This window comes from Rhamphochromis longiceps, linkage group LG3 (genome assembly GCF_057381845.1).
Source record: "Rhamphochromis longiceps isolate RC_006_pf linkage group LG3, R_longiceps_female_GT1.1, whole genome shotgun sequence".
Lineage (NCBI taxonomy): Eukaryota > Metazoa > Chordata > Actinopteri > Cichliformes > Cichlidae > Rhamphochromis > Rhamphochromis longiceps.
Window position 1 is genome coordinate 5,415,509 of NC_140559.1, and position 144,179 is coordinate 5,559,687.

At 43.2% G+C, this 144,179-nt stretch overlaps 5 protein-coding genes, 3 long non-coding RNA genes and 1 pseudogene across 14 annotated transcripts in view; 6 read left to right on the forward strand and 3 right to left on the reverse strand.

The window, feature by feature from the left end:
- The window catches only part of LOC146672630 (uncharacterized), a 14,864-nt gene extending 13,198 nt beyond the window's left edge, over nucleotides 1–1,666 (forward strand). Inside the window, exon 5 of the long non-coding RNA XR_014910586.1 lies at nucleotides 89–1,666. This is a non-coding gene — a long non-coding RNA (uncharacterized LOC146672630). The remainder of the gene's footprint in view (nucleotides 1–88) is intronic.
- A 9,275-nt stretch (nucleotides 1,667–10,941) lies between these two features.
- LOC146672632 (uncharacterized) lies at nucleotides 10,942–13,876 on the forward strand. Its single transcript, XM_085400894.1, has 2 exons — nucleotides 10,942–11,969; nucleotides 13,336–13,876. The coding sequence occupies exons 1-2, from the start codon at nucleotides 11,155–11,157 to the stop codon at nucleotides 13,874–13,876; spliced, it is 1,356 nt and encodes a 451-aa protein (XP_085257020.1). The 5' UTR covers nucleotides 10,942–11,154.
- Nucleotides 13,877–20,819: 6,943 nt separating this feature from the next.
- Nucleotides 20,820–80,167, reverse strand: LOC146672633 (uncharacterized). Of its 6 annotated transcripts, XR_014908382.1 has the most exons (7): nucleotides 58,234–58,285; nucleotides 57,465–57,537; nucleotides 43,413–43,518; nucleotides 26,026–27,378; nucleotides 25,430–25,700; nucleotides 23,984–24,134; nucleotides 20,820–23,862 (listed from the first exon to the last, which is right to left on the reverse strand). XR_014908382.1 is itself a non-coding variant. In XM_085388003.1 (6 exons), exons 3-6 carry the CDS (start codon nucleotides 43,428–43,430, stop codon nucleotides 24,079–24,081), a joined length of 1,698 nt encoding a protein of 565 aa, XP_085244129.1. In that variant the 5' UTR covers nucleotides 43,431–43,518; nucleotides 57,465–57,537; nucleotides 58,234–58,285; the 3' UTR covers nucleotides 20,820–24,078. The 6 variants fall into 6 exon arrangements, 5 of the variants coding, with proteins under 5 accessions (XP_085244129.1, XP_085244097.1, XP_085244123.1 ...); XM_085388003.1 differs by having other exon boundaries at nucleotides 20,820–24,134; XM_085387971.1 differs by lacking the exons at nucleotides 20,820–23,862; nucleotides 23,984–24,134 and having other exon boundaries at nucleotides 24,447–25,700; nucleotides 58,234–58,282.
- On the forward strand, nucleotides 70,230–96,210 carry LOC146672634 (uncharacterized). Of its 2 annotated transcripts, XM_085388288.1 has the most exons (5): nucleotides 70,230–70,854; nucleotides 84,424–84,561; nucleotides 90,412–90,517; nucleotides 94,154–94,750; nucleotides 95,076–96,210. In XM_085388288.1, the coding sequence occupies exons 3-5, from the start codon at nucleotides 90,500–90,502 to the stop codon at nucleotides 95,766–95,768; spliced, it is 1,308 nt and encodes a 435-aa protein (XP_085244414.1). In that variant the 5' UTR covers nucleotides 70,230–70,854; nucleotides 84,424–84,561; nucleotides 90,412–90,499; the 3' UTR covers nucleotides 95,769–96,210. The 2 variants fall into 2 exon arrangements, with proteins under 2 accessions (XP_085244414.1, XP_085244404.1); XM_085388278.1 differs by lacking the exons at nucleotides 70,230–70,854; nucleotides 84,424–84,561 and adding an exon at nucleotides 89,520–90,130.
- LOC146672635 (uncharacterized) lies at nucleotides 73,462–74,445 on the reverse strand. Its single transcript, XR_014908330.1, has 3 exons — nucleotides 74,088–74,445; nucleotides 73,731–73,793; nucleotides 73,462–73,600 (listed from the first exon to the last, which is right to left on the reverse strand). It is a non-coding gene; the product is annotated as an uncharacterized LOC146672635 (long non-coding RNA).
- On the reverse strand, nucleotides 87,518–88,644 carry LOC146672636 (uncharacterized; annotated as a pseudogene).
- A 10,123-nt stretch (nucleotides 96,211–106,333) lies between the features above and the next one.
- Nucleotides 106,334–108,723, forward strand: LOC146672637 (uncharacterized). The gene is made up of 3 exons (XR_014910587.1): nucleotides 106,334–107,084; nucleotides 108,030–108,159; nucleotides 108,251–108,723. It is a non-coding gene; the product is annotated as an uncharacterized LOC146672637 (long non-coding RNA).
- A 4,804-nt stretch (nucleotides 108,724–113,527) lies between these two features.
- The window catches only part of LOC146672638 (protein NLRC3-like), a 183,158-nt gene continuing 152,506 nt past the window's right edge, over nucleotides 113,528–144,179 (forward strand). The window contains exon 1 of the mRNA XM_085388553.1: nucleotides 113,528–114,039. The gene's annotated coding sequence lies outside the window, so the exon portion shown is untranslated. The remainder of the gene's footprint in view (nucleotides 114,040–144,179) is intronic.
- LOC146672639 (uncharacterized) lies at nucleotides 118,772–134,721 on the forward strand. The gene is made up of 7 exons (XM_085388019.1): nucleotides 118,772–119,549; nucleotides 120,966–121,139; nucleotides 121,351–121,524; nucleotides 121,701–121,874; nucleotides 124,064–124,237; nucleotides 133,922–133,968; nucleotides 134,117–134,721. Exons 1-7 carry the CDS (start codon nucleotides 118,783–118,785, stop codon nucleotides 134,638–134,640), a joined length of 2,034 nt encoding a protein of 677 aa, XP_085244145.1. The 5' UTR covers nucleotides 118,772–118,782; the 3' UTR covers nucleotides 134,641–134,721.

The following is a 144,179-nucleotide window of genomic DNA, read 5'->3' on the forward strand; positions in this document are numbered from 1 at the left end:
CATGTCAGGAGTCATCATCAAAGTGTCAATCAATGAACAGATGATGGATCAATAACTGCAGCTGGATTGTGTTTGTTCTCTCCATCAGATTCCTGTCAACTCACAATCGACACAAACACAGTGAACACAAAGCTCCAACTGTCTGACAACAACAGGAAGGTGACACGTGTGGAGGAGGTTCAGTCATATCCTGATCATCCAGACAGATTTGATGTTTATGAACAGCTGCTGTGTAGAAATGGTCTGACTGGTCGCTGTTACTGGGAGGTCGAGTGGAGAGGAGACGTTTATATATCAGTGAGTTACAGAAGCATCAGAAGGAAAGGAGGCAGTGATGACTGTGTGTTTGGAGGAAATGATCAGTCCTGGAGTCTGATCTGCTCTGATGATGGTCCTTGTTCTGTCTGGCACAATAAGATACTAACACCCACCTCCTCCTCCTCCTCCTCCTCCTCCTCCTCCTCTGTCTCTAACAGAGCAGCAGTGTATGTGGACTGTCCTGCTGGCACTCTACAGAGTCTCCTCTGACACTCTGATCCACCTCCACACCTTCAACACCACATTCACTCAAACTCTTTATCCTGGGTTTAGGTTCTGGTCTCCTGGTGCCTCAGTGTCCCTGTGCTGAGTGGAGTGTAAAGAGTGTCTCCTGTTACAGAAACACTCTGACTGTTGAACAGATAGTTCAGTCTGTACATGTCTGTCTCGTTCACTCACAAACACGTTTTCAGATTCATGGATTCAATCAGTTGATGTTTGAAACTCTTCTAAATGATTCCTTGTAAACTTCTTCAGTCACAAACAAACAGGAAGTGATGTCACATGTGTTCCTGTCCACACAGCAGAATGAGTCTATTGCTGACAGTGATGTACAAACAGAGTGAGCATTTCTGAGGCCCAAAATAAACTGAGTAGTTCACTGAATGAACAATGGACTGTGAGCTCAGTTCCTTCATCATTAGTATGGATTATATATGTATATGTATTATATTAGTATCATATATATCAGGTGCTGCTGCTTTCAGTCATTGTGCAAATGTGCTGTTTGTAAGCTTGTAAAGCTGCAGTCAGCTGAGACTGAAGAAGTCACCTGATCAGTGAGCAAACGTTTCTGAAAACGTCCAGATGAACAGAATCAACCTTTTGGGATCAGCCAGCAATGCAGCATCATTGTTGTTCAGCTTCAGAGGTTTGCAGGAATGAACTGATGACCAGAAACAGCTGCAAAGTCCAAGAAAATACCAGCTGGAGTTCAGCTGCATTTGAAGAAGTCAAAGAAAAGTAAGGATGGCAAAGGGCGACGTTTTCTTCCAAAGAGCTGCAAACATGGTCGACGCCTCATTAGAAGAATCATCTGGACATTTGTGAGGAACTCTAACCAAGAAAGCAACGTCACACAGATCCAACAGACAGTTTCCATGACTGCAAGTGTTGAGTGGAAAAATGCTACATTGCATTATTGCATCCTCTCACCACAGGAGGCGCTGTTGGCACCACTGATTGCTGATCAGCTGTTCTCTGATGATCTGATTGATACTGTGAATAACGGGACTCACTGAACTCTGTGACACAGTGAAGATTACAGAGTTTAACTTCACCCTTTAAGACTGACCACAGAACCAAGTCCGCCAGAGCTTTTGTTATATTTTTACATGCTGTGGAGCCATTTGTGGGAGCATTTTAAGTTGCTATACATCAATACAACTGTTATAGCCCTAATTTTAATAATATGTATGCATTAAGTCCATAGTAACTACATAAACTGCAAAAAAAACCTCTGCTCATCCATCTCTGTGTGTATCAGGATACATTTGGTTCATAATACACAGAAAAATCAGAGTTATTACCTGTAATAAATGTGAAAGATTCCTGCAGTGATAACCAGGCAGGACTGAAACACATCCAAGCTGTCACCACGGTAACAGCAGCGTCCATCCACAGGTGAGGGGAGGAGCAAAAAGAGGGACTTTGACCATTTTATACTAAAAACACTCAACTAATGTTTCTAATATGAAACAAATAAGCCCACATTAATGTGAGCGTTTATTAAATAATAATAATGATGATTTCCTCCTGATCTCATTTCCACAGCAGAGAAAACTGTGGTGTATATTGAGGTGGAGGGTGTGGTCTGTGGCTCAGGTGTAGAGTGAGGGTGGGGTGCACCACAGCAGCATGCTGGGACTGCTGAGGGTGGAGGAGGGAGTGATGATGACATCAGAGCTGCAGCACAGAGACCAGTGAACACACAGTCTGTTCATCTTTGCATAGATACAATATACAGCACAATATTGAATGACAGACACGCTGTGGGAGCTTCCACAGATACACTGACGTCAGCATCCAGAGTCCTCCTGCTGCTCCCCCCTCAGAGCCCCGTGATCAGCACCAACACATTCAGTTAGATGACAGAGTCCAGCTGCAGCTAGAATCAGCTCCCCTCTGTGAACAACAGCACAGCGTCAGTGTTTCACACTCAGTGAAAGGAGGAAACAGCAGAAGAACACCATGTGTGCTACGTTTCCCAGGACACACTACAAACTGCACAAATACAGAGCAGCACGTGGAAGGACCTGGAGCTGCATTTACAGAGCTGCAGACAGCGTGATGTCCTGTATGGACAGGTGGAAGGAACCAAGTCCTCAGCTGGAACACTCGTGTTTGTCCACAGACAGGAAACACAGCAGGAAACTTCCTCACAGAAGTGCAGCTCATGGATAACACACTTCCTGTCAGTCAGAATGAGGCTGCAGCCAAACACAGAAAGGTGTTTTTGTCCAGATGAGCCCAGAGAAGAAACACGAGTGTTCACAGACATCAGAAGCTCAGAGAGGTGAAACATGAGGTTGGAGTCCTCGTCAGCATCCAGAAGAGCTGCTGTGAAACCCTGAGTACTCATGACAGACTCTGATGGCACAAACACATCATGATTCAAACAGAAAGACAAACATGGAGCTTGTGGACAAAAGATATTTTGTTTTGTATGCTTAGGGTGACAGTTTATAATCAGAACTAGTATTGATCAATCATTCAGCATTGTCGAATCTGTTGACAGAATAACCTTTTAATTAGATCTATGTTAATCTGAGTAAAATATTAATGTACACATACTCTCATCACTTTAATCAGTCTCTGTATCATTCTTTTTATCTGCTTAAGCTGTTGCACTACATCAGTGTGTTCACTCCACTCGATTAGGTGGGTCCTGTTGGACCTTGGCCTTCTACATTCAGTTTTGCACGTAGTTAGGCCTACACCAACATGCACGGAGAGTCATGTAACACACGCACGTTCACAAACACACTTATTAACACAGGGAGGTCGTCTTAGGACATCCTCTCTATAAGGACACACAATCTCACAAAATGCACATCATATCACACACTTGTTTTTCTCTAAAATATCATCTGATGTCTATATAAGGGGAACTTTTGGAATTGTGGGGAACTTGTTATCATTTTCAGTAAAGTCTAACTGTGTGACGTCATCATGGTAATATAATAGGATGAAGAGCCTCCGCCCGGCGGAGATTGTTGTTGCAAGTTGTCTTCCCACACTTCTGCGCAAAGTGTGTAATAAAGATCACTATTTTTGACACCATACCTGGACTCAGCCTTGCTTTTCTTCTCTTACCCAAATCGAACGAACCTTAACAATTTTTGGTGCCGAAAACGCAGTTGGGGAGGAGAGGAGCTTGCGGCTGCTTCTTGGAGGTGACAAAGCGACGAAGGCCAGCAGCTTATCTGAGTGACGCCAGGCGAAGTAAAAAGGTGAGTAGTGCCACCTGTTTATCCAAAGGCGCTAAAATTGGAAGTAAAGCTAAAAATAATATTCACTCAGTATGGGCTTCTGGTGTTTGTCCATAGTGATTTTTTGGGATAATTAGTGTTAAAACTTTGGGGAATATTGGACTGAGTAAATGTATTGGTGTTTATTTTGGGAGTGAACTTTTGAGTTAAGAGGTTATGTGTTTAAGTCAATACGGTTTAAAGGGTTTAAAGTAATGTTGAGTTGATTGGGTGCCAGCCAATCAACCGGTAGTGTAGGGTATTTGGTTTTATTGATCAGCAGAAACGCGGTTTCGGGCGTCAGGTAATTAATAGTTGAGGGTGGAGGCCTCACTTTGATGCTTATAATACCTTGAGTAAACTTTCTTAGGATGGGGGCGTGGCCCCTAAGGGCGCAGTTTCTCAGCACGTGGCGGTGACTCCTGATTGTGGACGCATAATCAGGCTTAAAGCCAGGGTGGTCCCCTGGGGATTTCGGGCACCCCTTAACCCTTTACAGCCGATCGGAGCGGGCACGCTCTGTTTTGCGTAACTATTTTTAAATCCCGGTAGCTCTGCAACCACGTGAGCTAGCGCAATAATTTTTTTTGCATATGAAACCGGAGGAGTTGTACTTACATCTGATGCCATCAGCTTGTCCTAGGTCACGGTTTCCTTCCACATAAAGCTTTGCAAAAACTGCATAAAAAGCGCTTGCAGGAACAAAAACATAATATTCCAGAAACACGCTGTGCCGATCCAATCAGCTGTTCATAACACTTCCTATGTTGGAATAGACGTCAGCGCGAACTTTTGCATTTCCGCCATTACCTGCCCGAAACCGGAAGTGACGTCATTTTCGCGGAAATGTAGTCTTTTTTATGATCAGGGCCTCAGTGCATATACTGGTCTTTTTAAAAGTTATCTTTGACTTTAGGACTTTCTGTGTCGTTTCTGGGATGCTTAGGACTCATATTGCACTGCTGGAAATAGTTTATTTTGATGCATATGCTGCTTTTTTGCAAATTTGCAGTATAATATTTATTTTCGTTTTTCCTGCAGTGTATAAAAATTGGTGTATTTCAAAAATAAAACTATGAAGACACTCAAAATAAATTTCCTGTGGTGGGAAACTATTTTGTGCAACTTTTTTGTATTTACAGTTTTGAGGGATAAGCCTCTTAAATTTCTCTAACTACAAATATATGTTAAAAAAGCAAAAACGATTTTCAATTTTTTTGTAGTTTATTGACCGTTTTTGCAATTTATGTAATTACTATGCACTTAATGAATACATATTATTAAAATCTGGGCTATAATGGTTGTATTGATGTATAGCAACTTGAAATGCTCCCAAAAATGGCTCCACAGCAGGTAAAAATATAATATAAGCTCTGGCGGACTTGGTTCTATGGTAGGTCTTAAAGGGTTAAAAACCAAAGTGAACAAGGGGTTCACTTTCCTTACTGCGCTATTTTGATTGACAGGGTCAGGGACCCGGCTGTAACCTTAACGTTGGGGACTTGTGAACTTTAAGTAAAGCCAAAAGTGTGACCTGGGATAGTTCACACGGCTGGTGGAGATCCTTGTTTTTGCCTGACGGGAAGCAGTTTTAAATTAATTAGGACTTAGGAATCTGACCGTTTTCAAGGCGGCGTCCTTGAAACGTTAATTGATCAGCAAGGGCGCGGCTCTGGGCTGAAAGATGCTTTTAAATCAGTCTAAAGTTTAGGAACACCAGCAGAGAAATAGAGAAGATAAGTTGTTCTGGCATATGGTGTTTTTCTTATGTCTATACGGGCCCGTGTGTAAATAGAATATAAATTACCTGTGCGTGTGAATATAAGTGTAATTACTTATATAGACTGCATTAACTGTCTGTGTGCTTCCAGAGTGAGAACAGGAAAAACTCCTTTCTTTTCTCTCTAGCAGAGGAGCAGTGTGGTTATATTTTTAAAAAAAAGAGAAGTCGCGGGCACGCGCTCCTCTGTGGAGAGAAAAAAAGGTGGGGGCCGAGCCGAGCGCTCAGGCTGTGTGTGTGTGTATTTCTTCTTAGGAGAAGGAGGGGCGGTGTGTGTGTGGCAGCTGGCTGTGTTTCGTCTCCCTATTTCTCCATTTCTATGTTTCTTAGTTTGGTTTGGGTTAGGTGAAGGTGTGTTTCAGAAGTGTGGTTAAAAGATTTTAGTATCTTAAAGAAATTAAACCTTGTAATCTTGTGAGTGTGTGTTCCCTAAAGTGAGTATGATTGGATAGGATTTAATGTGTAATGATCTCTCGTGAAAAACTCCTGTAAAATAGGAGGATAGCTAAGGATATTGACGAAAATTGAGTATTTTGTGTGATTGCTGGGAGATTTTCTGGTTGGGTTATATTTCCTCCTCGGCCTGGAACCCAGAGATCTGTGCTTTATTTTGATGTTGCCTATATAAAGTCCTATAAAGAGCGGTTGATTCTCTCTCTATAAGGAGAGAAACGGCGTGCATGGTAGATTGAGTGGATTAGTTTTGTGTGTAAAAACTTTGTAGTGGTTAAGGAGTGAATGTGAGATTGAATTTTCGCTGGCTTTGCGTGCTTAAAACTGTTGCAGTAGAGGTTTGTGAAGTTTCTCTTGTAAAGGAGGATTAGAGTGTGTGTGTGTGTTTGTGGGCGGTTTCTTTCTCTCTCTCTCTCTCTCAGGCTGGAGCCTAGCGGAAGTTAGGTTTGACCAGCTTGTGGGATTCTGACTGCTGAAAGGGGAAGTACAGTGAGGCAACCCCAAAAGGAGGAGCCTAGGAGCGGCCATTTTGGTAAGGTAAGTGAGGTCGAAAAGCAAAATGGCTGAAGAGGAAAAGGCGACCCCTGGTGGGGGAAAGAGATACAAGCCACTGAAGGAGCAAATACAGCAATTGAAGAAACCAATTAAAATTACTGCTGAAGGAACTTCAAAGGAGATTGCCCGCCAGTGTCAAGATCTGGAAAAAGAAGTAAAAGAATTATGTGAAAATCAACAGAAGACGTTGGAGGACAGAACTCCTCTTCATTCTATCTTCCAAGTTGAAGGTGAGAACTGTGAGAAGAGGATTAAAGAGCTTGAAGAGGAACATGTGGGACGTTTGCAGGGGAGAAAATTAAAGGCTGAAAAGAAGCTCATGATTGAAAAACAAAGTAAGTATTGCAAGCTTATGATTGGGGGGGACTGTGGAGAAGGCAAACGAACTCAACAACTTCTTCAACAGGTTTGACCAGCCCACAACCCCCCCACCCTCACCCTCACCTTCACTACAGAGTCCTCTCCCCACTCTCCTGCCTCCCTCGCTTCCCCCCCTTCCTGACACCATGACACCCCCCTCCTCCAATCCCTCTCTCAGCAGCAAGACATCTCCCCCCCTCCCCTCCTCCCAAACATCTCCCAGTGTCACAGTGGATCAGGTCAGGAGGCAACTGAGGAAGCTTCGCCCCAGAAAGGCAGCAGGCCCAGACAAGGTGTGTCCTAGGATGCTAAAGGCGTGTGCTGCTGAACTTGGGGAGCCGCTACAACGAGTCTTCAACCTCAGTCTGCGACTGGGGAGAGTGCCCGCCCTATGGAAGACATCCTGCATCGTCCCGGTCCCCAAAAAGAACCGGCCCAATGAGCTGAATGACTTCCGACCGGTGGCACTGACGTCACATCTTATGAAGACTCTAGAGCGGCTCTTCCTCAACCTCCTCCGACCACAGGTACAACATGCCCAGGACCCACTACAGTTTGCATACAAGGCGGGTGTCGGAGTGGAGGATGCCATCCTGTACCTCCTACACAGAGCCCACTCACACCTGGATGGGGGAAAAGGCACGGTCAGGATCCTGTTTCTTGACTTTTCCAGTGCCTTTAATACCATCCGGCCCTGTATGCTTCAGGAAAAACTGAACAGGATGGAGGTGGACCCCTGCCTGGTGGCTTGGATCTCCGACTACCTCACCGACAGACCACAGTACGTCAGGCTGAAGGACATCACGTCTGACACTGTGGTCAGCAGCACAGGAGCACCACAGGGAACTGTGCTGTCCCCTCTTCTCTTCACCCTGTACACCTCTGACTTCTGCTACAACTCTGAATTATGCCATATTCAGAAGTTTGCAGATGACACAGCCATCATGGGGTGTATCTGGGATGATCAGGAAGAGGAGTACAGAAGTCTGGTGAGGAACTTTGTCGCATGGAGTCACACAAACCACCTGCAACTCAACACCTCAAAGACTAAGGAACTGGTTGTGGACTTCGGGAGGTTCAGATAGAGGGGGAGGAGGTGGAGGTGGTCAACAAGTACAAGTACCTCGGGCTGTGGGTGGACAATAAACTGGACTGGTCATGCAACACAGAGCACCTGTATAAAAAAGCCCAAAGCCGACTGTACTTCCTCAGGAGGCTGAGGTCTTTTAACATCTGCAGGAAGCTCCTGAGGATGTTTTACCAGTCGGTGGTTGCTGGAGTACTTTTCTATGCTGTGGTGTGCTGGGGGAGCAGCACAGCAAAGAGGGACTCATGCAGGCTGGAGAAACTGATCAGGAAGGCTAGCTCTGTGGTCGGCATGAAGCTGGACACTCTGGTGACAGTGGCAGAGAAAAGGACATTAAAGAAACTGATGGACATTATGAACAATGCTGGGCATCCTCTGCACACGGCCATAAACAATCAGAAGAGTCTGTTCAGTGACAGGTTGCTTCTCCCCAAGACAAGAACTAACAGACTTAAAAACTCCTTTGTCCCACACGCCATCAAACTGTTTAACTCCTCTCTGGAGGGGAGAGGGAGGGGAAACAGGAGGACAAAGGAGGGGGGAACAACTAAGCTGTAGTGCCTCTTCACCTCACTGTACAATACCTTGTGCAATACTTTTTGTAAATAGTCAACAGTGCAATAGACTCAATACTTGAAATGTGCAATTCACTTGTATTTTTATTTTTTATTCCTATTTATTCTATTTATCCCCTTTGTATATTTTATTTATATTTGTCTCTGTATTTATATATGTGTGTGTGTGTGTGTGTGTGTGTGTGTGTGTGTGTGTGTGTGTGTGTGTGTGTGTGTGTGTGCGTGTGTGTGTGTGTGTGTGTGTGTATATATATATATATATATATATATATATATAACAATTCTGTAACTGTAACTTCGGTCGTTGCTGTGCTTTTTGGAAGTCGAATTTCCCAGAGGAACCCACCTGAGGGATTAATAAAGTTCTATCTTATCTTATCTTATCTTATCTTATCTTATCTTATCTTATCTTATCTGTCTCCCAAGGCGTTTCTCACTGGATGCAAGAGGAAGTGAAGGACATTAAACCAGTCTTAACAAAGGAAGCCGAGGCTAAGGCAACATTATATCCCAGCCTGAAGGAATTCCTGAGTGCCCCACCCCCTCCTTATATCTGTCCAGTGGTGACTTTGGAGGGTGGCACTCTCTGGGGGCCGGGAGGAAAAACAGGAACTGTTAAAGGAGGACTTCTGGACGTACAGGAGAATCCTGTACCATCGACGTCTGCTCGGAGTACAGAGGGGGCAGACACAAGAGTGGGGCAGCCTCAATCAGCGGCAGCTGGATCACAGGTAAGTCAGCCCCACCCAGCTGCTGGGACATCACAAGGAAGCACTACACGGGGGGTGATCTTGATCCCTCCCTCTATTTTCAGCCCAGATGGAGCTACAGAAGAAGCTCAACCGGTGGCTTCCACGAGTACAGGTCAGGTGACACCACAACAGCTCACCCAGGGAAATCCATCCCAGGAGGTCTGGACCTCAGAGGAAGATTCACCTTCACTGCAGTATCAGAAGGCGCCATTAAAGGCGAGCTAAAAAACCAGTCAGAGGTCGACGGTTGACAACCTTGAGAAAGAACAGTGGCAAGGCCATGTTGTTGGGAGAGTATCTGACAACCGAGACGCTGTGATAAAGTTGGAACAGATGTTGAAAAGACTGGAGGAAGAAGGCGTAGCCTCACCACAAAGCGTAGTACAAACGCTTGAGGCATTGGAAAAGGACTTGGCGGCTTCAGTAAATAAATCACGAAAATCTAGAGAAGTGTCGAACCTGGAAAGGGGAGGACTCGCCCCAAACTTTCAGGGTCCCCCAGGAATGACAAAGCTTCGTTCTGGGAGGGTTCTGGATGAAGTAAGAGATAAAAGACCGTCGATCTTTGGAAAGAATCGGAGGCAGAATGTTGCATTGCAAACTGGAGAAGGGCAGTGTGACACAGAGGAGGAATTGGCTCCCAATGTGTCACTCACAATGCCTTTATTGACGGGTTCACAGGGCGAACCAGTCTACCACCCCTATAATATCAGAGATCTTGAGGCTCTGGTGAAGCAGCTGCCCCCGATCACAGAGGGAGGAGCGGCTTGGTTGAGAAGACTAGGCAGTCTTACAGAAGGAGAGGAACTTGCCCTGGGGGATTTTAGGGCTATCGGTGGGAGGACCTTCCGAGGTGGAGGCCTCGCAGATGTGGAAGAGATAGCAAGAACTGCATGCCAACCAAACGATGTCCCCTATGCAAGGGTGCGAAATGCTCTCTCTGATGCAGTGCGTGAGAAGTATCCGACCCATAATATTGGCACTACCCCTAGGATTGTTTGGAGCCCAGAACATTCCCCTAGAGAGTTTATAGAGCACGCAAAAGAACAGTGGATTCTCCAAACTGGAGAACATCCTGGGCAGGATGGGGAACCGCGGGCGTGGTTCCGATGCGCTGTTTTAGCAGGTCTGCCAGAACGAGTGAGAGCAGATCTACAGAAGAACCCAGACTTTGCGGTGGCGAATTCAGCAAAATGGGAGAGGCATATCATACATCGACTTGAGCTGGAAAGAGACGAGGCGAACAAGAAAAAACAGGAGCTGGAGCTGGAGGAGGCGCAAGGGCAGAAATTGGCCGAGGCGAGAGAAAAACTAAACGAAAAGAAAAAGGAAAACAAAGATGGAGCTAAGAAGATGCTGGTGGCCCAGCCACAGGGCGATCCGGGGCCTGCTTGGCCAGATTTGGATCCGGTTCTGTACCCTGATGACCGATGGCCCGCCAATGGAGCAAGGCAAGGAAGACTCGCAGGGAATTGGGGGGCTACTAGGTGGTTGAGGGGGCGTGGTGGATCTCAAAGGGGAGGCGGACCAAGGGGCCGTGGTCTGGGGGTACCTATGCTGGACTTTGATCTGTGTAGAAGGTGTGGAGGACGAGGACATTGGGCTCGTAACTGTCCTACGCCATGGCTACCAGAAACAAGTTATCAACCACCACCCCAGGCACAAAGAGCGCCGCGAGGCAGGACATTCCAGACAAGGGGGCATCAAGCTCCAAACCCAGGCATGGCGCCAGTATCCCCTGGCCTACTGGGGCGGAGAGGAGGAGCTGTACTGACGGGACCCGCAGAGATCCGGCGGCAGGGGAATGGCGGACCCTCTGTTGCCGATGACCGTGGAAGGAACTGAAATGACCTTCCTCGTGGACACTGGAGCGACTTACTCAACACTGAGACAAAAACCAAGCAGTGCCACGCTTTCCAATCACGTGGTCAGTGTTGTGGGGTTTTCTGGGGTACCGGTGACTCTCCCAACAACTAATCCAGCCCTGACGGTGCTGGGAAAACAGACATTGAAGCACAGCTATGTGGTATCTCCCCATGTGCCTGTGAACTTGATGGGCAGGGATCTGCTCGTTAAACTGGGGGCCACCATCATGTGTTCAGCTGATGGACTAACAGTGACACTTCCAGGAGGAAAAGAATTTCTGTGCCTGGGGACGTCTTCAAAGAACCAGTATTTGCTGCAAGACTGTGAACAATCTACAGCGGATATTTACTGGGGTCGGTTGGTGGAAGAAGGCATTCTGAGACAGTATCAGTTGTGGAAACCTTGGATTATGGCCTTGGCGGTCTATTCTCCCCCCCAAGATCCATTCCATGTGACCCTCTTCTATGATAGGAACGATGATGAAATTTATAGGGACCTGTTCCAGTCTGACCTCGAAGGTCAGACCTGGAATGTGTGTTCTCAGAATATCTATGTCGGTCCTGAAGGCGTCGCTGCAGCAGTAAATTTAACCGAAGAACAACGGCCTTGGTTCAGGTCCAAAATGGGACCTGACTCAGTGCCCCACATTACATTGGCGGTCCATGAGGGTCATCAGGCGAAGGAGCTGGGAACAATGGTCAAGAGAGCCCTCGAGGTACCTGACTGGCAAGCTACTCAGATTCCAGACGTTTGGTACTCGAAAAAATGCAAAATTTACCGTATCACTTGTCTATCAGAGGACACAGTGATATTGGAGCATGAACAAATCTCAAGAATCCATGGGAGAGAAAGAATAGACCATGCGGATGCAGTTGCCGCACTTGCGACTCTTCCTGACACCTTATGGTCATCAGGGTCTACGGATGTGGGCCAGGCAACTTGCTCGCCTGTTTGGTTCCAGCTGAAGTCGCATACGCCAATTTGGAAACCACCGTATAGGCAAAAGAGAGAAGCTGAGGAGGCAATTGCAGAAACCATTGAAGGGCTATTGAAAGTAGGGGTGCTTGAGCCCTCTCAATCCTACTGGAACACTCCTATTTTGCCAGTAGAGAAGCACGGGACAGGAAAGTACAGAATGGCACATGACTTAAGAGCCATTAATGCCATTTTACGTACTGACACGATACCTGTCCCAAATCCATACACAGCATTGACGGCATTAACACCAGAACAGAAGTGGTTTACATGTATTGATCTGGCGAATGCATTTTTCTGTCTCCCGTTACATGAGTCTCTGAGGGGACATTTTTTCATTCACATATAGGGGGCAACAGTACAGATACACACGGTTGCCACAAGGGTTTGCACTCTCCCCTGGCATTTTCAACCAGGTGCTTAAAGAAGCTCTATCGCCATGCCACCTACCAGATGGGTGTTCATTGGTGCAATATGTTGATGATTTGCTCATTGCGGCTCCGTCTGCTTCGGCATGTACGGCAGCCTCACTCACCATACTGAAGAGACTCGCGGAGTGCGGGTTTAAAGTCAGTAAAGAAAAGTTGCAGCTGGTCCAACCAGAGGTAACATTTCTGGGCCGAGTCATTGCTCACAAATCAGTGGGTTTGCTAAACACCCATCGCGATCAGATTTTGACACATCCAAAACCGTGTACGGTTAAGGAGTTGCTCTCATTCTTAGGGTTAACAGGATACAGCCGTCACTTTATTCCAAATTATGCAGGAAAAACAGCCCTTTTGAGGGATTTGGTAAAAACGGTGGGTGTCCGAAACTTGAAGGCTGAGCTGCCATGGACATCGGCCACTGAGTCGGCGTTTATCGCATTGAAACAGGACTTGTCAAGATCGGCTGATCTTGCTATCCCTAATTATGAACAACCCTTCTATCTTGATGTTTCAGAAACACACGGGATAGTTAATGGGGTGTTGTTTCAGAAAAAAGGAGGAGGGAGAGATGTACTTATGTACGTCAGCGTCAGATTGAATCCATTAGAGACAAGGCACCCGGGATGCACACAGCATGCCATTGGGGTGTCAAAGATTATACAAAAGACAGCACATGTAGTGAGGGACCATCCGTTGAAGGTGCTGACCACCCACAGTGTGGTGGCATATGTTAACTCACAAGCCTTCACCATGACACCACTCACACAACAGAGAGTGAGTAAAGTTTTAGACGCTCCCAACTTGACCTTCACACATGAAGGAATTAACATGGCAGATTTAATGGGAGCAGGAGAACCCCACGATTGCACAAAGAGAGCTGAAGTTGATGAGAAGATAAGAGAAGACTTGAAAGCAGAACCTCTGACAGGAGCTGAAGATTGGTTCACGGATGGATGCTGCTACAGAGATGAGGAAGGATTGAAAGCAGGCTACGCGGTAGTTTGCAGAAAAGGGGCTGAATTTGAAGTCAAGGAGGCTGGAAGACTTGAAGGACAGCAGTCAGCCCAAAGAGCAGAAGTAATTGCTCTAAGTCGAGCCCTAAGACTTGCAAAAGGAAAAAGAGTTAACATTTACACGGACTCAGCTTATGCCTTTGGAGCAGCTCACGTGGAGCTGGCCCAATGGAGAAGAGCAGGATTCAGGACAGCTGAGAATGCACCAATCTACCACAAAAAGGAAATGGAGGAACTTGAGTAGGCCCTGGGAGATCCAGAGGAGGTGAGTATCATAAAGTGTAAAGGTCACTCCTCGGGGACTGGCATGGTGGCCAGAGGAAATCAGGAAGCCGATCGAGCTGCGAAAGAGGCAGCAGGCTATAAAGCATCACGGCAAATGGTGCAAATAGCTGTGGAGGAAGAACAAGGAGTCAACATGCTAGAGGAGGCCAGGAAAGCCCAAGAGGCGGCGGCCCCGGAAGAAAAGGGGGTCTGGAAGAGTCGAGGAGCCTGGGAAGAAGGAGGTCTCTGGCGAGGACCTGACGGACGACCAGTGTTGACCGCCAACCTGGCAAAACAGAAGATTGCCGAAGCGCATGGGCTTGGTCCTGTAGGTGTGGCCCACATGGGGAGACATCTGTGCCATTGGTGGCATCCCTTTTTGAAGGATATGATTAAGGAAAAAGCCAGGACGTGTCTGATCTGTGGGAGACACAATCCAAAGCCAGTGATTAAACCGGAGGCAGGTAAGTTTCCCATCCCAGAGAGACCAGGTGAAGAGATTGTGATTGACTTCACTGACATGATTGATTCAGGGCCAGGAGGAGTTCGATATCTACTGGTAAGTGTAGATGCTCTGACGGGATGGCCCGAAGCGTGGCCAACAAAAAGGGAGGATGCAAAAAGTGTGATTAAGTGTTTAATCAATCATTACATCCCCCGGCATGGTTTTCCTAAGAGAATTAGGTCAGACAATGGGACTCATTTCAAAAACAAAGATTTGGCAGAGGTAGAACAGAAGCTGGGGTTGCAACATAGATTTGGCACTGTATATCACCCCCAGTCGCAGGGGAAGGTAGAAAGAATGAATCTAAACTTGAAGGATAAAATCGCTAAAATTTCTGCTCAGACGGGGCTAAATTGGGTGGCAGCCCTGCCCATTGCATTAATGATAATAAGATGTTGTGTTAATCAATCCACAGGGTTCACACCATATGAGCTGTTGACAGGACGACAGTTTCCAGGTCCCTGGACAACAGTCCCGGTGGAAGAAAGTATAAAGAGTAACAGAAAACATATTGAATGTTGGAAAGAATTAAAAGCTCTTGTGTCTAGTTTCACACAACAGGTTGGAGAGGGGGTGAAAGCGGAGGACAGGTCCGTCCCCGATGCCAAGGCGGTGTGGTTGAAGGTCATCAAGCGAAAGTGGAGAGATCCAAGGTGGACCGGACCATTCGAAGTAACTGCCCGAACCACCAGTGCGGTCCGTCTGAAGGGGAAAGGGGAGACCTGGTATCATTGGTCTCAGTGTGCAGTCGCGGACGAGAGCTTGCTGGAGCTAAGCTCCACCTCAACCAACACAGGGGGGAACATAGAGGCAGAATAATCCTCTCCCCCTGTGCACCGGGCCTCCCCAGTAGTCCACCTGGTGGAGGCGAAGAAAGAAGAGGAGCGTCACACGCCAAGAGTTAATTCATTCCGGGTTTTTAATAGGCTAGGGCTCTAATCTAAAAGTATTTGATAGTTTAAAGGAATCGTAATAGTTTGTATGTTAATCGCATATTTTTATACTCATCATCTTATATTCTTATCACAAAGGTTAAAGGAAAAGTAAAAGAGCCCGGGTACTGTGGGAAAATTGGAAACTAACGGGGATATTGGGGTTGATAAGTGTTATAATATGTTTGTTTGTTTTTTGGCAGACAGGTGAATTGCCCAGACGCAGAGGTCTATCCATGCGATTTAAGCGGGAGGTTGGCTCAGGTGGGAACGATGCGTGTCTCAAAGCCAGTGGCGGTGTCGAATTTGGGTATGTTAACGGGTCCGCGACAGCGTTCACATTTGATGTGTGTGAGGTAATTGGATGCCCAGGAGACAGTAGCAGCTGGAGAACCTATGATGTGTGGGTTTGTTATCATCCGATGATATGCTACCCTCAGTCAGTGTGGGGCCCGTCAACCGAGGGAGACGTTTTCACTTATATAACAGATCAGTGGTGTTCTTGGCAGGATGTGGTTGCTTGGACAGGATTAGGATGGCAGCCAACGGTGCCAGAGGCCCTTGAAGGGATAGCCATTCAAAGAGATTTTTCTGTTACCAATAACCCTGTCACTCTTTCCCTAGGACCATGGAGCGAACTCCCTGAACCAGGGTATGAGGGAGGTGCGTTTTATCTAGTCATAGGGATAGACAAAGCAGGGACAGATCCATTTGGGGTAATTCGGGTGAATTTATTCAATCCGGGAGCTAAACTAATAGTAAACGACCCTGCAATGAATCTCACGGAACCAATGGATCCCTTAGAGACAGTTACTTACAAGGACTCGGAGGAGAAATGGTTTGTTGCCACTGACTATACCAGATTAAAACCTCAGGAGTTAATAGAGCGGGCCACAGGTTTTGGTGATAGGAATCTTTGGTTAGATTGGGTGGCTCAAAATGCTAAAGAGCAGGAAGTGGTTGATTGTGTTGCTTGTGCTACAGCTAGACCTCGTTTGTTTACTGAACCCGCTCCTCTGTATCCAGAGGATAAGTGGGGTTATGATTGTATGCTGAGGTTAACTAGAGAGGCGGCGAACACAGGTAACTGCATTACTTTGTCAGGTTTATATCCGCCAATTGATAAACGTACACAACCAGGTTCATTCACACCTAAACGAAATAATTATACCTGTTTTGAGTTCTCTACAGACAGAGTGAGATATACGGTAGGAAGGATTGATCCAAGCTGGTGTCAGAGGACGATTCCAGGCAGGACTACCAATAATGTAAGTGACCCAAACACAATTATAGGCACCTGGGCCAGGGGTGGGCTATATTATTATTGTGGGCATTACACCCTTTTGGCGCAGGTTCCCCTGGGGAGTGTGGGGACCTGTGCTTTGGTGCGCTTAGGTGCACCGTTGATGCTTATGGGGAGTAGACTAGGAACACTTCCACAGCAGGGTACGAATGCGTCGACAGCCAGACGAAGGAGAAGCACAAGGGGTATGCACAGGTATGATCCAAGATGGGACTCGCCTACCTGGATTGACTCAATAGGAGTTCCCAGGGGAGTTCCAGATGAGTATAAGTTAGTTAATCAGATAGCGGCTGGCTTTGAAAGTGTGTTTTTATGGATAACTCCAAATAAAAATGTTGATCGCATTAACTATGTCCATTATAATGTGCTAAGGCTCTCTAATCTCACTAGGGACGCAGTGGAAGGCCTTGCGGAACAATTAGGTCCGACATCGCTAATGGGAGTTCAAAATCGAATGGCGCTGGACATGTTGTTGGCTGAGAAAGGTGGGGTATGCGCAATGTTTGGAGACATGTGTTGCACCTTTATTCCCAACAATACTGCTCCGGACGGAACGGTCACTAGGGCGCTTGAAAGTCTGAAAATGTTATCTAAAACCATGCATGAGCAATCAGGCGTGAACACGGGGCTGGGAGACTGGATCACGTCTGTCTTTGGGCAATGGAAGGGTGTGTTTATGTCTGCCATGTTTTCTCTTATAGTTTTTCTAGGTATATTGATGAGCGGATGTTGTCTCATTCCTTTGGTAAGGCGGATTTTGGTAAAACTGGTAAGCAGGGCACTAGACTCTGGTTCAGCTGGTTCAGCTGGTCCAGGGCATATGATGCCATTGCGAGAGGCCGCCTGGACGGAGGAGTGAAACAAAATTTGGGTAAAAGTTGGCCGATGGCCAAAGAGGAGGAGTGTGGACAAAAGATATTTTGTTTTGTATGCTTAGGGTGACAGTTTATAATCAGAACTAGTATTGATCAATCATTCAGCATTGTCGAATCTGTTGACAGAATAACCTTTTAATTAGATCTATGTTAATCTGAGTAAAATATTAATGTACACATACTCTCATCACTTTAATCAGTCTCTGTATTATTCTTTTTATCTGCTTAAGCTGTTGCACTACATCAGTGTGTTCACTCCACTCGATTAGGTGGGTCCTGTTGGACCTTGGCCTTCTACATTCAGTTTTGCACGTAGTTAGGCCTACACCAACATGCACGGAGAGTCATGTAACACACGCACGTTCACAAACACACTTATTAACACAGGGAGGTCGTCTTAGGACATCCTCTCTATAAGGACACACAATCTCACAAAATGCACATCATATCACACACTTGTTTTTCTCTAAAATATCATCTGATGTCTATATAAGGGGAACTTTTGGAATTGTGGGGAACTTGTTATCATTTCCAGTAAAGTCTAACTGTGTGACGTCATCATGGTAACATAATAGGATGAAGAGCCTCCGCCCGGCGGAGATTGTTGTTGCAAGTTGTCTTCCCACACTTCTGCGCAAAGTGTGTAATAAAGATCACTATTTTTGACACCATACCTGGACTCAGCCTTGCTTTTCTTCTCTTACCCAAATCGAACGAACCTTAACAAGCTCCTCATCCTCCTGCATGAGAACAAGCTGACATGAGAGCTGTGTCTGAGAGTGTCTCCCTGTCACAGTGACAATAACACAGCTGCTGCTCACAGTCATTAAACTGACCTGAGGTCAGCTGTGCTCCTTACATATGAACCATGTGACCTCACATCAGTGCTGTGGATGACTGTAGTCATAGAAGAGTAGAGCTGTAGCAGGTGGTGTGAGGAGGAGGAGGTGTATTCTAGTTAACGCAGTACTGAAACACTCCAGCAGAGGGCGCTGTTAAGTCCTTATTGTAACACAGTTACTGTGTGCAGTTAGACTTCATACATAATCTGCACTTATTTCCATCAGACATGCTGTCAGTAAATGATTGGTTTCTATACATTTCTAAACACAAAACCTCTTCACACTTCTAACATGCACATTCACACAACTAAATGGCAGTATTAATGAAAAGAAACACATTCAACAAATCCATTTAAACCTTAAAACAAACAAAAGGAAGCATCTCTATGGACAAACAAACCCCTCCACTTGGTTTGACCTGCTGATGTCATGTTTGACATCAGCAGGACTTTAAAATGAGGAAATGCCGGGCGGGCGTTTCCCCACACCTGACCCTCATGAAGACTGAAAAGACAAACAAAGTAAGAACAAATGACTTAATCTGTAACATAATAAAATGTAAAGAAACATGTAACTGAGTATTCAGCTTCATTTGCAGAATGTTTGATTTGCCAGCAACTGAATGCTTCCACACATAAACTCGGCATAGTGAGTGAAGCAATGTTACTTAACAAATAGCAAATCATAGCAAATACATAGAAACCGAATAATGTGTTTAATATGCAAAAGAAGAAGAAGAAGTAAACACATATGGGACAAATGGAGACCATTGCAGCTCATCCACCAGTGGGGTAAAAAGAGCAACCAAGAAAGTGGCAGCCTGCACGGCCACAGATGTGCTGGAGGAGCTAGAAGCTCTACCCATGGAGAAACTCCTGGAGAACCTTGCTAAGCCTAACAGGGGACAGGTACTTCTGCCCAACCTGGCAGCCACAAAGTGAACTCATTTAGGTAAAGATAACCACATGCACCTAACCAGCCTGCACCAGCCTGACATTTCTTCCTCCTAAGTAAAAACCAATGGATGGATTGAACTTAGAGTCTCAGCTCAGTTTTCTATTTTGACCACCTACACCCCAAGATACTCTTTTAAAAAGTGTTGTTTTCAGATCCCTTTGAAGTTCATAAAGGGCCTGTTCATTTTCATTCAAATGTTTTATTACATAAATGTTACTGTTTTCTTTTGATTTATGCTCCCACTACACTGCACCTCTACAAACAACAATGCCACGGACTGTCAGCTGCTTTTACATGCTGTGAACATGAGTAGTATTCTGGCTCCTTAAGAGTCACCGCTCACGTTATGTAGTGTTATACAAGTTCATGCAATCTTTATTCGTTTCTGGCACACTGTTCATTTTATTTTGACATTCTACCGGAAGTGCTACTTATCATTACTTCCTGTCTAACGGGAGAAGGACAGTTTGCTACTCCTGTACCTGCCTATACTGCCTCTTAAGCCAGCACAGTCTGTAAGTTGGCAGTAATGTTGTGTTTTACCGGTGAATGTTTAGCACTAACTGCCGTGTGTTGTTTGTGATATTTTGAGACAGTAAATTGACTCAATGATGTGCTTTATTAGTCATTATTAGTCAAAGTAGTGATGGCCAAATGAAGCTTTCCGAAGCACTGAAGCTTGTATTGAAAAACGGTTCATTACTCGGAGCTTTTCAACACAGTCCTCTCCGGTGACATCTGGTGGCGAATATTTTGAAGAGCAGCTTGAATCTGCAAAATAAAACGGACTGCTCAATTATCACTGCTCACTCAAGAGTGGAGTTCTCTCCGATATTGGGCCACCGTTCCGTTGCTTTGAACATGTAATTGGTTTTGTTTCACGATTGGGGGGCTGAAAAAAATGTAATGCGTATTTGCGTAATACATTTTGATCAATAAACTTTCCCTATTTATACATGCACTATGGTGTGGCCTTTCTTTGCTCATAACTCCTTGATGTTGGTAAATACAATAAGTGAGCAATATATATAATATACATATGATAACGCACAGCACATTATGGAGTATGCCCCTGCTGTGGAGTCCTGCCTCCATCTACTTGTCGTTTAATCACAGCTGGACAGGTTCATACAAAATATTAGATGAGGCCAATTGTCCTATACATATTTTTGACCTAGGGGTGGGATTGATTGTGAACTGGAAAGGGAAAATGCTTAAGGGGCTGAGTACGGCTGCATCGTTACTGATTTGTAGAATCATTTTGATTCGATACAGGATCCGATTCAATTTGATTGGAATCTGGAAAGTTTTGCCTCAGTCAGAAATATTACAATTCTGGTCATGTATCGGTATATATCCATAATTTCGTATCTAAGAAAGCTGACACATGTGAGACTTAATTAGAGATGTAAACAGAGAGTTATGAAACCTGCAGCTGCAGAAGCCAGCGAAGAAAAAAGAGGCAAACACAGCGCGGACCCGACGACACACCAAAATCTGATTCTGACGCGTCGGGTCCGCGCTCTGTGTTCACGTTTGTATGCAGAATCCGTAAACCTGCTCCCAGTTACTGTTTTAGCTGCATGGTGTTTGACGACATGTTGTGAGGTTTAACCTGAGATGCTGGCGTTTCAGGCATAATAACGTTAATTTACAAATCGACACGGGATTGTAATGAATCAATATCACTTTATTCAATTTAGTATGGATTGTAATCAGAAAGGCGATAATCAAAACCCACTCCTAATCAAGAACTTGCAAAGTAAAAACATGATCTATGTCAGGTAGCCCTTTTGTTATTTACATTTAAAAAGAGGATTAGTGTTACTGTGCGCTGGCTGAGTCTGTTTCTTTTCTTAGAAATAGTTTCTCCTGCCCTGAAGAAAATCCACTTGCATGGAACAGAAGAGGCTGTGGAGTGCAGGAACCACACTGCAAGTTGGTAGATAAGCAGGTATTCCTGGGTCCGGCAGACTATCACCTAACAACAATAAACAAAATGATTTTCTAAACTGTGTAGCAATGTAATGTACGTATAATGTCAAATACATTTTTGTAGTCTTCATCAGCTTTAATTCACATGGAAGTGTTCCTGAAGTCATATGCTGTAATGATATTTACATTATGAAAACATGATTTTGGACATTTCAGGTTTTTCACTTCGGCAGATAAAATGAATTGAGCAAAATCAACTCAAAATATTCCCACACGCCAGAACGTCCTCTCTTCCTCGCTGGCTCCATATCTGTCAGTGGAATGATCACCTCGTCGCTCTCTGTCACCATCAACACACTCCACGAATCCCGTGGATGATTCACTTCCTTATATCCGTTTGAATCAGGTACCGAAGCAGTTACGTGCGTAATGAAGCTTCGGACGTCACTGGTCACGTGACTTTTGCCAAACGAAGCAAGCCTCGACACAGTGCTTCTGAACCAGTGTGTTGTTTTTTTCGACACACGCTCCGGAGCGTCAGCTTCAAGCGGGCCATCACTAGTCATTAGCCTAAACGCTAATTAGCGCTAGCTAACCGCTAACGTTAGCTTGTTAGCTTGTTTCGTTCTGCTTTGCTTTGCATAGTAACAGGTCATAGCATCTTCTAATTGTAAGAATGTTTGCTTATATTAGCTCACATGGGATATTTTGTGTTTGTTTACAGTTTTACCATTCATCCATTCATGTATTTCTACAAAGCCATGCTATGCATCCAATCAAATAAATCCACCAGAAAGGAACAACGGTGTGGTTTTTCTACATGGGATGATGGTTGTCTGTCAAGTGCGAGGGCAGAACAAGTAGGTTTGATCAGTTTCAATTATCAAAGAAAAGACAAACTGAGCAAAAAGAAGGAAAAAAAGACCAACTTCTTCCCAACTGACAAGAAAAATACTCGTCATGTTTTCATAATAAAGGATCAGGCTCCCCATTTATGACATCTTGGACCAATAATGTATGTTACACTGATGCTACTGTAGAGACAGGGTCAACATCTCTATTTAAATATAATTAATATACAAAACACAATAAAAGTTATACATGAATTATTCATTATTTTTACTATTGATAAAATTCATGTATACTAATCAAAGTTATACATCAAATCAAATCACTTTTATTGTCACATCACATGGGCAGGCACACTGGCACAGCACATGCGAGTGAAATTCTTGTGTGCGAGCCCCACAAGCAACAGAGATGTGCAAACACAACAACACAAACGAGCAAAATACAAGAATGGCTAATCTGAAACTAATAAATATATGTACAATATATAATAGTGTATGCATTTCTGGATGTGTATACTAAATATTTTCCTACGTGTGTGTGTGTGTGTATACACATTTTTACAAATTAAATAGTAAAAAAAAATAATAAAATATATAAAATATACAGAGTTGAATATGTGCAAAACAAGTGGCATTTATATACAGTGTGTAGTGCATAATGTTGAAGTTCCAGTAGTGAAGCTGAGGTGTCTATGAAATGTTCAGCAGTCTGATGGCCTGATGGAAGAAGCTGTCTCTCAGTCTGCTGGTACGGGACCGGATGCTGCAGAACCTCCTTCCTGATGGAAGCAGTCTGAACAGTTTATGGCTGGGGTGACTGGAGTCCTTGATGATCCTCCCCGCTTTCCTCAGGCAGCGCTTCCTGTAGATGTCTTGGAGGGAGGGAAGCTCACCTCCAATTATCCGTTCAGAGCACCGCACTACTCGCTGGAGAGCTTTGCAGTTGTAGGCGGTGCTGTTTTGTTTATGTGTACTGACCACGTAAGATCCTCAGCCAGATGTACTCCAAGGAACCGGAAGCTGCTCACTCTCTCCACAGCAGCGCCGTTGATGGTGATGGGGGTGTGTACTTCTCTGCACCTCCGGAAGTCCACTATCAACTCCTTTGTCTTTGCGACGTTGAGGGTGAGATGGTTGTCTTGACACCAGTGGGTCAGGGCGCTGACCTCCTCCCTGTAAGCCGTCTCATCACCGTTGGTGATAAGACCCACCACTGTAGTGTCATCCGCAAACTTCACAATGATGTTGGAGTTGTTAGTGGCTGTGCAGTCGTAGGTGTAGAGTGAGTACAGGAGAGGGGCTCAGTACACACCCCTGTGGAGCACCAGTGTTCAGTGTGATGGGGGATGAGGTGATGCTGCCCAGTCTGACCACCTGGCGTCTGTCAGACAGGAAGCTAAGGATCCAGCTGCAGAGGGAGCTGCTCAGTCCTAGATCCTGCAGTTTCCTGTCCAGCTTCGAGGGAACGATGGTATTGAATGCTGAGCTGTAATCTACAAACAGCATTCTCACATACGTGTCTCTCTTCTCCAGGTGTGACAGGGCAGTATGTAGTGTCAGGGCTATGGCATCATCAGTGGACCTGTTGTGGCGGTATGCGAACTGTAGAGAGTCTGGTAGTGCAGAGCAGATGAAGTCCCTGGCCAGCTTCTCGAAGCATTTGCTCACGATGGGGGTCAGGGCTACAGGTCGCCAGTCGTTCAATGAGGAGATGGTGGAGGATTTGGGTACAGGGACGATGGTGGCCATTTTGAAGCAGGCTGGGACTACAGACAGAGAGAGGGAAAGGTTGAAGATGTGTGTGAACACTCCAGCCAGCTGAGCCGCGCATGACTTGAGGACGCGGCCGGGAATCCCGTCCGGACCAGTAGCTTTGCGCGCGTTCACCTTCCTGAAGCACTTCCGCACATCCTCCTCAGACACAGTGCGCACACTGTCCGGTCTCATGGTGTTCGCTGTGTCGAATCTAGCGTAGAATACGTTTAGATCCTCACACAGAGAGGCCGTGGTCTGCGGTGTGCTGGTTTTCCCTCTATATCTACACGAGTAACGACATTATTAATAATGATTAATAATAATAATTCTAATGCCAACATGATGACTGTTCATAGCTCCTGCTTTGAAATACTGAACTTAAACATTGACCTGATGAAAGATCACAATTCACAGTGGCCCACTGTCAGAATCATTCTGAATATAAACTCATCGAGTTAATCTGAACCTTTCTCAAATGTGCTGTGAATAAATGCTGCTGCAAGCCACTGTGGGAAAGCTGTGTTATTATCATGGAAACATCTGTGACACATTCACAGAGGACGAGGACACAAAGGGACGACACGCAGAGGCTGTGTTAAAGTCAAAAATCCAAATCTTTAGTCCTAAACAGGCAGTGGTTACAAACAGGAAGACGAGCAGTCCATTAAACAGTCTACAGGGTCAAACATACAGAGAATTCAAACAGCTATTAAAAACAAATAACTGGACACTGAAAAACTTCAGTGATGTGTGAGGCACCAAAGGGAAGCAGCTGAGTATATTCAATGAATTCTCTTCAAATACAAAGACAGAAACTCCTACAGGCAGCATGCAAACTGAGCAGGATACACAAAGATCAGAGATTACAAAATAAATCAGAAAAGGATTTCAAACTTACTGAGAGCAAGGCCTCTGTTACAAATCTGTCTAATAGAAAAACATGCTGTACAGATACAATACGCTCAGTGTTCATGGTCATTTAAAAACTGGTCAAACTGATCAAAACTGATCAAAATACATTAAAACAAGAACTTTATAATAGGAAACAGTTTTCAACCAACTGATGAAAAGAAAGCTAACCACTTGACATGAACACTACAGTAGGACAGTTTTGAAAGCTTAAAATGGAACTAGGGGAAGAGTTTGATTCACAGCTGCCTCATCAGATTTTTACAGGAGATTCTATCTGAACTCTGTGGAGCCTGATCTCAAGCTTTTTGAGTCTGACACAGAAACCAGAGGATCTTTCTGTGTCTTCAGATTCACTGTGATCCAGTGATGGGAGTGATTTCAGCCCTGAGTGATCGCGCTGATGTTTGCACAGAGCAGACAATGAGGTGAATGTTTGGGCACATTGGTAACAGTGAAACAGTTTATTAGTAACGTGGGATCGTTTGTGTGCAGAGTATGAACTGAGATTCCTGAAGCTCTTGTCACACTGGTCACAGCTGTAGTTTCCTTCCATGTGTGCACGTTCATGAAGGTTACGATTACCTGACCGTGAGAAGCTTCTCTCACAGTGTCTGCACTTGTGTGGTTTCTCTCCTGTGTGGACTTGTTTGTGTGATTTAAGCTGACCTGCAGTGGTGAAGGATGACCCACACTGATCACAGAGGTGCTTTTTAACCCCACTGTGAATCAGTTCATGTTGTTTTAAGTGATGTGATGTGGTGAAGCTTCTCCCACATTCTTTGCAGTATTTCAGTTTGTCTCCAGTGTGTCTACGTTGATGTATTTTTAGGGTCTTTTGCCGACTGAAAGTTTTTCCACAGAGGTCACAAAGAAAGTCTTTCCCACCACCACAGTGATGACAGGGTTGAGAACTGGATCCATCTGTGTCGCTCTGCTTCTAAACAAAGACACAAAGACAGTGTAAGTCAGTCCTTCAACATTTGTATCCTGAACGTCGCCTGAAATAAAGAGCATCTCTGCAGACGTCCAACTACATTTGACTGTTTCAGTTAACACACTCAGTTTACTGGGCTGCAATAACTACAATACTACCACCATAATACTACAGTAATACTAAAATCATAACTGAAAGGAAAATCTGAATAATCACTCAGAGCCGCTTTTCCATGCAGTAGAATTGCTAACATGCTAACACAGTTTAATGAGCAGAGTTGTTCCAAACAGTCAGGCTAAAATGACAAGATAACAATATAAATACATACCTCACAGTAGCTGCACTTGTAGAGTCTCTTTCTGGTGTGGATCTGTTGGTGTTCTCTCAGGTGCTGTGGAGTTTTAAAAGTCTTCTCACACAGGTCACATTGATAAGGTCTCTCCTCAGTGTGGGTAAACATGTGTTGTTGTAAGTGTGCGTCTGTTGTAAACTCTTTGCCACACTGTTCACAGCAGTACACATCATGTCTGGTGTGAATGCGTAGGTGTGTATTTCGGTTCCCTCTCTGGCTGAAAGTTTTTCCACAGATGTCACAGCTGTATGCCTTAATTCCAGAGTGGGTAACTAGATGCCTCTGTAAGCTGCTACTGCGAGTAAAAGCTCTGCCACACTGATCACAGCTGTACGCTTTAACTCCACTGTGGATGAGTTGGTGTTTTTTTAGGTAATTCTTCAAGGAAAAAGACTTTCCACACAAGTCACAGCTGAACGGTCTCTCTCCAGTGTGGATGACCTGATGCTGTTTTAGTGATGCCTTCAGAGTAAACTCCATCCCACACTCGTCACAGCTGTATGCCTTAATTCCAGAGTGGGTAACTAGATGACTCTGTAAGCTGCTACTGCGAGTAAAAGCTCTGCCACACTGATCACAGCTGTACGCTTTAACTCCACTGTGGATGAGTTGGTGTTGTTTTAGGTAATCCTTCAAGGAAAAAGACTTTCCACACAAGTCACAGCTGAACGGTCTCTCTCCAGTGTGGATGACCTGATGCTGTTTTAGTGATGCCTTCAGAGTAAACTCCATCCCACACTCGTCACAGCTGTATGCCTTAATTCCAGAGTGGGTAACTAGATGACTCTGTAAGTGGCTACTGTGAGTAAAAGCTCTGCCACACTGATCACAGCTGTACGCTTTAACTCCACTGTGGATGAGTTGGTGTTTTTTTAGGGAACGCTTCCTGGAAAAAGACTTTCCACACAAGTCACAGCTGAACGGTCTCTCTCCAGTGTGGATGACCTGATGCTGTTTTAGTGAAGCCCTCACAGTAAAACCCTTCCCACACTCATCACAGCTGTATGCCTTAATTCCAGAGTGGGTAACTAGATGCCTCTGTAAGTGGCTACTGCGAGTAAAAGCTCTGCCACACTGATCACAGCTGTACGCTTTAACTCCACTGTGGATGAGCTGGTGTTGTTTTAGGGAACCCTTCCTGGAAAAAGACTTTCCACACTCGTCACAGCTGAACGGTCTCTCTCCAGTGTGGATGACCTGATGCTGTTTTAGTTTAGCCCTCACAGTAAAACCCTTCCCACACTCGTCACAGTTGTGTTTTTTCTCTCCCTTTCTTCTGTGAGGTTTGTCGGCCTCCTGAGAGCGCTGACTTCTGGCTCCATGTTGGTCCTGCAGTGACAGAGATACAAACAGAGGCAGTGAGTGAAATGCAGTCGTGGAACAAACTCAACCTTCAAACTCCATTAACACTAGTTTTAAACCTGAAGGTGGAGCGTGGCACCAAACACCTTAAAGGTCTCTTATCCCCACCTGCTGGTAGTTCTAACACATTACATCCAACCTGCTGTTAAAGATAATTCATGACTGTTCAAACACTAAAATCATGCACACACACACACACACACACATTATTTTATAATTTAGATTATTTTGTTGTTTCCTATTACATATTTCTATAATTTGTATAGATTTATACAGAATTATTCAGTGATAATAAATCCTATGTTTGTTTATTCTAAAGGAACCCCGTTAGCTTCCACAACAGATGTTGCTCGTCTTCCGTCAAATACTCACATAAAATATTACACAATAAAGTGGATTCAAGATATTGTTAGATTATAATATTATTTTATGCCATGCTATACCCCTAATTAAAGATGGTGAATTATTATGTAGTTTTAGTTTGCATTATTCTCCTGAATTAGAAGAAGTTGATAACTATTGCATTAGTTAAACTGATGTGCATTATATTAAACTGTTGATTGATTGTGAATGAATGATATTGTTTTATGATGTATTATACTGCTGAGTTATAAGAAATACTGTTTGCAGAAAGTCATCGCCTTATTTGTCTGATTAGAAGAGAACAGAACATACTGGAGTTTTCTGCCCCATCTCAGCAGGAGCAGATAAACAGGGAACCAAGGTCGTAGCTCAGGCGCTGTGTGAGAGAGAGCATGTGAATGTTTAGGCTTTGTATGATAACCAGGGGCTATAAGAGTTTGAGCAATGCTCCACCATTTTGAGATTTTGAGGCTGTCTGCATCAGTGTCCATCTCCCATGCGTGTGTTCATTAAATCATTGTTTGACTCAACCCGACCGGACCAGTGTTGTTATTGTGGTTTTTCTCTTGTCTCCATCCCCGATATTTTTGAACCTTAACATTTTGGGGGCTCGTCCTGTGGTATTGGGGTGGAATTTAAAAGTTTGGACGGTCCGAGGTTGTCGAACGGACAGGCACGAGCCAGTGGTCTGATGTGAGTGGTCATAAGCCGGCTTATCTAAAGGTAAGGCACTACCTGTTGAATTATTTCCAAAGTGTGCCAAATTGGATATGACTAAATTAAAGTCTACTCACTGAAATTACTGGTAGAGTGTCTGTTTTGATTTTGATGAGGATCCGCGTGTGTTATGCAGTTAAAGTCGGCTAAGAGTTTTAAATGAAGTGAAAAAGCATGAAAGAAATGCTGGGTTCGAGTCCCAAGCAATTGTGATAAAGGCTCAAGTTTGGTAGGGAAATTAGGACAGAAACTGTTCTGGAGGAAACAGAGACTGGTTAATTGGTCGTAAAAAAGTTATCTTTCTTCGGTGAGACCCGTTATGGTAAAATTTCTCAAAATTGGTTAGGTGAAAATTGTTATAGGACGGCACTGGAAGATGCTAAGAAGCACATAGCCCGGGGGTTACGCCCCCTCCTGGTCGTGGACGCGCGGCTTTGACCTGTCGGCGAACAGGGATAGTTCAGTTTGGCTTAGCTGTGGGGTACAGGGCATCTCGAGAATAAGCTAGGAGTTACCGAGTCTCCTCATCGTTTAAAACGGTGTCATGTGCTTTTTTGGATACTGTTAAATTGAGTTAGGGAATTTAGAAATCAGGCCATAGGCTGTTCTGGAGGAAACAGATACTGGTTAATTGATTACAAAAAAGTGAGACTTTCTTCGGTAAGACCCGTTATTATAAATTTGTCGAAATTGTTTAGGTTCTTTAGAAATCAGGCCATAGGCTGTTCTGGAGGAAACAGATACTGGTTAATTGATTACAAAAAAGTGAGACTTTCTTCGGTGAGACCCGTTATTTTAAATTTGTCGAAATTTGTTAGGCGCTGAACCTGTCAGGCCTGTCAGTGATTGTAAATATAAGACGTCTTTGTAATATAAAATAAAAGAGTTTTGTCTGAGCTTTGTGTGACCCTGTGTGTGACGTGCAGCTGCAGTGCTGCAAGCTATTTTTAGACGGTGTGTGAACATGCAAATGAGCGGTGACGCGCACAGAGGACTTTTGTTGCTGTTTAGCGTGTTTTTGAGCTTTATAATTATGAGTTGCAAACAATGATACATGCCTGTAATTAAAACGCTGATTTTGCTGATTATAATATTACAAATAAGGTTTTGAATGACTACGGTGAATGTTTGATGTTTGGCTGGGTTTTGATTTAGAAAAGTTCCAACGTATACAACGAATTTTCTTGAAGTTGTGTGTTTGTAGGGATAAATATTACTGGTTTTATACATTCATTATTAATGGTGGATTGTGGCGGAGAGTGTGGAGAGAGGACGTGAAGACGGCTTTGCAGCTGCTGGAGTGAGTAGCTGTGTGTGTGACAGGAACTCGGCATGCCCATAGAAGGCAACTGCCTGACTGTGTGAAGTATGCACCGAGAGAAAGAGAGTAAAATCTAGGCAGATGAAGTGAATGGATGTTTTCAGAAAAGAAATAGTAAGTGAATGTCTTAGTGTGTTGTTACAGGTGGCTACGGGCCTGGACCAACTGCCCCCACAAGCACAGCGGCCGAAGCAAAATTATAGTAATGGAAACCAAACTCAGCAAGAATCAGCAGCTGTGAAAAAGACAGCAGCTAGCAGAGAATTAAAGGAGAAATTAAGAGAAGTTTTAACACATAAAATTGGGGCCAACAGACTTGTGCAGGTTGGGAAGGCGTCCGGAGCATCACAACAAAAAGGTGAAACAAAAACACACACAAGCAGAGAAATAAGAGAGAGAGGCACGTGCTAGAGAAATGCCTCGTTTGAGAAAAAAAAAAAACAACGTTAAATTAGCCCATCTATAAATGCACATACACGCAATGAAGAAACAGCTTACACCCATGAACACGTGAAGATTTTCAAGCAAGTAAAGCAGTGAAACTTAACATATACCCGCCGTTAAATAATAAAGTTTATCCACTACTAACAAATAAACTCCTTGGGTTGCAGGACAACAACTTGATTTCAAAAACAAAAAAAAAAGACACGACAAATTTAGTGGTTAATAAAAGTCAAATTGTGACATGTTTTCTGCTGATTGATTAATACAAGTGATTACTAAATGAAAGAAAATTCCAATTTTTGTGCTTTTAAACATGATCTTAAGAATTTTAACATGTACTTGTGTTGTCCTGTCAGCTTGGCGGGTCATGAGTGGATTATATGGAGAGAAAAAACAAAAAAAGGGGGAGAGAAGGCTGACACAGGGCCTGGTCCCGTTGTTTCTCCCCTCTCTGAATAATGCAGCCAAAATAACATCATTTTCCTGTTCGTTTGTTTTTGTTTTGTGTTTGTTTTGTTTTTTCTCTTTATGCTTGATTACAGGCTGCTTTGTCGGCCCGGGAAGCCGAGGCGGACCCTGGACTCCTGCTCTCCCCCCCCTACCATCTTTGCTCTCTCCTTTACCATCTTTGATGTGACCCTGACCAAATGCTACAGCAGCTGGACCCACAACAACAACTTGAAAATGTCAACAGTGCTGCAGGAAAACGATCTCATGCAGCAGAGACGGAGAGTGTTTAATCCAAGGCCCGTTTCACTACACGGGGAGATTTCCGTCAGCGTCTTTTCTTTCTGAGAAGACTGAGAAAGGCCCGGCTTCCACCACCGATTCTGACCACCTTCTATAGAGGAACTATCGAGAGCATACTGAGCAGCTGTATCACTGTCTGGTTCGGGAACAGCACCATGCCGGACAGACAAGCTCTACAGAGGGTTGTGAAATCAGCTGAGCGCACCATCCGCTCCAAGCGCACCATCCGCTCCGAGCACCCTGACCTGCATTCAATCTACAGCAGGCGGTGCTGGACCAAGACCAGGAAGATCGTGAAGGCCTCAGCCATCCCAAACACAGACTGTTCTCTCTGTTGCTGTGTACGTGACAAATAAACATCTAGATTTGGAAAACGAGGCACTCGCAAAGCCACCAGCGTTGTGCCTGATCGGACACACCCCTCTCACACACTCTTTACATTCTTGCCATATGGAAAAAGACAGCTTCAGCTGACAGAGCTGTGACGAGACGCCCATTAAGCCAAGATGAAAAGTGAGGCCGAGCAAAACCATGCTGACCTTAACCACTCTGCATTAAAACTGAGCAGGACAGTGACAGACCAACAATGACCATCGGACAGCAAAAAGGGCGTGCCAGAAACAGGAGGAGTAACTGAGGTCAGGAGGCACCTCAGAATGGACAAAACACCAGGAGAAAATAAGCTGAAGGCACAGGTGTCGGGGCTCGGCCAGGAGCTGACCTCTGAGAAGAGCCGAACAGCAAAGCCGCAAAAGGCCGTGGAGCAAAGCAAGGAAAACATCGATGGACTTCAATCTGAAGTGGACGGAAAAGATTGTGAGGTTTCTGCCCTCAGTAAGAGCTCAAGGCATCAGAGCAGATAACTGAGCGTGGCTCAGGAGGAGCTGGCTGATTGTCGAACCCATCAGACTTGGAGTCCCAGACACACGACTTGAAATCAGGCTCAGGACCTCAGCAAGGAGATGAGAACAAAGCAGAACGAGCAGCAGTGACAGCAGCTGAACTTTGACCTGAACAAAATCTTGAATTGGCTGGGAGAAACAGAGGAAGAGCTGGAGCAGCAGCGCAGACTGGAGCTTGACACTGACATCCAGATGATTGAGCTGCGTATCAAAACCCTGAAGGACCTACAGAAGCAAAAGGGTCAAGCTAAGGAGGAGTGGAATAAGGAGAAGATGCAGGATACTGGAGAAAAGAACTGCCTCAATTGGGGCCAGAACCAGTATGGACAGAACTTTGAGCAGCAGCACCAACGGATGCAAACGGACTGAAAAGGAGGAGGGCAGGACCCCAGGGCATGCTTCAGGCCGTGGTTTACCCAGAACACCAGAACAGGAAAGTGATGAACACAAACACCCACACAAACACACACATCTACATGCATTGACTCAGAATGAAGAGAAACACACATATGCACATATACACTCGTTGATTGAGTGAGAAATGACACACACACGTGCAAAAGAAAAAAAATAAAAATAAAAATAAAAAATCGAAATGCTGATTCAATTCACTGAAGAGTGATACACACACACACACACGCTGATGCAATGAAGAATGCTTTACTAACAAATGCTGCACACGAACATCCAAATATGGAGTCGGTTACAACTATAAGAACTCATTGATTGTTTATTGGTTAAATGCATTTCATGCCACACAGAGGGCATCTGTGTAGATTTAGGGGACAAGGTTTAAAGTAGTTTGGTTGTGAAAACAATGTCTGTGCGTGATGTCTGTTTATGGCTTAAGGCCTCCACTGAATTGTGTACTGTGCTTCACACAGCCTGATAAGGAGCAGTGGTACAGAGTGAAAATCATGAGTGAATGGTGAGTTTTATTTCGGAGAGAGTATGAAAAGGTTGTGTTGATTTGATTCAGTTGTTTAAGTTTCTGCCAAAGCAAAACATTTGTGTGTAACCAGTGTCCACTATTGAATCAAGTTAATCCAACATGTTTTTGTCAGTGAAAAAAAAAAAAAAGGAGTTACGGTGCCTGTATGCCTACACAATATAGTGTGTGAAGTCTTGGTTGATATTTGGGTTTTGTTTGACACTAGGTTGATTCTATCAGTGAGGTTTGGATTGTTCTCTTTCTCTAAGAGAGAGAAAGATGGTTTGAACTTTGGACATGTTTCCAATGGGCCCCAGTATCTGTTATTATATGAGTGTTTTATTGTTTACGTTTGTTTTTTCTTTTGTTACAGTGCACTGAGATAAGAACATCAGAGGTATGATCCACCGGTGGTGATATTTTGGTATTTTGTGAGTTCCTGATTTAACAAATCAGCTCTTTAATCCAGGCCTAAGAGATTGAACTTTAAAGCGCTATAAAATATTCTTATTGAAAACAGTCGCAAAGTATTTTTTCTCCATGATTATAATGAGCTTGGGAGAAAATTCACTTATATGGGACACTGATCCTGAAGCCTAAAAGGATTGCAGCGAGTCAATCCAGTCCAAAGAAGGGAAAACAAACAAGGAACTGTTTCCTTTAAAATGATGACGTCATCTTGCTGGTGATGGAGCCTCGAATAGGTTGCGCGTGAGACTCTATTATCAGCAATATCTGGTATGAATGTGTGTGGAGGTATGCATGACTGGACTGTGATGGACTGACGACTAAAAGTTTAACTGACTTGATACTGAGACAAAAACGGTGCCGACTTTAGGATTATTGAACGTCCACAGACAATTCACCCAGCCTGTAGAAGAAGGGTGGATGTTTTGTCTTGCTTTGTTTTGTTTTTGCAAGAACAGAAGGAGGTCAGAGATTAAAGAGCTGTAGCTTCACAGCAGTGTGAAATGAAGACTTAACCCTTTAGTTGCTAATTTTGAGTTACTGATGTTTGCATTAAGAAAATTGTGTTTTAGTAGCTGTGTTTTAATTAATGTATCATATTATATGGTTGGGAATGTTAAATGCTAAAGTGAAAAAAAGGTTTTGATTCCACTCATGACTGAACATGTTATTATTAACCATAGTGGGTCACTGTAAAAGTCAATTAATTTTTTAGAGGTAAAAAACAAACAAAAAAACAAACAAACAAAGAAACAAAAAACCCTCCACCGAGGTCTATGAATAACAGGGGAATGATAGACAGCCACACTCAAAATGGAGATATGTAATGATAAACACTGGTCCCCGTCTTTTGGGCGCTTTCTTGAAGTAGTCAACAATTTAAAAGTAAGATAAAATAACAGGGGCATGTGCTGAGGGGTGGTGCTGCACAAGAACAAGAGTAAAATAAAGAAAATATTGTTTTTAGTTTTGAGAAGTGCAAATTAAAATGTACCATTACACTCAGAGGATCAATATGAAGTTTAATATATGTTAATTTTGAATGAAGTACATGACTGGTGACTGTTCTGTCCTGAGCTTTTGTTTTTACAGCACCCGCTTGATCACACCAACAGTTTCTTGACACCGAAGAGGGGTACTTGCAAAGAATAAAGAATGAGGAGGAATATCATCAAAACTGGAAAAAGGTAATCCCCAAAGGGGGTGATAACGCCATAACTTTCACTTATGGTCAAATTCTCAAAATTTGACCCTGAACTTAAAAATTCTTCAAACATTTAGAGACAGAGTGGAGATTTAGATCAATACATGTCACAAACCACATAAGGCTGGAGCATTTGAATTAAAAAAAAGTGAATTGATACACAGCAAAATGTTGATCATGTTGATTATGTTTATTCAAGGGTGTAGAGAAGATTATTATTATTATTAAAAGATAACAAATGAAATAACGAAAACTAGAAGTGGAAAAAATTTTGCATTAACGGTAATAAAATCAAAACAAAAAGGAAAACTAACTAATACTGTAATGAATGTTCACAAAATTAACTAAAATTAACTGGATTTATAGCAAAATCTGTTTAGTTGCATTGATAAGTATTCTCATTTTTTCTTTTTCTTTTTTCTTTTTTCTTTTTCAGATAAATCAAGTGTTGGGACGGTAAAATAAACACATTACAAAAACAAAATTGTTTTTAACTAATTTTATTTAAATTTTATAACATGTGCACTACAGTGCACAAGGGGAGTTCATTGATCACGAATGTGAAACTAACAACAGTCAAGAGCTATTTAAGAAGATTACATGTTCCATTGAAATTTTTGTAAGCAGGATATTAAAACTGATTTATATAACAATATCATAAAACTGTAGATCAGGGATCAAATTAGAAGTCACTGACACTTCACTAGCTGTAAGCCACTGGTTCAGGAACAAGTGATTGCACTGGGCTTTCTATTTCACAAAAGTCAATTTATTTATGATATCTGAGGAAGTACTGTGATTTTTATTTTTATTTGGAGATACAAAGGAACATTTGGCACTTCCCACATCTCACATATGTTTTACTGTTGCAACCATTCTACAACTGAAATGCCTTGGACTGTTAACCATTTCAGCCAAGAGGAGCCTGAACTCCAGATACTGTGAGTTCTTTTCGCACATTGAGATCACTGATAATTTTTAGCAACGACGTGATCTTGTAGAAACAATTAGGGGTTATGGATTCAGTTATAATTGCGACTCTTATTTTTTACTTTACTGGAAAAGATTTCTGCATTTTACCCATATTTTCTTTTTAACTCAAAATCAAAAAATTCCAGATTCTCCTACATGTTGGTTTTGCACCACATAGGATGACAGATTTTAGGTGGCCCTGTGTTTTTCTCTATTACATTTGCCACTGCATCTCGATAATCTTTGTGTGGCTCTTAGTGGGTTCGCACCCTCTCATATCTGGCTCTCATGACTCTTATCTTTTGAAAAATCTAGGTTTGAATCTCCCTCAATAATTCTGTTAAGAATTCTCTCCGCCTTTGTCAAAAGTTGTCTAGTAGGAAAAAGTGAATTAAAAAATATAAGTACAAAGTCCCAATGTGTAGAGCACACATTAATAAATTAGTCATGTTCTCTGTGAAACTAAATAAGCCTAATTCTTAAAGACCCCTCAAATTATTTACTAGATGTTTATGTTTTGAATAAAATAAAAATCTGAGTTTAACAAAACATCTTAAATGTAAATATCAAGCTTACCTTTCCTTCTTCCATAAAATGTGCTGGTGGGCACGCCAGCCATTTTGAAAAGGTGGGAAAAACAATTGGCAAGGCCACACCCCCACACATGTGATATAATTTTAAAGGTACTGTTGTCCTCTCTAAGAAACATCAGGACTTAGAGGAGTGGCAAGTAGAGTATGAGAGCTACAAGCAAAAACTAAATGTGTACTACAGTGTGCAAAATTGAAATACTGGGCCATCAGGGGGTTATGAGGGACATTTATGACACGAGAAATCCCACAAACCTTAAAGTGCACTTGAAAAGCTCACACAAGAAGGTTAACCTAGCTTACCTAGAAGACCTCATCAGGGGGAGCACACTCCCCCTCTTTGAAGAGCTCACCCACTTAACTCGCATCCCAAGAAAACAGCTAACCCCAGATGAGGCAGCGTGATGCATCCCGAGATAACAGGACTGGGACATCTAAATAAAGGTGTGAAACAATCGCCTTCAAAAGGTTATCAATTCACTTCAACCAAAATTAGGAACACTCGGTGCGGCAAGTTAATAGTGATTAGTCTCAACACCCAAGGATAACCGGAGGAGCATGATTGATAAGATGGAAATGAGATTTTGTTACACTTAATTTTTGCAAAACACAACTAAAACTGAACTGAAACTAAGGATTTTCAGAAAATAAAAACTAGACTAAACTAGCAAAGAATTGGTAAAAACTAATTACAACTGGAAAAATTGAAAATCTGGAGTCGAAACTAAATAAAAAAGATAACAACTAATGAAAATGGCGGAATGTTTAAAACCCTGGTGCAGAGATTGGCAAATCTGACCAGGAAACGTTATAAGATGGATTGTCAGGACAGTCAGCGTAAAGCCACTTTTGACAGTCCATACTAGGATGGCATTGGACATCTTCGGGGCGGGAGAGGGTTGGTGTGACCGAGGTGTGGCTTGGCTTGTTGCGTGTACATTTTGAGATCATGTGGCTCTGGATGGACCAGTTACCAGGGCATGGAAGGAGGACAGACTCATTAAAGGAGGAGAAGGAATTTCCTGGGATTGGAGATCCTCTGGGTGAGTGGTTGATTAAAAGCATGCATAAAATAGAAGTTATTTGTTGTTATTGATTGGTAATAGATTGATAATTGGCCACATTTACAGCTGTATTGACTTGTTGTGGACGTAGTCGACTTCAGGTTTAAACACTCTAATTAACCGGTTGAAAAATAGTGACATTAAAGGAAGAGTATGCAGCGCCACCCTGTCAGACGCCAGTGATGGTGGAGCTCACTGATGAATCAGGTGAGCTGAATTCATGGCTGATTCAAAACTAAGATCCCCCTGCTGTGGTTAGTAAGGGGAGAGCAGGGGGAAATAAAATTAAGAGTAAAAGAGGCATTTATAAACGTTTATGGGTCAAGTGAAACGGAAAAAGAAAAAAGGTGTTTTACTGTTATTTTAATATCAGCATTATTATTGTATGAGAATCATGCAACAAACATTGCATAGATTGATGATTTATTGAAGCTTTTGAACTTATACTAACATCTGTGTTCCTGTGATTGTTATAACTTCTGATGAATCTTCTATTTACAGGTGTTAGGATAATGATGTAATTTTTCATTGCAGGTGTAACCATGATCATTTTTATACATATTGCAACTTGTTGCTCATTGTAGAGTTGTGCTCAAGTTAATAAGGGTTAAAAGCTACAGCCAGCGCGATGTCTGACTGATCTATTGAGGGAAAAGGCTTCGAGCATAGAAGGCCGCACGCGCTTACAAAACACTGATATCATGTTATTCTTTGTGATCTTTTCTTCAATTAGGTCTTTAAGTTTAGTTTAAGTAGTGGCAGTTAATTAAACGACATTTATTAAAATATTAAATACCTGAGTCAGAACATTACACGCAAGATCACCTTAAGAGTCTGGGAAACTTTGTAGCTGCCTAACTTTTTTTTTCGAATGTTCTAGCTCTGTTGATTTGACACATTGGAATGTGTCAAAAAAGGGGGAGAGGGGAAGTTGAGCTTTAACATCAAACAAGGATTATTTGAACATTTTATAACTTCATTTGTGTTTTTAATACCTTAGGTATGCTAAAGCTTAAGCTAATAGCGGTCTGAGAAGTTTCTGGACCTTTTAGAGAATCAGTGAAAAAGCATAAACCATCACTTTCATGTTTAATCATTAATCATTGAAATGAACTGAATAGCGTTTAGAAGATTTGTTAATTTCTTTGTCTTTGTTAAAAAGAGAGGGTTTCAATAATTTTCAGACACACTTTGCAAATGTGCTTATAACGAGTTGGCACTCGGTCTTTTGAAGGTCAGAAGACCAATTCTGAATCACTAGAAGGTCAATAGATAACAACATTAGATTATTAGGGTTAGGAAGAGAGGTGTTTTGGTTTTCTGTCTCTTACAGAGAAAGGAACAGACACCAGACGAGGTCACAGATATGCGAGGATCCTCCGCAGCAGAGACAGACACGGTGACTGCCGAGACATCAACTGGGTCCAAGGGTCATGGCGTTTGGGCTCCAGCTAGTCACCATAAAAGGATGGATCCCATAAACACAGCAATAACCATGAAGGGTTTGGCAGAAATCCGGGAACACCAGACCAACGAAGTTCGAGAGGCTTTTGGGCAAAAAGGGGAACACCTTCCTGTTCCTTTTTCTGGAGGATACACAGATCGTTGTTTGAAATCGGGGCAGAATAATCCCCTGATCTGTGCCACGACTGAAGGGTTGTCTAACCCCTAAGGTTGAAGAATGAAGAGCAGAGGATCACCCAACTGGACGACACTGGTAGCTGCAGCAATAAAATAAAGGCTAAAAGCTGTGGGAGACCTGGGGAGTGTCATCTGTACCCGCTATTGTTGGAATAATAGTTTTTCTTGCATCTGAACTGCGCAAACACAGAGGTCATCCCACATATGGTTCGCCCATCAGGGGGACAAAGAACCTCAGGAGCGAGAAGAGATGAACCTGGCCACACTGAATTGAAGGGTGTTGGTGAGGTCATTATTCTAATGACCTCATCAGGGGGAATTGTTAGATTATAATATTATTTTATGCCATGCTATACCCCTAATTAAAGATGGTGAATTATTATGTAGTTTTAGTTTGCATTATTCTCCTGAATTGGAAGAAGCTGATAACTATTGCATTAGTTAAACTGATGTGCATTATATTAAACTGTTGATTGATTGTGAATGAATGATATTGTTTTATGATGCATTATACTGCTGAGTTATAAGAAATACTGTTTGCAGAAAGTCATCGCCTTATTTGTCTGATTAGAAGAGAACAGAACATACTGGAGTTTTCTGCCCCATCTCAGCAGGAGCAGATAAACGGGGAGCCAAGGTCGTAGCTCAGGCGCTGTGTGAGAGAGAGCATGTGAATGTTTAGGCTTTGTATGATAACCAGGGGCTATAAGAGTTTGAGCAATGCTCCACCATTTTGAGATTTTGAGGCTGTCTGCATCAGTGTCTATCTCCCACGCGTGTGTTCATTAAATCATCGTTTGACTCAACCCGACCGGACCAGTGTTGTTATTGTGGTTTTTCTCTTGTCTCCATCCCTGATATTTTTGAACCTTAACAATATCCACATAATTTCACTCTTACATCCACAGTGAGGTTTCACAATTGTTCAAATATAAGCAATCAATAATAATAATAATAATAGTATCAATAACATTGAGGCACATTAGACAAATTTCAAAAACAAATCATGTCTTACAATATTTACAACAACTAAAAGCTCTGTAAATCGGCTTTTAAGTGTTCATTGAAATTTTGAACAATTCTCTAATTTTTTAAGGCAACTTATTCCACTTAAAAGTTGCTCTAAATGTAACAGTTTTACAAAACATTACTTTTAACTCGAGCATTTACTAAATTGCAGTTTGTCTGTCTGTCCTGCACTCACTCTCTGTTTCTTTCTCTCTGATTGTGGAATAAAAGTATGAACATGTGTTTATAAGTTACACTTGTGTTTGAATCCTGCAGCTTATCACACATTTGATTTCCATGTGTGACGACTGCAAGTGTCCAGAGTGAGGACAGACTGAGGGAGCCACTGCTGCACATCATCTGTGAGGCTTTGCAGCCCTGATGATCCACCAGGACAAACTCAGCAGTGTGTGAGGAAGAGGAGGAGGAAGAGCCAGCAGCAGCTGACAGATGGAGAGAATAGACAGACTGTTCCCTGTTTGTGAAGGACTGCTAGGAAAGTTTAACATAACTGTCTGTGCTGAATCAGTCTTATTAGGTAATGTTCAAATAATGTGATCAGCCCAGTGTTTTCAGTGTGGGAGAAAGTACTCAGGGCCTTCAAGTTACACACTATGAAAGGCAGCAACAAGTTTAATGTTCAGAAACCTAAAGTCTGTATCAGCAGCAGGATGGAGCTAAAAATAAATGTTGGTTTCAGTTCTATGAAGCTTTGAGTATTTTGGATCAGTAGCTGCTGTGTTTGTTGCATCATATTGCTGTAACTGTTTATATGCTTTATATATTCTGAGCTAAGTTGATCTATAGTGTTACATCATATTCTATAAGGATGTTATGTGTTTGTAGACTTTCTGCCCAGTTTGACCCATTTAGCAGAAGTCAGCCTGTTTAAGGCTCTGATATCTATTCTGTGTGACTTAAAGCAGTTATGACATGGTCTGATTTTCTCACCCAATAAAGGAATATTTCATATATCAGTCAACTCTTCATTCTATCAGACACAGTTATCACAGCTCCTACATTTGCTTTTTACACATATATGTAAGCATTGAGCCAAATTTAGTACCAACATATTAAACGAACAATATTTGTCTGTTATATATGATACACCTGTATACACACTGTCACAGATACTTGTCTGTGAGTGAAGATTTAAGGTGACAGGAAATATAAATAACTGCAACTTCAGTGTTTGACCCACAGTTCAAGCTCACTGCTGTAATATATATATATATCATAATAATCTGACAATACTATAATATTGTCCATATTATATATACACTGAACAAAAATATAAACGCAACACCTTTTTTACTGCTCCCATACCCCATGGGATGGACGTAGAGACCTAAAATTCATTCCAGATACACAATATAACCATCCCTCCCAAACAGTGGTCACAAATCAGTCCAAATGTGTGGTAGTGGGCACATCTGCTATATTGAGATAATCCATCCCACCTCACAGGTGTGCCACATCAGGATGCTGATCTGACATCATGAGTAGTGCACAGGTGTACCTCAGACTGCCCACAACAAAAGGCCACCCTGGAATGTGCAGTTTTTTGCGCTATTGGGGGTCTGGGGACCCAGAACCGGTCAGTATCTGGTATGACCACCATTTGCCTCGTGCAGTGCAACACATCGTCGCATGGAGTCTATCAGATTGTCAATTGTGGCCTGTGGAATGTTGGTCCACTCCACTTCAATGGCTGTGCGAGGTTGTTGGATATTCGTGGGAACTGGTACACGCTGTCGTATACGCCGGTCAAGCACATCCCGAACATGCTCAATGGGTGACATGTCCGGTGAGTATGCTGGCCATGCAAGAACTGGGACATTCTCAGCTGCCATCTGCCCTGATCAATGTGAACCATGATTCATCCGTGAAGCGCACACCTCTCCAACGTGCCAGACGCCATCGAATGTGAGCATTTGCCCACACAAGTCTGTTACGGCGACGAGCTGGAGTCAGGTCAAGACCCCGATGAGGACGACGGGCATGCAGTTGAGCATCCCTGAGACGGTTTCTGACAGTTTGTGCAGAAATTGTTTGGTTGTGCGAACCAATTGTTCCAGCAGCTGTCTGGGTGGCTGGTCTCAGACGATCTTGGAGGTGAACCTGCTGGATGTGGAGGTCCTGGGCTGGTGTGGTTACACGAGGTCTGCGGTTGTGAGGCCGGTTGGATGTGCTGCCATATTCTCTGAAACGCCTGTGGAGACGGCTTATGGTTGAGAAATGAACATTCAATGCACGGGCGACAGATCTGGTTGACATTCCTGCTGTCAGCATGCCAATTGCACGCTCCCTCATTGCTTGTGGCATCTGTGGCATTTTGCTGTGAGACAAAACTGCACATTCCAGGGTGGCCTTTTGTTGTGGGCAGTCTGAGGTACACCTGTGCACTACTCATGATGTCAGATCAGCATCCTGATGTGGCACACCTGTGAGGTGGGATGGATTATCTCAATATAGCAGATGTGCCCACTACCACACATTTGGACTGATTTGTGACCACTGTTTGGGAGGGATGGTTATATTGTGTATCTGGAATGAATTTTAGGTCTCTACGTCCATCCCATGGGGTATGGGAGCAGTAAAAAAGGTGTTGCGTTTATATTTTTGTTCAGTGTATATTACCACAGTGAGATGACTTTAGTCTCATGAACAACATCAGCTAATTGTTATTTACAGCTAATCTTAAATGACTGTTCAGCACAGAAATGAAGCCCAACAATCATGTTTCACAGTCCTGTGGTCTCAGCCTCAGATACTCATCAAATCACACAGAGCTCATGTAGAAACAAATGAACTAAATATGTTCTCCTTCATTTCTGTCAAACAAAGCTGTATGAAACGTTTCCAGCTGTTAGTATCATGGTTGCTAGGCAACCTGGGCAGGGCGACGGAGGCTAGACGTCCCATTTCACGAGCCTACGAGCCTCGCACTTCGGCCTTAGCGGTCTTTGAGTACGCGGCCCTTGAGGACTTTAAAGCTGCAGATCCTGAATCGGGATACAGCCATGATGATCTCCAGCCTCGTGCTCGCCAACATTCTCACCTGAGTTAAGAAGACGATCACTGAAATGGTCTCAGCAGGTCCTTTGATGACAGCAATGAAATGCAGTGGTAAGGCTTTTTGGGGATTAAGTTCGTTTTCATGGCAAAGAAGGACGATGCAGTTCATCTGATCACTCCTCATAACATTCTGGAGTGCAGGCAAAATGCTATTATAAAAACGTAAGCAGCAACTTCTCCAGGTTCCAATATTTATGCAATTCTCAAACCTTTTGGCCACGACTGTATAACCTCTTCTGAAGTTTAGTGGATATTATACATGGTTATGCTCAGGATGTGTCGGCCAGTTTCCACTGGAAACGCCTTTTGGTTAAACTGTCAGCGAGGAATTTGCATTTGCACTGTTACATTTTTATATAACTTTAATGCACATTAACAACATCTGCTTGTTTCAGTGAAAATACATTGATGGGTTTTTAATAAAGTTGTGCAGCTGTAAAGTACTTTGTCTGGTGTCAATTCTATCGTCAGCTACATCGTTATGGCAAATGTTCAAATGTATATGGTGATAAATATCTTTGGTCATATGGTCCTGCTCTGTCTGTCACCTTCTGTGTTGAGCTCATTGTTTCCTCTGTAGTGGCTGAGCTGAGTCCAAGTAGCTGAAAATGTTCCTCTGCTGCTCCGTCAGACTCTCCTCCTCCTGCTGATCAGCTGGGACACAAAACAGATCTTTGTTAGGCTCCACACTGCACTGAAGAGTCAAAGTGTCTCATATGTTCATCTGACAAGTAAAAGAACACATTTTTGTTTCCCGAGGTGGGCAACTTGTTGGAAACAAACACAAAAGGTTTGAGCACTGATACCTGCCATTGCTGGCATTGAAAGATGCAACGCCAGCAATGTGGATTGTCAAGACTCAAACCAATCATCAAGCAAAGACAACAGGGATCATTTGTTTCTGTTTATTTAGCATTCACAGCATTTGTAGTTGCCTTCTGTGCAGGGGAAGTCCACGCACACTGTGTGGTACCGCCATCCGCAGAAGGTGCATTCAACCTCTGTAAGAGAAACGAGATTGTCTGAGACTGAAATGATATTCACTAAAGAAGTGGTGATTTGTAAAACTTCACATTTTGATCCGGGACGTACTCTGCATGAAAACAAGCGCTCACTCTTCCTGCTCAACAAATGACACGGGCGGAGCCTTATACCACGTGATACAGAAGCTGTGCCGTGTGATGCTAAAATTAGCAGGGAAAAAACAACGGAGAGCACGTCAGGGATGACGAGAAAGTGACAGGAGAAAATCCGTCCCGGTCAACCACCCAAACATCAATAACGGGAACCTTATACAGCGCTTCCCTATACACGTCGCACTCCCGCAGGCACAAAGACATTACGGAGGCTATCACTTATCACCTCACCAAAGATATGGCTCCATCAACACTGTGCAAAACGAGGGATTTAGGAAAACGATCAACACCCTAGACAAACGCTACACAGTGTCGTCCCGCAACTATTTTTCTATTGTTGCACTACCTGCTCTGTACACGCAGCGTCGAGCAATGGTGGAGACGGAATTTCAAGCAGGACAACATTTTGCTGCAACAACAAAACGTGAGACATTTGTTGTTTTATGTTTATTGTTATGAGAGAATCATGATCACAATTCTAAGCCAAAAAATCGTGATTCTCATTTTATGCAAAATCGTGCAGCCCTAACATTAACACAAAACTATTGTTTCACCAGAGAAACACACATGAAGAGAGAGAGAGAGACAATAACAGCTACCAAACAGTCGTCATAATTCGTCACACAATGAGAAAAGGACAAATCAACAAGTAACAATGACTAATTAATATTAAAATCTGTAACATAATGTATTGTTTGGAGTTTAGTCTGATTGGTTCAGGATGAGCTGCCATTATCCAATCACACGTCTGCTTACCTGCATCTTTTCTCTTTTTTCTAACCTGAGCACCTGATGGCTTTGAACTTTTGTTGTCCATCTTCCATTGGTTTGAATTTTGCGCTCCAGTACAAACACAAATCCCCCAACCCGAGGATCAGCACAATTAACCTAACAGACCTACACCTTAGTTCACAGATTCACTTTGTCTAAGGTTGATTTCTGGGATTTCACACAACCCAGGATTCAGATCGTGAATCCATGATGGGCTTGGATTTACATCATTATAAATGAAATGTGCTCTACTTGGAAGCAGCCGGCCCCGCCCCTTTTGACGGGTTGTGTGAGACTTTAAATCATCAAACTGTAAATTATAAATTAAATTTTTATTGATCCTTTACCCCGAGTCCTAAAGTGTAGATTTATTTTCTTACTCTTCTTATATTTATTGTTTGTTTACTTGCACCGCTGTAACTGCAGCCTCGTCGTCTCGTCTCTCTATATGCTGGACTGTCTGTAGCGGAGATGACAATAAAGTTTACTTTGACTTCAGCAGTGCGCAGGCGCACCGAGGGCTCTCGCGCTCACTTTATAGAATTTAGAAAAAACATCGGTGCAGATTATAAGTCTGTATCATAATATCTGTTTGTTTCAGTGTATTTCAGACCCAGCAACACACTCAGACAGAAACTGGTTCACCCGAAAGACAAAACGCCAAAACACAAACTTAACAACGTGGTGTATGCTGTACAGTGCAGCGAGGAATGCCCAGACCAAACAGCCACTTCACAAGCGCATGGCACAACACAGAAGAGCCACCTCCACAGGACAAGACTCAGCAGTCCATCTGCATCTTAAGGATAAAGGACACTCTTTCGAGGATGCCAATGATCACATTTTGGACAGAGAAGATAGATGGTTTGAAAGAGGAGTGAAAGAAGCCATCTATGTCCACTGTGAGCGACCATCTTTGAACAGAGGCGGGGTTTACGACACCAACTCTCTGCCATCTATAATCCAGTTTTGAGTTCCCTTCCCAGACGCCTTAACGCCCACTCACATCCTGGGCCATCTGATCTCAGGAATTCGCACGACAAGGTGGGGCCAGGTTTCACAATGAACACACCCGAAACTCTGGCTGATTGGGTCCCACACCCAATTTCACACCTTGGCTCAGGTGATTAGAGGATCATCAGGGGGTTCTTTTGTCCCTCTGTGGGGGGAAACTCCCACTAGATTTATATCTGGGACTCTCCACCATTTGACCTTAGAACTGAAGAAGCTTCTCGGATGAGAGGTGAAAAGTCTTCAAGCAACTTAAAGAAGTCCAGACGCTTTTCTTTGCAAGCTCCTTTGACAATATCTGTTTGTTGTTTTTATTTTGTTTTGCGAGTTGGTTATTAGATGCCGCTCCAGCCAGCCAGAGACTCCCCGCCGCCCCGCCCTCTCCTCCCTGTGCCGCCAGCAGCAGGCGCACCTCGCAAACGGAGGGCGCCCTTACTCCCAGCAAATGGCTGATAGAAAACCGATCGGTGCCTACGAATTTCCCAATATGCGCTGGCATGACGTCGGGGAAGCATGGGTACGACCGATTATTTTATTTTTTTCTTGCCAATGCCCGTGATACCCCCCCACCACGATGCATTCTATTGGTTTGCACACTCACACACACCCAGCTGTGGTTTCCTGTTTTGCTGGACTCTGTAGAGCCCCGCCTTTAACGCTCTTCTCTCACAGAGAGCAACAGAAAACTTGGAAAAACTCCAGATTGACTGAACTCAGTTCAAAGTTACCTTGACACCTTTAGATGTGAGACGGAGCGATGGTCCGCTTGAAGCTGACGCTCCGGTGCGTGTGTCAGAAAGATCAACGCGCTGCTTCAGAAGCACCGTGTCGAGGCTTGATTCGTTTGGCCAGAGTCACGTGATCAGTGACGTCTGAAGCTTCGTTTAGAACGTACCTTTTTTTTAAATCGAACTTTATTGAAACACAATGAGTATACAACATACAAACAGATGAAGTTTACAAAGGAACAGAACATGAACATACAGAACCAGGAGTAAAAAAATGATGATATGAGTAGGCGAAAAAAATCAACATATAAATATTGTTCTGAGAGGCTTTTTGTTGGTTGAGTCTGAAATTGATTGTATGTACAATTCATATCCTTATAAAACGGCAGAAATATGGTGTTTTATTAATAAACTTACATTTATGGATATAAAATAGCTAAAAGTATTAACAAATATTTTATAAAAAAAACATTTATCATTCTTCCTGGGGAACTTAAAGAAAAAGAATAAAACATTTTCCCATCGTAAAGAAAACTCCCTTAAAATATGGACAATAACAAAACTGCTCAATTCTTCCAGAATCTCTGTGTAGAGGAACCAAAAGAGATGTGCCACAGTTTCTGGATGATCCCCACAGAAAGTTCAATTAGTATTTATGTCTCTTTTAAATGTTACCATATAGTGACTGGCTGGGTAACATTTATGAAGAATTTTATATGAGATTTCCTTCACCTTGTTCACAATTAGATATTTATGGGATCATCCAGACTGTCTTCCAGGTGATATCTGGAACATGTCGGTTCCAGTAAGATATTCTATATATGGGAGAGACATGATATCTTCTTGGAATAAACTACGTATTCTCTTATTGCTGTTACCAAGTTCCTGCGAAAAGCAGATTTTTCCCACTGCTGACTCAGCTGGATCAGGGAGAGTGACTGAGGCAGATATTGAGCTGTCAGTGTTTTTATATAACATTAAAGTCCCTGAGGGTATGGCACCAAGCACCATTGAGAATTCCCCAACACTGTTTGACAAGTTTGACGAGCATCTTGACTTTTGGTCTTTGGATATTAACAGTCCTGGATATGTGACTTCTTGTTTAACAGAAATGTTACAGAGAGCATTTGCAGTGCAGCCTTTAATTGCTAGTAATTCACATTTTTTTAGATTTCGACATAAAGCAGATGCCTCAGAGAAATCACTAATAACACTAAGGGCTGGACGGATTTGATTTGCATTCTTCAAGAAGAGTGTGGTGTCATCAGCTAGCTGGCTGATGATGAGCTCCTTATCAGCTGTGCTGATTCCTTGTATAACAGGTCAAATCTCGGGGTGGAGTCTTAATCGTTTTAATTGAGCTATTGCCATTCGTGTACAAGATTTTGATAGCTTTACAGAAAAATGCCAAATTTTTCCAAAGAGTGGAAAATAAATTGATGTTCAATTGTATCAAAAGCCTTTTAAAAATCCAGGAAGAGAATGAAGCTATAGTCAGATACCAAATCAGAGTAATCAAGTAGATCTAAAACCAGTCTCATGTTCTTAGAAAGGTGTCTGTTTCTCATAAAGCCTGATTGTGTCTCATCGATAATTGTGTCCAAGAACTCTTTCATTCTGTTAGCAAGTACTAAAGCCATAATCTCATAGTCATCATTGAGCAGACAGATGGGTCTCCAATTATCAATAAGAAGTAAGTCTTTGTTTGGCTTTGGAATAAGTGTTATGAGACCCTGAGTAAGAGTAGGAGGGAGGATGTTATTCTCTACACTTCCTATGAAAAGCTGCAGTAAGAACAGAGCCAGGAGATTAGAAAATGATTCATAAAACTCTGCAGTTAAACCATCTGTGCCGGGAGATTTGTTGGCCTTAAGTGCAGAAATAGGATTACAAACGTCCTCCACAGTCAGAGGGCTGTCACAGTGACTTCTATCTTCCACAACAATAGTTTTTAGGTTTTTAATATTATTGAGAAACAGCGTTGAGACATATATATATATATATATATATATATGTATATATATTCTACTTTTCTAAATGATTGACTATTTCAATGGAGAACCTAAATGACACGGACCCGTGTTTGTTATTACATATCTTTATTTTGAATGTGACAAGTCTATCATTACCTGTTATTCATAGGTATTAACAGAGTTTTTGGCCTTTTTTCCCTCTATAACAGTTAATTGACTCTTTACAGTGGCCTGCTATGGTTAATAATAACATGTTCAGTCATGAGTGAAATCAAAGCTTTTCTTCACTTTAGCATTTAACATTCCCAACAATATAATGTGATACATTAATTAAAACACAGCTAATAAAACACAATTTTCTTAATGCAAACATCAGTGACTCAACATTAGCAACCAAAGGGTTCAGTCTGCAGCTCACACTCATGTGAAGCTACAGCCTCCCCCTTTAGTCTCTGTCATCCTTCTGCTCCTGCAACAACAAAGCAAGACAAAACCTCCACCCTTCTTCTACAGGCTGGGTGAATTGTTGTGGACATTCACTAATCCTAAAGTCGGCACCGTTTTTGTCTCAGTATCAAGTCAGTTAAACTTTTAGTCGTCAGTCCGTCACAGTCCAGTCACATGCATACATCCACACACATTCATACCAGATATTGCTGATAATGGAGTCTCACGCGCAGCCTATTCGAGCCTCCATCACCAGCAAGATGACGTCATCATTTTAAAGGAAAACAGCTCATTGTTTTTGGACTGGATTGACTCGCTGCAATCCTTTTAGGCTCAGGACTTCTCATGTGATCAATGTCACATATAAGTGAATTTCTCCCAAGCCCATTATAATCATGGAGAAAAACACTTTGCCACTGTTTCCAGTAAGAATATTTTATAGCGCTTTAAAGTTCAACCTCTCAGGTCTGGATTAAAGAGCTGATTTGTTAAATCGGGAACTCACAAAATACCAAAATATCACCACCGGTGGATCACACCTCTCAGATGTTCTTATCTCAGTGCACTGTAACAAAAGCACAAACAAACGCAACCAATAAAATACTAATAAAGTAACAAATACTGGGGCCCATTGCAAACATGTCCAAGCATAAAACCATCTTTCTCTCTCTTAGAGAAAGAAAACAATCCAAACCTCACTGATAAAATCAACCTAGTGTCAAGCAAAACCCAAAAATCAACCAAAACTTCACCAGAAAGTTTTCCTCCCTCCCGGGACAATATTGTGCAGGAATACAGGCACCGTAACTCCTTCTTGCACTGACAAAAACATGTTGGATTTACTTGATTCAATAGTGGACACTGGTTGCACACAAAGGTTTTGCTTTGGCAGAAACTTAAACAACTGAGTCAAATCAACACAACCTTTTCATATTCAGTAAAGCTGCATGTTGTGTTCATAAAACACGATTGAAACATGTTCAGATGGAGTAAGTTGAGCTCCTGGAACATTTTAATCCTTCAATTGAAATTGAATGGGTCTACAACAACTAGAGATGGCACGATACCACTTTTTTATGTCCGATACCGATACCGATATCATAAATTTGGATATCTGCCGATACCGATATGAATCCGATATAGTGTTTTTTAATCAACAAAACTGTTTTTTAAAATATCTTGCTGCATTTTGCAAGTCTGCAAGTTCATACTCAAGTTTAAAACAACAACTACACTAAAGCTATTCTGTTATACCTGTATGCAAAAAAAATATTTCATAGTTCAGCAATACTGATCAATCTAATAAACTTAGACCTACACCATCCTCCCTATTCTGGTATTTTAAAGAGTACTTAGCGTAAATATTAAGCAACCTAACTAATAGGGTTCCAACTCCCAGCAACAACAAAAATAAATAAATAAAAAATAAGGAACCACCCCTCACGCTCCACCTCATGATGCTTAATCGACGTAATCAACCTTAATTTGATGCAGTGTGAAAAAAATGCACAGAAATCAATTATTTTTCAAGAAATATTAAATAGATTCAACATCTTTCTTCAACAAAATTGCAGACTGCACAGATGGTACCTTCCCAAAGTAAAAAGTACTATAGCTTACTAGGATATATATTAGACTTAATAGTCACTATATACAGTAATTGACTTCTATTCATTTTACATCAAATTAAAACTTTGGGTGTCAGATAATTATTTATTAAAAGCTCGACATTTTAAATGAGAATAAGAAAGAAAATAAATAAATTCTAACAACAGCTGATCAAGCTTAAACGTTCTGCTGTTGTTCAGCCGCTGGTTTCCTCTTTCTGGTGCAAAGTGGGCCAAAAACAAACAAGAGAGACGGACTCGCGACAGAAAAGCCGATCAGCTGATCATTTAAGCAGTTTCACGATTGAAGTAGCAGCCGGAGAGCGAGAGGCAGTCGCTTGTTAAGCTTAACGTGGGAATGCTTTACAAACATTCAGAGATGGACTTACACACTTGCTTTACTTCTCTCGGGGATAACTTTGTCGGAGATGAAATGCCAGGTTGCTAGCGAAGCTCCACATGCTATCCAGACCACCGACAGGTCTCGCATGCCACAGCTGCTCTATCACGTGATGCATACGTTCTGAGGTGAGTTACGGCGTGTTGCAAGTTTTGCGAGGTGCTTTCGTGATATTTAATGGATCGGATTACATTTTTTATTTTTCTCCGATATCCGATCCAGTAATTTAGGTCAGTATCGGACCGATACCGATATGTAATATCGGATCGGTCCATCTCTAACAACAACTACCATCCTCCTATCTCTATCCTGGTTGCAGCAGGGCTGGGAAATAACCCTGAAGTGATAGGTTACCAGGCAGGGTACACCCTGGACAGCTCACCAGTCTATCAGATAGAAACACACAGCCGTTTACATTCATGGATAATTTAGCCCAGGACCTTCTTACTGTGGAGCAACAGCACTAACCAGCATGCCAACAATGGAGGAAATACAGGAAAGCTATGATTTCCTGTATTTGTCTGAAAGCTATGATTTCCTGTATTTGAGGCAGAATTCTTTTGTTCTTGCCCTTGACAGGTTAATCCACAATAAATAGCAACAGCATGCATGTGGTGTGTGTGTCGTTGTCTGCCTCTTATAACTCCAGTGATTTTCCTGTAGTTTGAAATCTTATGCGGTGTTGACACAATAATTTGTTGTAAACCAGGAAATTCCCAACTGTGGTAGAAAGCACAGCTTAGCCTTAGCAAATGTTCAAAGAAAAGTCGTCACGTCCTGATTTCTGCTTCACTGATAAATATTGTCACACTGGGGTTTTTACAAATGATATCAGTGAGCACTGTGTGGCAGCTGGAGTCAGACAACTGAAGCTCCCACAATCAAGACCACAAACAGCTTTCAAAGGAGATTTGAAGCTTTTCTGGCAGCAAGCTTCATGATTTATGGGACTGGAACTGGAACAGAAACTACCTGATCACCAATGGTGAGCTGGCATGGAATTATTTTTATGACATTGTGGCGGAGGCGTGGCCCCGGGCGCAGCTGCAGGGGAGGAGTGGAGCAGAAGGCTCAACGGGGCGGCGCTGCGAGGCCGGTAAGAACAGCTGATATTGTTTATGGACTGATGATGGTCTGCTCCGCTGTGTTTATAGTGAGACGAGGAGGAGCGGCCAAGGGAGATCAGCTGGGCTCGAGCTGTCAGACGGTGCGACTGAGTCAGCTGTCAAAATACAAATATATCAATAAATGTGGAAGTTGGCTATACCTGCCTGTGTGTGCATGTGTCTGTGCTTGGTGTACTCCACAAGTGGTGCCGAAACCCAGGAGAGTGCCGGTGGGGAAATGTCCGACCCACAGGCCACGCCACCCGCCCAGCCTCTGCAATTCTTGGCGCAGATGCTGGCGGAGATGGCGACAATGAGCCGGGATCAGGCGGCCGACCAGCGTGCCCACCTGGCCGCGCTGCGGGAGCAGACGGACCGACAGACGCAAGTTCTGGAACGGCTGGTCGGGGCCGCTGCCACGCCGAAGCCCTCGCCGCTGTCGGTGTCGGTGCCCCGGATGGGGGACGGGGACGACCCACAAGTTTTTTTGGAGACCTTCCGTGCCACGGCGGAGGCTTGCCAATGGCCGCGGGAGGAGTGGGCTCCGCGGCTGCTCCCCCTGCTGTCTGGGGAGGCACAAACAGCGGCCCTGAGTCTGCCTCCGGCGTCGAGGAGCAGCTTCCCGGACGTGAGCCGGGCGGTGGTGGACAGGCTGGGGCTCACCGCCGAAGACCATCGCCGGCGGTTCCGGGCCTGTCGGCTGGCTACAACGGACCGACCATTCGCCTGGGCCCGGCAGCTGCGCGACGCGGCGGTGCGCTGGCTGCAACCGGGAGCATTGGAGGGCGAGACGAAGCTGGTGGACAAGGTGGTGCTGGAGCAGTTCACGGAGGGATTGCCAGCGGAGACGGCGAGATGGGTCCGGTGCCACCGGCCTGCAAGCCTGGAGGTAGCGGTGACGCTAGCGGAAGACCACCTTGCCGCTGGAGCAGGGGAACCCGGGGACGCCGGACGGAGGCCGAACAAACAGGCCCCAGTGCCGGCCCCGAGACGCCGTGTGCCGGCACCAGGGCAGGCAGAGCGGCTGCCGGCGCTGAGCCCCACTAACCCTTTCGCGGCGTTGGTGCCGTCCAGGGTAGCCGAGCCAAGTGGAGCCGCCCCCGAGCCACGGAGGGCCGCACAGACGCCGGGGCCGGAGTGTTGGAAGTGCGGGCAGCCGGGGCACCTGAGGAGGGATTGTCCGCTTATGGAAGTGGGGCAGGTGTTTCGCGTTGCTGGCGCCCCAGCACCCTCCCCCGGTCCAGGAGGGACATACAGTATTCCGGTAAGGACTCGAGGGGGTATACGCCAGGCATTGGTGGACACGGGCTGCACGCAGACCCTCGTACACCAAAGCTTGGTTCGCCCCGGGGCATTGCTGGAGGCAGAATGGGTGGAGGTGAGGTGTGTGCATGGTGATGTTCACAGGTATCCCATTGTGCCGCTGCTGTTAAAATATAAGGGCAAAACACAGAGTAACGGCGGCGGTTAGCCCGCGCCTGTCGCACCCCCTGATTCTGGGTACCAATTGGCCGGGGTTTCATCAGCTACTGGGGCAGTACGCGGGGGTGCGATCACGACCGGAAGCGGGGTGTAGCGTGTGCGCGGCATTCAGCGGTGACGCGGGGTCGTCCGACACCGACTCCGGGGGGGAGGAGCTGGCGGGTCCCTCACGGGACGTCCCGCCGGCCCCGGAAGTGTCCCCCATGGGTGATTTCCCACTGGAGCAGTCTCGTGACGACACCCTACGCTCAGCCTTTGACCAAGTGATGGCTATTGATGGTCACGTGGTGCGCCCTGAGGCCGCGCAGACCTACCCGCGTTTCGTCTTATTAAACGACCGATTATATCGAGTGAGTCGTGACACTCAGACAGAGGAAACACACACCCAGTTGTTGGTGCCGCAGGGCCGCCGGGAAACGCTTTTCCAGGCGGCCCACTATAACCCCATGGCAGGGCATATGGGCTATGAGAAAACTCTGGAGCGAATAACGGCCCAATTTTATTGGCCGGGCATCCGAGCGGATGTGCGCCGCTGGTGCGCGTCCTGCCCGGACTGCCAACTTGTTAACCAGCCGGCCATACCGAAGGCGCCGCTGCGCCCTCTCCCCCTCATTGAGGTCCCGTTTGAGCGCATCGGCATGGACCTCATCGGGCCGTTTCACCGGAGTGCACGCGGCTACCGCTTTGTGTTAGTCCTGGTGGATTACGCAACGCGGTACCCGGAAGCAGTTCCGCTGCGCACCATCTCTGCAAAGAGTGTGGCGCAGGCACTGTTTCAGGTCATCTCCCGAGTCGGAATCCCGAAAGAGATACTGACTGACCAGGGCACGTCGTTTATGTCTCGTACACTGCGGGAACTGTACGAATTACTGGGCATTAAATCTATTCGGACCAGCGTCTACCACCCTCAGACTGACGGGCTGGTGGAGCGGCTGAATAAGACTTTAAAGTCCATGATTCGGAAGTTCATTAACGAGGATGAACGCAATTGGGATCACTGGCTAGACCCTCTGTTATTCGCAGTGCGGGAGGTGCCCCAGGCCTCCACGGGATTTTCTCCCTTTGAACTGCTGTTCGGCAGGAGGCCACGTGGGGTGCTCGACCTGATTAAAGAAAGCTGGGAGGACGGTCCGAGCCCCGCCAAAAATGAGATTCAGTACGTGTTGGACCTGAGAGCAAAACTCCACACTTTGGGGAGGTTGTCACGGGAGAATTTGCTCCAGGCTCAGCAGCGTCAGCAACGCCTGTATGACAGAGGGGCTAGGCTCAGGCAATTTTCACCGGGAGATAAAGTGCTTGTGTTACTCCCTACTTCCAGCTCGAAGTTGCTCGCCAAGTGGCAAGGACCCTTTGTGGTCACACGGCGAGTCGGGGACGTGGACTATGAGGTCGCTCGGTCGGACAGGGGAGGGGCCACGCAGATTTATCACCTCAATCTCCTCAAACTGTGGCGAGAGGTTGAAACCGCTTCTCTGGTGAGCTTGGTGAAGGAGAGAGATGAGTTGGGGCCTGAGGTGCCAAATTCCATCATCCCCGCCTCCCTCCCTTGTGATGACCATCTCACACAGGCCCAGAGAGCGGATGTTGTCGCGTTGCAACAGCGTTTTGCGGACGTGTTCTCCCCCCTGCCCGGCCGGACGTCCCTCATCGAGCACCATTTCGTGACGCAGCCTGGCGTGACGGTGCGTTCACGGCCCTACAGGCTCCCGGAGCACAAGCGAAAAATCGTGCAGAGGGAATTGGCGGAAATGCTGAGGATGGGAGTAATAGAAGAGTCGCACAGCGCCTGGTGTAGCCCCATCGTTCTGGTGGCGAAGAAGGATGGGTCTATACGGTTCTGTGTCGACTATCGCAGGGTGAACGAAGTGTCACGCTTTGATGCCTACCCCATGCCTCGGGTCGACGAGCTCCTGGACCGGTTAGGCACGGCCCGCTTTTTCACGACACTGGACTTAACCAAGGGCTATTGGCAGATTCCCTTGTCTGCCGAGGCCAGGGAGAAAACGGCCTTCTCCACTCCGTACGGTTTGTACCAGTTCGTGACACTTCCGTTTGGCCTGTTCGGGGCCCCGGCCACTTTCCAGCGTCTCATGGACCGGGTACTGCGTCCGCACGCAGCGTATGCTGCCGCCTACCTGGATGACGTGATCATCCACAGCGACACCTGGGCGGAGCATGTGCTGCGGGTGGCCGCGGTCCTGGAGTCCCTGAGGGGGGCGGGGCTCACGGCCAATCCGAAGAAGTGCGCGGTTGGACGGAGGGAGGTGCAGTATCTGGGGTACCACCTGGGGGGCGGGCAGGTGCGTCCACAGGTGGAGAAGATGGCGGCTATCGCATCCTGCCCGCGCCCCAGGACGAAAAAGGAGGTGAGACGGTTCTTGGGGTTGGCGGGTTACTATCGTCGCTTTGTGCCGGGGTTTGCGCAGCTAACCAGCCCCCTGACCGATCTCACTCGAAAGGGTGCCCCGGATCTGGTCCAGTGGACGGGGCCGTGCCAGGCGGCGTTTGTGCAGGTGAAAAAGGCTCTCTGTGGGGAGCCGCTGCTTCACACTCCTAACTTTTCCCTCCCTTTTGTTCTGCAGACTGACGCCTCGGACAGAGGGCTGGGAGCCGTTTTGTCCCAGCAGGTGAGGGGGGCCGACCGCCCTGTCCTGTTCATCAGCCGGAAGCTGGCGGAGCGCGAGCGCCGGTACAGCACTGTGGAGAAGGAGTGCCTGGCCATCCGGTGGGCGGTCGGCTCCCTGCGCTATTACCTCCTGGGACGCTCATTCACCCTCTGTTCGGACCACGCCCCGCTGCAGTGGCTCCACCGCATGAAGGATGCCAACGCCCGGATCACCCGCTGGTATCTGGCGTTGCAGCCCTTTAAGTTCAAGGTGATCCATAGGCCGGGGGCGCTGATGGCAGTGGCCGATTTCCTCTCTCGCTCACGGGGGGGGGGGGGAGTTGGCTCGGCCGGACGGCTCCCCGGCCTCGAACGGGCGGTGGGGGTGTGTGGCGGAGGTGTGGCCCCGGGCGCAGCTGCAGGGGAGGAGTGGAGCAGAAGGCTCAACGGGGCGGTGCTGCGAGGCCGGTAAGAACAGCTGATATTGTTTATGGACTGATGATGGTCTGCTCCGCTGTGTTTATAGTGAGACGAGGAGGAGCGGCCAAGGGAGATCAGCTGGGCTCGAGCTGTCAGACGGTGCGACTGAGTCAGCTGTCAAAATACAAATATATCAATAAATGTGGAAGTTGGCTATACCTGCCTGTGTGTGCATGTGTCTGTGCTTGGTGTACTCCACAGACATTTTATCAAAGTTATAAATAAGCATGCCCATTAACACATAGTGAGTGAGCATGTTGTCTTCCCACGCAGTGAACAGCGGATGCTAATGTTTTTGTCACTTTTTACAGAGTCAAACTCAAAGTAAGGTCAGTGCTTCCACGCTTTAAACGCTGCACGCTCACACTCTCTCCACACTCGATAGATTATCCATTGTTCATCTGCACACAGCTGCGGTTTTAGTAACGCAGTAACGCAGCGTGCTTACGGGAAAGTAACAGTAATCTAATTACCTTTTTTGCAATAGTAATCCCTCACTTTACTCGTTTCTTGAAAAAAGTAATCGGATTACTGCCCATCTCTGGTTGGAGCTGTGCACTTGTGGGTTCCACCTTGTGTACACGTTTATCTTTGCTGTGTGTACTTGTACCTCTGAGTGGAAGCTGAACTCTTGAGTTCGAGTATCGAAGCATCAGCTGTGACGTTAAAGTCCAAACAGCTCGTTCATTTGACGTGCAAATGAACGAAGGTAACGCCGTTTTCATGTGGATGTGTCACTGAGACACTTTCCACATCCACAGCTCACAAAATGGGAAAACTATAGAAGTATAACAATGAAGAAGTTACTATGTTACGGGTCCCAAGGATGAAGACCTCGATGACAAATATGTTACCTGTAAAAGCAGGTGAAGAGCAGAGTAAGGAAGACACGATGCGTCTCTGCTTTCCTCCACAACGTGTCTGAGTCTGATTTATTTCACACAAATAAATGCTATAAAACACTAAACATGAGCTTTCAATATACTGTTCAGCTGGTTCCTCATTCACATCAATTACATTTACTTATTTCACAACATCAGTGAAATATACTCTTTTTAACTGGTTCACTTTCTCAAGTTCACACTTCTTTCCATAACAGCTACATCCTTTTATCATATCAATAAACACATCACATTGTCTTCTGCAGTGTCTTACTGGCTAAACAGTTCTATTCAATAACAGCATTGGTAAATACATTACATTTGTTCCCTCCAGTAATTTACTGGCAAAATCACTATTTAGTGCATCATGAAACACAGCTTGTTGAATCAACCCATGAATGCCTCTGTTAGCTACACAGAGTTGCTCAGAGTGCTTGTGTTACACTAGCTAATCTACTCAGTCACTTTAACAGAACTATTAACATTCACATCTCACAGAACTGATTTGATTGGAGCATTACAACACGTTTGCACAGAGCATAGGAGCGCACTGACTCTGCTTCACGAGCGCTCCACCTAACGAGCGGGCTCGCGGTGCGGTCGCGCGGGACACTCCTCTGGTTTTCTCCCGTGTTTACATATAAATAACTTTGGCGGACCGCCTTAACTCTCCCATTCACATTAACGTGGGTAACCATGGTGACAATAAACAACATTTTCGGTGCGAGCACCGTGTACCGACCTGTAAAAGCAGGTGAAGAGCAGAGTAAGGAAGACACGATGCGTCTCTGCTTTCCTCCAGAACGTGTCTGAGGAAGCAGCGGAAGGTGGGCTCCACTTACTGCTCCCCGAAACCCCGGAGCAAGCACCAAAGTTCCGCCCTCACTGCTTTCTAACATAAAATGAATCCCTGTTACATGGATTTTCTATCCTCTTAAAGAAACTGAAAATAAATACATATAGCAATGAAAAATGTCCCGTTACATGAGTGTTTTACACAAAATAATATTCATGTGGTCATTCCCTCACAGGGGTGCCACAACTACACTGCTGTTTTGACAGAGACACAGTGTGTTTATCTAACTTGGCTGAAGCCAAAGTTCTCCAGACAAATTCAGTCTGTTTCTGCCAAGTGTGAACTCACTGGATGAGCGCCAGATACACAGAATCAAAAAGGGATAAATTACTTTTCTTATGTCATGTTCCCGTCACAAACTGGCTCAAGGAGAGGGGAAGCAGGAGTCCACAGATGAAATGTTCCTATAAATAAAGTGGAATTTATTCAAACTTTACCAAAACTTCAACACATCAAATACAAGCAGTTCAGCAGGGAGTGGATGTGTGTTGCATGTGCCAGGTGGATGCAGAGAGAGGCCAGGGCCACGTTCAAACCTGAACACGCTGCACAGTGTTTTCTTCCATTTGTTAGGGATGAATGAAATGCTTCCTTGAAAGGATGTGTGCAGTCACCAGTGGGCGTGGAAGCATGTGCGCCCTCATTTGGTGGGTGTGCAAGAAAAGTCCTCCTGTCACACAGCAATGCCTACATAAATCACACCACTCTGCTTAAAATAATAATGTTTAGTGAAGCAGGTGAAGCAAAGGGCTGCTTTTAATAGGCTGGGAGACCCAGGTGTGCTGCTTTAGCTGCTGAGCCTCTTATGACAGAACAGCGGAGAGTGGTAAGAAGGGAGGAGGGGGTCTGGCTGTGTTTGTGAACGATAGATGGTGTAACTCTGGGCATTTCTCTATCAAAGAGACGCTATGCTGTAAGGACATTGAGCTGCTAGCGGTTAGCATGAGACCGTACTATCTACCACGAGAGTTTACACACGTGATTATGATAGCTGTGTATGTCCCGCCCTCTGCTAACGCTGCAGCAGCCTGTGAGGTCCTGCACACTGTAACCAGCAGACTCCAAACACAGCACCCTCAGGCCCTTTTCCTGATCTCTGGGGACTTTAAAGATGATGTAACCATTTAATTATGGTTACAAAATTAATTATGTAATTAATTATGCAAAATGCAAAACGCTCAGCTGTGTCTCCAATCAAAGCTCTGTAACTTCAGAGGTGATGTTCATATGTTGACTAATGGTTTTCTTTCATTTTTGATGTACTGCAGAATATTTGTATAAAATCCAGGCCAGGAAAATCTCCTTCATGTGTTTCTGTGTTTTGTCTTCAGCTACGTTGACACAAAGGCCTCTGCTGTGACGCTCACACCTTTGATAAAGTCTGGAGAGTGTCAGCTTCCTGTTTATAGATACAAAAATATGTAATGTTGTGAACTCTGGCCACAGCGGCGCAAGAAAAAGGAGAATTACGGGAAGCACTCACAACAGGTAAAATCAAAATAACAAAGTAAAGTAGGATAAAATAAAAACCAACAAAAGAACAACACAATATACTTCCCCGTACTGTTACTGCTAACCTCTGTTAACCTAGTAACTCTTACCTTCTAACTGACAGCTGGTCAATAAACGAGCTCCATAAACGCTCCATATTCACCTTTACATGGAATATAAAGGGAAAAGAAGAAACACAGTGCTGTGTCAGCGTTAGACATATAGATATATCCTTGCTTTTAATACATTTGAAGGTGGGTGGGAGAGGTGCTTCTCCGCGTAGTCTACGGTCTCTTTGGGATCGCTAAAGCTTTTCCTCACATCACCATGGGTCACTAACAGCTTTGCAGGGTATAGCAGTCTGTACCTGACGCCGGTCATCCCACGTAGTCTTCCTCTCATATTTGCAAATGATGCTCTGCGTTTCCAACAGAGGGAGGGAAATCTGGGAGGATGTTTATTTTAAAAACCCTTATACATCAGGTTCTTGTTCTCTGCAGCTTTCAGCAGAATTTCCTCACCAATGTGGTAGTAGTGCAATCTCAAGATGATGGGCCGAGGAAGATGACTTTGTTTGGGACGCTGGCGATTCACTCTATGTGCTCGATCGATGAGTGGCTTCTCCTCGAGAGATAGCGCCTCCGCCAACAGGTGTGAACCAACTCAGTCATCTTGGGTCCCTCTGTGCCTTCTGGTATTCCTGCAGTTCTTAAATGATTCCTCCTGGAGTGCCTCAAGAGCTCCACATCTCTCATCTAACTTCTTTACCTCCGCAGACAAACGCTCCACAGTGGCCTGGAGAGTGGCGATGGTGTCAGAGTGGTTCGAGGCACAGTCCTGCAGTTCAGTCAAAGTGTTATCATGCCTGGCCACGTCGCTTTTTATGTCCGAAATTGAGGGCTGGATGCTCTGGTTCAAGGATGATATCTCGCCTCCTATGGTGGTAGAAATCTCTAATATGCAAGTGTCCAGTGCTAGTTAGTTAGTTCTAGTTCTAGTGGTTAGTGGGGCTTTATTTGATGATTCTAGTGTGTGTTACATTGTTGTCATATTGTTGAGTCGCAGAGCTGCACAGTGTTACAGTTTCTGTAGAGTCTGGTATAAGGAACTCAGATCCCTCTGTGAATAATGTTCACTGAAACTGATCTGTAGTTAATGAACTAGTCAGGATTTACACTAGAGAATGTTTCTGCCATTACATGGCCTGTATTTGTAGAGCGCTTTACTCGTCCCTAAGGACCCCAAAGTGCTTTTTTGCCCAAGGACACAACAACCGAGACGGTCCAAGCCGGGGCTCGAACCGGCAACCTTCCGATTACAAGACGAGCTGCCAACTCTTGAGCCACGATCGGCCCACATATTGTTGTCTTTTGTTGCAGACACCAAGTGTTGAGATCCTGTCTCAACCTCCTACATTCTTCCAGCAGGTTACACATTATTTTTTGTATTTGGAATCAAATATATGTGTCAGTTGGGCCTAGTGCAGGGGTCAGCAACCTTTAACACCCAAAGAGCCTTTTGGACCCGGTTTCCACGCAAAGGGTCAGGGTTCGGGAAAACACTGGGAGCCGCAAATACTTTGTGACATCTAAAATGAAGATAACACTGTGTATATTGTTTTTACCTTTATGCTTTGTGTGAACAACTACAGTGTGTTGCTTATGAAATCCATGAAGTGCTACAGAGAAAATTACATTTGATTTATGTAATGAACACATTTTGAGCTCTTAAAGAAATATAACAAAGGAAAGCTGAACTACAATGATCCATGTAGCAAACACAAACTGTTATATCGCCTTTGGGCTTTTGGAGCCTTGACCTGACTTTTAAAAAAGGCGCGTTCATGCAAACATCGTCGGGTCTGCCGTGATATGTTTACAACGGGACTTCTGCTCCTGAACCTCTGCGCACAGCGTCTGCAGGTCGGGGCTGTACGAAGTCACTTTATCTCTACAGACTGTAAGCTGTCGTCTGTGAGGCGTGAGCGTGTTTGTTTGAACACAGTTCACGGTGGAGAACAGCTGCTGACATAATGTGGATCCAAGATCCATAACTGGCCTACCTGGGGCTGAAAGTCTCCATAAATGCAGGCGTTTCGGCGGCTACACCGACTTCCACAAGTGTGACGCTTAATTTGAGAAAATAATAGAATATAAATGTATTTTTATATTTCAATATCACAATAATCTTCCAATGTAGAACTACAAGTTAAAAAAGAACTAAGATAAATCAAATCCACTTCAGCTAAATACTTCTCATTTATTTCCATCTTACATGCTGTGACTGCAGCCATTCCCACATCTCTGTGAATGGGACTCATGGACATGGATCAGTGGTTGTTGATCAATGGTCCTGAGAATCTGCATAATTAAGATGAAGGAACGGAGCTCCCAGCCCATCGTTCCTGCAGCTGCTTTCAGTCTTTATGCAGATGTCCTGTTTGTAAGACTGAAACCTGCAGCTGAGACTGAAGACGTCACCTGATGATGACGACACGTTTCTCCCACAAAACGCTGCGTCCAGATGAACAGAAGCAACAGACTCACTTTCCTGGATGATTGAGATGCATCAAGACTTCATTGTGTGTTACTTCTCATTCAGCACAGACACATTATTCCTGTTAGGTCATGTCAGCTGTCACTCAGTACAAGCACAACTGTGAACAACACAAACTTCTCTTCAATGTGTCACAGAAACACTAAGTGTGAGAGCCTGTATGACACACAGGACAGACTGTAAGCTCTGCTGGCTGCACAGCACTTTGTAGCAGTTTTCCAACATGTCCTCCACCCGTGATGTCAGTGGTGGGACCCCAGTCACAGCACTCAGCACCACCTCCTTTAAATGGATTTTATAGCAGTTCCTCCCGTTACTCGGTGCAACGCTTCTTAAATGTGTTTTTGCAGGATAAAACACAGCAGGTGGTGTAGAGAGGACGTCAGCTGACGGAGCAGAGGGAGGCAGACTGTGGATAAATGACAGAGTGAGAGGAGAGCAACCATGACAGAAGCACAGGTGTGGCAGATAGAAGTGGCTTTATAGACACTTATTGTCAGTCCTCGTGCATGCTGTGGAAATAAGTGTCTGTGTCATGAGGTGACATGTGAGCTTATCTTTGGTCAATAAAGCTGAACGACCAGTTTTCACTTTGCTTGTTACGCTTGTTTAGTGACGTCTGGGTTTCTGTGGAGCCCGAATTTTGATGAGTTCTGGTGAAATCATCTGAGATCATCTGAGCATCGGTGAAGAGTCAGCAGAGAAAGTGTGGGACAGAAGTTTGCTTTGGACACATGGACTGAAATCAAAAAGTAACAAACAGGATTTCCAATGGACAGTATGGAGAAGTGAAAGTACACAAAGGCTGTGCTGGAACACGTGTGTTACACTTTTTGACAGCTGAGAACAAAACACAATATTTTGCATCATCTCTGCAGTGTCTCTTCTTTCCTCTGCTGTTGTGCTTTTAGCTCCAAACTGTTTCAAATGGTTTGTCAGCAAGCTGACCTCTGACCTCTGCAGTACTAACTCCTGACCCGTACAAAGAGCGGGCGTTTCTGACCTTTGACCTGCAGCTGTATGTCTCTCAGTCTCAGTTCTTCTCTCCGTCACTGATGGAGCAGGTGTAGTTGCTGCTGACAGTCAGTCGTTTGTTTTCTCAGAGTGAGGCTGAAGTCTGAACTGTTCAGAGCATCAGGTCTCATCAACGTGCGCTGCTGTAACGCCGCTTTGTCCTCTGAGATCACCAGGTATGAAACCTGAGTGCTGACAGAGCAGCATGTTCCCCCTCATTCACCTCCACCACCACAGCCAAGGCATGCTGGGAAACTGAGGACACACAGACGGAGAACTGAAGTGTCTGCTGTGTGTTCATCTCAGAGTCCTCACAGGTGACACATTAGCTCCAGAACACCAAGCCAGGTGTTTGAAACCTGACAGGGATTCTTCCCATCCAGAGGGAGGATTTAGCTGCACAACAATGAACATTAGTGTGTAGTTTAGAAACACAGACTGTGCCTGCACTGCATCTAGTGAAGAAAAGTGTTACTGCCAGAGAACGAGGCTCCTTTAAAGCAGCTGATATTAAGGTTGAAAAATCAACAATAAGCTGATGTAATCAACGTTTCACAAAATGGTCAGCAGCTAAAATCTGGAGCCGTTCTTTGGTGGTAATTAACAGTTTGTTCTTGTTAGCTAATTATGTCATTAAAGGTAGCAGCAGAAGCCTTGTGTTGAAAGCCCATTCACTCACACATTCACACAGTATGTGTGTGTCTGTGTTACACTGTGGACATCCCTTCTGTTGGAGCGCCATCTTGTGGCAGGTTTAAGAAATGTTCTTCTTGTAAATCCAAACTGATGCACCTCCATAGCAGACTGTGGAGGCTTTCAGTGACATGAAGACTTGATTTATACTGTCATATTCTCCTGTTACACAAAGCACAGCACGCTGAACATGGATGAACTGAAACTCCCAGCATCTGACTGAGGAAAAGCACAAATCATTCTCACACTGACTCCTGCTTGATTTTAGATTTGCTTTCAAATCCTCACACTTTCATATGAAGCACTAAATGGGCTCCAGACTGTTTATCTCAGCTTCCTGTCAAACACACTGCTGCTCACACCGAGGCTCAGTTTACTCCTCCAGCCTGGCTTAACCTGCTGTCTGTTAAAAACAGTCCCACACTCCTCTGTTTAATCCTTCTGATCAGACTCTTTGATTTTGTATTGTTTTTACCTGAAGTTGTGTTTTTGACATGGTTCTGTCTGTGAAATAAAGCTCACACACACACTGCTACAGTCCTTCATACACTTAGAAACGAAGCTGCTCCTTTCCTCAGTGCTGACACATAAAGAAGAGTTGCTTTTATATCCAACACGTCTCTGTTCCAGAAAACAGCTTCAGCAGCCTCTGAGTCTGAACTTGGAGTTGGTTATAAGCCACAGGCCTGTGTGCACAGCAATGAGGAAATATAATGCAGTAAGTGAAACATGGATGTGTGGAACAGATTATCCCAAAGGTTGATTCTGTTCATCTGGACGTTCTCAGTGAAACATTTGGTCTCTCGGTCAGGTGACTCCTTTAGTCTCAGCTGACTGCAGCTTTCCAAACCTTTGTCACTGGATCACTCACTTCATCTCCAACGTGTCCCTGACACAGACAGCTGGAGCCGTTACAGCAAAATCATTGATCATCGTTTTTAGAACATTAGCTGGTGTTGGTGGGCAGGCTAGCAGTGCTAATTGTTAGCACTAGTTCTGCTGCTCTCCCTTTGTCTCTGTTATTGTTGGTCTTTAGTGAACAATAGAAAGTGTCTTCATGAGACTGTTGCCTAATGTTCAAATGTAGATAACACCACCTGCACCAACCTGTTACACAGCACAACCCTCTGGTGTAGCTTTGGCTGGAGCACATATTGGCAGCTCCAGTGACATCACCACTCCATGGTGACATCATCTCTACAGACTGTGGCTGTTACATATCCTCACCTGGTAATAATAAGACTGTCCTCAGCTGCACACAGCTCCAAGATGAACAAACTGAAGTAAATACAAATTAGAGTTACGATAGATTGAAATCTTGTAATCAGAGCTAATTCTTAGTGAAACTCTCACAACATCATATCATGATCCTGGGTTAGTGTCTCGGTCTCAGATCACAACATCAGCACAGGCTTGGCTTGGGTGAGGTATTGAGTGGTTCTTGTCCATGACAGCTGCAGGTACAGTGCCATCAGCCATGCTGCACCACATGTCTGCCCAGGAACATTAGTGTGGCTGAGTCTCATGTAAACATTGTGCTAAAGTGGTGGGAAAGTGGCTGCAAGCTGGCTGCACTGTGTCCAATACTCTCAGTATGATATCCACAAACCTCTGAGTGTCACAGAGTGGGCCTGTGCTCAGCTCACTGTGCCCCATTCAATTCTACTTGCATAGTTTTACAAGTAAAATTAAAAGTTGCTCAATGATAAGTTATTGTAGTAACAACTAAGTCCATGGTTATTATTTGTTAATAGTAGCTTAAAGCTTCTGCACCAATCATGGAGCAGCAGGTTTAGAGCATGTGGATCTACAAAAGTAAGTCCCAGTAAGATGGGCTGAGCCTTACATACTAGAAGAAACATGTCATTCCCAGCAGATGAAGCGCCCTTTAAAGCAGGATCTCACTTTAAACCTAAAGAACTTGCTATGAGCATGCAGTGCATTCATGCTTATTATTCATACGATTGTGGGGAGCTAATAAAGTGCAACTATCACATTACATTTTATTATTAAATTGTTGTTAACAATCCCTTCACTTCTGCTTATCTAATTCATGGTTGCAGGATGGCTGACAGCTTCCATTAGGCAGGAGGTAATGTCCATTCTGGCCACAGTGCAACCCACAATGTGTAACTGACACTATTATATTGCATTATGTCACATTGTTACATCTTTTTAATAAATGATGACAGTCAGCTGAATTTGCTGCCCCCTTGGTGGAGGACATCAGGATCAGCAGCTGCTGCTCCATCACAAACACCACAGAAGAAGAACAACACTGGATCAGATTATCTGGACGTGTTTGACAGGGACAGTGTTCATGTTCATGGACATCAGGACAAAAACAGACGATGGAAACCTGCCAGATTTGAGCTAAACTGCTCGTTTCCATGTGTAGTCCCTGGGAGGTCACATGACCAACAAAGACACACAAGCTGTGTCCCAAAACGTCGGCCGCATCCTCCGGAGGCCGCATTTGAAGGCCGATGACGTCACAGCCAGGCGACGAAGGCTGTCCCGATTCCTCGACTCCTTCAAATGCGTCCTTCATTCCCCCGAGTTTGAAGGATGGGTCGGGTGTGTCCTTCGTGGCCCACCATATCCCAGAATTCATAGCGCGGCCCAGCCAAATTTCAGCTGCCAACAATGGCGGCCGCTACTAAGTTTTAAAATTTAACGAGGGAGCACTACTTACTTACAATGAATTCCTTACACTATATAATTTTCCCGTCAGTGTTGGGGAATTCTCAATGGTGCTTGGTGCCATACCCTCAGGGACTTTAATGTTATATAAAAACACTGACAGCTCAATATCTGCCTCAGTCACTCTCCCTGATCCAGCTGAGTCAGCAGTGGGAAAAATCTGCTTTTCACAGGAACTTGGTAACAGCAATAAGAGAATACGTAGTTTATTCCAAGAAGATATCATGTCTCTCCCATATATAGAATATCTTACTGGAACCGACATGTTCCAGATATCACCTGGAAGACAGTCTGGATGATCCCATAAATATCTAATTGTGAACAAGGTGAAGGAAATCTCATATAAAATTCTTCATAAATGTGACCCAGCCAGTCACTATATGGTAACATTTAAAAGAGACATAAATACTAATTGAACTTTCTGTGGGGATCATCCAGAAACTGTGGCACATCTCTTTTGGTTCCTCTACACAGAGATTCTGGAAGAATTTAGCAGTTTTGTTATTGTCCATATTTTAAGGGAGTTTTCTTTACGATGGGAAAATGTTTTATTCTGTTTCTTTAAGTTCCCCAGGAAGAATGATAAATGTTTTTTTTATAAAATATTTGTTAATACTTTTAGCTATTTTATATCCATGAATTTAAGTTTATTAATAAAACACCATATTTCTTCCTTTTTATAAGGATATGAATTGTACATACAATCAATTTCAGACTCAACCAACAAAAAGCCTCTCAGAACAATATTTATATGTTGATTTTTTTCGCCTACTCATATCATCATTTTTTTACTCCTGGTTCTGTATGTTCATGTTCTGGGCCCTGTTTCAGGAAGCCGGTTTAGTGGAAAAACTGAGTAAGTATACCCTGAGTTAACGAAAACTCTGGGTTTTCGGTTTCACAAAGCAAGTTCAGATGAAGCCTCAGTGAGTCACTATGACGACACACTCCGTGAAGCTAACCTGCCCCCTAGCAGGTTTACTACAACTAACCCTGACTGTCTCCGCCCCTTTGTCGGAAACCTGACAGTAGGAAGTGTCAGACATGGCGTGCCCCTTCCTTGAAGAGCCAGTAGATCGTGAAGCACAAATTCTCCGCAGAGCTCTCCGCCGGGAGAGAGTGATCAGAGCGCGTTTGGACATTTTATCATTTCCTGATGATTTTCTGTGCGAACGTTACCGTTTCTCAGCACAATCTCTAAGTTATTTGGATAACATCCTCAGGCCATATATTACGCATGTGACACATCGCGGACATGCTCTCAGTTCATTACATATTATTTGTATTGCACTTCGGTTTTTTGCAAACGGGAGCTTTCTGTATAATATTGGTGACGCTGAGCACGTTTCCAAGGCTACCGTCTGTCGGGCAGTCAGGAATGTTACAGTTGCACTGAAACGTCTCCTGTACTCGTTTGTGGTGTTCCCCGGTCACAGACCCACAAGATTTATCAAAGAGGGATGCCACAAAATTGCAGGTATCAGGATGAACGAAACTTAATTTATGATGTGGTGATACTTGAACTACTACTTAAATTTCACATTTATTTTCAGGGTTCCCAGGCGTGATTGGCTGTACAGATGGCACTCACATTCCAATCATTGCTCCTTCAGTAAATGAAGGAGACTATGTGAACAGGAAGTCTTTCCACAGCATCAATGTACAGGTACATAGTTCCCTGTAGCATTTCAAACTAACAAATTATTTCATTATAGTAATGGATGCTAATTTGTGTTCTCTGCACTGTGAAGATCATATGTGATGCTGCCAACATTATCACAAATGTGGAAGCCAAGTGGCCAGGCTCTGTCCATGACTCACAAATATTCCGTGAATGTACACTGAGCACAAAATTTGGACATGGTGAGTTGAGAATACTGTAAAATATATAAAGACCAATTGCTTCAGGGACATTTGAACTGAAGTGTATCCTTCTGTCTTAGGAGAGTTCACTGGCTACTTGCTTGGTGATAGGGGGTATCCATGTTTACCCTATTTGCTTACCCCTTACCCTGACCCTGAACAGGGCCCACAGCAGCGATATAATCTGGCTAATTGCAGGACAAGAGCCAGAATTGAAATGACTATCGGAATGCTTAAGGCCCGGTTCCAGTGCCTGCAAAGACTCAGGGTCACCCCAGAAAGGGCATGTGACATTATTGTGGCATGTGTGATTCTTCACAACATTGCCACAATTAGAGGAGAACACTGTCCTTCTGAACCAAACATCAGCAGTGATCCAAACCATGAACATCCTGACCCTCCCACGGACATACAAGATGGAAGCGCAGTCAGAGACACCATATGTCACAATCATTTCTTTTGACCCATCACCTCAACATGTTGAAAGACGAATAAACAGATTTTTTGTTCAACTGGCTTTATTGGTCGCCTGTATTTCCTGTACACAAAGTATTAAAAGATGTAAACCTCATAAAGTGTCTCTGTTGCTTCCTCCTCTGTAACAGCTGTCAATGTTTCTTCATTATTTTCCTGTAGTAAAGAAATAGACAACATTGCTGTTCTACTGTAAACTCATATAATCTGTGGAGTATTACTCACAACTGCATGTTGGTCTGGCTCAACAGGAGGCTGCACCAGATGCAGTACACCACCACCATCAACTGATAGAATATGAGGTTTATACAGGTCACTTATAACTTACAAGGGACCAAATGGCAATTAACAAACATACCAATCACCTTACACTTCATTGTCATTATGCTCTCAAAGACAACCAAGACTGAGGGAAGGCAAAATCAGTAGGAAAATAACTTCACTACAAAATAATTCATTATGGTAAAGAGTTTATCAAATGAATGAGTAGCACTGCAAAGGTGACTGTGAAGAAAGGATGTATGCACATCATGTATTATTTTGGATTTACCCCTTATGTAGGCACTTGTGTCTTGCGGGGTTATTGACTCAGAGGATGTCCCCGCAGAGATGCCTTCGGCCACAGGGCGCCCACTGTTTTGGCTGAGGGCAACTGCTCAGCCTCTGTGAGTGGTGGTGGTGGAGGACCCCCACCTGTTTTTCGGGCCTCCGCTTTTTTTCTGTTGGCTATAACGGGTCACATTTGAGCATACAGAGTAAGCAAATATGTACTTGTAATGTGCTCAGATAATTTCAATAAGTGCTTACAGAAAGAAAATTAATGTAGCCTCTAACTGCAATTGATTTACATGGGACAAACAGACCAAGCACTATGGCTCATAATACAATTACACCTTACCTGTTTGGACTATATTTTTATATTTCATTTTTACTTGCTGCCAGGAACGTTTGGGGCCTGTTGGGTTGCACCTGCGCTCACATCACGTCACAAAATAAAATGTATAAAATAACAAATAAAATAACATATGATAAAATAACGTGTTAAATGGGTGGAAATCCCTAGATCAATGCTTAGATTAACACTCACGCATTGACTCTGTCGGCTATGTTTTGCCATGCATGCTCCCTTTCTTTTGCAGCTGTGGCTGTGTTACTTTTTTCCGCGGAATTTGCATGTTATCGGCATATGCTGCCATCAGAATTTCGGCCTCAAGCGCTGTGAAATACATTGACCGCGCCTTCTTTCCCTCCGTCTCCATGGTGACTCGCTTAATCTGTGCTCCGCTTATCAGGGCTTTATGTATCCTCGTCCGCGCGCTTCACTTGGGGTTAAAGCAACTCCGCGTTGACTGAACTAATTGTTATCAGCCTTTCTGAAACCGAATATTCCGAGTTGGACAGTTCGGGGTTACTCAACCCTGCGTATCGTTTTTCACTCTGAGTTTTCTAAACCGGCTTCCTGAAACAGGGCCCTGTTCTTTTGTAAACTTCATCTGTTTGTATGTTGTATACTCATTGTGTTTCAATAAAGTTCGATTTAAAAAAGGTACGTTCTAAACGAAGCTTCAGACGTCACTGATCACGTGACTCTGGCCAAACGAATCAAGCCTCGACACGGTGCTTCTGAAGCAGCGCGTTGATCTTTCTGACACACGCACCGGAGCGTCAGCTTCAAGCGGACCATCACTACGTCTCACATCTAAAGGTGTCAAGGTAACTTTGAACTGAGTTCAGTCAATCTGGAGTTTTTCCAAGTTTTCTGTTGCTCTCTGTGAGAGAAGAGCGTTAAAGGCGGGGCTCTCCAGAGTCCAGCAAAACAGGAAACCACAGCTGGGTGTGTGTAAGTGTGCAAACCAATAGAATGCATCGTGGTGGGGGGGGGCATCACGGGCAAGAAAAAAATGAAATAATCGGTCGTACCCATGCTTCCCCGACGTCATGCCAGCGCATATTGGGAAATTCGTAGGCACCGATCGGTTTTCTATCAGCCATTTGCTGGGAGTAAGGGCGCCCTCCGTTTGCGAGGTGCGCCTGCTGCTGGCGGCACAGGGAGGAGAGGGCAGGGCGGCGGGGAGTCTCTGGCTGGCTGGAGCGGCATCTAATAACCAACTCGCAAAACAAAATAAAAACAACAAACAGATATTATGATACAGACTTATAATCTGCACCCATGTTTTTTCTAAATTCTATAAAGTGAGCGCGAGAGCCCTCGGTGCGCCTGCGCGCTGCTGAAGTCAAAGTAAACTTTATTGTCATCTCCGCTACAGACAGTCCAGCATATAGAGAGACGAGACGACGAGGCTGCAGTTACAGCGGTGCAAGTAAACAAACAATAAATATAAGAAGAGTAAGAAAATAAATCTACACTTTAGGACTCGGGGTAAAGGATCAATAACAATTTAAATTTATAATTTACAGTTTGATGATTTAAAGTCTCACACAACCCGTCAAAAGGGGCGGGGCCGGCTGCTTCCAAGTAGAGCACATTTCATTTATAATGATGTAAATCCAAGCCCATCATGGATTCACGATCTGAATCCTGGGTTGTGTGAAATCCCAGAAATCAACCTTAGACAAAGTGAATCTGTGAACTAAGGTGTAGGTCTGTTAGGCAGGGCTGTGCAGAGAGGTTTAAAGGGGCGGGTGCTCAAAGTTAAAAAGGGGCACATTGAACCAGGCTGAATAACAACAACACACTTTCATCAAGAGTCTAATATGGGCAACAAGGCAAAGCAAACGTAGCCGATGCTTTACCTGATGGGTACAATGTTGCTGTTGAGGGGTTGCTGTGGATAGTGCTGGAGGGCAGGCAGGGCTGGACTGGGACAAAAAATCGGCCCGGGCATTTTGACTGGAGACCGGCCCACCAAAAATGTGACGTCATTCATGGATAAAACCGCAAAGGATTCTGGGAACTTTTGGCAAGCGGTACTAGCGCATGCAGGCTTTCAATTGAACTCAGTTACACAGCGATAAAAAGAAACACAAAAAATGGCAAGAAGCTGCTGTATTATTAACTGCAATAGCCGGTGTTGTGCCAAAAAGTGATTGTCTGCCAAAAACTGATTTCCGGTATTTGCAAAGAAACTGATTGCTCGTATTTAAATTGCTATAAATAACTTGTTGGGCTATAATATGTGAAACATATGTCAAATGCATCCCTCATGGATGACATAAAGTCATACTGAGCTACAAACAACATTAGTGTAACAAGGTGGAAGCCGCAATCAGTCTTTGGCAGTGACTTTTATATAACCTTTATTTATGCCGTAAAAAAAATCTAATTAACATTAAAAATGTATTTTGTAAGAAGTAGTTGGACAGCAGAAATGGCTCAAATATTACAATTATTTTTCCACTACTAATTAATTACCGTTGAGCTCAAAGGTTATATTAATACACGGTTAACGAATGTGTATTTATGACGACGATTTGTGAGACGAACAAAGGTAAACTTACCTTTGTTCGTACGATGGTCTTTCGGTGCATTTCAAGGTCCTGTACCCATCCGTCGGTAAACTGTACCTGGGCTTGTTGCAGTGACCTGAAGTTACTAAACTTCATGAGTGTATGCACTCACTCCAAGAACCGTATAATTATAAATCTGAGCGTGGTGAAAGTTGGGCAGCACGCTAACGTCTTTTGTCCCTCTGTGTGCTCGTAAGGGTCTGACCCTTTCACTCCTTTGATTTTTCCTCGTATCTTTTCTTTGTCTTTTCGTCGAGTCTGTCTTTGTACGGACCGGCATTGTTCTCCGTCGTTTTGTACATACCTTTTTTGTGCGGCAAAGAAAAAACAAGAAGGTATTGGAACCAGAGAATGAACGTTTTGTGGTGCTGCAATTGCAAATGCTTGTATTTGATGCGGTACTTGGATTGTTTTGCCAGGAGTTCCCGGCATGCAATGCGCAAAGTCACGTGGTCTGTCAATCGCTATAGGAAAAACCATAAAGCCTTTGCATGAAAACAACTGCTTTGATGTACACTGCCTTGTTGGTATATATGTATCAATCTAATAAAGTTAAACCTACACCATTCTCCCTATTCGGGATTTTAAACAGTACATAGCGGAAACAAAAAGACTGCTTGGTAGAGTTAACCTCCTGAACTATCTACAACACATGGTAGAAACCTGAAATTAAGACCAAGAACACTAGAGGTGAGACATGATCATTAATTAATATTAAAATTAATAAATGACAGATTTAGAGATATTTTCATAAAGTATTTATTTACCAAAACAATAGAAAACAGCATGGTAGCACAATATATTTTGTTAACACAGCAACCTTTAAATATGAAAGGAGACAGAGAAAGAAAGGTGAGAAAGAAGAATAAGAATAACACTTAATTGAGTTTTTGATGGCATTTTACACACAGTACTAATACAGTATCTAGAAAATATGGGAAAATACTGGCATCATATACAGTACTTACTTCTGAAGAAATTATATGGGACCCTGAAAAACAGGACACAAGTGAAAGGACAAAGAACTGTGAATGGCAATTGATGGACTTGCTCAGATGATCACAGTACTGGCATCTTTATTCCAGAAAGGAATTAGAGAAATCATATACACTAGTACTTACGTTGATGAACTTAAAAAGTTGAATGGTCTCGAACCTCTTAAACAAACAATGTATGATCAGACCCTGACAAACAGGACAGAAAGGAATAAAGATTAGATGAATATTAAAATCTATAAAGGACAGATTATGATTGAATTGTATCACCAAAGACTATTCACTCATCAATAAAAGGTCACCTACAACACTTCCACAGCAGCAACACTGAACATATCTTAAGACATGGAAACCTTTATGAAGTGAAAGGACAGACAGTGAAGGTTGAGAAAGAATTGTACTTAATAGATTTTTACAGACGATGACAGTACTGGTATGCTTACTCTAGAAAAATGGTTGAATCATATTCCATATAGTACTTACTTAAAATGAACACACTTCAGTCCTCCTAAAATGACTGACAGCATCTGAAATGAAACAATGACAGATTAAGACTGTAAGAATATATGTTTATAAATGCCTAATACTCCAATCTCATATTTATTCTATCTATTAAGATGGACAAATTCTAAGCATTTACCAATCACTTGACTTGTTTGAAGTGAAGGTAGATACTAAATGTATTCATTTAGGCAATAACAATAAAGCTGAATTTAATATTAACAATAGATAATTAGGAATGTTTTGCTCATTTTTATTTCACCTCACCAGGTTACAAAAGGAGCTTTCTCAGCAGGTCACTCTTCTCAGCTACCCTGTCAATGACCATGTCAGAGTCCAATGACATGAGAATGTCCTTTTCAGTGGCCATCAGCATAAACATCTCCAGCTTGTTTGCAGACAGGCTGCTTCGGAGTCTGCTTTTAATGAACTTGAGTGTAGAGAACGTTCTTTCACAGGCAAAATGAGTGAGGGAGAGGGTCAGCAGGTACTTGTATGCCAGCCCAAGGAGACGATAGGCATCAGACAGCATATTGAACCGCCTGAGTATTTGATAGCAGCACAGTGGGCAATTTTTGCAAGAACCACAGCTTTCGGTCACAATTTCACTTTCTTCGTCCCATTCTTCAGATCTGTCCTTTGCTGTTCTGGTCGTGTACTCATCTACATGTGATGTCTTAAGCCTTTCCCACTGTTCAGCAAAACGTTTCAGTTCTGACTGAAGGTTATTAACTGTAGCCCTGCTGTCAAATTTAAGTAGACAGGCTCTGAGGTTCTGAAATGCATTACTTGGAAGAGAAACTGTTCTGACCTGGCTAAACTTCCTGGGGTCCAACCATGCCAAATCGGCAAGAAGAGGGCCATGTATGACAAATCGTCTGTGGATTGCTTCAATAACTGTGTCCAGGATGATGTTGTGCACTTTCACCTCATATGATTTCTCAGCATTGATTTGCAACTCATCTTCAGGCATCTCTCCGGCCATGCCTTTTCTCCTTTTGGCTCTCTTTTTAGGTAGTTCAGCCTCCACTTCCATGTCTGTGTTGTTCTCCCTCTCCTCTAGTTTTTGATTTGTCTGTTTCACAAATGTGTCTGCAGCTGTCTTCACAGTTGGAAAGTCCCTGGCAATACTTTTGAGGCCATCTTGTGTGGCAGTCACCATATGATGGGCAGAGAGAATGTCCATCCCCTTTGACTGGAGGTACTTTGACAGAGGAGTTGTTTGCTCAAACACTCTAAGAAATATCTGTGCTGTTAACACAGTTTCATGCTTCAAGAGACGCTCTTTAAAGCCTCGTGCTTTGGCACAAACAGCTGGCTTTTCTTTTCCCCTCTTTTCAATGGCTTCCATCGTCAGCACTACATCAACGAAGAGGCCATCATCTGGTTTTCCAAAATGTCCAAAGATTTTCTGGAGGGCATCATGCTTGGCCCACCACCGTGTCTCACCTATTGGACTGAGGCGTCTGTGTCTTGTGTTTTCGGTTTGTTTCTCCCACAGATTAACCCTGTGATAGGACTCCTTGATGAACACAGCTATGTCATTAAGTAAATTAAAGAGTGATCCACTTTCAATGACACTTTGTGTTGTGTCAGCAATCACAAGATTAAGTATGTGTGCATAGCACCACACATGCACATGAGTTGGAGACTGGGCAGTCATAAGTGCTGAAAAGCCTTTGTACTGGCCCTGCATATTTGAAGCACCATCTGTTGCATTCCCAATGCACATGGCCTTGTCTAGATTCAGATGCTCTAAAACTCCGGAAAGCAAGTTTACAAAGTACTGCCCCGTGGATGCTTCGCACCTCACTATGGAGACAAGCCTCTCCTGCACAGACTCAGTAACATACCTGATGATTACTGAACACTGATCATAACCTGTGATGTCTTGGGTTGTGTCTAGCTGAACAGAAAACATCCCAGCTTTCTGGACATCACTGGCGATGCTCTCTTGAAGGAGATGGCCAAGTGCATCAATCACTGAGTTGACAGTTGTTTTGGAGAGTAGGGTGATGAGAGATCCTCTACCTCTTGATCCACTGGTCTGATGCAACTTCTTGCTTTTTTCAATGCAGTCATTCAAATGTTCTCCAAGGCACATATCATACTTGCCTAATAACACAATCAGTTCCAGAAAGTTACCATGATCGATGGTGTTATCACCTAAAGTGTATGCAGCCTCATTCTCCACATGCCTATAGCTGAGTCCCCTCTTCCCAAGTACTTTGATCACATCCACCATACGCTCTAAAACTTGCCGTCTCTTTTTCACTTGTGCTCTGTGAGCTGACAACTGACTGCCAGCAAACAAGCTCCTGATGTTGCCTTTTGAGCACCTTAAGAAAAAAGCTTCAGCACAGGTCTGGTGTGTATTGCTCTTTTCATGCTCCTCTGTGCGCAGATGTATATGTCGCCAGTCACTCATGCCTGTTATAAATGTGCTGGTGTCAGTCAGCCTTGCAAATGCCAGACACACAAAGCAGAACAATAAATGGCGTTCTTTGCAATAAGTAAGCCACTTCCTGTTGGTGCCATCTTTACAGCTGAACACCCTCATCACAACTGCACTGCTACTGTTCTGCTGTGGGTGGTAATCTAAGAAGGCCTGTAATATGGCAGGTTCAGGGCGAGCAAAGTAATCGATGCCCTGGCTCTCACTCTCTTGCTCTTCCATCTCTCTCTCTTGCTCCATCTCTCTCTCTTGCTCTTCCATCTCTCTCTCTCCTGCTCTTCCATCTCTCTCTCCTGCTTTTCCATCTCTCTCTCTTGCTCTTCCATCTCTCTCTCTCCTGCTCTTCCATCTCTCTCTCTCCTGCTCTTCCATCTCTCTCTCTCTCTTGCTCTTCCATCTCTCTCTCTCTTGCTCTTCCATCTCTCTCTCCTGTTTTTCCATCTCTCTCTCTTGCTCTTCCATCTCTCTCTCTCTTGCTCTTCCATCTCTCTCTCTTGCTCTTCCATCTCTCTCTCTTGCTCTTCCATCTCTCTCTCTCCTGCTCTTCCATCTCTCTCTCTTGCTCTTCCATCTCTCTCTCTCTTGCTCTTCCATCTCTCTCTCTCTTGCTCCATCTCTCTCTCTTGCTCCATCTCTCTCTCTTGAGCTTCCATCTCTCTCTCTTGCTCTTCCATCTCTCTCTCTTGCTCTTCCATCTCTCTCTCTCCTGCTCTTCCATCTCTCTCTCTTGCTCTTCCATCTCTCTCTCTCTTGCTCTTCCATCTCTCTCTCTCTTGCTCTTCCATCTCTCTCTCTCCTGCTCTTCCATCTCTCTCTCTTGCTCTTCCATCTCTCTCTCTCTTGCTCTTCCATCTCTCTCTCTCTTGCTCCATCTCTCTCTCTTGCTCTTCCATCTCTCTCTCTCTTGCTCTTCCATCTATCTCTCTCTTGCTCTTCCATCTCTCTCTCTTGCCCTTCCATCTCTCTCTCTTGCTCTTCCATCTCTCTCTCTCCTGCTCTTCCATCTCTCTCTCTTGCCCTTCCATCTCTCTCTCTTGCTCTTCCATCTCTCTCTCTCTTGCTCTTCCATCTCTCTCTCTCTTGCTCCATCTCTCTCTCTTGCTCCATCTCTCTCTCTTGCTCTTCCATCTCTCTCTCTTGCTCTTCCATCTCTCTCTCTTGCTCTTCCATCTCTCTCTCTCCTGCTCTTCCATCTCTCTCTTGCCCTTCCATCTCTCTCTCCTGCTCTTCCATCTCTCTCTCCTGCTCTTCCATCTCTCTCTCTCCTGCTCTTCCATCTCTCTCTCTTGCCCTTCCATCTCTCTCTCTTGCTCTTCCATCTCTCTCTCTTGCTCTTCCATCTCTCTCTCTCTCTTGCTCTTCCATCTCTCTCTCTCTCTTGCTCTTCCATCTCTCTCTCTTGCTCTTCCATCTCTCTCTCTTGCTCTTCCATCTCTCTCTGCTGCTCTTCCATCTCTCTCTGCTGCTCTTCTGTCTCCTCTGTCACAGACTTCTCCACTTTTGATGATAAATCAGCTGGTGCAACATGGATTGGCACAATTTGTTAAGACTTTGAGAAGTTTGAGAAACTAACCTTAAGCATAAAATAAAATTTACTATCAGTAACTTCATAGCACCCGCCCAGCAGTATATAAACTCTGTCATGCTAGTTACGCTGTACGAGTTATTCTAAGCGACTGTATAAAGTCACCACAACGAAAACAAACTACAACTAAAATTAGTTTATATCTGACACAGATAGACAGCAGGTCATAACTTCTTACCTGAAGTTCAGTTCCTCTGCCACTATGACCGGCGGCCGCCTCGGGTCTCTCCTCCTCCTGCCTCCCTTTTCCTTCATCCACCTGCTGGCCTCCACCACTTGCTGATCTTGCTAAATCTATGGAAGCTATGCCATAGCTACCACCAAACAATTCAGTAATTTTCACACATTTGGCAGCGTCTGCCTGAAGGGCTTGTTTCTTTTTGGCCCTAATTTTTTCGGCACCTCCTTTCCTTTTTTTGTTCTCCATTTTCTTTAGTTCATCTATAAGATTGCTAAACATGGGGGAGGGTGCATCCGACCTCCTCGGCTGTAATTGGTCCAGCCCAGAGTCGATCATGACCAATTGGCCAATCCAACACCTTTCATTGTTTATACCCTTCCCAAAAAAAACCCAAAACAAAACAAAAAAAAACGGTCGGCCCATAAAAACAAAAAATCGCCAGCGGCCCACCGGGCAAGTGCCCGGTATGCCCGATGGCCAGTCCAGCTATGAGGGCAGGGCTGTGTTGGTCTGAGACTGTAGACATTAAAAAGTCCACAGGAGAGATGGTAGCTGATTAAACAAGTGTCATGAGATAATAACAAAATGCAAAGATTGGTGACAGCACTTGGAACCATAAGGCAACAAAAAACTGTGAGAAATAATTTAGGCTCTGCCTGTGAATCACTCTTTGCTTCTCTTCTTCCTTCCATCCCATCATTTCATATATCACTCTGCACTTGCTGTCTATGTGAGAACAAGGCACAACTTGCTATTGCAATAAACTATAATCTAATTATCCACACCTAACAACTCCAGCACTTAATCTATAATAAAATGATGACAGAAAAATGTTATAGCCCTGCCTTTAGTAGCCTCACACAGCTCCTGCTGTTTCCTCCTCATGTCCTTACCAGCCATGTCTGCACAATGTTATATCATGAGTAATATTTTTTTTAAAAATCCATCTAAATAAAACACACACATGCACACACAGTGACACTTTAGACCTTCTTCAGAATACTGTATATACTATGGGCATCATGGTGCTGATCCAGAATCCTTACATTATTATTTATTACGAGAGCTACAATAATAAAGCAAAGAGGAGGGGGAAGTAATAAATATGAAATAATGTATTTATGATGATTCCATGTGTTTCACTATCCACTCTGTGCAGGGCAAAGCTTATTACATGTTTAAACTGTAGAGATACAATCATTTTACTGCTGTAACATCCAAATTTTGTCTCATTTAAAATATAAATCTAATATAATCTGCTTCTTAATGTATGTTCTTTAAAATACAGCTTGTGTGTTTAATATATTATAATTATAATAATGCATAATTATGGGGACATGCATATTAGATCGTTTTTAGTGAAATATAATCCCTCCAGAAAGGCAGGAAAAGCCCGGAAACTTACTTTAAAACTAAATATGTTCCCTAAAACGGTGACAGAGCTACAGACCCATGACAGCCTTACACAGGTAGCCAGCAGCTGTGACCAGCACTACCTGTGCAGTTAATAAAAGGACAGGTAATGTTTGTCGCGCTGTTGCACACACAGCACGCACGTTTGTTTCAGTTCGTCAGTAGCAACAAGACAACTTACCAACGTGGACGTAATAAGCTAATACTCCTGGGTGCTACACACTACAGTGTGCGCTGTACACCTACTTACTGGTTTTGTCGCATCAGTCTGTGTCTCTGAGTTAACTTGTGTTTCTCCTACAGCTCCGGACCGCAACAAATGCGCGTGCTCTTTGTGAGCTCGTTCCCGGCTCGTAACCAGCGCGTTCTGCCGTCAAGGGCGATCATTGGTTAAATGTGATCATGTGACTGATGCAAGCCAGATCCTTTTATTTAGCAAAACTGTGATTAATAGTTAAATATTATTGTTGAGGGGCACAGACAGGACTCCGCACGCACACACACACACACACACACACACACACATTAAAAAAAAATAATAATAATTAAAAAAAAAAAAGTTGCCTCAACAGAAGGGCACCTTGGGCACCATCAGGAAAGGGGCGGGTGCTCAAGCCCCTCTAGCCCCCCCCCCCCCCCCCCCCCCCCTCTGTACGTTCCTGCTGTTAGGTTAATTGTGCTGATCCTCGGGTTGGGGGATTTGTGTTTGTACTGGAGCGCAAAATTCAAACCAATGGAAGATGGACAACAAAAGTTCAAAGCCATCAGGTGCTCAGGTTAGAAAAAAGAGAAAAGATGCAGGTAAGCAGACGTGTGATTGGATAATGGCAGGTCATCCTGAACCAATCAGACTAAACTCCAAACAATACATTATGTTACAGATTTTAATATTAATTAGTCATTGTTACTTGTTGATTTGTCCTTTTCTCATTGTGTGACGAATTATGACGACTGTTTGGTAGCTGTTATTGTCTCTCTCTCTCTCTTCATGTGTGTTTCTCTGGTGAAACAATAGTTTTGTGTTAATGTTAGGGCTGCACGATTTTGCATAAAATGAGAATCACGATTTTTTGGCTTAGAATTGAGATCATGATTCTCTCATAACAACAAATAAACATAAAAACAACAAATGTCTCACGTTTTGTTGTTGCAGCAAAATGTTGTCCTGCTTGAAATTCCGTCTCCACCGTTGCTCGACGCTGCGTATACAGAGCAGGTAGTGCAACAATAGAAAAATAGTTGCGGGACGGCACTGTGTAGCGTTTGTCTAGGGTGTTGATCGTTTTCCTAAATCCCTCGTTTTGCACAGTGTTGATGGAGCCATATTGTAGGAGCCATATTGTCAATCCTCAAGGGTTGACGTACGCACGATGTAGTTATAAAACAGGGTTTATTCTGGTCTTGGCAACCCGTGAGAACTGCTCACGGACAAAACAATAAAACAAAAACATCACATCAAAATGCGCTCTTGTACGTAGTGTCAATCAATCAAAAAAAATCCTTAATTACAGAAAATAAACCATTTAAAATACACAAACCTCGTGAGCTGACATCCAGGAGGTGCTAAATAGAGCTTTATGGCCTTATTGCCTTATCTTCCATCTTCTTCGTCAATTATTTTCACTCTTTAAACAATATTTTCTCCATGTGTGGAGCTAACTGTGAGTTGCAGCATGCAGACACCATGTGTGCTAGCAAAAGAAAAGTGGCTGGGTGGAGACCCAAACAGCAAAGCTGTACCCTACACAGTTCACCACCAGAGGGTGCAAAGGAACAAAATCCAGACATACAGCTTAACAAATATCAAATGCAACAAACATCAAATGCAAAAGACCGTTACACTCCCACCAATCACTTGTGATTAAAAAGAATAAAGTATTGCCTATGAACTAATGAACGGCTTTTGAATGAACTATCGTGAATTATCCTTTAAGCAGAGTGCGGTGGAGAATCGTCTTCCGCTTCCATCAGAATGACTGTCTTCTGAATGGGTCTTTCCAGGTGCACAGGTTTGGAGTTACGTTTTCCTGCTCTATCCAGGGTTGGATCACTCAGCAGCAATTTCACCTTCCTCACTTTTCCATCCTTTCCAGGATACACTTCAATGATCCTTGCCAACTTCCACTGGTTGCGTGGAGTTATCTCATCCTTCAGGAGGACAACATCATTGATCTTAGCATTTCTGTGCTCTTTGGTCCACTTCTGTCTTCCTTGAAGATTTAACAAATACTCCTTTTTCCACCTTGTCCAGAAAGTGTTGGCAAGTAGTTGAACACGACGCCACCTCTTACGGAGATAAAGATCTTCTTTCACAAACCTTCCTGGAGGTGGAGAGATGATTGTGGACTTCATGGTTAGTATGTGATTCGGTGTTAAAGGTTCTGGGTTTGATGGATCACATAGTTGGTCAGTAGTCAATGGTCTGCTATTAATCACTGCCATGACTTCATACAGGAATGTCCTCAGAGAGGAGCTGTCGAGTTGTTTGGCTGATTGTTCCAGAATGGACATGAGAACACTTCTTATGGTGCGAATTTGTCTTTCCCAGACACAACCCATATGACTAGATGCTGGGGTGTACATGAGAAACTCACAGTCCAGTTTCCCTAGCTTGGCTTGATCCATTTCCTTAAATGCTCCAATAAACTCATTTCTAGTGCCGACAAAATTCGTGCCTTGATCACATCTTATCTGACGAACTGTACCTCTGATGGCCATGAATGCACGTAATGAGTTGATGAGGGAATCTGTAGAGAGATCGTCAAGCATTTCAAGATGCACTGCTCTGGAGCACATGCAAGTGATTAGCAAGCCATAACGCTTTAGCTCCTTGCGGCCTTCTTTGACATAAAAAGGACCAAAGCAGTCCATCCCACAGTAGGTGAATGGCGGTGTGGTCTCCATCCGATCCTCTGGGAGGTCTGCCATCTTCTGCTGCTCTGTGCGCCTTCTGAACCTTCTGCATTTTACACATTTATAGATGTAAGATGACACGATCTTGCTGCATCCAAGAATCCAGAATCCGTTAGCTCGAAGTTTGAGCAAAGGCTGTTTCTTGAACCATCTTTATGATTGTTTTTTTTTTTTTTTTTTTTTTTTTTTTTCTTTTGGCCTGTCCCGTTTGGCTCTTTTGCCCTCAGAATTGTTGTCTAAAGGCAAAGAAAGATGCCCAACGGATTTACTTTACCAAACTGACCATCCCAGCCTTGCCGTAATGGTCCATTTGATTCACCTTTTATTGTTTATTTTATTTTCACTTACTGAATACGGGACAGACTTGACTGGGGGAAAGAAGGGGAGAAAGAAAGAGGGAAAGAGAAACAGCTGAGAAGAGGGACGGGGGAGAAGGGCAAAAGACAAAAACCAACAGAACGGGCAGAGAAAAAAAAATGCATATATCAATCACCTGGATCACCTGCTGAGAAAGAAAAAAGAAAGCAAGCAGAAGAGAACAAGAGTAATAGAATAAACAACATCACAATGATATATGGGAATATGACAGTAAATACTAAATGTTAAACATTATTGTGCAGCACATAAGATCAACAGAACACAGTGTGCTTTGAGGTAGGAGCCAAAAAGGGTGTAGTTTGTGGGTGTGATCACCCGTGTGTACACCTGTGAGCATGGACGCGCTTGTTTTTTGTTTTTTTAAAAGGTTCCTTCATGTAATAATCTGCTAGAGGGTGTGGGGGGGCCACAGCCCCGTCCTCCAGGGCTTGAAGCAGGTGTGGAGGAGATCAAAACTCCAGACATCCAGAGGCCCCCAGAACACAAGAGACCAAGGAAGACCAACAGAGGGGCAGCTGCGCCACTGTCCCGGAAAGAGCTGAGGAGAGTCCCAGATGAGGGCTCACTCAGCAGCCGCGGAGCAGAAGCCAGGGGGAGTTGCAGTGACGCGCCCGTGAGCTCCGCCGGCAGCCAGCTGCGCCTGAGTGACCGAGCCCCAGGCCGAGAGGCCGGGGGCACCCCACCTCCGAAGTGGCCCGAGCGAGCCCCAGGCTCCAGGCCCCGATAAGCGGCCGCCAAGGAGTGAGCCGGTGTGTACCTGGACGCCCATCCCCGGACACAAAGAACCACCAACGCACCGATGTCTGAGGGGGTCCGCCACTGGCAGGGGAAGTGGTGGTAGGGGGAGATAGGCCTCCAAACCATCTTTATGATTGTTAACTCTGCTTCCTTTCTCTCTTGTTACACTACTGATGTCGTGTGATCTACTCTTGTGATCCTTTGCTTCTTTCACATAGCGCTTGAGTCTAGCAACTGCCTTAATCATCCTCGACCAGTCGGAAAACTTGTGTAAGCGATCTAACAGTGACCTTTGTTCCTCCCCTTGTATCTTGTGGACTTGAACCTTCTTAACCTCCGGGTCACTGGTTGATAACTCTCCCACCTTAATTTCCCCACTGGGTATGATCTTCTGCCAAAGGAGGTCTGGGCCTTTGAACCAGTTTGATGCTACAAGTTGTTCTGCTGTGAGACCTCTTGAGGCGTGGTCTGCCGGATTATCTTCGGAAGTTACATACCTCCATTGGGTTGAATCTGTGCTTTGTTTGATGCGTTCCACTCGGTTTGCAACAAACACATGAAATCTTCTGGCTTCATTGCTGACATATCCGAGTACCACCTTCGAGTCAGTCCAATACCTTTCTTCTGAAATTTCCATTTCCAATTCCTTTTTCAGCATGTCACCAGTGCGCACAGCAACAACGGCCGCCGACAACTCAAGCCGAGGTATAGTTGTGACTTTGGTTGGTGGAACTCTTGATCTTCCCATCACCAATGAGCAGTGGACTTCACCAGTTGTGCTTACTGCTCTGAGGTAAGTGCACATTCCATATCCAGATGCACTTGCATCAGAAAAATGATGAAGTTCGTAGTGCTGTGCCTTGAAGGTCGAAGGAATGTAGCATCTGTGAACCTTTACGTCTGCAAGGTTTCCCAGGTCACGCAACCAATACTCCCACTGAGGTCGAAGTCTGTCAGGTAAGTTATCATCCTGGCTGAGTTTATCTCGACACATTTGTTGCAAAATCTGCTTTCCCAGCAGAATGAAAGGTGACACAAACCCAAGTGGATCGAACACAGAGGCGACTGTGGCCAATACTCCTCTTCTGGTGAGTGGTTTGTCCTTAACAACTACTCTGAACTGAAATTGATCTGATGCCACACACCATTGTACGCCAAGTGCTCTTTCCATGTGTACTTCACCGAGTGCCATATCTAGCTCTTTGGGAGCTGCAGCGCATTCTTCTTTCGGAAGCGAAGCTAGAACTTTGGTGCTGTTTGAGATGAACTTGTGCAACCGAAGTTTGCCCATGCTGCAGAGTTTGCGTGCTTCATTAACCAGCTGTATTGCCTGATCTTCAGTGTCAACACTTGCTAGTCCGTCATCAACATAGAAGTTGGTTTTGATGAACTTGATGGTTTCTTCATTAAAACTTCCTTCCCCTTCAGCTGCAAGATGCTTGAGGCCATAGTTGGCACAACCTGGAGAAGATGCTGCTCCAAATAGGTGTACCTTCATCCTGTAGACAGTGAATGGAGTTTCATGGTCACCGTTCTCCCACCACAAGAACCGTAGGTAATCTTGGTCACAAGCATGCACATGGAATTGGTGGAACATGCGTTCGATGTCACACATGAAAGCCACTGGGCCTCTTCGGAAGCGACACAAGACTCCGAGCAAGGTGTTTGTTAGCTCTGGACCAGTGAGGAGATGGTCATTTAAGGAAGCGCCTTGGAACTTGGCAGAGGCATCAAAGACGACACGAATCTTTCCGGGTTTTTGTGGATGATACACACCATGATGTGGGATGTACCAAACTGGTGTCTTGTCAATGTCTTGCTCTGTGACCTTTTCAGCATCTCCATGGGCTAAGATGTCATTCATGAATTTCTTATAGTCCATGTAGTACTGCTTGTTACTCTTGAGCCTTTTTTCTAAACATTTGAGGTGATGAATAGCACATACCTTGTTGTTTGGCAGGTTCGGCCTTTCACTCTTAAATGGGAGTGGCATTTCAAAATGACCATCCTCCTTGTGCCTAATGCCGGCCTTCATCTTTGTTAAAAATTTGAGATCTTCTTGAGAGACCTTTGTGTCTTCTGGTGCTTTCTCAACAAAGTCAGACTTCAACATCTTTAGGACCTCTGTGGGAGAGATCATTTCCTTTATTTGAGTTCTGTAGACATAGTGAACCTTGTTGGTGAGATTTAAAGAGGGATTAATGTCAGGCACCACTTCCTTCACAATGACTTGGTGACTTATTCTGAAGGCGTCTCCATAATCGAGACATGGATTGCCATAACCCACAATACTCCATCCCAGATCAGTTCTTTGCACAAACGGCTGATTTTCCTTTCCAGACACAACCTCACAAGGAACAAGTGCTTGGGGGCAGTTGTACCCAATCAGCAGACCAACATCACAGCTTTGTAGTGGAGCGATCTCACTTGCAATGCAGTCAAGATGAGACCATGCCTTAGCTGTTGCAGGCGATGGAATGTGATCTCGGTTTGCGGGAATAAAGTCTCTGGCATACGTCACTGGTAGGGAAATGGTCTTATTTGAGTAGAACCCTCTGACTTGTAGACCTGAGAACTTGCGACAGGACACAACTGTGTTTCTTGAAGACATAGTAGTGAGCTTTAGCTGAGTCGATTCACCTTTGATATGCAGAGCTTGTGCCGTTTCTTCAAGAATAAAGGTCGTATCGCTCTGTGTATCAAGGAGCGCGTACACAAGAATTTCATGCGCTGGCTCACCTTTGGTTGACACCCATACTGGAATAATGGAAGATGTGTGAGTGTCGTCAACATTCTGTGTGACTCTGTTAGAAGTCGCTTCACTTGTTGTTGGTGTGACACTGTTGTCTTGTGAGACATCTGCGTCCGTTTGTCTTGTCCTGTCACTGTTCTTGTGTGGATTTCTCCTTGTTCTGTCTTCCTTCGTGCGATTGTCATGAAGACATGTTGGATGTCTTTTATTACATGTGTCACAGGTTTCTCTCCCTTCGCAATCCTTGGAGCGATGACCAGAGTTCAGACAGCCAAAACATAACTTCTTGTCTTGAACAAACTTTAGTCTCTCAACAATGCTCTCATTTATGAACCTTCTACACTTAAGTAGGCTGTGACTCGACCTTTCACAGTACACACAACTAGCACTAACAGTCCTTTCATTTGAGTTAGTTGCTAGCACCTTTGCTCCATTGCCTCTGTTCCTTGTTGTTTTTGCCCCTTCAGTTTCACTTGGCTTCAGAGCAAAGAGAGATGTTATGGGATTACAGGCAATTTTGGCTTCCCGTGAGATGAAATCTACGAATTGGCTGAAGCTTGGAAAGGTGTGAGTCTCTTCTTGCACTTCTGTAACCTTTCTGTTCCACCTTGAAGTAAGCCAATCTGGAAGTTTTGCGAGCATTTTTTGGTTTTCATTGCAGTCATTGAGCACTTCAAGCCCCTTCATTTGCGACATGGCTGTCTTACAGCAGCAAAGGAAGTCAGCAAATGCTTGAAGTTCCATACTGCCTTTAGAGCTTATCTTAGGCCATGCGTCAAGTTTGTCTCTGAAGGCCTTTGCTACGAGGAAGGGATTTCCATACCTCTCTATGAGAACTGTCCATGCTGCATAGTATGCAGACTCTGTGCTAAGCGGGAAGTAGCCTTCTATTGCCTTCCTTGCAGGTCCACTTACATATTTCCTCAGATAATAAGTCTTCTCTTCAGTTGGTATATTTTTCCTGTCAATCAGAGTCTGAAAGGAAATTTTCCAATCATTATATCTGATAGGGTCGCCACTGAATATTGTTGGCTCTGGTACCGGAAGACGACTTGCATTAAGAGACACTGCAAATGCTTTGACCAGATCTTCTGTGTTCACCTCTTGGTGCGGTGTCACATTTCGTGGCGAGGAACACCGTTTCATATGCTGGTCATTGTTTTCAGACTTGACTTCATTTTTATCAGATCTGTGGTGAAGTAGGTTGTATATTTCTTCATCTGAACATTCACTTTGTTCATACACTCGCTGTCGAGCCTTTGCTGCATTCAGCTTTTTTACAGTCTCAAGTCGCTCTACTTCTCTGCGCTTAGCTTCTAGAGCCTTTTGTCTTTGTGCTATTTCTGCTTCTTGCCTTTCAATTTCCTTCATATGGATTTCTTGTTCAAGCAGAACTTGGAGAGCAGCCTCATTTGCTGCAACTTCAGCAGCTGCATCTTGTCTTTTAGCCGAGAGCCAGCTGGAGTGTCTAGAGGAAACCCTCGAATGAGAAGAGCGCTTAGTGTGGTGTGACTTAACACTCATCCTGTCTGAGGCTTCTAACTTAGGCATAGACTCAGTCTCCTTCCATTTTTCATCCCTTTGACTTTTCACATCTGAGGCTACGTATTTAGATGAAGACTCAGTGTCCTTCCAAAGTTCTTCATCTCTTTGAACCTCCGCATTACTTGGGCTTGGACACTTTCTTACAGATTCGATAATTGTCTTTGTTATGGCTTCACACGTATCCATCCTTCGTCTTGTGTCACTATCTGGAGATTCAATACGTCTCAAGTCATCATAGGCTGCATTCACATCCTTAGAAGCACTCAAAACCTTGGAAACATGTTCTTGTAGCAGATCCTTTGAGCATTGACCATCTATAGCTCCTTTGGCATTCTTAATGACAACCTTCCACTTCTCATAGCGCACACTGAAACGATGTGCAGCCTTCTTTATGTGCTCACCGTACAGTTCTTTGCCCTTTTCCGTCAATGTACGGACTCGTTGGCTCTGTCGTGCTCTTTGTGAGGTAGTAGAAACATCATCAGCTGTGCCTTCAACTGCTTGTAGTTGCTCATCTGCAGAAAGTTGTTCCACATCACCCTTTTCACTGACTTCTGGATTAGCCTCAAACTCTGCCATTGTTGGAGGGGTTTGGGTTTTTTGTGTATCTTACTTAGCCTTAATGTAAAGGTGCAGCAGCTTAAATTTGATTTGTTAGTTGAGGAGCAAATGAATATTAATCTTCATTTACTGTTACAACTTTAAAGCACAGTAATTACTATTACTCCTTAAACATCACTTAACATGTATACTTAACTCACATTACATCTCTTCTCCAAGCCAGTAATACTGTTTCTTACAGCAACTGCTGAAGCCCACCATATGCACGATGCACAGGTTACTCATCACAACATTAACTTAACACTGTATGAATATCAGTCACTTGAACAGCAGAAATGTAAACAATGAGAAGGAAAGAAAAAAGAAGAAATATTTCAGTCCTTTGTTTATTTATAAAAGGAAACTTATCTTAATTAATTTTACAGTCCTTTTCCTTTTTATTTCTCTTTCTTGTGGTTAATTATATTGAGTCCTTTAACTGAGGCAACACTTATTTTCGGGGCACCTGAATTTCCTGCGGGGCTGCGTCCTTCATCTACCCGTGCAGAGCGGAGTTCTCACTGTAGCACCCTCAAGGATTGACGTACGCACGATGTAGTTATAAAACAGGGTTTATTCTGGTCTTGGCAACCCGTGAGAACTGCTCACGGACAAAACAATAAAACAAAAACATCACATCAAAATGCGCTCTTGTACATAGTGTCAATCAATCAAAAAAATCCTTAATTACAGAAAATAAACCATTTAAAATACACAAACCTCGTGAGCTGACATCCAGGAAGTGCTAAATAGAGCTTTATGGCCTTATTGCCTTATCTTCCATCTTCTTCGTCAATTATTTTCACTCTTTAAACAATATTTTCTCCATGTGTGGAGCTAACTGAGAGTTGCAGCATGCAGACACCATGTGCGCTAGCAAAAGAAAAGTTGCTGGGTGGAGACCCAAACAGCAAAGCTGTACCCTGCACAGTTCACCACCAGAGGGCGCAAAGGAACAAAATCCAGACATACAGCTTAACAAATATCAAATGCAACAAACATCAAATGCAAAAGACCGTTACACATATCTTTGGTCAGGTGATAAGTGATAGCCTCCGTGATGTCTTTGTGCCTGCGGGAGTTTGACGTGTATAGGGAAGCGCTGTATAAGGTTCCCGTTATTGATGTTTGGGTGGTTGACCCGGACGGATTTTCTCCTGTCACTTTCTCGTCATCCCTGACGTGCTCTCCGTTGTTTTTTCCCTGCTAATTTTAGCATCACACGGCACAGCTTCTGTATCACGTGGTATAAGGCTCCGCCCTTGTCATTTGTTGAGTAGGAAGAGTGAGCGCTTGTTTTCATGCAGAGTACGTCCCGGATCAAAATGTGAAGTTTTACAAATCACCACTTCTTTAGTTAATATCATTTCAGTCTCAGACAATCTCGTTTCTTTTACAGAGGTTGAATGCACCTTCTGCGGATGGCGGTACCACACAGTGTGCGTGGACTTCCCCTGCACAGAAGGCAACTACAAATGCTGTGAATGCTAAATAAACAGAAACAAATGATCCCTGTTGTCTTTGCTTGATGATTGGTTTGAGTCTTGACAATCCACATTGCTGGCGTTGCATCTTTCAATGCCAGCAATGGCAGGTATCAGTGCTCAAACCTTTTGTGTTTGTTTCCAACAAGTTGCCCACCTCGGGAAACAAAAATGTGTTCTTTTACTTGTCAGATGAACATATGAGACACTTTGACTCTTCAGTGCAGTGTGGAGCCTAACAAAGATCTGTTTTGTGTCCCAGCTGATCAGCAGGAGGAGGAGAGTCTGACGGAGCAGCAGAGGAACATTTTCAGCTACTTGGACTCAGCTCAGCCACTACAGAGGAAACAATGAGCTCAACACAGAAGGTGACAGACAGAGCAGGACCATATGACCAAAGATATTTATCACCATATACATCTGAACATTTGCCATAACGATGTATCTGATGATAGAATTGACACCAGACAAAGTACTTTACAGCTGCACAACTTTATTAAAAACCCATCAATGTATTTTCACTGAAACAAGCAGATGTTGTTAATGTGCATTAAAGTTATATAAAAATGTAACAGTGCAAATGCAAATTCCTCGCTGACAGTTTAACCAAAAGGCGTTTCCAGTGGAAACTGGCCGACACATCCTGAGCATAACCATGTATAATATCCACTAAACTTCAGAAGAGGTTATACAGTCGTGGCCAAAAGGTTTGAGAATTGCATAAATATTGGAACCTGGAGAAGTTGCTGCTTAAGTTTTTATAATAGCATTTTGCCTGCACTCCAGAATGTTATGAGGAGTGATCAGATGAACTGCATCGTCCTTCTTTGCCATGAAAACGAACTTAATCCCCAAAAAGCCTTACCACTGCATTTCATTGCTGTCATCAAAGGACCTGCTGAGACCATTTCAGTGATCGTCTTCTTAACTCAGGTGAGAATGTTGGCGAGCACGAGGCTGGAGATCATCATGGCTGTATCCCGATTCAGGTTCTGCAGCTTTAAAGTCCTCAAGGGCCGCGTACTCAAAGACCGCTAAGGCCGAAGTGCGAGGCTCGTAGGCTCGTGAAATGGGACGTCTAGCCTCCGTCGCGCTGCCCAGGTTGCCTAGCAACCATGATACTAACAGCTGGAAACGTTTCATACAGCTTTGTTTGACAGAAATGAAGGAGAACATATTTAGTTCATTTGTTTCTACATGAGCTCTGTGTGATTTGATGAGTATCTGAGGCTGAGACCACAGGACTGTGAAACATGATTGTTGGGCTTCATTTCTGTGCTGAACAGTCGTTTAAGATTAGCTGTAAATAACAATTAGCTGATGTTGTTCATGAGACTAAAGTCATCTCACTGTGGTGATGTAAATATAATATGGCCAATATTATAGTTATTATATTAATCACTTCACTCACAGACAACTATCTGTGACAGTGTGTATACAGATGTATCATATATAAGAGACAAATATTGTTCATTTAATATGTTGGTACTAAATTTGGCTCAATGCTTACATATATGTGTAAAAAGCAAATGTAGGAGCTGTGATAACTGTGTCTGATAGAATGAAGAGTCGACTGATATATGAAATATTCCTTTATTGGGTGAGAAAATCAGACCATGTCATAACTGCTTTAAGTCACACAGAATAGATATCAGAGCCTTAAACAGGCTGACGTCTGCTAAATGGGTCAAACTGGGCAGAAAGTCTACAAACACATAACATCCTTATAGAATATGATGTAACACTATAGATCAACTTAGCTCAGAATATATAAAGCATATAAACAGTTACAGCAATATGATGCAACAAACACAGCAGCTACTGATCCAAAATACTCAAAGCTTCATAGAACTGAAACCAACATTTATTTTAGCTCCATCCTGCTGCTGATACAGACTTTAGGTTTCTGAACATTAAACTTGTTGCTGCCTTTCATAGTGTGTAGCTTGAAGGCCCTGAGTACTTTCTCCCACACTGGAAACACTGGGATGATCACATTATTTGAACATTACCTAATAAGACTGATTCAGCACAGACAGTTATGTTAAACTTTCCTAGCAGTCCTTCACAAACAGGGAACAGTCTGTCTAATCTCTCCATCTGTCAGCTGCTGCTGGCTCTTCCTCCTCCTCTTCCTCACACACTGCTGAGTTTGTCCTGGTGGATCATCAGGGCTGCAAAGCCTCACAGATGATGTGCAGCAGTGGCTCCCTCAGTCTGTCCTCACTCTGGACACTTGCAGTCGTCACACATGGAAATCAAATGTGTGATAAGCTGCAGGATTCAAACACAAGTGTAACTTATAAACACATGTTCATTCTTTTATTCCACAATCAGAGAGAAAGAAACAGAGAGAGAGTGCAGGACAGACAGACAGGTGACAGTCTCAGGTGTACACACTGCTACACAACAGCACCAGAGAAGCAGGATTTAGTGTTTGTGTTATTACGAGTGTAAACAAGAAGAGTTCCAGATGGTGCAGTGGACACATGTGTGACTGCTGTGATTAAAGCATCTTTCTTTCAGCTTAACGAGTGAACCGTCAGCTCGTTCAAACACACGTTAAAGTGCGTTTGGCTCGACACCACCGAACAGAGGCAGCAGTATAACACAGCTAACATTAACAGTGCAGTGAATCCTGCTTGTGCCGTGATGTTCAGGACTGCAAACCGAGCAGCATCACTGACTTTCAGCTTGTTGTGTTTGTGGATATATGACTGACTTTAATTATCCACAAAATCATCACATTCTCTGTCAGATGAAGGTCGACTATTGAACGGCGTATATTTTAAAGGCTTTAAAACCAAGTTAACGCTGAAAGTACAAACATCACTAATGTCACATAACTCTGCCGACAAGGCATAGCTATGGCTATGAAATGCTCTTTGTGTATCACTTCTTCATTATGAAAGATGTCATTAATGCACTAGTAATGTCTCATCTGGAGTATTGTTCAATCATTTGGTCAGCAGCTAATAAGACAGATCTTAACAGACTTCAGTTAGTCCAGAATAAGGCGTCCAGATTAGTGTGAAGATGTTCATACTATACTAATATTGATCAAATGCATAATAACCTTTCTTGGCTTCCTGTACAGGCTAAAATATTCTATGGCTTACTTGTAGTTCTAAAGAAAGCAATTCTGTTAAACACACCACATTTATTCTGCTCAGCTGCAGTATCCAGATGAAATACATCATCATATTACACAGTTTTCAACATACTGCAATTTAGTAAATGCTCGAGTTAAAAGTAACGTTTTGTAAAACTGTTACATTTAGAGCAACTTTTAAGTGGAATAAGTTGCCTTAAAAAATTAGAGAATTATTCAAAACTTCAATGAACACTTAAAAGCCGATTTACAGAGCTTTTAGTTGTTGTAAATATTGTAAGACATGATTTGTTTTTGAAATTTGTGTGATGTGCCTCAATGTTATTGATATTATTATTATTGATTGCTTATATTTGAACAATTGTGAAACCTCACTGTGGATGTAAGAGTGAAATTATGTGGATATCTTGAATCCACTTTATTGTGTAATATTTTATGTGAGTATTTGACGGAAGACGAGCAACATCTGTTGTGGAAGCTAACGGGGTTCCTTTAGAATAAACCAACATAGGATTTATTATCACTGAATAATTCTGTATAAATCTATACAAATTATAGAAATATGTAATAGGAAACAACAAAATAATCTAAATTATAAAATAGTGTGTGTGTGTGTGTGTGTGTGTGTGTGTGTGTGTGTGTGTGTGTGTGTGTGTGTGTGTGTGTGTGTGTGTGCATGATTTTAGTGTTTGAACAGTCATGAATTATCTTTAACAGCAGGTTGGATGTAATGTGTTAGAACTACCAGCAGGTGGGGATAAGAGACCTTTAAGGTGTTTGGTGCCACGCTCCACCTTCAGGTTTAAAACTAGTGTTAATGGAGTTTGAAGGTTCAGTTTGTTCCACGACTGCATTTCACTCACTGCCTCTGTTTGTATCTCTGTCACTGCAGGACCAACATGGAGCCAGAAGTCAGCGCTCTCAGGAGGCCGACAAACCTCACAGAAGAAAGGGAGAGAAAAAACACACCTGTGACGAGTGTGGGAAGGGTTTTACTGTGAGGGCTTCACTAAAACAGCATCAGGTCATCCACACTGGAGAGAGACCGTTCAGCTGTGACTTGTGTGGAAAGTCTTTTTCCTTCAAGGGTTCCCTAAAAAAACACCAACTCATCCACAGTGGAGTTAAAGTATACAGCTGTGATCAGTGTGGCAGAGCTTTTACTCACAGTAGCCACTTACAGAGGCATCTAGTTACCCACTCTGGAATTAAGGCATACAGCTGTGACATCTGTGGAAAAACTTTCAGCCAGAGAGGGTACCGAAATACACACCTACGCATTCACACCAGACATGATGTGTACTGCTGTGAACAGTGTGGCAAAGAGTTTACAACAGACGCACACTTACAACAACACATGTTTACCCACACTGAGGAGAGACCTTATCAATGTGACCTGTGTGAGAAGACTTTTAAATCTCCACATCACCTGAGACAACACCAACAGATCCACACCAGAAAGAGACTCTACAAGTGCAGCTACTGTGAGGTATGTATTTATATTGTTATCTTGTCATTTTAGCCTGACTGTTTGGAACAACTCTGCTCATTAAACTGTGTTAGCATGTTAGCAATTCTACTGCATGGAAAAGCAGCTCTGAGTGATTATTCAGATTTTCCTTTCAGTTATGATTTTAGTATTACTGTAGTATTATGGTGGTAGTATTGTAGTTATTGCAGCCCAGTAAACTGAGTGTGTTAACTGAAACAGTCAAATGTAGTTGGACGTCTGCAGAGATGCTCTTTATTTCAGGCGACGTTCAGGATACAAATGTTGAAGGACTGACTTACACTGTCTTTGTGTCTTTGTTTAGAAGCAGAGCGACACAGATGGATCCAGTTCTCAACCCTGTCATCACTGTGGTGGTGGGAAAGACTTTCATTGTGACCTCTGTGGAAAAACTTTCAGTTGGCAAGCTGCCCTTAAAACACATCAACGTAGACACACTGGAGACAAACTGAAATACTGCAAAGAATGTGGGAGAAGCTTCACCACACCAAGAGATTTAAAACAACATGAACTGATTCACAGTGGGGTTAAAAAGCACCTCTGTGATCAGTGTGGGTCATCCTTCACCACTGAAAGTCAGCTTAAATCACACAAACGAGTCCACACAGGAGAGAAACCACACAAGTGCAGACACTGTGAGAGAAGCTTCTCACAGTCAGGTAATCGTAACATTCATGAACGTGCACACATGGAAGGAAACTACAGCTGTGACCAGTGTGACAAGAGCTTCAGGAATCTCAGTTCATACTCTGCACACAAACGATCCCACGTTACTAATAAACTGTTTCACTGTTACCAATGTGCCCAAACATTCACCTCATTGTCTGCTCTGTGCAAACATCAGCGCCATCACTCAGGGCTGAAATCACTCCCATCACTGGATCACAGTGAATCTGAAGACACAGAAAGATCCTCTGGTTTCTGTGTCAGACTCAAAAAGCTTGAGATCAGGCTCCACAGAGTTCAGATAGAATCATTTAAACTTGTGTTGAACTGAACTGGTTGCTGGGCTGAACTTCTACATAATACAGATCTACATGGGATCTTCTTTTCTGTTGTTTTACTGGGTCAGTTTTGTCCTTTTTTCTCTGTCCTGGTTTTGCTCGTCTGTAAATGATTGAAACTCAGTCAAATAGTTCATTGTTCTCCAGCAAAACGTTTTGGAAACTCATGTTTAACCTTTAAAACTCTGACATGTTTTAGCACACAAGGCTTCATCGGGGAGTTCACTCATGATTGGACCATGAGAACAAAGGTTTTTAGTTCTTTCAAAGAGAGTCTTGGAGATGTTTGATGTTTCTGTTTTTCTGAAACCACCTGAAAGAAAAACTATTTTTCTTGCTTTATGTAGTGTGGAAGTTTTTAATGTTTCTTCATCTGTGATGTTCTTGAATGTGTTCACGTGAAGATGGTACAAATAAACTGTCCTTTCAGCTTTAGCTCCTAATTTATTCATTATTTATGGATGTAGCACAGCAGCCGTCTCTTGATTAACACATGGAGGGCTCGGGATCTGATGGTGTCGTCTCCCTAATTTGCCCACTCAGTAAATCTCACTCATGGCCAAGAAATTGAAATAAACCTTGTTTCCCTGCTGGATAGTGATCCACTGTAACTCTGCTCCTCCTTCCTGTTTAGGATTTCTGTGGCTGAAGTAAAATTCCCTCCATCCATCACTTATCCCAGCTAACCCAAAGTGAAATAAAGTTTTGCTGGTCTTAAAAAAGCATTACAATAATGGGCATTACCAATGCAAACTGAATGATACAGAAGATGAAAGAAGAGACTTTGATCAGTTAATAAAGCTCATGATCTGGATTCATTGTGGCTGCTACACAGATACTTCTGGGTCACTTCTCTCAGTTAGGAACCTTCCTCACCAAACTGACTGTTGGACCACACCCCTGGTTTCATGAGAAATTGTTTCAGCCATGATTTCTCTTCCTGTATTTCAGAGTAAAGACTGACGTGATAAATGGAAGCATGTTTAAAAAACGCAATGTGAGAGAGACGTTGAGGTCCTTAGAAGTTACCCTGGGTTTTTCTGTCACCCTGCTAGATGTTACACACCTTGTTATTGGACTGATTTCTACTGCTGGACTACTCCTGCGGAGAGTAACAATACTCTTACTAATTAGCTCCCTTTCACACCTTTGGGGATATTTATTTTTGTGTTTGCAGCGCTGTGAGCCAGAACAGCGAGAGAAAAATCTGCAACAGCGACGAGCCGAATGCTTACGTGAATCGCAGCAGCTGCACATGTGCTACGCTGAATTAGAGGATATCTTTGCTCTGGATTTCTATTTCTACTTTTTCATTTCTATATGATTCTTCTTGCATCTAAACAAAGATGATTCAATTTGCTAAATGTTGATGGCTCTTCGTGCTCAGGTGTAAATGAGACGTAATATTTGCTCTTGGTTTGGTTCTCCTGTACAGAACCTTGCAGTACAACAGAAACCTAAAAACATTATTTGTAGTTGTTATTCTTAGTTGTTCTGCTGCCTAAATACCACAGGGTCTGATTATGAAGTTATTGAGCTGCACATACTTTACGACCTGCTTAAGTTCGAGGTCACAGCGTCTGTAGAGCAGCTGGAACATAATGAAGTCTACAAGGTTAAAGTTTTCTCTTCAGTTATTGTTCTTTCTGCTGCTTGGTTTGATGGATCTGAGAGCTTTTGTTTTTATTATTGTTATTATAATTATCATTAATATTTTACTCTCTAGAAGCTTTAAAATAGTGTTTGTGTTTGAAAAAATTGATTTAAGAATTGAACAGAAACATCTGCCCTCCTGAAAATCGCCCAAAGGCACGGAGACAAAGTCAAAGGATGCAACCTGTAACTTTCTCTTCCTTCATGTCAGGACCATCATCCATGATTTATATAAAATGCATATAGCAACAGTAGCACTTTAGTTTGGACTTTATGATTTCTGTAACTGGAAAATATTATTTTGTTTAAAGACAGAAGTGACCGCATAGTTGCAACATCAAAGGGAAATATTAATTAATTAGCATCAAGTATATTTGTTGCTTAAGCGTTTGCACTATAACTTAAGTAGGATTACAACTTTTAAGGAAGGAAAGATTTCAGATATTTAGTTCACTGTTTCAGTTATTTTATATGAAATTAAAACATTTACGTTGGTCAAATATGATGCTCTAAATCAAATAAAAGTTTGAAAATAAATGATGTATTTTTAAATGCTGCAACAAATGTTCACAAAAAGTAACTATAATTAAAACCAGTTAAACAAAATCAAATGTTTGAATCATGCTTAACCAAATGCCAGGCTGGAGAGCTGAACCTAAAGTATACGTAGAAAGATTTCAACATGTGAGCAGTTTTTAATGTTTTTATCACATATAAATGTCACAGCAGTGGGTCCTGGCCCAATGCTTTGTGTTTTTGGTTTTCTTTGACTCTTGTTTTTCTTGGTTTTTGTTCTTCTTATTTATCAGGCTCTCAGTAATCTTAGTTCTCCCTCCCTCGGTGTTCATTTCAGCCTGTGTTTAGTTTCTGTTCCCGTGTCCCACGTTTCATCGTTTCATGTCGAGTCAGCCCTGTCTCTCTGTTTCCTGTGTCTCCCCAGTCAGCCCCGCCTCCCTCGGGCACTCATGTGTGATACAGAGTAATAAACCTGACTACATTTGCTACACTCTCTTTATTACCTGTTACTTTAAAATTCATACACTAATTATGTCTGCCCATCTCTCTAATGTGAAGGTCAAAGGTCAACATCCCAGTGACATAAGAATAATCCCAAAGGGGCAAAGGCAGCGGTTAATTTAGCACATTTAGCATTAAGGGTACAGCAAGGATATACTTTTACTTATTGTGGCAGGGGTGTGGTCTCTGGCCTGCTGCAGTGGAGGCTGGTGGCGGGACATTGGACGGCCCAGGTGAGGGTGATGGAGCTCATGACTCTCCCCTTTATAGTGACGGAGGAGACTGGCGTGGGGGAAGCGTGTAGTGGAGGAAGCCGAGGAGAGAGCTGGTTTCTGGCTACAAAGACGGCGTCAAACCAGAAAAGATTGCTCGTGGTCAAATGTCAAAGGAGCTTGCAAAGAAAAGCGTCTGGACTTCTTTAAGTTACTTGAAGACGTTTCACCTCTCATCCGAGAAGCTTCTTCAGTTCTAAGGTCAAATGGTGGAGAGTCCCAGATATAAACCTAGTGGGAGTTTCCCCCCCCCAGAGGGACAAAAGGACCCCTGATGATCCTCTAATCGCCTGAGCCAAGGTGTGAAACTGGGTGTGGGTCCCAATCAGCCAGAGTTTCGGGTGAGTTCATTGTGAAACCTGGCCCCACCTTATCATGCGGATTCCTGAGGTCAGATGGCCCAGGATGTGAGTGGGCGTTAAGGCGTCTGGGAAGGGATCTCAAAACTGGATTATTGATGGCAGAGAGTTGGTGTCGTAAACCCCGCCTCTGTTCAAAGATGGTCGCTCACAGTGGACATAGATGCTTCTTTCACTCCTCTTTCAAACCATCTGTCCTCTCTGTCCAAAATGTGAACATTGGCATCCTCGAAAGAGTGTCCTTTATCCTTAAGATGCAGATGGACTGCTGAGTCTTGTCCTGTGGAGGTGGCTCTTCTGTGTTGTGCCATGCGCTTGTGAAGTGGCTGTTTGGTCTCTCCAATGTAGAGGTCTGTGCATTCCTCGCTGCACTGCACAGCATACACCACATTGTTAAGTCTGTGTTTTGATGTTTTGTCTTTCGGGTGAACCAGTTTTTGTCTGAGCGTGTTGCTGGGTCTGAAATGCACCGGGATGTCGTGCTTGGAGAAAACTCTCCTGAGTTTTTCTGATACACCGGCTACATAGGGGATGACAATGTTGTTGCGTCTGTCTTTCTTATCCTCCCTCGCTGGTGTCTGATCTTCTTTTCTGAGCCTCTTTGCTGACTTTAAAGTCTAGAAGCGCTAGAATAAAGGTTTTTAGTGGTTTTATTATAAGGGTTTTATTATTATATAATAATGATAATAATAATATCAATAACATTGAGGCACATTGTGTGGAGGAGGTTCAGTCATATCCTGATCATCCAGACAGATTTGATGTTTGGGAACAGCTGCTGTGTAGAAATGGTCTGACTGGTCGCTGTTACTGGGAGGTCGAGTGGAGAGGAAACGTTTTTATATCAGTGAGTTACAGAAGCATAAGAAGGAAAGGAGACAGTTATGACTGTGTGTTTGGACTCACTGATCAGTCCTGGAGTCTGATCTGCTCTGATCGTGGTCCTCAGTCTGTCAGGCACAATAAGAGTCAAACATCCATCTCCTCCTCCTCCTCCTCCTCCTCCTCCTCCCCCTCCTCCTCTGTCTCTAACAGAGCAGCAGTGTATGTGGACTGTCCTGCTGGCACTCTGTCCTTCTACAGAGTCTCCTCTGACACTCTGATCCACCTCCACACCTTCAACACCACATTCACTCAAACTCTTTATCCTGGGTTTAGAGTCTGGTCTGGTGCCTCAGTGTCCCTGTGCTGAGTGGAGTGTAAAGAGTGTCTCCTGTTACAGAAACACTCTGACTGTTGAACAGATAGTTCAGTCTGTACATGTCTGTCTCTTTCACTCACAAACACGTTTTCAGATTCATGGATTCAATCAGTTGATGTTTGAAACTCTTCTAAATGATTCCTTGTAAACTTCTTCAGTCACAAACAAACAGGAAGTGATGTCACATGTGTTCCTGTCCACACAGCAGAATGAGTCTATTGCTGACAGTGATGTACAAACAGAGTGAGCATTTCTGAGGCCCAAAATAAACTGAGTAGTTCACTGAATGAACAATGGACTGTGAGCTCAGTTCCTTCATCATTAGTATGGATTATATATGTATATGTATTATATTAGTATCATATATATCAGGTGCTGCTGCTTTCAGTCATTGTGCAAATGTGCTGTTTGTAAGCTTGTAAAGCTGCAGTCAGCTGAGACTGAAGAAGTCACCTGATCAGTGAGCAAACGTTTCTGAAAACGTCCAGATGAACAGAATCAACCTTTTGGGATCAGCCAGCAATGCAGCATCATTGTTGTTCAGCTTCAGAGGTTTGCAGGAATGAACTGATGAGCAGAAACAGCTGCAAAGTCCAAGAAAATACCAGCTGGAGTTCAGCTGCATTTGAAGAAGTCAAAGAAAAGTAAGGATGGCAAAGGGCGACGTTTTCTTCCAAAGAGCTGCAAACATGGTCGACGCCTCATTAGAAGAATCATCTGGACGTTTGTGAGGAACTCTAACCAAGAAAGCAACGTCACACAGATCCAACAGACAGTTTCCATGACTGCAAGTGTTGAGTGGAAAAATGCTACATTGCATTATTGCATCCTCTCACCACAGGAGGTGCTGTTGGTAATCATTATGAGTCTGAACACATGATCACTGAATGTTAGTCTCCACAATAATAAGCTAACACAAGCAAACACAGCTTTCAGCTCTTATTTTGAAACTGGCTTATTTAGAGAGCTGTGATGTGAGCGTGCCTGGCTCTGAGGCACTTGGGTCAGCCTCTGTTGTTTAGAAGTGTTACAGACTGTGAATGACACAGACCTGTCAGTTTCCATGTTTGTCTGTAACACAGCTCAGGGCTCCATGCTGAACGCATCCATCCAGTGTTATTGATCCAGGACTGATACCAGCATTGGGATCAATACTACAACACACAATCACATGTGTCCACGTGATGTGTTTGACCAGCTTTATTCATTAATGATCAATCAGCTTATTTACTGCATCTGAGTCCAGCTTCATTTAAATGATCCAACCATGAAAATGACATCAGTCCTACAGAAGCACTTCATGCTAACAGGAAGTCATTGATTAAGGTGGAATAACACAGAGACACAACCACTCACAGCTAACCTGACCCCACTAACTGCATGTGTTTGGACTGTGGGAGGAAGCCGGAGTACCGGAGAGGACGCACACAAACACAGGAGAACATGAAGCTCTGAAACAAAGATGGTGGATTTGACCTCAGGACCAGGCGGGGTTACGGGGGTCATGACCCCCCAATAATAGATCCAGCTACACTGAAACTGTCAATTTCATTTACTTTTCCTGTTTTAAAGCTATCAGGCTGCTTTGTGGCTCACTCAATACTAAACTAAGATACTTTCAGTGTGAATCATTTGCAGGAACACAGGCAGGATTTAAAGTGCAGAACTTTACAGTCTCTGTCTCAAAGTTGGTCTAAACATGCTAACAGCTCTTTGTTTTTTTCAGTTTTCACTGGTTTGATGTAATGAAAGAAATTTTAAAGAAGCAGACGATTGTTGTTATTTTAGTTCTATAGTTTCATAAATCGTGGTGTGGATCTAAGTCAACATTCAGAATAAATAAGATAATACAGCACTTTGATGGTTGCCTTTGTATTTTCCCAGCAGTGCTCAGGTTGGTTCTCGGCTACATTTACATACAGATGTTAATGTGTTCAGCAGCTGGACTCATCTGAGGAAGGAACATTGGAAAGGTGCTCAGTGCACAACTGCATCACTAATTTTATGTAAGACCCTGTGTTTTATTGTATTTATATATTTGTAACATTTGACTCAAACACTTTTGGGAAGGATGAAAATGTTTTCAGGAGGAAGTTTTTCCTTCTGTCCGACTGCAGTACACACAACACTGCGTCTCCCCCCATTATCACACTTCCTCAGGCTGGTGATGAGCGCCCCCTGGTGTCAGTGTTGATGACGTCATGCACAGTGAAACATAAACAGTGTCTGTTAATAAAAAATCATGTGTCCATTTTCATGTTTGCATCATGTTTCTGTAAAATCATCAGCTGTTTCTGAACCTTCTTCATTGTTTGACTCATTCCAACAGCTGTGAGCTGTGATGGAGTCAGAGCAGCTTCATCACTGATGTTCAGGTGAAGCTGAACTTAATAAACTGTAGAAATGATCAGGATTCAGGCTGGATGTGTAAAACACTTCTGTGTGAGGTCGCAGTGCTTCATATGTGTGTGTGGGCTGAAGCACACACGTGTGAGTCCTCAGAGGTTTCACACACATCACTGCACACACTTATAATCCTAGTTTAAGCTTGTGGATCATATCGGACACATCAGCAGCTCTTTGGAGACAAAGATTTGAGATTTAAGATGAGTCATAGTCTTTCTATCCATGGTAGCTTCCACTGCTGAGGCTCGGGAAACATGAAGAGGATGATTAAGAGCAAGCATCAGCTCTGTCTCATCTAACTACACAGTATTATGATCATGCACTTATGTCTCAAACTAAGACACAATGAGACAAAATGAGTTCTGTGAGTCTTTAGATTATCAGTAATTCTGGTGACAGTTTGACGCTCAGTGGAGCCATTTTTGGTTTGTGATGAGTGTTTTGTGAGCTTCTGTTTTGTGAATCGCTCTTTGTAATTTAGAAGATGGTGCAGAAATGTGCGCGCCCTTATCTGAGAGGACACGGAGAGAGTGTCGCAGACTCGAGGTGAGGAGATAAACCTCGGAGCTGGACGGCCTGCACGTTACCCATGTGCATCTTTTCAGTGACATCAAGTGAACCCATAATAAGCATTTCTATGTCTTAGACATCATGTCCATTTCTAATGAGAGATTATTTTTAAATGAGGGAAACCTGGTCTAACAACACGCTTACAACAGAGCTAAAGGTTCACCACAGTGAGACGGTGGGACTCTGATAAGAACTGAAACACTGTGTATGAACAGCTGAGACAAAACTATATATAAACACTCATTTATTCCAGTTTAGTTTACAATGATTTTAAAGTAATGTGGAACGATTCATGTTCATGAGCTGTTACAAACACAACTATTGATTTGTCTATATATGGTCGGACTACAAGGCTCGTGTTGAGGCTCTTGGAATAATGTGTGAATTACAGCAAGAAATGATGGTTTCCCATTTTACCAAAGTGGAATAAAATCACCACAGCAAAGAAATAATGTTATTGTCTGCAGCTAAAATATATGGTGAACATGGTTTTATAATAATGTGCAAACACAACCTCACTCTGCTCTATACGAGGAGCCAACCACAGCTGTCCGGGTCTTCATCCACCACCTCCACCATCTTTGCTCATCATCATTCACTTAATTGCTGATTGGTTTAAATCAAACTCCATTACAGGTTCAACTCCATTATATAACAGCATGTTGACTTTGGATCTGGTGTGCAGTGCCACCTTAAAAGATGAGGAAACTAAGAGATTACAAAAAAAGAAGTGGAGGAGTTAAAGAGCTGCAGCAGATTAACAGTTTCTGACAGTCATGTGTTAGAAATAGGACGATTAGATGAGCTGAGGGATCCATCTACTGCTCAGTGAAGCCTCATCAGAAACAGTCTCAGTGGAAGGATGGCTCTATTGTTAAGGAAGGACACAGGCAGAAAGACTGGCGTCTGTCACACAGGAACTGGACTGAAAATCAGCTGCACATATTCATCAGTACATGCAAACATATTATAGGTGTGGAATTCACGACAGTACCATCAGAAGTTGATCCACTGTGCAAATGTCTGATTGGCAGTGGCTTCATTTTTCACTATGAACAAACTGCTAATGCAGCATCACAGGACGTCAGCCATGGATTGGCCTCCCCAGACCTCAACATTACTGAAACATCTTAACAGAGGATGGAAACAAAGGGAACCAACATCCAAGAAAAGAGCTGCTGCTGAAAACTTCCTCACAGAAAACACAAACAAGCTTGACTAAGAGACTCCAGGCTGTGCTGAATTATAAAGGTGGACTGACCTCCAGGGTCCTTAGTATCATATAAGCTCAGTTTGTGTCTTATATACTTTCCATTTATATAACAAAATATATAGAAAGGAGGGTGGTTTAAGATGTGTGTAGAGTTTTATTCATTATCTTTAGACAAACAAAGAAAGCACCATCCATTCGTCTCCAGTCTGTATGAAAAACAGGGGAAAGGTCAAATTAAACCTTTGAAATTCCTTTCACAATAAATCCATAAATAAACAAAATAAAACATAGAAAAGTGTTTAAACCCACTTTTCCATAAAGCTGTCAACAGGAAATGTTCCAGTAAACATGTCTGTGTTTCTGCTGTTTTCCTTTCATGCGTCCACAGCTGACAGGTAACCCTATTGGAGTCGCCATAGTGACGGGTGGCGTCTCAGCTTCAGCGTGTTGATGGGCACAGCCATGGTTACCACAGCTGGAGTTGGTGTACGGCGAGCTGTGAGAGGACAGAGATGGAGAACGCACATTTAACTCTTTAACAGGAGATACGTTACGACTAACAGACGACTGCTGTCTACATGATGTCTTTGCAGCCCTTATGCTACATGTTACACAACTTTTCTTCATGCCAACAAGACTGAGGTGCCACATAGTCGACACACACAGCTGATTATGATGCATGTTTTACTATTGCTATGTTCACATCATCTGCTTGGCTTTATTACTGAAAGCCTGGAGATCCTCTGACGTGTGAGAAAGAAATTCATGTGTTAGTGATGTTTTTCAGCCCTGATGGCTCATGTTGGAGAAACAAGCTGAGGTACGTGGAAAGTTCACACACACAAGTGGGCGTGAGCGCACACACAGAGAGAAACACAACTGAAGCATCTGTTTGCTGTTTCTGCTTTCATCATCTCTGCTGCTGTGTCAGGCTGGGGTCTCTCAGTGACGTGGTTGAGGTGAAGTATGACGAGTATCCCTGATTCAGTCCATCGAGACAAAGGGCAAAGAAAGCTGTTGTTAACAAACTCTATGGTGATGTGGCATTTAGCTCTGACTCTACGCTCTGCTGAATCCTTTGAACCTGCTGATCAGTAAAGCTCTACGTGCTGCAGCAGATTGACCTCATCTGTGTTCACAGGTGTGGACCTCAGCGCTGAGGTGCAGGAGAGTTTCATTCAGTTCTCCCTGCAAACAGCATCCAGCCTGGAAATACTGTCATCTTTCCCACAAATGGTGCTCTTATCTCAGAGAAGAAGTCTGATGTAAATAACTGCAATCAACAGTGATGTTCTGCACAGATCACGTTTCCATTTTGCTCTCTAGATGAGTCCCAGCTGCCTGACCTTGTGTCCAGGTGATCGTCTCACTGAGGAGCTTTTGTTCTGAAAATCTCACGTCCATCACCTGTTTCCTTTTTACTATCTCTGCTCTTTCTTTATTCACAATGCTCATAATATCACACAATTATATTCATCACCTGCATGTTTTTATCCAGCTGCTGTTAGAACCAAACAAATAAAAAGGATGAAAAGCCTGAAATCCTTTGATTTATTACATTTGAAACAAATATGAGAGCATCCCTAACAGCACAGCTGAGACCTTTGTTTTAATCAAGCCTTTGTATCGACACACTTGTAAAGATTCATATACAAAACATAATAGAATAAATCAATATAAAATACACATAATCACAAAAATGCAGCCATGTTGTGAGTTTGCATCTAAAAACATGCATGTTTCCCTTTGTACAGGCAGATTTACAGCAGACAAAGCAACACGCTGATCGACTTTGACCGCTGCAAAAACAAAATACCCACCAAGTCTGAAGTCGATCAGAGGAACTGTGGACAGACTGACAGACAAACAGATGCTTGATTCATTAGTGCGATTAAATGTTCTTCTTTAGCAGCATCACTTCATGTGTTTGTGTTCCAGGAATAAAGGTCTGTTTAAACTGGACGTCTCCTCAGCATCACTCGTGCTGTCATGGTTTCAAAGCTGTGCAGAAAGAATCTGAGGGATGATACAGAGGTGACCAAAGTTACAAACATCCAGCTGTGCTGCAAATGTTTGCAGAGCTCCAAACTCTTTGGCTTTCTGCAGAGCAAGTATGGAAGAAGCACCTGAGCTAACTTCAGTTTAGACGATATGAGGAAAAATGCTGCTTCCCAAAGTTTCCTACAAGTATCCAGTTTATATTTAGAGAAGCGAAGGCTCTTTATCCTGACAACTACTCCCTGGTGGATCCCTGTCCTGTGACAGCAGCAAAGACTGTGTATCAGTATCATCAAAGCCACTTCAATAACCAGTGTTTAAAGCTCTCTAGCAGATGGACTTCAGTGGCAGCAGCCTCTGTCTGCTGTGTACAGAAGGTTCTCTGATGAAGCACACAGCAGATGCTGCACTACAACAGCAGCAGCAGCTCAGCTTCAGTTTGCTTCGACGCCCTTTTTGACCTGTGAAACAGCAGAAAATGAAACATTTCAACACCCGTTTGTTAGCGTGAGCTATTCTGCTGTTTTTCATCATTTCACAGGTGAAATAAAATCACATTTACTTCCTGTAGGAGTGATCGTGTCCAGCCTGACTGAGACCATGTGCTCCATCCTGCACAGGTAATAAACCTCTGACATGAAGGGCTGTCAAGTAGTTTTAGACAAATGGGGGTAAAAGAGACGTTAAAAGCTTAAAGAGAAACTACATTTTCTAAGAACTGTCTGACGTTCACCTCTCACACAGTGGATACGATTCTGCCGCTGCAGGAATAATCTTTGTGCTTATGAAACTGTCCATGTGTTTGCAGAAAATGTCACATGTTCAAAGCCATCCCAGCACCTGGGGTTTGTATAAGTGCAGCTGCTGGTGGGGAGATAGTCTCACTCTTCTATATAAAGAGTCAGCAGGCAGCAGATCTTCATCTGTGATCTCCTCCATCATCACGTCTTCACTCTTCAGCAGCTATGGCTTCACTTCGTGCCCTTCTGGGAGTGGTGCTGTGCTCCTCATGGTTTCTGCTTCTGCCTCAGGCGGACTTTGATTTACAGAGTCATCCATAATATTTTTTATTTTTTATTTTACTGCCCATCTATTTTCATACAAATGTCTCCGTCTTATGGAAAAGGGGTGGAGCTTATCCAACGAGGACAGGCAGGGCCCCCCCAGACAGTTTAGCAGTCTATACAGGAGGCTGACCTTTGCAACATGTACTTCTATAATGACTTCACCATTTAGGTTATTTGGTTATGTTTCACCCTGGATTTTGTGTGATAATATTTATTTTGTCCACTGATTTAAAAACAACAAACTATATGAATATAAAACAGAGTGAACAACAAAACATCAGCTTTGGAAACTTTGATGTAAAATTCTGCAGTTGTTTTCTCAGATATAGCATAAATCAAACTAACATACATCAGTGTGTTATTAACGTGCGCACACACACACACACACACACACACACACACACACACACACACACACACACACACACACACGTGTTACAATAAACAGCTCTTGTGCTTCTGTATGATTCTCAGTGCTTTCCATTTGCGTGTCCACAGGTTGCTGTAAGTGGTGCTTGACTGCAGTTTGCTCTCATTTCAAGTGGTTTGCTGTCACAAAGCCAACAGGAAGTCCGGCCATGGTTGAGCCAACTGAAGATGGGTTGAAGGTGGCGTCCTCGTTTCCTCTGTGAGCGCGAGAGGACAGACAAAGCAAACACCGTTTGGACAGCATTAAAATATTTACACTGATGATTAATGTTGTGTCTTTGCACCTGTAGCGATACATGTTGGAAAATGGAGACTTTAGCCACCAAGACTGACGTGCCTGGAAACTTCCCTGTGAGTACGCCCACAAAGACAGGAAACAGTTTAGCCACCGCGGTTAATCCTCCATCATCATCATCCAGTATTTTTCACATCTTTTCTTCTGCTGTTTCCCTTGTTGTCAGTCACGGGGTTTGTGACTGAAATGCGTGTGGTCGACGGGAAGCCTGACGAGTACGGCCTGAATCATTCCATCAACACCGGACGGAGTGAAACCTTTGTTGAAAACAGATTATATGGTAACGTTGCATTTAGCTTCAGTAAACTGTGAAGTTACAGCAGCAGATTTACATCACGTGGCTTCACAGGAAGTAGTCTGGACCTCAGCGCTGAGGTTCAAGCAGCTCTGCTTGCAGACGGCATCCTTCCTGAAAATGTTCTTCATCTTCCTAAAACCAGAACTTTTACATTGGTGCTGAAGTTCTATATAAAAACAGCCTGAAATACAAAGTGATGTTGTGCACTGATTACCTCACACTTTCCATGTTTCCTTCTACAGAGGAGTGTCCGCCTGAGTGTTTTGTCTGATCTGTTGTTGATCATCTCATTGACACTGCATGCAGATCTGACACCAGGGCTGGACTGGGACAAAAAATGGTCCCGGGCATTTTGACTGGAGACCGGCCCCCCAGGTATTAAAGGAAAAACCATGAAGCCTTTGAATGAAAACAAACGCTGTTGTCACAGTGATGGACGCTGTCTTGTTGGTATACATGCATCAGTCTAATAAACTTAAACCTGCACCATCCTCCCTGTCCTGCTATTCTAAACAGGAAGTAGACTGTTGGTCGAGTTAACCTCCTGAACATCTACAACACACGGTGGAAACCTGACATTAAGACAGAGACTAGAGGTGAGACATGATCATTGCTGATTACTGATGACAGATTTAGATATGTTTTCATAAACCATTCATTTGCCACATCAATAAACAGCACGGCAGGGCAAAATATTCTTTCTAACATGGCAACCTTTAAAAAGTGAAAGGAGACAGAAAGACAGCTGAGAAAGAATCAAACTGACTTTTTGATGCATTTTACACACAGTACTGGTGCAGAATCTAGAAAATGTGGGAAACACTGGCATCATATGCAGTACTTACTTCTGAAGAAATTATGATGGGACCCTAAAAAATGACTATGTACAATAATGGATTTCTATACATTTTACATCAGATGGAAACGTTTGTTGTAAGATTCAGATAATTATTTATTAAAAGTGAGACATTTTAAATGAGAATAAGAAAGAAAAGTATTTCTTTGTGCCCCCCTCTCCCTGTTAATGCCCTACCTGCCCCCCTGGCAACACTTTGCTAGACCCGCCCCTGCACAGTTACCAGCTGTCAGCTACACAAAAAGGATCCTGGTGTTATTTGTCTCTCAGAAACAGTTCATAACTTCAACTCATTTTTGTTTTGTCATGTTTTGTTCTTTACATTGTCTTTCTTCTATATAATTGTTAAACATTTAATAAATATGTCTACAAAAAGATTTTAAAAACCAGACATTTCACACAGACACCCAAATGATTTCTGACTGATGAAGGGGGCTGAAGGTGCCCTGCTCTTGCCCAGCTTCTGCTGCTCTCTCCCTGCTCACTGTCAGCAGCTGGCAGCCTCGGTCCTGCCTGAGACTCTTCATCTATCAGTGCCAAAGAATATGGGAAATAGCAACGCACAACATGCACATTACAAAACAAGCACATGAATCAGCATTACATTCATTAGTGAAGTGCTGACGTTCGTTCCTAAACTTTGGGCCTTAATTAACATCACTGTGAACTAATGATTGCTTTGCTTCTTAACCAGTGAAGCAGCGAGGGGCTTTCTGAGGTTCCTGCTCGTAAATGCCCAAAATGAGTCGAGTATTTCTCTGCAACTACAAACTCTGCTTTCATCAGAGGTGTAAATATTACAGCACTGTGTCAGAGTCACTGAGGCTGGAACACAGAAAAAGGAAGTAGATGTATTTATTTTTAGGCTTTATTGCCTGGAACCACTTTAAAAATACGCTTTGGGTCACAATTAACTGCAGAAACCAGGAATCCACATATGAACATTATCTGTGCAGAGATTTATGCTTCTGAAGGTAAACAGTGAAAACTTGCAGCACTAAATGCACAGATAGCCAGGCGTTTCACATTTTGGGACCATCTGCCAGTTTTCATTTCTTAGGTATTGAAGAGCAGAAATGATTGAATTTTATTTACATGCTTAAAAATGTTTGCTTTTGAATATTATTTGAAGAATTACCCACACACTCAGGCACTGTGGGCCTGTTTCCCTTTGCACAACCGAGTGTTGGAAACAGGCCTTTTCTCTTTAAACTCTGAGGGGCTGTAACTTTGGCTTCTATTGGCAGATTTGCATGATTGACCCTCTTTTTAAAATAGTTTTAGCCAAGAGAATCAAGCTAACATCACTGTTTTTACGTCAGCTCACGTCACACGAGCTGTTTCAAGAAAAGTCCTCCTGTCACACAGCAATGCCTACATGAATCACACCACTCTGCTTAAATAATAATAATAATGTTTAGTGAAGCAGGTGAAGCAAAGGGCTGCTTTTAATAGGCTGGGAGACCCAGGTGTGCTGCTTTAGCTGCTGAGCCTCTCATGCTAGCCTCCATCTATAAGCTGGGATCACAGGAGCACTGCAGTCCTGACTAGATCAAGGATTGTTATTCATGCAGGTGACAAAAGTTTACATTCACAGAGTCATAGGATTGAGCCTGGTTTGAAAAGCAGCTGTTTAATGCAGCTGCTTAGAGTTCACACACAGTAGAAGAATCAGACTTGAGTCACATTTCAAACACTGGAAAAATACTCAGCAAGTAACAATGAAAACAGCACAGACTCAGTATATCCTGTTCAGTCCTGTGTTTGATATGAATGTGCTGTTCAGAGAGGATCTCATGTCCTCTTTTACAAAGCCTTTGTTTCATGATGTTTGTGTATAAATGAATGTAGGTGTGTTTCTAAGTGTGAAGGAGCCCTGGGAGAAAAGACTGAAGCTTGTGCCAAAGAACAAACAGGAAAGAAAGATCAGCATTAATGAAGACGAGCACAGAAGGAGCCCAAGCACGTGTTGCTTTTTCAGATTTCTCTAAAAGTGTGTGTTCATTTGTTCCATCCTTCACAACAAACAACAGCTGACAGACACACATGCACTCTGTGTCACTTCACAGGGGCTGATGAAAGTGGACACAGTAAAGGGAGAGCTGGACCTGCTCTACACATCCTGCACTCTGTTAACAGACTTTATTCTGCAGCATCAACAGATAAAAATATATGAAGATATAGAAACGTTTAACATTGTGACTGTTCACATTAGTGAAGCTGTTACTTTGCTGCCAGGTGGGAAAAGAAGCCTAAAGCTGAGTCTGATTAAACATCTGCTGCACCAGAGAGTTTCATGGCCCTGCTTTATCCTGTGCTTGCTGACCACCTCGTCCTGAAACCTCTTCATCATCCTCACAGTTGTGTGAAGAAAGAGGGAAGCAGGTGGAAACCATCTGTGCTGCTGTGTTCACTTGTGTGTGTGCGTCTATGGTCATATCTAATGTGTACCTACAGACAAACACAAACACCTGGCATTGCACAAGAGTCTCTATGGAGCAACCTGCAGATGTCAGAGATGTGATTAGAGGGTAAAGTGGACTAGTGAGAGCATCTATGTTGTTGTTGTCTGCTGGGGGACAGCATCAGCTGCAGAGATGCATCAGGATCAGCAAACTAATCTGCAAGGCTGCAAGTGTCACTGAAGGAGTTTGAGTCAGTGAGGGACTCAAACTCACACAGCTGGTCAAGAAGGCTCAGCAGCTGCTGTATTTCCTGAGGAGGCTGAGGAAATTTGGTATGTTGGCCAAGATCCTCAGCAGGTTCTACAGCTGCACTGTGGAGAGCAGCCTGACAGCTGCATCACTGCATGGTACGGCAGCACTACTGCAAACCGCAAACGCCTGCAGAGAGTGATAACAACTGTGGAGAAGATCATCAGGACCCCGCTGCCCTCTCTGCAGAGCAGCTACCATCACAGAGTCCAGAGGAGAGACACACCTCTGCCCTCGAGACGAAGGTTCAGAAGTGTGAAATGTAGAACATCCAGACTCAACAACTCCATCTTCCCCACTGCTATCAGACTCCTGAACAGCTGACCGACCTCAAACTGCAGTTTGCACATCAGGTCACTTTGCACACTAAGTTCATTTTGCACATTAAACTCCATGTACATCCATGTACATCGACATCTGCAGACCACACGTGTCTTCAGTTACTTATTTGTACTTATTTGCAGTTATTTATCTTTTTATTTTATTTTTTTAAGTTATTTTTTATCCTTATTTTATCTTTTTATTTATTCTTATCTTGTTCTTTTAACCATTATCTAACTTGGCATTGTGCACGGTGTGTTTAGATTCAGTTTAAATTCAGGGACACGGAGCCCCTGTTGATCCTCTACCTAATCACACGAGCCACAGTGTGAGAACGGGTGTGGGTCACAATCAGCCAAGGTTTTGGGTGAACCCATTGTGAGATCTAGCCCCACGCTATCATGTGATTTCCTGTGATCAAATGTCCCAGGATGTAAGTGGGCGTTAAGACGTCCATGTCCCTCTTCAAGCAACTTAAAGAAGTCCAGACGCTTTTCTTTCCAAGCTCCTTCAACAACATCATTCATAGAACAGCTTCCAGCTTCTTTTGCTCGGCTACAGTTTGGATGGATTTGCATTTAAAGATGCAACAAGACTAAAATGGTTAGGGTCAGGAGGTCAAAGGTCAGAGCTCCTGTGGGTCTGAGGGCGGCCTCACGCTGGAGAAGGATGAAGGAGTCTGACCTGAGCCAGTGTTTGACATGAACACATCAGCACTGCTGTCAGTGAGCCTAACGACAGCCGTTAGCATCATTTCAGTGTTTCAGTCATAAAAACACTTCCTGTCACTGTGGTGGTTACAGTGACATCATGCAGTTTGTGCTTTGACCTCCAGAGGGCGACAAATCAGCACAGACAGAGAGCTCCATTCAAACTTTGCTGCCATCAGGAATAATTCTTCAAATATAATCATCAGTGTTTGAGCAGTTATGATATCAGGGACAATCTAGACATGTGTGACAATACTGAACATGTCACATGACACACCTCAAACATCATGTGATCCACTCTCAGTCTGCACTTTCATTCATGACTTCAACAGGTTGAAATGAGCTTTGAAGAAACATCAGTGAAATAAATCTTTCATGGATTCATGTGAGCAGCAGATGAACTTTGTACCAACAACATCTTCAATAACAGAGTCTGAATGAAGCTCAGGTGTTGATGCTGCTCCCTGATTGGACGCTTGGTTTCAGCTCTGCTCTCAGTCTTTACTGCACAGGTGAAGGTAGAAAGTGTGACTGGATCTATAGACTGGAAACAGAGAAACATGCTGAACATTTGAAGCTTTGCAGCAGAAATGTTCATGTTACAAATACAGCAGAGCTGATCTGGGATCAGTGTGTTCACACCTGCAGCTACAACAAGGTTTCATGTCTCCACACGTCAGCATGTGAACTTTACTCTGACTCAGTCTGAGCAGTCAGACGGCATATTTTTAAAGTTAACACATCAGCACACACAGAGCTGAGCCCCTCCCACCTGTGCTGAGTTTCAGGTGGAGCCCCGCCTCCTTCCAGGAAGCAGCTCACCTGTGTGTCCGTGTTTAGTGTCCAGGTGTGGAGTGGAGCTTGTTGTTGGTGTGTGAAGAAACTGTAAGTTTGCTTTGTTTCCTCCTTTAACAGTTTGTCTTTAGGAACTTTACTGTTTGTTCAGCTCGTGTTTGATTTCTTCACACAACAAACTGTGTGTGTTTGTATTTCCGGTCTCTCCATTAAAGTCAGTGTGTAATGTTTCCTGGCTAACATCAGCTGTGTGCAGCTTAGTTCAGCACAAATCTGCCGCTCCATAGTTCACGGTAACGGACTCACAGCTGGACCAACGAGGCCGAGTGTGTCCGCCACTCTGAGCTACGTTCGTGTTTGTGTACTTGTAGTTTGTACTTTGAGTTCAGTCAGAGCCCACAGAGGACGCAGCGTACGTGATGACGTCACAGCCCTTTACCTCCTTTACTGTCACTGCGATTAATATTTACACACGAGACACCTGCAGAGCTCTGACGCTAAGCTAGCACACAGCATGCTAACACTAAGCTAACACTAAGCTAACGCTAAGCTAGCCAAGAAGCCAGAGTGAGGTTAAAGCTGAGTAAACACTGACCCCAGACCAGCACCGTGATAAAGTGAGCTGCTGCTGCTGAACTTGAACAGGTAACAAAGTGATGAGCAGTCAGGCTGCAGGTTTCTACCTGTTCATGTTTCTACAGTAGAATCACTTTGAAGTGTCTTTGTGCTGTTTCATCTTTGATTTGTGTTCATAAACACTCAGAGAAACATCACGTGACCTCATCAGGATCTGTGTTGGTGTGTGGGGCTGTACCTCAGCTTTATGTTGTTACATGCTCATTTGTTCATTTTAACATCAAAGTAATGTTATGAGGAGTAATGAAGTAACGTACTCCATTACTTTTAATCAAAGTGTTCTGTGTAATATGTGTAATAATGACTGTTTTGAGTAATGACCAACACTGATCACAACAAAGAGGAAATGCCTCCAACATGCACAAACATTTGAGCCACAACATGCAGTTAATGTGCACAAATGTCTTTGATATGCTGCTCAGTGATGGTGGTGACTGTCAGAGCAGAGCTACTGAGAATCAATAAGTAATATCAATGATGGGATCAGAATCACTAAATTCTTCTCATCCCTGTCAGTATCATACATGTGCTGTATAATGTGATAAATGTAGAGGTGCTGGCTGTTCTCTCACTCTGCTGTTTAGCTGTAAAGGACGCCTCCCTGCCTTTGTCTCATTCATGACCTTTAATAGTCTCTTCTAACATGCAGAGATCTGTATGATCTGTTTCATAGAGTCTAACCAGCCTGTACAGGTAACAACAACAGTCACTGCATCACTGACACACAAACGTCATCTCTGTCAATAACAACATTCATACATGGAATAAAAACACATCAGTGGATCATTGCTGGAGCTGATGTTTGTGCTCCTGGTGCAAAGGCTCTCAGTTTCCTCCTTGAAATAACATCAGTGGTGGGTCAGCGACATGCTTTCTTTCCCTCTCAGGTTTAAATATCTGGGACTCTCCACCGTTTGGTTGTAGAGCTGAAGAAGCTTCTCAGATGAAACGTCTTCCAGAAACTTAAAGACGTCTCTTTTCTCTCCAAGCTCCTTAGATCACATGACCTGGATGACTGAACCTACAGACATATTGACCTGGTTTCATGGTCACATGACAGGTCAGAGGTCAGCGACTGTAACTCAGTTCCTCCTGTTAATGTGAACTCACTGAGTGTTTGTGGTTTACCTCTCAGACTGACTGAAGATGATGATGGAGGAAGAGGAGGACAGAGCAGAGTCTGCAGGGTCCAGCTGTCCGTCTGTGAGGAGTGACCGGTCCAAAGGTCATAATCCAGACTTCAGTGGTGAACCTGGAGCAACGAGGTCAGAGAGCTGAACTCACTGAGTAACAGAAATAATTCTGCACTGACATTATAATCAGTGTTGACTCTGGTTGATTGTCTGACTGTGTTTGTGAGCTGAGAGGAAATGAAAATGAGTTTGTAACAAAAATCAGTTTTGTCCAGTTTTCCTGTAAAAAGCTGAACACTAATCTAAGAGGATGTTACTGACAGGAAACAGCTGCATTATCTGCAGTCTGTGTGATCACAGCTGCTTCAATCATGTTTGTGTCTGCAGAGGTCAGAGGTCACAGTCTGCAGGGTCCAGCAGTCCGTCTGTGAGGAGTGACTGGTCCAAAGGTGACCCTCCAGACTTCAGTGGTGAACCTGGAGCAACGAGGTCAGAGAGCTGTGATGACTCCTTTACATGTTTGTGTTTCCTGGATAAATATGACCTGAAACATCCTCAGATTGTTACAAAGATTCATTAAAAAGAAAACAATGAAAGAGAAAAGATCCAAATGTTCGACTTGGTCATTTGCTGTTTGAGGACAGTGATGCTCATATCTGTGGGGAAAGTGTGACCTGAGTGGGTTCATGTTTGTCTTTAAAGAACAGAGCTGCTCTGATTCTCTTTGTGTCTGATCTGTTAAACAGTCTGAGAGGTCACACAGAGACCCAGCAGCTAAAGCCTGGATCATACTGGCTGCTGTTACTCCATCAGGACAACACTGAACCACAGTGGTGTGGATGTAGTGGATAAATCCCACCATACTGATGCTCAGAGTTAACCACAGGGAACAAAACCAGATGTTACCTTCAGATTGTGACCTTTGGAGTGGACGATGCAGATTTCAATAGAGAATAAATGTTGTTTTTCAGCTGTGAAGAAAGAATCTAATTTTCTGAACTTAAGAATTTATGATGCTGGAAACAACATGGAGACTATAACACAACATTTCCACTGTGTTCATAGAATGAATGTAAAACTGTCAGACATTCATTAAATATGCAAAATGTCTACAGAAGCATCAGAGGGTCAGACGTGAAGCACTCAGTGATTTTGATCAAATGACTCATCAGTTATTGATCTGTACTACACTGATCTACCACGTTAGTAAAGCTGGTGTTCTGGTGGTGGAGGGAGACTCGGATCATGTTCTGGTTTTGGAGCAGTGATCTGCTGATGGTTCAGTTTAATGAGCTTCTTCAAAATCATCCCTGACATCACCACTGAAAGGACGTCCATGAAAACAGACTGAAAATTACTGATATGTTCACAATCTGAGAGTTTAAAACTTGACAGACTTGATTCAGATGAAGTTATTTGAGCAGAAACTCCTGGATCTTTATCCTGTGTTGATCTAATCCTTCATGGTTCCTCCACAGAGTGGAGCAGCAGAGCTCAGAGGTTCCCAGTGGTCAGTCTGCCCAGCAGCATCAAACACAGCTGGACTCCATATTTATGGTCTGTACATGTACAACAACTACTGTTACATCTGTTCTGTTCACAGTCATCTCCATGCTGCTCTTTGTAGACCAGTGGATCGTCAGTGTGTCCAACATGGATCTGATGTTTGGCTCCATGATTTCAGTCTGATTGGCTCATTCATAAATATTCTGTTCCAGCTGCTGGAGGACAACATCATCACTTTTGTGAAGAACGAGCTGAAGAAGATCCAGAAGGTTCTGAGTCCAGATTACCCAGAATACTTTGAGAGTCAGAGGAGCAGCAGCAGAGAGGCATTTGTGAAGATCACAGTGGACTTCCTGAGGAGAATGAAGCAGGAGGAGCTGGCTGACCGTCTGCAGAGCAGTAAGAGGATTTATGTAAAGATTTAAGCTGCTGGATAAATGAACATTTTCCAGAGATGGAAGATGGAGCAACATGTTTTAAAGATTAGTGATTTTTGGAATTGAGTGTTTATTTTTCTTCTCATTCAGAGCTTCAAGCTCCAGTTTGTCATCGTAACCTTAAATCCACCCTGAAGAAGAAGTTCCAGTGTGTGTTTGAGGGCATCGCTAAAGCAGGAAACCCAACCCTCCTGAATCAGATCTACACAGAGCTCTACATCACAGAGGGAGGGACTGCAGAGGTCAATGATGAACATGAGGTCAGACAGATTGAAACAGCATCCAGGAAACCAGACAGACCAGAAACAACCATCAGACAAGAAGACATCTTTAAAGCCTCACCTGGAAGAGATGAACCAATCAGAACAGTGCTGACAAAGGGAGTGGCTGGCATTGGGAAAACAGTCTTAACACAGAAATACAGCCTGGACTGGGCTGAAGACAAAGCCAACCAGGACATCCAGTTCATATTTCCATTCACTTTCAGAGAGCTGAATGTGCTGAAAGAGGAAAAGTTCAGCTTGGTGGGACTTGTTCATCGCTTCTTTACTGAAACCAAAGAAGCAGGAATCTGCAGCTTTGAAGACTTCCAGGTTGTGTTCATCTTTGATGGTCTGGATGAGTGTCGACTTCCTCTGGACTTCCACAAAACTACAATCCTAACTGACCCTAGAAAGTCCACCTCAGTGGATGTGCTGCTGATAAACCTCATCAGGGGGAAACTGCTTCCCTCTGCTCGCCTCTGGATAACCACACGACCTGCCGCAGCCAATCAGATCCCTCCTGACTGTGTTGGCATGGTGACAGAGGTCAGAGGGTTCACTGACCCACAGAAGGAGGAGTACTTCAGGAAGAGATGAGGAGATGAGGAGCAGGCCAGCAGGATCATCTCCCACATCAAGACATCACGAAGCCTCCACATCATGTGTCACATCCCAGTCTTCTGCTGGATCACTGCTACAGTTCTGGAGGATGTGCTGGAAACCAGAGAGGGAGGACAGCTGCCCAAGACCCTGACTGAGATGTACATCCACTTCCTGGTGGTTCAGGCCAAAGTGAGGACGGTCAAGTATGATGGAGGAGCTGAGACAGATCCACACTGGAGTCCAGAGAGCAGGAAGATGATGGAGTCTCTGGGAAAACTGGCTTTTGATCAGCTGCAGAAAGGAAACCTGATCTTCTATGAATCAGACCTGACAGAGTGTGGCATCGATATCAGAGCAGCCTCAGTGTACTCAGGAGTGTTCACACAGATCTTTAAAGAGGAGAGAGGACTGTACCAGGACAAGGTGTTCTGCTTCATCCATCTGAGTGTTCAGGAGTTTCTGGCTGCTCTTCATGTCCATCTGACCTTCATCAACTCTGGACTCAATCTGCTGGAACAACAACAAACAACATCCAAGAAGTCTGAAACAGGAGAATCTGCAAAGAAACACTTCTACCAGAGTGCTGTGAACAAGGCCTTACAGAGTCCAAATGGACACCTGGACTTGTTCCTCCGCTTCCTCCTGGGTCTTTCACTGCAGACCAATCAGACTCTCTTACGAGCCCTGATGACACAAACAGGAAGTAACTCACAGACCAATCAGGAAACAGTCCAGTACATCAAGGAGAAGCTCAGTAAGAATCTGTCTGCAGAGAAAAGCATCAATCTGATCCACTGTCTGAATGAACTGAATGATCGTTCTCTAGTGGAGGAGATCCAACAATACAGGACTTCAGGAAGTCTCTCCACAGGCAAACTGTCTCCTGCTCAGTGCTCAGCTCTGACCTTCATCTTACTGTCATCAGAAGAAGATCTGGATGAGTTTGACTTCAAGAAATACTCTGCTTCAGAGGAGGCTCTTCTGAGAATGCTGCCAGTGGTCAAAGCCTCCAACAAAGCTCTGTGAGTAAACATGTTGTCATCGCTTCATTGTTAAAATCATGGGAAATAAATCAGAAATGCTGAGTTCAAAGAGCACTGTAACATCTTTTTTTAAAATAGTGAATTAAATGATCATCAGTCACTCAGTAAATATATGGTAGTTTTAATGTTTCACTCCAGCATTTCTAAAACACACTTTGTTCTGTAACTCTTATCAAAGGACAATCCAGACCCAGCCTATAAGAACATGAGCTCTGATGCTTCAGCCCCTCTGACAGGTTTATTATCCTCAGCTTGTTCATTTGTCTCCAACTCCAGGAGTTTGGTTGTTTTATTCTAAAGCACAAACTTCACCTGCCAGACTTCACCTACATCTTTTTCTGATGTTCATAATTTAAGTTCAAGTTTGTATCTCACTTTCAGTGCACACCCTCCCTTTTTAAATATAAATCTCTGCTGTGCTGTCATGTTTTCATCCTGTATGGAGGGAGAAACTCGGTCTTCATTACTGAAATTGCCTCTAAGGTCGTGTTTCTTGTCAGTAACCATATGTAACTGTAAGGCTTCCATAACCAGTGTTCCCACAGAATTACTCTCTGGGTCCTCTACAGTTTCCTCCCACTGTCCACAGACATGCAGTTAGATTACCTGCTGATCTAAACTTCATGCAGGTGTGAGTGAGAGTGGTTGTCTGTCCCTCTGTGGGCTTAGTGGAAGAGACTGGATGGATCTCTGCTTTGTCTTTGATATATGCTGACAGCAAACATTCTCCATGAAGTCTGCATTTTCAATTTAATTCAATTTTATTTATATAGCTCCAAATCACAACAAAAGTCGCCTCAAGGCACCTCATAGATACAGAGAAAACCCCAACAATCATATGACCCCCTATGAGCAAGCACTTTGGCGACAGTGGGAAGAAAAAACTCCCTTTTAACAGGAAGAAACCTCCAGCAGAACCAGGCTCAGGGAGGGGCGGGGCCATCTGATGCGACCGGTTGGGTTGAGAGAAGGAAGACAGGATTTCAGCTCATTTCCTTTATACACACCTTTAACAGGAAGAGTTTTATACAGCTAGTGTTTAAAATCAAGTGTTATTCACAATACACAGGTAATGAGCATGATTATTGAATTAGTAAGATTTTCTAAAATAATTGTTTTAGTTAATATTGTATGACAGTGTACACAGAATTATTAGCTCAGTAGGCAGAGTGGTCGCCCCATGATCATAAGGTCAGGGGTCGAATCCACCGAATAGTTACCTTGTGGTACCCCTGAGCAAAGTACCATCAAGGTACCAATCGTGTGCACTGGATTGGTAGCACTCATAGTCTCAAAGGTTTAAAATTAAAAAAAGGTTCAACATATAAACAAATTTAATTTGATCACATATATTCTTTGTTTTTTTTGTTTTTGTTTTTTCCCTTTCTCTCACAGACTGAGCAGCTGTAACGTCTCAGAGGAAGGCTGTGAAAATCTGTTGTCAGTGGTCAGCTCCCAGTCCTGTAGTCTGAGAGAGCTGGACCTGAGTACCGACAGCCTGAAGGCTTCAGCAGTAAAGCTTCTGTCTGCTGCAGTGGAGAGTCCACATGCCAAACTGAATGTTCTGAGGTCAGATCAATTTGTATTCTGTTTAGTTCTGTTTGTTTGTGTTTGATGTTTGTTTTTGTTTATGTCTTTATCCAGTTATCCTTGTTTCATAGCATTTTTATTCATTTCCAAGTTACAGTGAAGTTTTACTAACCTGCTCAGCACAAGACAATAAGCTATTGCACCTTGATTACACTTTAACAACAATCTTTATTCATGTTTATATCTTCAGACTTAACATCTGTGAACTCTCAGAGGAAAACTGTGAAGCTCTGTCCTCAGTTCTCAGCTCGCAGTCCTCTAGTCTGACAGAGCTGGACCTGAGTATCAGAAAGCTGCAGGATTCAGGAGTGAAGCTTCTGTCTGCTGGACTACAACGTTTAAACTGTAAACTGAATACTCTGAGGTCAGATCAGAAAACATTTAGTTTTTAGCATTATTAATTAAAGTTCATACATATGATGTTGTATTTTAGTATGTTTATGTTTCCTTTAAAAACAGAAAGTCAAGATTTAATGTTGTGAAATGTATTAACAAACTCTACATGAGTATTTGTTGTATAGACTGTCTTTTATTTTTCAGACTGAGTGGCTGTAACCTGTCAGAGAGAAGCTGTGAAGCTCTGTCCTCAGTCCTCAGCTCCCAGTCCTCCAGTCTGAGAGAGCTGGACCTGAGTAACTCTGACCTGCAGGATTCAGGAGTGAAGCTTCTGTCCGCTGGACTAAAGAGTTCACAGTGTGCAGTGGAAACTCTCAGGTCAGGATTCAAACTTTTCCACAGATGATCATTTGAAATGTGATTTATATTATTGTATAAACAGGTAACTTTTACAGCTGTCAAGTGAACTTTTATTCACATTTGAGTGGATAATTGGACTCTGAATTACTAAAAGTTGTTATAGTCATGTCTTTGTTTATTTAAAAAAATACTTCATGAACTGCCTAATTTAAAGATTTAGGCTCCTTTGGGCCCATAATATATATATTTGATTTCTTTAGGAATGAAATTAGGAGGATATTGGCGACTGCTGATTGGTTCGCTGTTTGTTTTTTATTCACAGTACCTACTTAATTTTAAAGGCTGATTTCTCAAAATGAGACGTTTATCTTTTCTTCTACAACACTTGGAGCCACCAAATCTTCTTGCTTCATTTATTCATTACAGTTTGATTTAAAGAATATGAGAGAAAGAAAGGGATGACTGGGTGAGCTCCAGTGGTTCATCCCAGCAGAGAGAGCGGCACACTGGGCTGCAAATGATCACAGTAGTAATGGCCATAGTTTGATAAAACAGGCAGTCTTACCCTGTAGATAATACAGGGTTCTGGTGCCGATGTGGGGGAGGGGAGTCGCCCGGTACTAACTACATACTACTAACTACCTCATCCAGATGTCTTCCCTACTAAACCTGATAAGAAGTAACTGCAGTAGCCTTATAGGTCAAATCAGTTTCACCTGTTAAAGGTAGCTCCACTATTAATGGTGTCACTTGTTATTTCTGGGATGAGTTTAGTAGCCTGAACAGCTGCTCAAAGGAAAGGTTATTTTTATTATTATTATTATTTAATTATTAAGTCCGGGGTAACCTGCAAGAGCTGTTTGCACAAAGAATAATACTCAGACTTTTAGGTTTTATCGTTTCACACAAGGTTTAAAAATGAATGTTCACAATTGAATTGCAAAAATTGTTATTGAGCTAATACTGATGTAGTTGTTATCTTTGGTAAGGAGAGGTTGGAGGAAGAATGAGCACAGTCAGGCATATTCATAAAAATTCACAAGGGCTTCCGGTTAAAGTAAGATCAGCTGATTACCTCAAAACAAATTGTTTGCTATAGAACGCAGCTCCCAGTCTTCATTAATATCATGTACTGTAACTTCCAAGTAACCATGGTTACCCAGCCACGCCCAGTAGTCTCCAGAGACACCAACAGCTGGTGCACGTTGTAACGCTGTGGCTTTCATAGTCTCTCCTTTTTCTACAGCTCATGTGTTCTTCTTGTGACGGTGCGTCTTGAGGCTCATACATGTCGTCATTTGTTGATCCTAAGAACGTTCCTCAGACCGACTTCTTCAACAACACTAATCGGCCTGCAGTTTGTAGCTACTCACTTCACTGTGGCGTTTGTTAGCTTGTCTTTCTTTGGTTTATCTAGACTCCTCCCACAAGCTGATCCTACGTAGTCTGCCCAAGCCTCCCACCTCTGTTTGTTTGGGTGGTTTGTTTGCTGCCATCAACAGCGTGTAATGCATTTAAGTGATACTTCAGACATGAAGTACTGCGACAATAAAAAACTCAACTTTGCTTAAAAATAACTTTAGTTGTATCAACACTGCCCTCTGGAATAATTAGACTTTGGTGACAAACTGGTGTGATCTCCATGTTTCCTTTGTTGGACTGTGGGCGAGTGTCAGAACTGAATGTACTGAGTAACATGTGGAGTTTAAATATGTGTCAGTTCCAGTTTTAGAGCTCTAAAGTGCAGCTATCATGTTAGGAATATGTTAGGAATAGACAGGAACACTGAGCACACTGAGGTCAAATCTTTATTTATCCAGTTCATCTGTAGGCTGAGCTCAGTCCATCCATTTAGTGAAATGATGTTTAAAGGTCTCCTTGTTCTGTGAGCGTGCACAGATCCTGAAGCAGAAAGCCTGGGTTAACAGAGAAATGATCATCACTGTGATGATGCTCACCATCTCTGACTGGGATTTGAGGTTTTGTCAAAGCAGCAAAGAAAGCCTGGCTATGTTGGACTGGGTGTGGAAGCAGCTCCCAGTTTGAGTTCAGGAGACAGACACCCTCTCTACTTTGACGATCAGCTTCAAACTTTCCTTTTTGATAAAACTTATAGTTAGAGCTGGATCAGGTGACCCTGAACCATCACTTAGTTATGCTGCTATAGAGATGGATAACAGATGGATTGTTGTTTTGTGTGTCTGCAGTCTGTCAGGCTGTCTGATCACAGAGGAAGGCTGTACTTCTCTGGCCTCAGCTCTGACCTCCAACCCCTCCCATCTGAGAGAGCTGGACCTGAGCTACAATCATCCAGGTCCCTCAGGAATGAAGCTTCTGTCGGCTGGACTGAAGGATCCAGGCTGGAGACTGGACACTCTCAGGTATGGAGAGAATGTCTGATATAGGAGGAAGAGCTGGAATCATTTCCTGTGTCTTTCACTCACTTCCTGTTTGTTTCCTGCAGATGAGACATGAACAATCACACATGCAGGAATATTTTCAGGGACAGACACACTAGTCTAGCTGGATAGTTCATGGATATTTATGTAGGGGTCTCCAAGGAGTCTGGTTGCAGGAACATTTAGGTCACAGGTGTACCTGAGATAGATACCAGTGTACCTAATAAAGTGTCAGCCATGTGTATGTTTCCCATGCTGTATGTCCACAGTGACAGAAGGATGAAACAAGGCTGTGAATCATTTCAGTCTGTGTTTGTGACAAAGAGGCAGACAGGAGCAGCTAACATTTGGAAATGGAAGCTTAAATAATGACAAACTCTACATTCACAGCTGAATTTGCAATAGATTTGTTATCAAGTGCACATTTAGCAGCTAATGCTAATACTGTTTTCCCTTTGCTTTCTACAACTTCAGCAGCTATTGCTAAGTAGGCCACTTTGCTCTGCTAAGGATTTGTGTGACCATGATGGAAACTCTGATAAGCTAATGCTGCTAAGCTAATGCTATTTATGGGCCCTGTTAGAATCAATATTTCATTCTCATTCTGTTGTTTGAGAAGAATATTAATGTCTCACGTCATTATAACACAAGAGAAAGGGGTATTAGCGTTAGGTACTAATGCTTATTCACCTCAAATTAGCTTTAGCTTCTAATGGGAGCCTACTTAGCATAAACCCTTCACATTGTTGTAATGCAAGGGAAAAGAGTCACTTATGGCAGCCTATTTAGCATTAACGTCACATCATTATAACACAAGAGAAAAGGGTATTAGCATTAGCTACTAGTGCTTATTCACCTCAAATTACCTTTAGCTACTAATGGCAGCCTACTTAACATTAACTCCTCACTAATGTAATGCTAACTCGCATCAAATTAGCAATAGTTATTAACGGTAACACACATCACATTGTTAAAATGTAAGAAAAAACATTGTTAGCATTAGCGATTTAAATTAGCATTACCTAATAACAGCAGCCTTCTTAGCATTAGCTACTCACATTGTTATAATGCAAGGGAAAATAGTTAGCATTATTTGATAATGCTAATTCACATCAAATTAGCAATAGTTATTAACGGTAACACACATCACATTGTTAAAATGTAAGAAAAAACATTGTTAGCATTAGCGATTTAAATTAGCATTACCTAATAACGGCAACCTACTTAGTATTAACTGGTCACATTGTTATAAAGCAAGAAAATATGGTATTAGCATTAGCTGCCAATTCCTATTCACCTAAAATTAGCATTACCTGCTAATGGCAGTCTACTTAGCATTAACTCCTCACTAATGTAATGCTAATTCACTTCAAATTAGCTTTAGCTTTAGCATTAGCTGCTAGCATCAGCCTACCTAGCACTAGCTGCTCGCATTGTTAAAAGGGAAGAGAAAACAATATTAGCATTAGCTGGTAATAATTATTCACCCCTAATTAGAATTAACCACTAATGGCAGCATACTTAGCATTAACTCCTCACATCGTTATAACTCAAATGATGCTAACTTGCATTAAATTAGACTGCTGTTATTAGCTAATGCTATTTAGAACAGGGCTCTAGAGTGCGACCAATTTGGTCGCAAATGCAACCAAATTTTTCAGTGGTGCGACTAAAAAAAAAAATTTGGTTGCACCTGTGCGACCAAATGTTCGGGTAGCAAAAAAAAAAAAAAATCTGCAACCTTCCCTGTGGTCAACAACAGACACACATTTTGCCCCTATCGTGGACTAAACCAATCAGAGATAGTCAGGGGCGGGACCTCTCTGATTGGCCGTGGTCCAGTTGAAAGTGCAGGTGGAAGTGGGAGGTGAGTAGCTTGAATAAAGCGATATCAATTCATTAAATCCTGAATCGACTTTTAAATATAACTGTGTTTTGCCAGAAATGTCAGATTCTCAGATTAAAGCTCACAAAACCATTTCAACAACAACCAAACAGCAGATGAGAGCAGGTACACGGACTCCACACAAAGACGTAAACACAGAGCGGACCGACGCGTCAGGATCAGCTTTGTCTTTCTCGGCTTTCTCACCCGACGGCCTGCAGACGGACACGCTGTCGGAGCTTAGCGATCCTGATGCGTCCGGTCCGCGCTGTGTTCACGTCTTTTTGTGCTGATTCTGAGCTGCAGGTTTTGTCTCTCTCCAACCAAAATTCACCGAGCTGAATTTTGCTGTTTTGCTTCCACGACTATTAAAATCACACTTCATGCACAGTTAGCTATCTCTCTCTCTACTTCAAGAACAGTTTCCCGTCTCCAATCTCTGTTTTCTGTATTATTCATTCGCTTATTACCCACCAGTCTACCGTTGTTTACAGCGCTGCGGCTGCTGTCCATTTCTTTTTTTCACTTAAATGACCTCGGACAAGAAAGCCTGTTTTTTTCTGCTGTTCAATACTGAAGAAATTTTAACTTTATATGCAGAACATTGTAGAATATTTTTAAGGTTATCTGCTATAAAAAGCCAGACCAGGAAAATCTCCTTCATGTTTTTCTGTGTTTTATTCTCAGTTACTTTCACACAAAGGCATCTGCTGTGATGTTCACAATTCTGAGGAAGTCAGTACTGATAAATGATCAGAATTATAATATTTCTGACTGTCTGAGGCTAAGTTGAATCGAATCGGGACTTTGAAAACCGGAATCAAATGGATTATAGAAATCAGTGATGATACCCAGCCCTAGTGAGCAGCCTAGGCACGACAGACGTGGATGTAGCTGTAATAGGAAAAGAACTATTGCTAACTTTTCTGTTAAGGCCTGATCCTTCTGAAATTCATAGCCAGTGCTCTGACACGGTGTCATCAATCTTTGAATGCTGAAAAAGCACAGTGTATCCAGAAAAACACATTATATTATATCAATTATTATAAAATTTGTGTGCGCCTTACTTTTGTGCCGATACGCCTAACTTTAAAAAGTTAGGCGTATCGGTACGCCCATGGCAAAAAGTTAGTCTAGAGCCCTGTAGAAGTAGCTGCTCACATTGTTATAAAGCAAAGGAAAACAATATGAGCATTAGGTTCTAATGCGTATTTGCCTTAAATTAGACGTAGGTGCTAATGGCGGCCTACTTAGCATTTGCACCTCAGATTGTTGTAATGCTAGGGAAAAGAGTGTTAGCATTGGCCGTTCACATTGTTATAAAGTTAAGGGAAATAGTGTTAGCATTAGCTACTCACATTGTTAAAAAGTAAGTGTTAGCATTAGTGCATAATGCTAATTCACATCAAATGAGCATTGGTTAATAACGGCAGCCTATTTAGCATTAGCAGATAATGTTGACCTTGGCCCACTGGAAAAGTTAAGAACTAAAGATTTAGGAGTGTTTCTCGATAGCTCTTTCTCATTTGAGAAACAAATAAATTCTGTTATTAAAACCAGCTGTAAGGTTTATATTGTTGATTGTCATTTATGCTTAGAAATATTTACTCATATATGCTTAGAGTTGTATAATCGATTGCATGATGATAGAGGTTTGATCCTCAGTAGTCTGTAAAGACTCTGTGTGCCTTCCAGAGTGCTCTGGCTTGCACACACCACTTGGGGCCATGAGAGAGGTCGTACCCTCTCTTACTGATTTATGGTGTAGGACAGGGGTCTCAAACTCAATTTAGCTGGGGGCCGCTGCAGGCAGAGTCTGGGTGAGGCTGGGCCGCATTAGGTTTTCCACAAGAAAGGCATGGTTAAAAAATTCCAATCTTCTCAAATCTCTTTATTTTTATTTTTTAACACAAAATATGAAAAATAAATAAACAAATTAAGAATTAATAAGAAAATAAATCAATCTGTAATACATAAATAAAATAATAATAAGATATTTTTCAGTCTTCTATATCTGCTGTGTTTAGATTGAAATGTCTGTATTAACAGTTCTATAACCTTCTTCTGAACATGAATGGAACACTGTAGAAAATGAACTGTTCTTCTGAACATGGCTTCTCTTGCCTGCTCCTTGCTGCTAGAGACCTGGCAGCGTTTCCTCTCGCATAGCCGAGCCAGATTTGGCCTGAGGGAGGAAGCAGTTGCGGCCCTCGGTATGTCTTGAAGATGATCATCCGTAAGTCTGGACCTGTACTTGGACTTATTGAAGTTCAAAGTGGAGAAGAGCTTTTGGCACAAGTATGTGCTACCAAAAAGGCACATGGTCCGCTTGAACATTCGGGAAAGCCGAGGGAAACTAGGGCTCAAGTCTCTCAAAAATTGTCCAAGCTTGTCTGCTTTTCCACTCACCTCCCTGAACTTTGCTTTGAGTTCAGAGTTGCACTGCAGCTCAATGAGCTCCATTTGAAGCACAGAAGGGGCATCTTGCACATCAAAGGAGAAGGGGTCCGCAAAAATGTGAAAGGTGGCTCTGTGTGTCTTGAAGTCAGCAAATCTGTGATCAAATTCCTCCTGTAGCCTCAAAATGACATCAACATACTCGTCAGCACTGAATGGTGTGCCTGCATCCACAAGTGCCTTGCATGCTGGGAAATGGCAAAGGTTTGTCTGAGAGAGCTGAGCTTTCCAGAGCGCCAGTTTTGTGGAGAATGCTCTCACGTTGTCATAGACAGCACTGACAAGTTGCCCCTGGCCTTGTAACGTCTTGTTCAGTACATTAAGCTCATGTGTCATATCAACAAGAAAAGCTGAGTCCATGAGCCATTTGGGATCAGTTAGCACAGGAACACTAACTCCATCCTTCTCCATGAAGGCTTCACTTCTGCTCTCAACTCAAAAAGTCTCTTTAATACATTTCCCCTGCTGAGCCAACGTACCTCAGTGAAGTCGAGCACATCCCCATATTCTGACTCCATTTCCTCTAAAAATTATTCTCTTTGGTTGCTTTCTTGGAGAAATCTTGCTGCCTCAGTAGATCTGTTTTAAGACTGGCAACCCGGTTCGCTCTCTCGTCTCCCTGGTATTTTGCATCCAGCTCAGCATGTCTAGTTGTGTAATGACGTTTCAAATTGTATTCCTTGTGCAGCGCAACTTTCTCTGTGCAAATAAGACAGGTCGGGGTGCCCCTGTGCTCAACAAAGAAATATTGCATTTCCCACTTTTCCTGAAATTGTCGGTGCTCATCACCAACCTTTCTCTTCACCGCAGGCTTTGAAAAAGACATGTTTGGGGCTATGTGACATTTATAATTCTACTTGGTGTCACTGTCGCATTGAAGGTTCAATCAAGCGTTTAGCCGACGGACGGGGAACGTCTCAACGCGTAGAGAACGTCATTTCTGCTTCTTTTTCTTGCAACCGTAGCACGGCGATCGGCAGATAAAAAGCCGGTGTTGTGCCAAAGTAGTTACCCCCGTCAAAAATTGTTTCCCCATTCACGGGAGCGCGCAAAGTAGGAGGAGCCACTTGCCTAGCTCCGTTCTGTACGCTACTTGTCACTGATCTGCAGTCGACGCGATAAAGAGCGAAGCTATCACGAATGAGTTCATTTGCAAAATCAATCTCAGTATAACCAATAAGTACAGTAACTTTGGAGACGATGTCTTATTCACAGCATAAGTTATGGAGGGATACAAAATTTATCAGGCTGTGTGGCATCGGCTGCCAAAATGTGTGTCCCCCCCATCAATGATGCACCTTGGCGTTGCTATCACGAAAGAGTTTATCTGCAAAATAAATAACAGTATAACCAATAAGTACAGTAACTTTGGAGACCATTTGGTTTCTTTAGACTTCTTAATTTAACATCTACATCTATATATGTAGATATGTGTTCTCGACAATGTGTGCCATAAGAACACTAGCTGTGGACCTTTAGTGTCAACTATGTACAAGCGAAACAAATAAACACATCTTCTGGTGGTGGGCTTTTCACACAGAGCTGGTGGAACCACCGCAAACACATCTCACACTGAATCTGTAAAAAAAAAAATAATTACAAATCCCAATGTTAAAATTTCATTTATGGGAATTGATCATAACATTTAGCAGTCTTTCTTGATGTCATTACCCATTTGTTTTCAGTTTCATGCTCTTCTTCCCCGCAGAAATGACAGATGTTTGTCAAGTCATCTGTTTTAAAAAGTGAAAAAATAGCACATAGAGTATACTACCTACTGCACTTATTACTTCATTCAAACAACTATATGGTTTGTTTCTACAGCCATCATGATGAAAATATTCATGATGTGAGAACATTGAATGGTGGAAAATGAGTTACCTGTCTCTAGGAGAAGAGTGGTGGCAATTTGCAGCCTGTGTGTGTTTATGGCCTTTTTTGTAGACGGAAAGTTTATTGACTCTTTTCGCAAGATCTTTTCAGCAAACTGAAAAAGAGATTCTAAGATGACTAAATAGGCTAATATCGTAAATGTTATTTTATAGTTTTCTGTGAATCAATTTCTTTCTTTTATTGTGTCTTATATTCCTTTTCCTGTCATTAACATTTATTACAACACAACATTTCCAATATTCTCGTATATATGTATGTATTACGGTTAAGACTCGTACTTTCAATGCAAAGACTCCACATGAGGCAGCGTCCACTTGTTTTGGGTGTTTGACTGTGTCACAAGTCCATCTTGAGACGTTGCATCCTTTTTTTCGCATGAATGCCCTGAAAGACAAGTACAATAAAAACAAATAACATGTTTTAAAATTTTGGTGACACAAGAAGGTGAACAGTATGGAGAGCTTAAATGTCTGTTGAACATCAAGTTAAGAATTGACCACACTGTTTTGTTAAAATCATTACTTTTTAAAAGTCTACAACGCATTTCCGTGGACAATTACTTGTGCTTTTTTCCCGTTTCCGCCCATGATATAGAAATCAATCACTTAATTTAAAGGTCAAGCTAATTAAATCGGTTAGTGCAAATTAAGACTACACATTATGCCATTGTATATGTGTTAATATATATGTATTGATGACATTTATAAACGCTACAAAGTTGCAGTTATTACCTTCAATGTCGTAAATAGCAGCTTTTCGTCGGAGAAGAAATTTCTCTTTCTTCGTAAAAAGCGCTGGATACTCGCCTTTCAGTTTATATGCAACCAAAATCTTGTACTCGTCTGGTTCCATCCTCTTGTGGTGTTTGTTATTTTCGAAAACAAATTGTAAAAAAATCTTTTAGTTAGCTCAGAGGCACTCTGGTTTTCGGTTCGTGCATCATCATAGATTGGGGGGGGGGCACACATTTTGGCAGCTGATGCCACACAGCCTGATAAATTTTGTATCCCTCCATAACTTTTGCTGTGAATAAGACATCTTCTCCAAAGTTACTGTACTTATTGGTTATACTGTGACTTATTTGGCAAATATACCCTTTGTGGTGGCAAAGGCAATATGGATTACAGATTGGGGGGGGGCACACATTTTGGCAGCCGATGCCACACAGCCTGATAAAATCTGTATCCCTCCATAACTTTTGCTGTGAATAAGACATCTTCTCTGAAGTTACAGTACTTATTGGTTAGATTGAGATTGATTTTGCAAATGAACTCATTCGTGATAGCTTCGCTACAAAGTGTAAACCGAGTGTAAATTCACTGGAGAGCGACGTGTTTCCATCTGGTTTTACAGTATTATAGTATCAAAGTCTTTTGCTAGACAAAGTATTCCCAGCAGGTTATTTAAGTGTACAGTATAAGGTAAACTGTCTTCCACACGGCACATTACAATGTCACGAAACTAATATTAAATTCATCGAGTCTGCTGTTTTCCAGCTTTTACTCTTTATCGCGTCGACTGCAGATCAGTGACAAGTAGCGTACAGAACGGAGCTGTGCAAGTGGCTCCTCCTACTTTGCGCGCTCCCGTGAATGGGGAAACAATTTTTGACGGGGGTAACTACTTTGGCACAACACCGGTAGCAGTCTCCTTTGTTTTTACGCTCGATGTTCATGTCTTTCATGACTACACAAACACCGTGGCGTTTGCAGATGGTAGAAAGTGCAGGGATAGCGAGCGCAAAAAAGGCGACTGCTCACGGCGCCGGGCTGTTGTTACAGGAGAAAGAAGCGGGAACGACACCGTGACATATAACAAATAACATCAGCTGTTTCTGATGTTAGTTGTTTTGACTGCTTTTACATTATATTGAAATATATGTAATGTTCATGTGAGAGTTAATATGAGATCTCTCTCTGTGGAAAATAACTTTAAATCCCACTGACGTGTGTATAAATCTATATACGTATAATGTCCCGCTGGGCAGCAACTTAAAAAAACAACTTTTCTTGAAGTGTTGTGAACGCAGCGCGCTGGGGCGGATGTCGGCGTTTGCCCAATAGAAAGGAGGAAGCCAGCCAGGCACAGGAAAGAAAGAAACACTCCAGGGCAACGCTGCTGGAACTTTGACTCATTGAGAAATGTTTCCCTGCTTGCATCAAGCCCGGCTGGTGTCCCCTGAGATCCATATCCCACCCTGATTGGTGGGTTAATTCAGCTCCGCCCACAACACTGTAAAGTGTCATACATTATCAAACTAACATTACATTTTCATATTAAGGTGGGGCCAAAAACTATCGTCCTGCGGGCCGCAATTGGCCCGCGGGCCGTGAGTTTGAGACCCCTGGTGTAGGAGGACACCTACTCTGTGTCTGGTTAAGTATAAGAGCCCTTTGTTAGGGGGACCGCTGGACTCTTAGCACCAGCTTTGGGGTCACAGGGTCACATCTGGAACACACACACACACACACACACACACACAGACACACACACACACACACACACTCACGTACACACAGACACACACACTCACGTACACACACACACACACACACTCACGTACACACACAGACACACACACACACACACACACACACACACACACACACAGACACACACACACACACACACACAGACACACACACACACAGACACACACAGACACACACACACACAGACACACACACACACACACACACACTATGCACAGACTGGTACTCTTTGTTCATACCTGTGTAAGACGTCATAATGAACTTGTGCATATTCATGTAAGCTCAATAAAGAGCAGTGTTACGAGGGAGCAGACGAGAGCGACTGAGGTCAAGTGAAGGAACGGCGCTGTCACAGTTCTCTCCCTCATCAATTGTCTGGTTCCAGCGGTGGGTCTGTGCTAGACGACCCATCACCAGCTTTTTCCACTGGTTACCAGTACGTGGTAGAATCCACTTCCAGATCTGGTTGTCTTTAAATCTGTGAATGGATTGGCTCCATCTTATCTCTCTTTAACAAAAGAATCCAAGTGGAGCCCTCAGGTCTGCAGATAAGCAGCTTCTGACCAGAACTAGACGTAAAAACAGAGGTGAGCTTTATCGATGGCTGCAGCCAAACTCTGGAACAGTCGCCCTTCACATCAGGTCGTCACCAACACTGGACATTTTTAAAAGCCGGTTGGAAACACATTTGTACTCTGTAGCTTTCAATCCTGACCAGTCTTTATAGTCATTACTGTGTATGTTTCCTATTTTCTCTCTACTCTGTGCAGCACTTTGGCTCAAGCTGTTTTTAAATGTGCTGATAAATAAATGTAGATTTCTTTGAATAAAACAGTGGAGCCGAGCTTTGAGCTCAGTGTGTAAGTGTGTGTGTGAGAGCCATGTAATGTCCATGTGTGCATGCTGACTGTGCTGCTCTGACCCCCCTCCTCCTTTCAGGGTGGAGCCTGCTGGAGTCCGATGGTTGAGACCAGGTCTGAGGAAGTGTAAGTGTGTTTTTAATGGGATTCATGAAAACAAAGCAGCACACATTCAACCATCTTCATCATGTCAGGAGTCATCATCAAAGTGTCAATCAATGAACAGATGATGGATCAATAACTGCAGCTGGATTGTGTTTGTTCTCTCCATCAGATTCCTGTCAACTCACAATCGACACAAACACAGTGAACACAAAGCTCCAACTGTCTGACAACAACAGGAAGGTGACACATGTGGAGGAGGTTCAGTCATATCCTGATCACCCAGACAGATTTGATGTTTATCAGCTGCTGTGTAGAAATGGTCTGACTGGTCGCTGTTACTGGGAGGTCGAGTGGAGAGGAGACGTTTTTATATCAGTGAGTTACAGAAGCATCAGAAGGAAAGGAGACAGTGTGTTTGGACGCAATGATCAGTCCTGGAGTCTGTGGTGCTCTGACGATGGTCCTCATTCTGTCTGGCACAATAACAGAGTAACATCCATCTCCTCCTCCTCCTCTGTCTCTAACAGAGCAGCAGTGTATGTGGACTGTCCTGCTGGCACTCTGTCCTTCTACAGAGTCTCCTCTGACACTCTGATCCACCTCCACACCTTCAACACCACATTCACTCAAACTCTTTATCCTGGGTTTCTGTTCTTAGACTGGTCTCCTGGTTCCTCAGTGTCCCTGTGCTGAGTGGAGTGTAAAGAGTGTCTCCTGTTACAGAAACACTCTGACTGTTGAACAGATAGTTCAGTCTGTACATGTCTGTCTCTTTCACTCACAAACACGTTTTCACATTCATGGATTCAATCAGTTGATGTTTGAAACTCTTCTAAATGATTCCTTGTAAACTTCTTCCTCTTCAGTCACAAACAAACAGGAAGTGATGTCACATGTGTTCCTGTCCACACAGCAGAATGAGTCTATTGCTGACAGTGATGTACAAACAGAGTGAGCATTTCTGAGGCCCAAAATAAACTGAGTAGTTCACTGAATGAACAATGGACTGTGAGCTCAGTTCCTTCATCATTAGTATGGATTATATATGTATATGTATTATATTAGTATCATATATATCAGGTGCTGCTGCTTTCAGTCATTGTGCAAATGTGCTGTTTGTAAGCTTGTAAAGCTGCAGTCAGCTGAGACTGAAGAAGTCACCTGATCAGTGAGCAAACGTTTCTGAAAACGTCCAGATGAACAGAATCAACCTTTTGGGATCAGCCAGCAATGCAGCATCATTGTTGTTCAGCTTCAGAGGTTTGCAGGAATGAACTGATGACCAGAAACAGCTGCAAAGTCCAAGAAAATACCAGCTGGAGTTCAGCTGCATTTGAAGAAGTCAAAGAAAAGTAAGGATGGCAAAGGGCGACGTTTTCTTCCAAAGAGCTGCAAACATGGTCGACGCCTCATTAGAAGAATCATCTGGACATTTGTGAGGAACTCTAACCAAGAAAGCAACGTCACACAGATCCAACAGACAGTTTCCATGACTGCAAGTGTTCAGTGGAAAAACGCTACATTGCATTATTGCATCCTCTCACCACAGGAGGCGCTGTTGGCACCACTGATTGCTGATCAGCTGTTCTCTGATGATCTGATAGATGCTGTGAATAACGGGACTCACTGAACTCTGTGACACAGTGAAGATTACAGAGTTTAACTTCACCCTTTAAGACTGACCACAGAACCAAGTCCGCCAGAGCTTTTGTTATATTTTTACATGCTGTGGAGCCATTTGTGGGAGCATTTCAAGTTGCTATACATCAATACAACTGTTATAGCCCTAATTTTAATAATATGTATGCATTAAGTCCATAGTAACTACATAAATTGCAAAAAAAACCTCTGCTCATCCATCTCTGTGTGTATCAGGATACATTTGGTTCATAATACACAGAAAAATCAGAGTTATTACCTGTAATAAATGTGAAAGATTCCTGCAGTGATAACCAGGCAGGACTGAAACACATCCAAGCTGTCACCACGGTAACAGCACCGCCCATCCACAGGTGAGGGGAGGAGCAAAAAGAGGGACTTTGACCATTTTATACTAAAAACACTCAACTAATGTTTCTAATATGAAACAAATAAGCCCACATTAATGTGAGCGTTTATTAAATAATAATAATGATGATTTCCTCCTGATCTCATTTCCACAGCAGAGAAAACTGTGGTGTATATTGAGGTGGAGGGTGTGGTCTGTGGCTCAGGTGTAGAGTGAGGGTGGGGTGCACCACAGCAGCATGCTGGGACTGCTGAGGGTGGAGGAGGGAGTGATGATGACATCAGAGCTGCAGCACAGAGACCAGTGAACACACAGTCTGTTCATCTTTGCATAGATACAATATACAGCACAATATTGAATGACAGACACGCTGTGGGAGCTTCCACAGATACACTGACGTCAGCATCCAGAGTCCTCCTGCTGCTCCCCCCTCAGAGCCCCGTGATCAGCACCAACACATTCAGTTAGATGACAGAGTCCAGCTGCAGCTAGAATCAGCTCCCCTCTGTGAACAACAGCACAGCGTCAGTGTTTCACACTCAGTGAAAGGAGGAAACAGCAGAAGAACACCATGTGTGCTACGTTTCCCAGGACACACTACAAACTGCACAAATACAGAGCAGCACGTGGAAGGACCTGGAGCTGCATTTACAGAGCTGCAGACAGCGTGATGTCCTGTATGGACAGGTGGAAGGGACCAAGTCCTCAGCTGGAACACTCGTGTTTGTCCACAGACAGGAAACACAGCAGGAAACTTCCTCACAGAAGTGCAGCTCATGGATAACACACTTCCTGTCAGTCAGAATGAGGCTGCAGCCAAACACAGAAAGGTGTTTTTGTCCAGATGAGCCCAGAGAAGAAACACGAGTGTTCACAGACATCAGAAGCTCAGAGAGGTGAAACATGAGGTTGGAGTCCTCGTCAGCATCCAGAAGAGCTGCTGTGAAACCCTGAGTACTCATGACAGACTCTGATGGCACAAACACATCATGATTCAAACAGAAAGACAAACATGGAGCTCCTGATCCTCCTGCATGAGAACAAGCTGACATGAGCGCTGTGTCTGAGAGTGTCTCCCTGTCACAGTGACAATAACACAGCTGCTGCTCACAGTCATTAAACTGACCTGAGGTCAGCTGTGCTCCTTACATATGAACCATGTGACCTCACATCAGTGCTGTGGATGACTGTAGTCATAGAAGAGTAGAGCTGTAGCAGGTGGTGTGAGGAGGAGGTGGTGTATTCTAGTTAACGCAGTACTGAAACACTCCAGCAGAGGGCGCTGTTAAGTCCTTATTGTAACACAGTTACTGTGTGCAGTTAGACTTCATACATAATCTGCACTTATTTCCATCAGACATGCTGTCAGTAAATGATTGGTTTCTATTGATTCTACTTCCTGTTGACTCGTTTGATGACAGTGAAACAATCACAGCTGATTGTGTGATGATGTAAACTGTCACTGTTACATTCAGTGTGTGTGACATAATGTTAGTGCAGGCTGATAACAGCCTGGTTCTGTTAGAAACACATGAACGTGTCCATAGATCAGTGTGTGTTTAACATGAGAGCTTCAGCCCTGCTGATGTGTTAAATAAAGACATGCAGGAAAACTGATGAGACTCTGAAATAACTCTTTATATTTATAATGTAACTCTGCATCAAAAGAACAACAAAGGATCCCAGACAGGTTTCTGTGAACAAAGACCATTCTGATGTTTCTGTGTTTCTAACACTTTGACATTATTAGTAAACAGACTGCAGTGAGCAGCATTTATAAAGAGCTTCTATATAAAGATATGACAGCTGTTTGACAAGTTTATCACTCTGTGTTTGGACCTGATCAGTCCAGCTGTTTACTTGAAACATGTTCATTTACCTGTTCTGTTATATTCATGTTCTTGTCTCTGTTGAAAACACATTTTAATGTCCCTCAGATTTTTCTCCCAGATGAATAAATATAAAAATGACACAAACTGACTGCAGCTACTTTTTGTCCTTTCTGTCCAAAACCTTCATGTGACTCATGAGAGACACGTTTCAGCTGTTTGTGACAGATCAGAGGCCAACAAGTCATTTATAACACTTTCCATCATTGTTTAAAGTTCTCAGTGTTTCTGTGTTGCTGCGTATAGGATCTCCCAGCATCATCACTGTGCTGTCCAATCATTGTGTGCGAGGTTACCCTTATAGTGCGATGTGTGTTTGCACAAAGAGAAGCATGTGTGTCAAATATAAATAAGCACAGAACAGAAACAGCTGCTCGTTTCTTCTGTTTAGAGTCAAGTTAGTGTTTTGTGTCTTTGTTTGAGGCCTGATGTCGAGCAGAGGTGTGTGTAACTGCACTGGTCTGTTATATGTGTGAAGTGTGTGCTTCTCTTCAGCATCATCTTTGTCACTGCTGATTCCTTTGTGTCATCATGTGTTGAGAAGAGAGAACAGTTATAACGGAGGAGCAAAAGGAAGCCCTGAAATCTGCATCAACAAGGAAGTGTTGGCTCACCAGTGATCCCAGCAGAGCCACTGGTTTGGCTCCAGTTGTTCTAGATTCAATGATGTTGTTGCTACAGATACATGTCAGCATCTTTATTGTAGTAAAGTCTTGTAATGTGAAGATAGAAACAAGGCAGCAAACAGCTCCATGATCTGATCTTAATGATGTTGTTTTTATTCCTGTCTGTCAGAACTGGATTGGAAACTATCAAAGGTCTAAAAACAGCCTCAACCCTCCCACAGAGCAAACTTTACACACGTCATCTTTCAGCTACAATCTTTGTTGCAGGGATCTTCTGCCAAACAAGGCTGAGAGAAGATTTCTTACAGCTGTCATGTTGATGCTGTTTCAGTCTTTGGGCAAACACACTCATATATTAGGGCTGATATCAGGGCTGCACAAGTTCTTTGTGTTTGTGATCATGAATAACAGAAGTGTGGAAGGCAAACATGTTATTGTTGGATGAAACTTCATGAATCCTTTGTAGATTTGAGCTGTTGGAGCCTTTCTTTTCTCTTCAGGTGTACAGATGCTGAGGAGGCAGGTGAAGCAGGTGGAGCTGTTGTGATGCTGGCAGAGGGTGTGTCTTAGTAACTCTGTGAGGCAGAACTGGATCCAACATTGTGGATGTGTTGATGTTGGAGCCATTAAGAGTCTCTGGCCACACTGTAGGATTTCCCTTTGATCCACTGTGGGGGCATTTTGGAGTCTGTCAGTGAAACTCTTCATGTTTGTGTTTGACTCCAGTTTATAGAAACAGAGAAATGTGTCATGCTTTTGTTCGGCCTCCACAAATACACACATTTGTTCATTGGTTGGACTTTTTGGAAGGAGACACATTGAAAACCATGTTAATAAGATCTTGTTGTTTCCTGTGGATCCGACACAGAGAGTGGACTTCAGACAGAAAGCGTGGAAGAGATTTTAGAGGCCGTGTGTGGCAACAGGAAGTTTCTGTGTGTTTGCTGATCTTACATGTGGAAAACAACACGTGATGTTTGTGAAGTTCTACAATGATCATTGTTCTCACAGCATTTTGAGTGGGAACAGTTCAAACTGGGAGTAGTGGGAGTTATTTACTGATTGAAACAAGCTGAATGTTTCTGTGACGATGAAGATCAGCAGCTCAGCTGATCAATGAACTGACATCTATCAGTCGTTTCATGAGATGAAGTCATCAGCAGACATTTGTTCTGACTGTGTGATGAATGTCAGAACGTCAGGGCTCTGCTTTAGTCACTGCTTGATGATCATTGGCTCATTGTTGAATCCAGGGCCCAGTCTGACCTCTGACCTTTGCTGCAGGTCTTCTGTGTTATCTCCACTTTCATGTCTGATCTTCTGCTGTATCGTCCAAAATAAACATCTGGATCATTTCCAACACTTCAGCAGATCTTTAGTTTGGGCAGTGCAGCACAGAATAACACATATTGTACTATACTGCCCACTTCCTGATCTTATTGGATCTGTGTGTGAGGTTGGTGAAGGAAACACATGTTTACTGAGTGAGTCGCTGCCATTAGGAACTAGTTTTTATATCACAGCCTGGAAATCACACAGGACCATTTCTGCAAGTGAAAAGTCGTCATTGGAGGAAAATGATTATGTAGTTTGTGCGACTGAAGAATTGTCCCAACTACATGTGCTGCTGACCTTTGACCTTTCTTTAGGTGCACAGAGGAGTCTGTGGAAACATCCAGAACTGAGGCAGTGCTACAGATGCTTCAAATAAAGTGGTGTATTATCCATGTTTTCTATGGATCACATCCAGTATCCTGATCTAACGAGCCCCCTTTTTGTGGATTTTAGAGCCTCTGACTTTTGCTGCGTCTCATTTCAAGCACAAGAGCAAGAAGTGGATGAAGAAATGGGGCGAGTGGGGTCAGTGTGGTGCACGTCAGCTGTGCTCACACATGCTTTCACAAAGAACATGTGTGTTCATCGGCAGCATTAAGGTGCACTTTAGTCTTCATAATAATAAAGAATTCTGACTTTATTCTTCTGAATCCTCACAGTCATGTTGCAGCTCTGCTCAGCTTTAAGAAAATGTTCTACCAGGATGGTACTTTCCTAAACGTGTTCTCCAAATGTTCCCAAAGACTTTGTTCTAAGTAGTTCTACATGATGAAACATCCACACTAAGTTTAAGAAGGACACAAACACCATCTGTCCTTTCATCATGTGTACAAATGTGTTCAGATGTCAAATGTACCGTGAATGGATGCAAATGTGGATCGTTCCAATAAAATGAGACAGTTTTGTAAGTGGATCCCAGTTTGAAGTTCATTAAAACCTATAAGAACATGTTATTCAAACCAATTTTATCCAACAGGAAGAAGCATCAGGGGAACAGGAAACATTCAAACATGTTTACTGTAAGAACTGCACAAAGGAAGGAAAACACAATCCTACACACGAGCACTTTAAAATGGACATTTAGCTTTTCAAACATCAGGGAGCTGCAATAACAACACTGTGCCCATTCTGATCAGACTGAAAGATTTATAGAGATTTATCCATGTGCTGGAAAAGGATTTGATATCAACATAGATGCAGATTAGCAGGAGCATTTTCTTCATATTGATTTAGAGTTCAGTACCAGGAATATGTAGAATTAACATCTGTGTGCATGACGAGTGATGAAAATTCAAAGTCAGGCTTTCAAAGGATGTCAGAATTGGTGTCTCTATCTGTGACTGTCCCAGGGGAACCTACCTGAGGGATTATTACAGATCTGTCTATATAGAAAGACTTGCATTGATTCGCAGTGTACAATTCTTTCTAATCTATTAACATCTTCCTCCAAATCCTGTTTCTGCTGTTTAATGACATATGTCTGAATACAGACAGTGGAAAAATGTCAGTTTTAGTTTTACTGGATCTCAGTGCAGCATTTGATACAGTTGACCACAACATATTACTCAAACGACTGGAGAACTGGACAGGTCTTTCAGGAACTGTACTAAACTGGTTCAAAACATACTTAGAAAACAGGAAATACTTTGTATCAATAGGTAACTTCACATCTGAGCAGACAAGTATCACATGTGGAGTTCCCCAAGGTTCCATCTGGGGACCCTTTCTGTTTAACATTTACATGCTCCCACTGGCACAGATTATAAAGAACAACAAAATAAACTGTCATAGCTATGCAGATGACACACAAATATATATCACAATGTCACCAGGAGACCAAGGCCCCGTACAATTTTCTCCAGCTAAACAAAAACAAAACTGAGGTAATAGTCTTTGGCGCCAAAGAAAAACGATTACAGGTCACCAGAGAACTTCAATCTATACATCTAAAAACCACAAACCAGGCGAGAAATGTGGGTGTAGTGATGGATGCAGACCTAAACTTAGAAAAACACATTAAGACAATAACAAAGTCAGCTTACTATCACCTCAAGAATATTTCAAGGATAAAAGATCTGATGTCTCAACAGGACCTGGAAAAACTAGTCCATGCATTCATCTTTAGTAGGCTTGATTACTGTAACAGCATCTTTACAGGTCTACCTAAAAAATCAGTCAGACAACTACAGCTCATTCAGAACTCTGCTGCTCGAGTCCTCACTAAGACCAAAAAAGTGGACCACATCAGTCCAGCTCTGAGGTCTTTACACTGGCTGCCTGTCCGTCAGAGGATAGACTTTAAAGTTCTGATGCTGGTCTATAAAGCTCTGAATGGTTTAGGACCAAAATACATCAGTGACCTCCTGACCCAGTATGAACCTTCCAGATCCCTCAGGTCATCTGGATCCGGTCTTTTATCAGTTCCCAGAGTCAGAACCAGACACGGAGAAGCTGCATTCAGCTTTTATGCTACTTATATCTGGAACAAACTCCCAGAAAGCCTCAGATCAGCTGAAACACTCAGTTTATTTAAATCCAGGTTGAAGACTCACCTGTTCTCAGCTGCATTTGAATAAAGCACCAAATCCACACTTTTAAGCTTAAATTTCAAAACTTACATTTAACTACTGATTTTATCTACTGTTCTGATCTGTTTTGATTTTATATACTGTTTTGTTTGTTTGTTTGTTTGTTAATTAGTTAGTTTGTTTGCTTGTTTTAATCAATTTTAAATCATGCTTTTTATTTGTTTTTGTTTCTAATGTCTCTGTAAAGCACTTTGAATCACCTTGTTGTTGAATTGTGCTATACAAATAAACTTGCCTTGCCTTGCCATCAGTAGGGCTCAAACCTCCTGCTGTTTCTACTGGACCATAAATTCTACTTTATGATCATCTTCAAAAATAAAAACGTGAGTTTATTTGTGAACTCTGTGAAATGTGTCTGATGTTTAGTTTGAACCAATCCTGTGTCAGCTGCAGCCACATCATTGCCACACATACAAATGGGTGCGTTCCTGTTTAGACCTGCTGGCTGTCAGTGGGCTTCATTCCATTTCAGACTGCCGGTGGTCGGCTGTGATCTAAACTCAACATGGCTCCTGTGTTAGAAGAGCCTCTGATTTTAAACTTTGCACATTTAATAGTTTCTTTCCAACACTGTGGAGCTACCAGCCCAGTATATGTAGCCCACAGTAGATGGAGTTATCAAGCTGGACTGACAAACATCAGGACTCATGTGATCCCTACATGTGGACCTTTCACAGATGGATCCAAGTGCAGATTCAACTCTGCATCACATTTGACTTCAGCTGTTACACACTTTCTAGCTGTGTCACTTCCTGCTTTTTGGATCAGATAGTTTATTCATGTCCACAAATGTTTGGCTGCATGTTTTTATCATCTATATTTCCAGTCTTCATACAGCCAATATTTCATGTGAACTCCAACCTGCCAGCTGCCATCATGTTTTCAGGGTTCATTCAGTGTTGAAATGTAGGACAAACAGCAGCACATGTTCTCTAAATGTTTGCAGTCATTTTAAATGAAGCTGATACTACATGAGACATTTTCCATATTTACTGTCTTTGAACAGAGAATAATAAAGCCATCAAACATATACAGGCTGTGCAAATACAAACTTCTGTGGTGCATTTGATGACCTGCAGAGGAGAACAAGTCGGGCTTTTCAGCCCTAACACAACCTCTTTGTTCTCAATACTACAAAACCTTCAAAGGCTGATATGCAAGTTTGCATGAATCACCAACACAGTTGTATTTGTTTCTAGTATAATTATAAATAAGCTGATCAAATATCTGCTCACTGATTAGATCCAGTATCTATTACAGATGAACTGGATATCACAGTGCATGTTGTTAATCCGTCATATCAAACTAAACCGTGTTGCTGGTGTAAATATCCTCCAATAAAGTCAGATGAGGGCTACTGTTGCCAGGTAACGATGATGTCACACTGGATCTTCTGATCTTTAGCATCGTAGCGCTCGGAGTCTGATGTTGGCTCATGTGTTGTTAAACACCAACATGACGTTCTACTAGTCAAGGCCTCACCTTAACCCACTGATGCTGATCACACAGACCTACTAATAGAACTGTTTTATCAGGGTTTGATGCAGCGTCAGCATTAATGTCACATTTAATCAGACCACATTTACATTACAAGCCCACTACAACCATATGGAACTCCAAAGTGTTCAAAATTAAATAAATAAATAAGTCATGATGAAATAAATAACTATGTGAACAAGTAAGACACAGATATGTAATGTGAGAATGATATTGTGAAATAATTGAACACATTTTGAAAAGAAGCTCATTATTGTGAAATATATTGCATTCTGCTATATAAATTTAC

Excerpts from the sequence above, each read along its gene's own strand:
- LOC146672632 (XM_085400894.1), top strand. The coding sequence starts at position 11,155 with ATGGCGGACCCTCTGTTGCCGATGACCGTGGAAGGAACTGAAATGACC. Across the intron at positions 11,970-13,335 it reads ACTCAGATTCCAGACGTTTG|TGTGGTGGCATATGTTAACT; the intron begins GTACTCGAAAAA and ends GACCACCCACAG.
- LOC146672634 (XM_085388288.1), top strand. Across the intron at positions 94,751-95,075 it reads ACAAGTGCAGCTACTGTGAG|AAGCAGAGCGACACAGATGG; the intron begins GTATGTATTTAT and ends GTCTTTGTTTAG.
- LOC146672639 (XM_085388019.1), top strand. The coding sequence starts at position 118,783 with ATGATGGAGTCTCTGGGAAAACTGGCTTTTGATCAGCTGCAGAAAGGA. Across the intron at positions 119,550-120,965 it reads AAAGCCTCCAACAAAGCTCT|ACTGAGCAGCTGTAACGTCT; the intron begins GTGAGTAAACAT and ends TTTCTCTCACAG. Across the intron at positions 121,875-124,063 it reads TGTGCAGTGGAAACTCTCAG|TCTGTCAGGCTGTCTGATCA; the intron begins GTCAGGATTCAA and ends GTGTGTCTGCAG.
- LOC146672633 (XM_085387997.1), bottom strand. Across the intron at positions 25,701-26,025 it reads ACAAGTGCAGCTACTGTGAG|AAGCAGAGCGACACAGATGG; the intron begins GTATGTATTTAT and ends GTCTTTGTTTAG.